The 144179-nt window shown below is 36.0% G+C and overlaps 8 protein-coding genes across 12 annotated transcripts in view; 3 read left to right on the forward strand and 5 right to left on the reverse strand.

Moving 5' to 3' along the window:
• Positions 1-14245: 14245 nt before the first annotated feature.
• On the reverse strand, positions 14246-78032 carry LOC124414597 (protein N-terminal asparagine amidohydrolase). 2 transcript variants are annotated; one of them, XM_046895574.1, is made up of 8 exons: positions 77536-78032; positions 46191-46287; positions 27251-27438; positions 22902-22967; positions 20372-20554; positions 19768-19976; positions 17756-17917; positions 14246-16380 (listed from the first exon to the last, which is right to left on the reverse strand). In XM_046895574.1, exons 3-8 carry the CDS (start codon positions 27435-27437, stop codon positions 16255-16257), a joined length of 933 nt encoding a protein of 310 aa, XP_046751530.1. In that variant the 5' UTR covers position 27438; positions 46191-46287; positions 77536-78032; the 3' UTR covers positions 14246-16254. The 2 variants fall into 2 exon arrangements, with proteins under 2 accessions (XP_046751530.1, XP_046751531.1); XM_046895575.1 differs by lacking the exons at positions 46191-46287; positions 77536-78032 and adding an exon at positions 36647-37487.
• A 3259-nt stretch (positions 78033-81291) lies between these two features.
• LOC124414870 (zinc finger protein 846-like) lies at positions 81292-89816 on the forward strand. Its single transcript, XM_046895980.1, has 2 exons — positions 81292-81418; positions 85485-89816. Exon 2 carries the CDS (start codon positions 87385-87387, stop codon positions 89566-89568), a length of 2184 nt encoding a protein of 727 aa, XP_046751936.1. The 5' UTR covers positions 81292-81418; positions 85485-87384; the 3' UTR covers positions 89569-89816.
• A 3111-nt stretch (positions 89817-92927) lies between these two features.
• Positions 92928-99610, reverse strand: LOC124414874 (lysosomal alpha-glucosidase-like). The gene is made up of 17 exons (XM_046895986.1): positions 98920-99610; positions 98660-98817; positions 98147-98321; positions 97317-97407; positions 97089-97257; positions 96818-96887; positions 96636-96740; positions 96281-96538; positions 95956-96158; positions 95698-95805; positions 95423-95600; positions 95118-95266; positions 94953-95037; positions 94474-94744; positions 94175-94377; positions 93989-94091; positions 92928-93164 (listed from the first exon to the last, which is right to left on the reverse strand). Exons 1-16 carry the CDS (start codon positions 99442-99444, stop codon positions 94020-94022), a joined length of 2820 nt encoding a protein of 939 aa, XP_046751942.1. The 5' UTR covers positions 99445-99610; the 3' UTR covers positions 92928-93164; positions 93989-94019.
• A 596-nt stretch (positions 99611-100206) lies between these two features.
• LOC124414868 (lysosomal alpha-glucosidase-like) lies at positions 100207-108633 on the reverse strand. Its single transcript, XM_046895975.1, has 17 exons — positions 108589-108633; positions 106096-106884; positions 104994-105151; positions 104706-104880; positions 104338-104428; positions 104092-104260; positions 103486-103555; positions 103303-103407; positions 102969-103226; positions 102649-102851; positions 102020-102127; positions 101733-101910; positions 101388-101536; positions 101231-101315; positions 100770-101040; positions 100467-100669; positions 100207-100383 (listed from the first exon to the last, which is right to left on the reverse strand). The coding sequence occupies exons 1-17, from the start codon at positions 108616-108618 to the stop codon at positions 100312-100314; spliced, it is 3114 nt and encodes a 1037-aa protein (XP_046751931.1). The 5' UTR covers positions 108619-108633; the 3' UTR covers positions 100207-100311.
• Positions 108634-110450: 1817 nt separating this feature from the next.
• LOC124414873 (UBA-like domain-containing protein 2) lies at positions 110451-117408 on the reverse strand. Its single transcript, XM_046895985.1, has 4 exons — positions 116812-117408; positions 113951-114025; positions 113729-113822; positions 110451-113467 (listed from the first exon to the last, which is right to left on the reverse strand). Exons 1-4 carry the CDS (start codon positions 116917-116919, stop codon positions 113349-113351), a joined length of 396 nt encoding a protein of 131 aa, XP_046751941.1. The 5' UTR covers positions 116920-117408; the 3' UTR covers positions 110451-113348.
• Positions 117409-118363: 955 nt separating this feature from the next.
• On the forward strand, positions 118364-121063 carry LOC124414872 (transcriptional adapter 3-B). The gene has a single exon (XM_046895984.1). The coding sequence runs from the start codon at positions 118756-118758 to the stop codon at positions 120133-120135; it is 1380 nt and encodes a 459-aa protein (XP_046751940.1). The 5' UTR covers positions 118364-118755; the 3' UTR covers positions 120136-121063.
• Positions 121064-122699: 1636 nt separating this feature from the next.
• LOC124414871 lies at positions 122700-126283 on the reverse strand. 2 transcript variants are annotated; one of them, XM_046895983.1, is made up of 6 exons: positions 125928-126283; positions 125532-125686; positions 125222-125450; positions 124053-125050; positions 123620-123921; positions 122700-123441 (listed from the first exon to the last, which is right to left on the reverse strand). In XM_046895983.1, exons 1-6 carry the CDS (start codon positions 125983-125985, stop codon positions 123369-123371), a joined length of 1815 nt encoding a protein of 604 aa, XP_046751939.1. In that variant the 5' UTR covers positions 125986-126283; the 3' UTR covers positions 122700-123368. The 2 variants fall into 2 exon arrangements, with proteins under 2 accessions (XP_046751939.1, XP_046751937.1); XM_046895981.1 differs by having other exon boundaries at positions 124053-125062; positions 125928-126281.
• Positions 126284-141572: 15289 nt separating this feature from the next.
• LOC124414869 overlaps positions 141573-144179 on the forward strand; it is an 11588-nt gene continuing 8981 nt past the window's right edge. Inside the window, exons 1-2 of one of the 3 annotated variants that reach the window (XM_046895978.1) lie at positions 141573-141658; positions 144102-144179. The exon at positions 144102-144179 is cut by the window's right edge and continues 101 nt beyond it. In XM_046895978.1, coding sequence (XP_046751934.1) covers positions 141642-141658; positions 144102-144179 — 95 coding nt within the window. In that variant the 5' untranslated portion in view covers positions 141573-141641. Of the gene's footprint in view, positions 141659-144021 lie in introns of those variants that run through there. The other 2 variants (XM_046895976.1, XM_046895979.1) reach the window with 2 other exon arrangements.

A 144179-nucleotide genomic window follows, 5' to 3' on the forward strand; every position in this document is an offset into this window, starting at 1 on the left:
CAACCAATCTTTAGTTGTGTCTACTCGGTGCCTGCGATTCAATGCATGCAATCGCTTCAACTAAATATTTTTTTGCTGTCTCGAAATTCAGTAAGTATTCTGCGGAATCAAATTTAATCCTCTTAAATCAACTCCTACGTATGATATGGTAAACGAATTGATTTCGTCAAACTAAGTGATTTTTATTCTTTCCGTTCAAATATACTTGAATGCATGAACTGCCTTTTGCCAAGAACTTTAGATGATTGAGATTAAAAAGTAGAATATTCAGCTTAACAAAATGATTTTCATATTGACTATACAATACAGGTCGTTTAACTTAATATTTCATTGACTGTACATCCTCGTACTTGTGTTAAATAATTATTTAGTCAACAGAAGTATTTTTCACTTAATTCGTGCAACTTATAAATTGTTGTAATAACTATATATTCATTTTGCCGCCCGGGAACGCCGCATTTAGTTCATGGTAACAATTTTTTTTTATTTTATTCAACCAGTTTTTATCTTAATGTGGCAAAAACATCAACAGTCCATTCCCTATAACATTCGCAACTATCATTTTCATCGAAAATAAAAAAATGCATGATAATTATTTCAAATTACTCTGTCAGATGCACATATTTAAATTCTAAAACTTTGAGGGAAAATGAAGGCCAATCTAGTAATTATTTCATGATCAGAAAAAATTTCAGGAAAACCAGTCTCGTGCGATCGTGTCTTATGCAAAATAATTATAAGCTTTTTAAGTAAAACCAGCTTGTCATTCATTTACTTACTCTCTTAAAGGGAGAAATAGGCTTAAGACTATAATTTTTTTGTGATTTTCACTCATTTTTTTGACATCAAAGGAATGTATAAAATTAATTAATTGTTTCAAGAAACGACTCTAAAAAGTACTATTTCCAATTTTTTGGGGGAAAGTTAGGTTCATATAGAGGAAAGACATGTCCTTAAAGTAATTTTGAAACACTATTCATTTCAGATGAAAACTGTAGCCTCCGAAATCTACACAAACAGCTACGTCTGATGGTGACATCCGATGAGTGGCAGCTGACATCTTCCATATTTTCTGGGGGAAAGTTAGGTTCATATGGAGGAAAGACATGTCCTTAAAGTAATTTTGAAACACTATTCATTTCAGATGAAAACTGTAACCTGCGAAATCTACACAAACAGCTACGTCTGATGGTGACATCCGATGAGTGGCAGCTGACATCTTCCATATTTTCCGAGGAAATACTTTAAAAAAATGACGATATTTATTTGAATATATTTTATGTATAAAATGTTCTTAAAGTTTCAATTGATTATATACATTCCTTGCTTGCCAAAAAATTCATGAAAATCACTAAAAAAAACCTAGTCCTAAACCTATTTCCTCCCTTAATATGATAAGAATTTTTTCAGTCATAATTCTCACTTTCAGTAGCTGTAACTTTTAATTTCTACAGATTTGAAAAACATGTGGTTTGAAAATTAATGTTCGATCCATTCGTGAATTCAAAAAGTCAGAAATTGACATTAATTTCTCTCCGATGTATTTTGAGTTTTGTAACGTTCTGCAATCCGAATGAATAATATTTCTAAAACTGTTGCAGAAAAGGTGTCAATATTGTGAAACAACAAAAAAAAATGAACGAATTTGATGACTTTCTATAAAACTTTCAAAGATTTGTATTATTTGTTCGCAAATGCGACAAAAACACGATTTTCACTTTAATTTCAAACTACTGGCATATTCGTATCGTATTTCTATAGATATAATAATCGGTAACTTACAGAGTTTCGCTCCCGGAGCGTTGTAAATGTTGTACTGTAGTCGAAAGCGAAGAACTTTTCGCTTGGTTACATTGAAAAGTTTTCAGTCGGGTTCCTCATCAAGTTTGGAAAAAATAATTTGTTCGAAAATATATGCAGATGAAAGATTTCAACGAAGCGAATATATCAAAGGTGTAAAACTGGTCTCTATATTGTACAATATGTATATCTATAACGTATAAAATTATCAGGCTCGCAATTGAGTGGAAAACTTTTACCTTTCGGCTGGTTGGTATTTTTTAATTCGATATATGTACACGGGGCATTCCAAGTGAAATCGAGGAGTCATTTCGCTCAGGTCATCAGATCCTTGCATAACTTTTTTTTCTCATTGATTCCATCTAAAAAAAAACCTAATATTTGTAAAGAATTTTCTCGTTACCCTACCAATGTTGCATATTGATCTGTTTTATTGAAAAAAGATGTTACTTATTTATTTTAGAATAAGTACAAAACATCAACATTTTTCAAGACACGTTTTCATTTTCTTTTTTTTTTTTACTCTTGACTATTAGGGATCAATTTTTTTATTTCATTTTAGAAACTAAAAAATATTATGAAAAAAAATATGAGGCAGTGACATCCCACTTTCTAATCATAATAGATCTTACTTATTTATGACCCAGAAGCTGTGGAAAATATTGCAGAATTTTGAAAATGATTTTTTTTATTTATCCCTGTTTTACACAAAAACGATCTTCGTGCCACCTCAAGGAATACCAAGAGAATTCTTAGAAAAAAATAGACTTTTTTGAACGGGAATCAATGTGAAAAAAAAGTCATGCAAGGATCTGATGATCTGAGGGAATCGACTCCTCGATTTCAATTAGAATGCCCCATATAGATATATATATATATATATATATATATATATATATAGGTATTATATTTCCCTGGATCTTTCATGTCTGGACTAAATTGGTTTTGGTTAATAATTTTCTAAGAAGGGAAATGGGGTCGCTGCTACCTCCACAATATATATGTATATGGGCAGACCAATTACTTTTCGCGGAAATGTTGTGGAGGTGGGTCATCGATTTGGCTGCCGATTTTTTTCTCAAAAGTAGGTCAGAAAAAAAAGTGATCCTGAATATTTGAGCTCGATAAGCCTAAATCCGGCCGCTCGAGAAGTTTTTAAAATTTTAAAAAAAATCGATAATTCTATCATTTTCAAAGTTTTGTATCTCAGCTTCTATATGACTCAGGGATTCCAACTAAATTGAATCCTTTTCTGTCAACCTTATATTTTCAAGAAAAAAATAGTTAGTCAGTTCAAACTGATATCCACTATAACTGGGAGCTCCCAACTGGACTGCTATTTTAATCAAATCTACATTTTTGGAACTGGAAGGATGGTTCACGACTTATATTTTTCGTTAAGGTATATTCTAATGATATTTGCCCTATTTTTGCTTGTTCGCTCCCATTCCACTGAGATGTCACAACATAAATTGGGTCAATTTTTGAAAAAACGCTGTTTTTGAATAGCTATAACTTTTTTTTCTATCAACTAGAAATCCTATAAAATTTTCACGGATTATACCTCATTGGATCTCTAAATAACTATGAAAATTTCAAGTTTGGAATAAAACTGGTTTCTGAGCTATGAATTTTTCGAAAATGTGAAATTTTCGATCTAATATGACGTTTTTTGTGGTTTATTATAAGTTTCGATAATATCACGCAATTAATTAATACTTACTCGAAAGTCGCGAAAAAAAAAATTAGAAAAATAATAATTCCACCTGACTTTTTCAGAAGAAAAATTAAAAAAACAAATTCGAATAGTCCTTACAGAAGCGAAAAAAAAGGAAATATAAAACGTGTCTTGGAAAATTTTGATATTTTGCAGATTTTTCAAAATAAACTAGCAAAATCTTTTTATCTTTTTTATTAAAAATAAAGATTTTTTTCACTTATTTTGAAAAATATACAAAGTATCAAAATTTTCCTAGACATGTTTTATTTTTCCTTTTTTTGTCGCTTTTGTAAGGACTATTAGGGTTCAATTTTTTTTTTTTTTTTCACTTTGAAAACTAAAAGAAAATGTAAAAAAATATGAGGCAGCGGCAGCTCACTTTCTAATTACGATAGTTATTACTCATTTTTGACGAAGAATCTGTGGAAAAAATTGCAGAATCTTAAAAATAGTGTTTTTTTAGTTATCCCGTTTTTCACACAAAACCGATCGTCACGCCACCTGATGGAGTAGCGAGAAAATTCTTTGAAAAAAATTAGGCTTCTTTTGAAGTGTAATCAATGCGAAAAAAAAATTATGCAAGAATCTGATGACATGAGGCAAATGACAAAAGTACCTACAACTTTCAAATACATAGCTTTTTGAACTTTGTTCAGGTGCAGTAAATGAATATTCCGCGCTGAAACACCGATCAAATGCTCATCCTTATTTCTGGAATTTTGAATTTTAGCATCTTTAACGGTTTGATGTTCGATTCCTCAGGTACCTGGGTCGAAAGGCTGGGTGGTCCTTCGTAGGCCACAATTGAAGATTAATTAAACTCGCGCGATGAGCACCTTGAATACAGGAATTAATTAAGTTTGGCTGGTTCTTTGACAGGTCTAAGCCGAAGCCTGAACCCAAAAGATTTATCGGGTTCTGGGGATTGATCCAAGTCCGAGAACTCCAGGGTCTTTTTGTTGCTGACGTGGGCTCTCCAAAGCAGGGCTGAAAATAACCGTGCAATAAATTGCTCAGCCGGCTGACAATGTCGAGCTTTAAACCCGAAACATCCACCTGTATACCAACCCTAACCAACACTTGCATAACCACTGTGCAAGGAGCTTTGTTTCATATTCAACGAATTTCGCTGCTCAAATTCTTTCCTAACACACCTTGGATAGGAGATGAAAATAAGGACAACTTTTCTTATCGTTCTTTCACGTGAAATATATCTCAATGACTATCAAAGTCTTGTATCCAATTTTACGGCGAGAATGAAAACGCAAGTGTGTCAACGGTAGCCATTTTAATTCAATTTCTCCGTGTCTTTTCCTGGGATTAACGCGATGTAGCAGTCCTACCTTTATCGACCGAGTGAACTCATCCGTTTTCTTCCTATATTAAATAAACAAACAAACGGAATGGGTTGAAATTTCGACGGTGCAAAGCTCTTTTGTAGCGGAATCGAGAAAGGTTACTCATATCCTGAAAATCGTAAAAAAAATTGTGATTTTTTGACACGTGTCGCTTATTCCCACACTTTCAGTACTTCAGGGGTAAAATAGTGCATATTTGAGGGATTTTCCGCCAGAGCGCAAAGAATGAAGAGCAGAATGAGCCATGGTGAGACTGTTTGCATGCAATATATGATGGAGCAAAAAATCCCTGCTTTTCTGCATCCACAGATATCTTCACATTTTCCTTCGCATTTGTATGATACCAGCTTCGAAAGTTCAGGTGGGGCAGGTTCAGTTGTGCTCATAATTGGTTCCAGCCCATGAATAGTTCGTCGCAAACCCCATTCCTCAGGATCTTTGTAAAACCCGAGCCATGTTTGCACCGGCAGATACGTTTGGAATATATGCTGGCGGACTGTGCTTTTGGTAGGTAGTAGTGAGAGGTGGTTCAACTTATTCTTTGTCATTGCTTTAGCGAAGCGGTGGAATCGCAAAATATTAATGGGTATTCTGAGGAACACTTTGAACCAGGATCATCGAAACGAAGGAAAATAGGAATATAAGAAACGGGCCTCCTTTAATTGAATTTTATACAACAGAAAAAAAAATATTTGCATAATAAATTTCATGTGTGCGATTTATAATTTTACTGGTTTACTTATTTATATTATATCTCAATAATTCTCTCAACAACCGTTAATCCGTTATGACATATGAATTCTGCAATCGTGCGAACTACGACGTACTTACCGACTTTGTGGCGCGCTAAAAGTCGTAATTTTTACCTTAAGAGGAAACAAAAACCTTGCAGGTATTAATATGCACTAGAAGTTTGATACGAGGCATTTTTCCGATATCTATCACGGGATAGAAAAAAATAGCAAAAAACAAGTTTCACTACCTGAATTTTTTACTTTCTCGTTCGACATCTCAACAACGACGAACGGTAAGTGAAAAATGTATATGACCTAAATTTTAGAGCGTAAAAAAATCAACAAAAAAGTATTCTATAGAAATTTTCCGAGCCGAGTTATTGCAAAAAACAAAATTTAACCCTTTTTTAAAGATAGCGGAAAATGCACATAGAAAAACTTGGTCGACAATTTGAAGTTAAGCTTTTCTAAGCTCCCACGCACGCAATATCCAAAAATCATCTTTTTTGGTTCACTTGCATTTCCAAATGTATATAATGACTGGATTACAGGCTTGATCAGGCTGATCGCAACGGCGCACCAGCGGAGGAAGATCTCCGGCGGTATAAATGGAGATGCCTCAGGAGGTACCAGCAGCAGATCTATACAATAAACGACACAGCGCCTACCTCTGTCTCATTGTTGCGAGATATTATTCAACTTTGCAACATGGAATTTAGAGCATAGCGCTCGGTTTCGTTGTAGAGTCACAAGCACGGGATTTTAGAGTCAATTTAACATGATAGAATAATTTCAAACGAAGGATGCATTTACATGATAAATGTAAAATAAGAAGTAGGGAGAGTTTGACAACATAGCAAGCAAGAGCAGAACCTATGAATTTTGTGCAATTGTAGTTCAGTTTGTTTTACTTTATTTTTACTTAGTCTTTCGATTTCTATATGATCTGCATTTGCTTGAATATTAATATGATTTCTTTGAGAAACTGATTGAATTGTTAAATTGATATTGTTAAAATTTAACCTTTCAACGCGCTTAAGGTGCATATAAAGACGGGTTGTACACCTCAAAAACGCGGGGATTCAAAACTCCTATACCTCTCAAGCGATCAGAGTGAAACTTGGGCAGTTACTGCCTTATTTTGGCAAAAAGTGGAGCGTCTTTTTACTTTTTCAAAATTTGGAAAAAAATTACCGACATGTGTGAAAGGTCGGTAAAAAATGTCGTCAAAATGAGATTTCGGTGTTCTTCTTAATCGAAAACCAGATCAGCTGCCATTTTGCCATTTCACCATCAAATCTCATGGGACTAGGCTCAGAATATGTGTTTCATCACCGCCGAGTGGCATCATACCGGATAGTTCGATCCATTCAGTGCAACTGTGAAAATTTGGCCAATTTCTGTGGGTGGTAACCAATCTGCAAAATTTTTTTCCGAATCTTGAAAAAGTAATAAGACACTCCACTTTTTGCCAAAATAAGGCATTAACTGCCCAAGTTTCACTCTGATCACTTGAGCGGTATAGAAGTTTTGCATCCCCGCGTTTTCGAGGTGTACAACGCGTCTTTATAAGCACCTTAATTGTCTCCTTTCATCCGTCATACATTGCAGGCAAAGCGATAAATCGGTAGAACAACAGACGCAGACGGCGTGTTCTCGTTTAGCGTAGTTAGACGGCACTGCAATTGCCATGACCGGTAACGATCAGCTTGACGAAACGCAGCCTGGCAGGCAGCCACGACTATTGTCCTGGTCTTCAGTTTAGCTGTTGAGTCTTATCAATTAGGAGTTTTTCAGTTTTGACTTCTGTGCCCGAGTCTGAAGGAGTCTGTGCAAGAGAATGGAGTATTGTAATCCCGTGTCACCAGGTAGAATCAAAGGTCTCTGGCCATTGTCTTCTCACAGGTGCATCGGACTAAGATCTGGGTCTGTGAAAAAGGCAGCTCTGTAACATCCCGAATCTACAAAACGCTTCATTTTTCAGAGTATTTTCGCGTCAGGAAGAATAGTCCTACTTTTTACCCACCAGAGGAAGTCCTTTTCATCCAATTTTTATTAATTACAGCTAATTAAGGTAAAGACATTCACACTAACGTGGTGTTCTCATAAGCTAAGGCTTCGAGAACAGCCGCACACGTTACAATATACATGATAGTCCTCAGGAAGGTCAATTTTGAATTTCGACTTTGAAACATAATTCCCATATTTTTTCATATTTTTATCTCACCTCTAACCTGTGCCCGCAAGAGAATAAATTTGCCCATTTAACCTCTTCAATGTATGGCACATCAAATCTCCCGAATGGATTTCAATAAAATTTGGTTTACGGGGGTTTATTGGGTCGTTGTCTACGCATCTTAACTCCAGATTTAAAAATTCAGAATGACAGAACCAATACATTGGACCACAATCCAAAAAGTCACTCGGTTTTGGTGAAATTCGGTACTTAAGAACTTTTGAAATCGTTGATTACGAATATGAACTCGAAATTACGAAATTAAAAATGGCGGATCCAATATGATGGACCAAAGTCCCAAAAGTCACTTGATGTTGCTACATTGGATCCACCATTTCGAATTTTGTAATTTCAAGTTCAGTTTCGTAACTAGCGACCTCAAAATGTCCGAGCACCGAGTTTTATCAAAATCTAATAACTTTTTGAATTTTGGTCAGCCTTATTTGATCCGCCATTTTCTAATTCGCCGAATTTTCAAATTTTGAGTTCAGATTCGTAACCAATGACCCAAAAATCCCCCTATACCGAATTGCTTCGAAATCCGTTCCGTGGATTTATTATACTCCCAAAAGGGTCAAGTCGGGAAATCCACCCATGTACGGGCACCGGTTAATGTTGACATAAAAATCTAAAAAAATGAGGAAATTATTTTTATGAATTATTCGGAACCGATTGAGGGCTGAGTCGGTCAAAATTCAAAAATGAGCTTTTTAAGGGCCACTTTAATATACGTACGAGTGAATGGCTGAGAAAGTAAGTGAGTTTTGGAAATATTTATTTTGACAATAAATTATTTAATTCAATTGGGATTCGTTTTATTCACGAGGACGTAGATCAAAGTTGATTCATGTTTTTTTTATTTATTCAAATCAATTACTGGGAAACATTGTCGGAGACAATCAAGTGAACCAATTCACTCAGTGATATGGTTTAAAGCACCCACGATATTCCCAAAATAGCTCAACCGATTTATTTTAAATTTTGAGATCGTGGCCTTTAATAGTTTATCCTCTTTGGCACTATCTGAAACGTTTCCTATTTTTCAACAAATTGGCTATTATTTCAAATTGAGCTTTGGTTTTTGTCCAAATTTCACAATTTACCCACGACTCAAAATCTTTTGTTTTTTTTTCAACAAATTGGCGATCGTATCAAATTGAGAGTTGATTTTTCGTTCAAATTCACGACTTTGCGACGACCTGAAATGGTTTTGCTTTTTCAACAAATTGATGATCGTTTCAAATTGTGATGAGATTTTTCGTCCAAATTTCACGAATTTTTTATTTAATTTTCAGGTACAATATAATTTTTAACAAGTGGTGGGATCGTAGCAGAAAATACGTAAATTGTTGAAAAATGCTGTCTTCAAATTTTAAAGAAATTGGCTGAGCCGTTTCGAAATATCGTGGGTACTATAAACATGTTACCGAACGAAATGCTTGACGTTATTGTGAATAATAATGCTTCCTAAAAAAAAATGTAAATAAAGCTCGACTTACATACTTTTGAACAAAACAAACTACAATCAAACTGACAATGAAACTACTTTTTAAGCCGTCTGCTCGTATAATGTACCCCCGCAACAATATGACATACCTGGAGGATTTCGTATTGATTAATTTTTTTATTTCCTTCTGGTTATCGAAAGAAGCATTCGGTTTTTTTCTTACCTCAGTTTGTCCTTCAGTGGTATTAATCCTCCATTCACATTTTTTCGCCAAATCTAATAAATTGTAAGAGATGGCTGCCCTGCATCATGTGACTTTTTCCAGATTCTTCAAAAAAAATTCAATCCATAATTATACTTGGCTCAAACTGCATGCAAAAGACAATGTTTTGCAAAATGTTTTTTTTTTGTGACAAAATTAAAATAATTCAACAAAGTCGGTGATTTTGAGAAAACATAATTTATTTATATTGTTTATGTATTCATGATTTGAAACGAAAAAATGAGTTTCGACTTCTGTCAATGTCGCTTTTCTTTTTTGAACTACATTGATTTAAAAAATTTCAGTCGATAATTTTTGAAAAATTCGTAACTGAAGAACGAATGAAGCTAATAATATCATAAAAAATACAGAAACCCAACACATTTTCCACCTGCAATTTGCAAACATGTTAAGAAAAATGTACACGTACAATGTATGTATGTACATACATACCTCTGATTGAAACTTTTTTATCTCAATAAATTTTCCCAAATAACTTTTGAAATTTACAGCAGTACCGCTCGGATACCTAAAGTTCCATCAGAATCTTGGATTCATCGGACTTGGAAATTTTTTTAGAGACACGATTTATCGGTGGGGTTTGAAAAAATTGGTACCCCAAGTTATAAGTGATTAAGTCGTGATACCACGCATTGAATAGATGCTCGCCAAACAGTTGTACAATTTTCTCGGAAGTATGGAATCAATTTTTCTCCCACAGAATTTTGCGCGGTATAAGGTATCAAATATAATTCATGTTCATCCAGGCGCCATAATTGCCGCGTATAATGCAAATTCATAACGGTGAAATTCATTTCAAGGGGTGTTAAACAGGGTTGTGTTACATATGCGACGAGTGGTGCGAGAGACGTCCAATTTATTTCGTGTCGTTGGTAACACATTTTCATCGTCAGCATCGGGGCAGCCGACCAGTCGATTTGTGGAGGGCAGCCAGCTTTTGTGCTGCTATCTCTAGGCCGGGGTAGCATCCCCGCACACACCACGAACCACGCACCGTATGTATAGATGCGGTGTATGTGTGTTTCGCTACATTCAGAATCGAATATTACAGGCTGCGCGGGATGAGATACCGTGGGATGTCGCTAAAAATTACAAACAGTTTGCCTGGCGAAAATATACGTTCGACAGATCTGGTTCTCGTTCGTCCTCCATTATTCCATTGGTTTGTCATTCTCCTTTAATTGGATTTCGTTCCCCGAGATTTTTAATCACCTATTTATCGCCTCGAACCACTTCCTGTCCCGTGTACCGAGGGAAGGCGTCTTTCAGGCGTAGAAATGAACGGTTCTATAACCTTGATGTTTATCAGACTTCATTCCTATACTTTTTGGTCTGCTCGTTCATAAAGAATAATCCCGCAAGGCACGCCGTAGAATTTAATTATACTATGTATGTATGCATGTGTGAGAGCGAGTGTAACGAGAGCTAGGATCGAGTACATAAGTATTGGATTGTCACTACGCAATGCGCCATCTGCTGAAAAAAAACTAATACAACCAGGCTGCAAGCTGACCATCGACTATGTTTTTTCACGTGTGGATAGTAGAACAAGTATATTATAAATTATGTTTCAACTATTTATTTCACATGAATAATTTGAAACCCCAAGAATTACGATTTGCCTCCGTCAAAGTTAAAAACTTAGATTATGTGGCGATGAAATGATGTCGACAACTATGCTCTGACGTCATAAGTACATTTTCCAATAACTTACGTAAAGAAAAGAAACAGACAGAACGGACTGAGAAGAGGTCATCAGAACGAGAATAGGTAGTTCGGACATGTAAGTTTCCATTTGAAAGAACAATGAAGAATTGCGTTATGAATAAAAAAAAAGGGAGGGGGGGGGGTAGTGATTTCTGTTGTGTTGTCTTTAAATATATTTCAATAAATGTTTAATGTTGTTGCCACAACACTCAACCGAAATCTTAATTGGACTTTCCCTCTGCCCTTCTATGCCGCCACTATCTCCTGATTAAAATTCGATCAACAGACTGTTTCAAATTATGACAATATTTTTTGCTGGAACGGTATCTTTCGCCATACAAAAAATTGTCCCATACTCTATTATTTTTAGCTCAAGTGTAACAAAAAGAGGTGCCTCACAGCATGTGACTTTTTCCAGTTAAGTTACGTGTTTAGAAATGTACTTATTCCAGTTTGTTCAACGAATCTTTGAAAATAATCGTGATTACGGTTCCGTATGGATATAATACTGTATAATTGAATTATTTTGAATAATGATAGCTTTCGTTTCCGTTGGACCAACCAGAAACCAAATATTAGTAATATAAAGTATTTTTACAGCTTTTTGCTAAAACCAATCTTTCGAGGTCTACAAAAACGTGGAACACATTTTTGTATCAACATGACGCCGGTCCAAGTAGCAAACCGTACTACAAGATTATTTCAGAAAATTCGGCGAAAAAACTGAAATGAGTATATTTTTTTATCTTCAACTCTAAAACATCAAAAGAATTCTTCTCGAAATATTCTACGTTTCTGAATTCAAATTTTCATGCGATTCTTCATAAAAATTTTGCAATTTACCATTTTACCAATTTGTTTCTACCGTAGGTCTTAAAATTTGACCGACTCATTTTTCCGTAACATGTCCTCGGGAGAAAAATCACAGCTTATATAAATTAATAAAAACTTTTTTTGTATTCAATTCTTCGTCAAAAGTGATATCTGTTATGGATTTCTGTATAATCCACAGAAACTCAAGAGATAATTTACGTCGAAAAAATTCACCATGGCTTATGTACACCAAATTAGTATTATAACCATATATTTTATGATCAAATTTACTTGTTTCGTACCTTTCACTTTATTTCTTTTTATTTACTTTCTCCTTGTGATGAAAATTTATCTTCCACGAAATTTCCTTAAATTACACTTTCAAGTAAAGTTTGAAGCAAAACCCGTGACATTTTGTAAATATATTTTCCTTTTATCTGCCCCATTAACTTAGGTATTAGTATTTTCTCGGCAAGGCGTTTAAGCTTGGAAGTAAAATTTATTGGTAAGATGTATTGGAAAAACACATGAAAATTCGAGCCTTGAAGTTTCTCAAACAAAAGAAATTACAGAGTCATGTGAAAAAAAAATTTCCAAGAAATATCTCTTTATTTAGATTTTCATTTGTTACTATCATTATTTAATTCCATCAGAAAATGAATGTAGAAAAATTGACGTAAATTGACACGAACTTTTTCTGTGTCCGCATATGTTTCACTTTTATATGCGCAAAGATCACCAAATAGTACTAATAATAGTAATAAAAATAATTATAATTATAACAATATTGACGTTATAATAATTGTACAGCTTTTGCGTAACAATAAAGAGAAACTATCGAAGAACGAATCTAAAAGATAAAGAACGTATATTGAAATAGATGATTGTTAGTAAACTATTTATAGGTTATGTCATACACGCTCACCTACTTACATCTTACAATGAAATGGAAATTTATGCCCAACCAGCTAGACCGTGAGGAAATAAATTTTTAATAGACATGTAATTAAAAACGAATGCATCATAATTATCTCTTCCGAATAAAGATTTTTACATGCACAACAGTTATTACTACATAATTTTTTTCCTTTTATCTTCTCTTTTTATAAAAAATATATCGTGTATTACAACGCTATTTATTATCCTGCCTATTTACTTAGCTAATTCATTACCTTCTGCATCTCGCTGTTTTTAGATTTCGTTTTAATCTTAGTACAATATAATAGATAAACGCAAATTCTTCCTGTTATTTAAAAAACTGTCAAAAGCTGTTCGGTCTTTCAAAAAACACTACAGTTACGTTTTATTCGCCAGTTTTCGGAAACAAAGGTAATTTCGAAAAAGCGTCATTAAATTCTTTAATTGTCAAATAATGTTGATCAATGGAGATGGTACAAGAATTTATTATCCACCGTTCCGTTCAAGACAGAACATAAACATACTGAAGAAAAAACCAAAATAGTAGTTGATTGAAACTCGAGTGTTCAATATATGCTATTGCCTACAGCCTAGAAATGATTATTGACAACACTACTAACCTGCAGCTATTATTGAACTAAACTAAATAGATGCACACTGTTACGATACATGGTTTAATATATCGGGATAAACCATATACTAACTAAACTGTATAGATAGGTATTGTAATTCTCATTTTGATAAGTCATCATTGTCAAACTACGTCTACTCGTCGCCCATGCCACTTACTTCATTCAATTCCACTCCTCTCAGTTTTATGATTAGTGTAAAAATAAGATGAGCATTATTTTTTACTACAAACACGCCATCGATATCTCGTAGTGAAAAACGAAAGGTTAAATTTTCTGTTGAAATCCTAAGTTGATATAGATCCTTCTTATTTGGGGATATCTATGCATAGATGGCTCTTGAATTTTTGAAGTTTAGTTCTCGATAACCTGCAATTATTCGCTTTTGTTGAGCTTCGTTTTAATCAAAAGTACGTAGTTCAAACTTCACTGATATATTTTTTTCATTCGAAACAATTAAGAGGAAGCAATTTTATTGACAACAATAACTGGTTTAATCGGTGATATCTTCTGCGGTGTTCAGATGTCAGCGACTGATTAACCCATTTTGGTGGACAATGTTGTTGGGCAGTTGATCATATTTGCCGCGATCTGAATTTCCAATAATATGGCGACCATCTAAAGGGAGATTCGATTTTTCGTCCGTAATTTAAAACTTTTCTAGAAAAATATCCACCAAAATTTATGATAGTTGTAGACAAAGCTTCAGATTGTGGCAGAAAGACTGAATCATCCAAGAATACATTCTCCGAATTTAAAATAAATCGGTTGTCCTGTTTTTAAGATAGCGTGGGCACCAAAAAACACATCACGAACAAAATATTTGGCGTTATTTTTAATAATAATGCTTTTTATCAACAATATAATCAAAAGAAAGTGTACAAATGAAGCTTGATGTACGTACTTTTGAATGAAACACCCTAATCAAATTGAAAAATTTGTTGTGAAGATTTAAATTTCTAAAATTCACCCACTCTTTCAGTCGTTTACTCGTACCATTAATGACGTCAATATTAATTAAATGTGTTCTCTTCAAGTTACAATCAGCAAATCTTTATTATATAACATTCTTGAAGTCAATCACGACTTTTAGAATACAGAGTATCTGTTCGTCGTGCTGCATTGTTCTATCGTGCATAGATTAAAGAAAAGGGCATTCAGAAATTGGATGATTATTGAAAAACTGCGATTACAGAATTACATGTAAGCACATAAATGTCATTTGTGTCCTGAACTATATTGATTTCTCACCACCATCAAACACCACCTATACATATTTTCAGTCAAATTTATATTTTCACGTTTGTACTAAATTAAAGTTAGTGTCATTCTTCTCCTCAATTTTATTAAATATGTCGATTTTGGACAAATACACTCTACATATTTCTTCGTATATACCTTCGTATCTCATAATTCAAGAAAAATCTGCTTTAAGGCTGAATTGCAGTCGGTCAAAAAGTAATACACCATAGCCGTGTTGAAATCAACTTATAAGTTTCGAAACTTTCGAAATGCAGAACACGGAATTTTTTATTTTATCTCTCCGATTTCATTGAACCAACAATTGGGAAAATATCGAGACTGAGAGAAATTTATGTATGTTAAACTAGAAATTTTGGACGGTCGCTTTGTCTGAAATACCATTCTCAGTTTCTGATTTCCAATCAAGGTTTCTACGTTGAACTCACTTAAAAAAGTTAAGCATTATTCGCACGATAATATATTGATATTAATCGATTAATAATTATTTACAGCAGTTGCTTTTTTTTTGTTTTTGTTTCTTTTAGTTTTACATGGCATGGCATAATGTGTTATGGCCCCAAGGTATTATCAATATCATAATTATAATTATGGTTTTTAAATTATTCAACAATTTTTAATTAAGAAATAGAAAAAATAGAATAAAGGAACAGAAAAACAATATACATCACGAATCAACAACTTACGTGACCTCCAATAGAGATAAACTTTTTTTTTCACCGCCCATAGGTACATACACATATGCATAAAAGACTCTTAACAATCACGTATTGACCAATAACACACTCTGGATCAACATCACAATATTATAATGTGTAATAGTATAGTAACTTTGAAATATAAAATATAACGTATAAAAATTTTTTTCTGCGCCGTTTTGAAATTAATGGTAATTTACTAATAACCAATTCAGCACGAAGACTGGAAAATTTGCCCAAAAGACCACTCGTACAGTGGTTTCAAAAATGTCGAATATGTCTTTCAGACTTTTTCTTGTTTTTACGATTTACGGTCTTTGTACTGTATTGGAAATGACCTTATATAACATTAACTAATCTATATCGTTCACTAGTCATACATAGCAGGCATATTTGCAAGATGAACTTGAATGAATCGACCCGTTCCTTCTACTCTGCTTTTATCTTAATTTACCAGACCGTTTCGGTTAAGGTGATACGTCATCTATCAGCTCTTTATTGGATTGATGATATTCCCCAACTATAGTTTTTTTTGCATCGCTTTTTTCCTTAGTTCAAGTCTAAAAATCCATTTAGTAGGGCACTGGGCGTAGCGTTGTTCACAACGTTGATGCGACCCATTAGTATCGATCGTTGGAGGGATAAAATTCTTCAATATCTCATCGGCTGCCAGCCACCGTGGACTTCATCACGACGGTAGTAACGTGGCCTATTATCTCTGAACACTGTTACGGCTGGGAACTGATTGTCCTGTATGTACTTTAGAGTCGTACGTATCTGTGGAGAAGGAAAATTGATTTTTTTTTACCATGCACCAAAGATAACACCATAAAAATTTGCCAAAATTGTCAATGATTATAATTACGAAATAGGTATGTTAAGAGGGTGCTCTAGTCGATTACGACGTTGTCGTAGATATATATTCAAATATCGAAGTCCATGTATCTCAAACACGAAAAAAGGCTTGTCAGCCTCATTCTATACATAATTTTGAACAAAAATACTCCAATACATTTTCATTTGACGCAGAAATAAAGAAATGGCACAAATTTTACGAATTCACTATTACTATTTATTCACTATTATTTTATGATTTCGTAGAAACCGGCCATTTCTTTATTTCTGTATCAAATGAAAATGTATTTTAGTGTTTTTGTTCAAAATTGTATATAGAATGGGGCTGTTAAACCTTTTTTCGTATAAGAGATACGTAAACGTCGAAATTTTCCACAGCACCCCCCTAATGGCATGGGAAAGTTATATTTAAAATTTCTTCATTATTAAGGGGTTACATTCAAGTGAATATCTGAAAAATTGATTGAATGTTGGAACTGTGTGACTCGACAATCGATTAATCAATCCGAATGCATCGTGTTCTATGGATATGATAATAATAATAATATTTTATGATTCACTCATTCGCAAACTAATACAATAAGAGTTCGCGCAAAATATGAATCTAGTTTACATCTTGTATTATTTACATTGTTCTATCATATTCACATAAGCTTGTTATCTCTTATCAATATTTTCTCATTATATTAATATTTATTTTCTATCTTTATAAAATCTTTGCATATCGTATTTCTTGTTGCCATTATTAATAACCTTTGGAGTCTTCCTTTGCTAGTATAAAATTGACTCACTTTCCTGCACTGCGTTCTTTTTTAAATTGTTCAAAGGTTCAAGTTTTCCGCTCTGCTGTGCAAAGTTTCTGGAAATAATGTGCCTTTGTATTCTTGATAATACTCCAAATTGATTATTGAATTGAAAATTGTATTTTCCTCAGCACAATATTCATAGTATTTGTTAGGTTCAACTTTATAACTTTTGTTTTTGGATAACATTTTTAGTTCGTGTTCCAAATTCTGTTCTAATCATGAGTATGTAAATTGAGATTCATTTAGATCGTTTTAGAGGAAGAATTGTTGTTGACGATAACTTGAACTATGTCGCTCAGTGACTAGTTTTACGATGTTGACCATTCGTTAAAACTAACTCAACCCGAAAAAATTATAAAATGGGTCATGCTTTTCATGCTTTTAAAGAAATTAAACCCAAATCGAATTGCATAATTGATTGTAAAATCATAGATTCCTAAAATTCATCCACTTTTTCAGCAATCTACTCATATTCTTCCTGTAATACTTACTGCAGAAACAAAATGAGGCGGTTCAACTTCAGGTGTACTTGATAAATGCTGTAGTATGAATTGATCCGTTTGAGACAGCCAGAGATCAACTCCTCGGAGCGGGTCGTAATTGAATGGTCCAATCCTCAAGAGGCCCAGAGTACAGTCGTAGATGTCCAACACCTAGATGGATAGTATAAAAATTAAGCGCTGCTCAAAACTTGCACCACGTTGAAAACAGCAAAGTTAAAAATTGTGTCATCGCGATAAATTTATAATGTCAAATTTTTTATGCAAGACTCAACAATTCTCACTGGGCCATATTCAATGACTTCGTCCGTAACTTTATCTTATACCTGATATTCCTTATCTTTGGGTCACAGTGTCCAGCAAAATTTCAACGAAAGGTTAACGTAGATGAAGATTATAATCCACGAATGCAAGATGTAAACAATATCGAAAAAATTTCGCTTTAAACTTTATCTTATACCTGATATTCCTGATCCTTCGATCACAGTGTCCAGCAAAATTTCAACGAAAGATAAATATAGACAAAAATGGTAATCCACGATTCCAAGATGTAAACAATATCGTGTAGAAAAAACTCCGCGTCGCTTTTGCAGAATTGCAATGCCAGTATTCAAAATTTTTTTTAATTCATGCTATTACTTTGAATCAATATTTAATGAATCTTTCCTTTTGAAAATTTGTGAAAAACTGTGAAATAAGCATTTCACAAGTTATCAGGGCAGTGTAATATTTGAAATGATTTCATTTCAATTATGCAATGCAAATACAACATGGTAATTCGGATTTTCTATTTCAAACAGATGTTAACATACATCTTATATTTGTTATTTTAAATGAAAAAAAAAACAATATTTAACCATTTGTCAAATGTTTTTGTTTAAAACGGATTTTCAACCTTTCAAACAATTTCATGGCCAATATTCAAGAAGAACATTTTCTTACTTTATATTATCTTATTATTGGAATAAAAACTAGAATTGTCAGGTCTTCACTTAATTTTCAACTTAAAAAAAGTTTACATATTTAGTAATGCATCGCTTCTTTTGCCTAATGAAGCAGTAATGTCATAAATATTTTGTATGTATAGCATGCATGAAAACCAAATATGTCTACTCGTAGTCTCTCGTTACAGAGAGATGTGGGCATTTTGAAATAATATGCTACAAATGAACAGCGCGTGATTGCAGCGCTTGCAATATTTTTTGGCAATTATCTACAATTGAAAAGCTGTTCTTGAAATACAATACTTGTCTACCTTTATCTGGACACTTCACACGATTATTTTTATACATTGTAATAATAATGTGAACAATAGAAGACACATCAACAACACAACATAATATGAAGCACTGCAGTTGCTTGTCAAGAATAATAATGCATTTACTAAATAAAACGTCAAACATGACAAGAAGTATCTCAATTAGTCGTGAAAATATAATTATTACAGTACATAGTACAACATTATACATATTATAATTCATTTTAAATCCCTGGTTCACATTTTTTCTTTCAAATAGAATGGTGAAAAGCATTTCCATTTGCCCATTCAACTCAAATTGCTCACGCCCCAATAGAATTGCATAATGATCACACAGGGTGAAATTTACCCCAGCTCCAATAAATTGATATCTTGCTTCAACAATAAGCTCTAAAAATCTAAAAAAAAATATTGGTATTGTTCAAGGATCACAGAAAAAGGACTCTGTTTTCCTAACCAGAATTGATTGTTTAAATATTGTAAAACATCAGCAAATTTAATGTAACGAAGAAATCGTAGATGGTAGAAAAAAAATATAGACAGCAACACAAGGCCCATTTCTACGACTAAGGGACTCCACAGAGAATTTGAAAATTTTTTTGGGTGAAATTCACCCGAAGTAACAAGTTACGGTTGAATGATATTTTTATGAGCATTTTTCATTATCTATTTTAAATACACTTATGAAAGTATTTTACCCCGCCCTGCAAATAAAGTTATATGCTCAAGCGGTAAGCATAGATACCTGTTGTCCTCCGGTAAGCTGTCTCGCGTTTCTGAGAGCCTGGTCAGGTCCCTTGTCGGGAAAATTGGCAGGGAATATTTCACCAGTTTTAACATCAACGCCAATGCCATAAATAACTGGCCAGTGAATACCGCCTCTGACTGTGGTGTTGACTTCGCCGATGCAGCAAAGCGTAAGGTCAACTTCGACCGGTTGCTTGTGAAAGGCGCCTGATAATACACAGTAAGTACATAATGATTAGAATAAAATTTCAAAATTTTATGAAAAGAGTCAACTATAGAAACAGAATTCATTCAACAACAAAGCCGTATAAGAATAGACGTCGATACGTTTATCAATTTTGGTTTTTTCAACAACTATTGTACACCTATTGTGTATGAAAAAATTCAAAATTATAACTTACATTGTCATGAGTCCGGTGTTTTCCTATTTTTGGATGTCAAAAATTATTTTCAAACACCAAAATTAGTTTTCGCACAGTAAAGTTGCTTTTGAATGTGAAGTTTTACTATCTAACATAAAATTTTATTTTGAACATTTGAGCTTGCTTTCTGAATATCAAAATTTGGAGATACGATAAAGGATAGAAGTAAACAATACTTACAGAGAATGTTATAAAAAATATCCTCCGAGCAGTTCCTGGGATCTGAATATCCGCCGACAAGCTGAAGCTCCAAGCGCCCCTCCGGAAAGCCTATCGCCAATTCAGTCACTTTTTGGATCATTGCAGTAGCCGCGTCCTCCGTTCCAGTTCCATCAAGATGGGCCAACGCCACGGCGCCTGATCCTACATGGATAAATAACTTTATGAGAAAACAGAATTGACAAAAACACAACATAGGACTCGTATTTAAAAACAGATGAGCAAGATTCTTTAAAAATATTAAAACAAGGAAGTAAAAGAGAGACGTGTACCAACTGTCTAAGGAAATCCCTATATTGTTAGGGAATTATTTTTCTGGCGAACGTTACCCTGCTCGGTAATGCCATCATGTATAATTGTGGGGTGAGTTATTTAAAGTCCCGGTCATTTTTTCCCCACGCAGATTCAACGCCACAACAATTAATCACCACCAATCTAGGGTATTTTGGCGCCGTTGGTACACATCTTACTTAAATCTAGTCCAGCGCGAGAGAGAAACTTATTTGGAGAAAGAAGCTACACTCCTAAGCACACCATGTATACTCACTCACACCACAGTCTGTACCTGTAAGTATGTGTTTGAAAAGTATACAATTTACAAGTATAACATAATTAAAAAGGCATTGCCTTCTCTACTCTGCATACCCAGCTGTTTCTACTCGACCAATCTCTTCGCTTATCAAAGTCTAGAGACAAGCTATAAACGACGATGTAAAAATGTCTCGCATATGTCCGATTATATGCATTTAATTACAAGAGTATAGAATTTTTGTGTTTAGTGTATTTGATCTGTTTTTTGCACGTTTGTCGGGGATCTAACTATAAGCCGGAGTAACCTGAGCAACACTCCGGGGCCCCCAAGACAGGGGGTAAAATGTCATTTTATACAAGCTAACAACTTGTCAGTGTGCTTCTGATATTTTCCATTTCAAATATTCATTCCAATTTAATATTATATAAAATATTGTAACTGCATTAATAATTATATGAACAGTATAGCGAAAAATGTAAAATATCTACTTTGGGGATAATTGGATAAATGGTAATTTTAGCTTACAGTAAATAGAATGCATAAATCGAATATCCTACTTTTTTATTGGGAACAAATTTATGACACTTGGGAGAGGAAGCTAGAGAAAAATATATCTTATTATTGACCCAGGGGGCCCAATTTGTGTCCTTGCCCCGGGGCCCCTTCATGCCCAGTCACATCCCTGACGTTTGCAAGTGCCAGTGCAAAATTTTTGTTAGACGAATGACTTTGATTCCTGGCGCCATTAATTTTAAATCATATTATCAGTACATTTTCGATCAATATTGATATTAAGGTACTCAGTTCTATTTCTTAAGAAGGATTATATAATTATACGCGATCTAGCTCTATTCTATTTCTGTGATAATTTTTGTGTTTGTAAAAATACACATCACATCATTATTGACATAACTACACCACGACTAATGATAATCAAAAAATTGGCAGAAGTGAAAAGACAAAATCCGTTTAACTGTAGACGGAATGGTAAGGAAAATTAAGGAATACATGTTTCAACACTATCCAGCTTTAGAGAGAAAGAACGATTTGTAATATTGCAAAAAAAAATAAATAAAAAATGTGTCTATCCATAGACAAAAATCCTGATATTAAAGTAAATCAAGTTTCACAACAGACCAACTGCAATTGCAATCCTTCGTCTGTGGTACACTCGAGTTCTATTCCACGAGCCGTGAAATGGATTATTTATTGATTTTTTTTCTTTTAGATGGCCATAAACATCATATTTACTGTAGCTTAAAAATTTTTTGATCACATCGATTACCATAGATTTTTTTATACATACTTTTTCACATCTTTGTTTCAGCTCTGGAATAATTTTTTTTTTTTTCTTTCATGTATGCAATTTTTGAAGTTCTCAACTTGAAGTTGAATTTTAATGAATAATAAAAATACATATTAATCCCCTGCATCAATCGACGATACATATAATAATGATCGATTACTCGACTATTTCAAAGTTGGAAATAATTATCCAAAAAATTCTTTTTTACAAACGAGAACGCATCTCTCCTCCCTTATTTCCTACGCACGGCTAAAAACGTGCTAAATAATGTTGAAAGAAAAAAATTCGAACATTCAAAAAAATTTCAACTTAGGACTAAGACTTTAATTGTTTTCGTGATATTTCTACCTCAGCGAATTATAACCATTTTTAACATACACAAAGAATATATCATTCGCTTGATATTCTGAAGAAAAACTGATGAATACAAACAATACCGTTAAAAACGGACATTTTTCAATCGTGAATTTGAAAATTTCTTGACATTGTTATGCCATTGTTTGTACAAAATTTTGTCTACTGTAAGTCTAAAATGGTATAGAAAATTATCAAGATTTACAAACAAAATTTTGTTTTCAATATCTTAACGTTAAAAGTATGACAAATATTAGTCAATTACTGAAAATTCACAGAATATTAACTGCATGACTTACCAGAATGTCTTAACACGACGATTATGCAGGAGGTCACATCATCGGATCCGAGAATACTCACGTTTTCTGAAACCCAAATAAAAGGAATCGGATTACATATGGAACTTTTTCACTTCAAAATGAAGCTGTCCAATCAAGGGATTATTCGTAGACTTTTATTAAAGGGTTATATAAACTTGTAGCGGGCAAAGTAACGTGAATTTCCTGATTTTTTTTCAACAGGATAATTAACGTTTATTGTAAAACTGTGAACAACATTGATTATGTACTTGTAAAAAACATGTTCTCATGTACTTGTACAATTTTTTTTATTTCAAAATATTTCAAAATGGCGGAACTACAGCTATATTACAAGAGCGCCTTTTTTGAGCATCAGTGGCGGTGGACATCATAACTCAAAAATGGTTCATCTGAAATCAGAATGTGAAAAGATTTTATTAGTATATTGCATTGGCTTGGGTCTGAACGAAGGATTTGTAAAAATTTTTATAAAAAAAAAAAAATGGAAACAATTTTAACAAGAAGTTCATTTTTTGAGGTGCTAAATTTTCGGTTTTTTTTGCTATGAATTTTTTTTTTTTTTTTTTTTTTTTTTCAACAAAATTTAAAATCCTTCGTTCAGGCCCAAGCCAATGCAATGTACTAATAAAATCTTTTCACATTCTGATATCAGATGAACCGTTTTTGAGTTATGATGTCCATGCACCTCAACTGGTGCGCAAAAAAAGGCGCTCCTGGAATATAGCTGTAGTTCCGCCATTTTGGAATATTTTTCAATGAAAAAAATTGTACAAGTATGTGAAAACATGTACTAATCAATGTGGTTCACAGTTTTACACTAAACATTTATTATCTTATCGAAAAAAAATCAAGAAAATCACGACGCTTCGCCCGCTACAAGTGTATATAACCCCTTAATTGTTCTTTTTATTTATTTATTGATTTATTTATTTATTTATCGATTGATTCATTGAATGAAAAAATAATGAATCGAACGAACCGATGAATCCAATTGATCGGCCAACCGATCACTTGAATAAATATCTAATCGAAGTCTTCAATGAATCTATTAATCAGAGCTGGTTCATCAAGTAGTAAAGTTAAATGTGTGAAGTTGGCATCTCGAATTCGAGATTCTCTAAGATTTATGAGTGTTGTTACCCTTTTCTCGAAGGGTTCTAGAGTTCTTGACAATTTTTGTTTGTGTGTATTGTTTTTGTTGTTCTTGTTGCTTTTTTTTTGGTATTCACAAACTCATTAACATTGCGCGAGTAGCGGGTCCTGAAAATTATCTACGTTATTGTTACCAATCATACTTTTGACTTTTATTTGACACCTAGAAAACACGTTGACCCTAGACCTCAACACATATTTAAACGTAAAATTTTCCGCTCTTTCCAATTCTGGAAAGGCACCAAAGCTGGGGGCATGCGTTTGACAAATCATAGTTGATCTCAAAATAACCTTGAAGATGAGGTCCAAGGTCAAAGCAAAGGTCACTACTGAATCCCTTGTTAAAAATTACCTGAGATTCAACCTTGGTAACTTTATCTAGCCAAACCTCATTAGATTGCTAGGGGGTTCCATACTTTTTCCTCACTCTGTACATGGGGAATTCCATGCGAATCCAACCAACGTCTAGCTCTCACCGTTTTTGATTTAGCTCAAAATTTTTTATGGAATTGTTCCAACTCTGAAGCACCTCCCTGAATTTTTTCCGATTCTTTATCCATGTGATTAATTATTTGTAAATTTTAAGAGTGATTTTGAAAAAGTCCGTTTTTTAAATTCTCAAAAAATTTGAAAAAACTGCATTTTCTTTTCCTAACATTTCAAGACCGGACCCATGATTTTGAATAAAGTGTTTTTCACAATCACTCCAACTATTTATGAATAATTAAGTTGTTGAATGAAAAATCTGAAAAAATTCAGGGTACTGTTTCAGAGTTGGGACAATTACAGAAAATTTTTGAAACAAAATCAAAAATGGTGAGGATCAGTATATATTCAATTATATGTATGGAGCTTTCTCTGAGAAATGCTTTCACGATTATTTCAATTTTTTTCCTTCATGTGTTCTGAGATATGAATTAAAAAAAAAAATTTCTTAGAAAATTCACTACTTCTTGAAAAATTAACCAAATGAGACGTTTTTTGATTAGAAACTTTTTTTTAATAACAATAATTTAAAAAAATAATACAAAAAACGTAATTATCATTAATAGCGGTATGATTATATCATTTAAAGCTCGAACTTCACAATTTCGAGAGGTTCGACACCTTTTTTTTTACTTCTCATAAAAAAAATTTTTTTCACAAATTATGCTGTCGAATATATCGTGGGGTTTCATCTCATTGTACTGGTTTTCTTTCTCAATTTGAAATTTCGTTCTGCAGAATAAGGCCCCTGTATCAAATCAGACGGGAAAATTTCGTTAAATTTTTACTCCTTCTGGAAATCGTTCGCTTAATTTTACTTATTTGAAGAGTAGGGACTATTTTTTTCACAAAATTCTCGCAAGTTAAATTCTGCTAACAACATTAAATAATCTTTCCACGTTTAAAGCTAACTTCAGCCTCAAAAAAGGGCAAAAAACGTGACAGTTCAAATGGTTTCAACATTTTATCGACATTTATTAGAAAATTATCTACAAAAACCTTCGAAACATGAAGATTTATAGATTTCGGGACGAATTTTTCAAATTTTTTAATTTCTCAACAAATAATATCACAAGTAACGATATGGGATCGTATCCGACATTTCTTTCGCAAATGCTTTATATACCTTTAAAACGTAAAGATTCGTCGATTTCGGAAAGAATTTGAAAAAAAAATTATTTTCTCAAGAAATAATGTCAAACGTAACTGTATAAGGGCGTACGTTCATATAATGCTCGTGATGAATGGACATAATCCACATTACTTAGATCTTTCGACGTTAATTGATCTACTTTTGAATTTCAACATTTTTGAACACGTCGTCATGTTTTTCGCGTAAATACAAAGGGGAAAAGATACGTCTTTTTACCTTCACGCGTGGTAAAAGGTCGTATGATGGCGCATACGTCCTTATACCGTTAAACTCGAAATATAAAATATACTTGTGTGAGATGGTAGAATACATAGCATATACATATAGTAAGTTCATAAACAACAGAAAGAGATCTAAAAAGAAATTTCAAACAGATTTATATCGTTCATTTATCATTCACATACCTACAGATACTAAATATGTTCATCTTCGTAATTATACAAACCCGCAAAGGTTGATTCTCAATCGAAAATAAAACAATAGCCCCTCCACCTACTGGCCGTCATTTTTTTGTACTCCGATACCAGCTTAAATAAGTACCCTATAGACACTACCTACGTTTTATAATCATCCTTCGTAGACGTATATAAGAAAAGCGGCTGCGGCTGCACATTTTTATCTTGTTTCAATAAGTTTATTCAACACACAATGAATTTGTAAACGAAAAAAGAGTTTGTAGGAATGGAAACGAAATGAAAATCCTCAAGCATTACAAAATATCCGAACAAAAGAAAATAAATTTTGTGCATACGGGGCTTTCCAGCTGAACTCGACCCACTTTCAACCTCATGTTTTCAGACACAGTGCTCAATTTTATTCAAAATTCTATTACCCGATAAGAAGACTCTCAATTTCTTCTTTCTCAGTTTTTTCATTCAAATCACACGGTTTCGAGTTATGATTTTGATCAAATCGTCTTTTTTTTTTAAAATGACACTTTTCAAGACCACGTAGCGGAAAAACGTTAGGTTTAACAAAAAATTTTTATTATTATTTAAGATTTGTCAGTTCGGTTCAAAGTTTCATAAAAAAAAAAATGGTGAGCAAATCTACAACCTCCCCAAAGATGATTTTGTTCTTCTTAAAGTCAAAAAATTAATTTTTCGTCAAGTATGTCATAATTAATTTGGCCAGAATTTTTTTTATAAAAAGGTTCATTCATTAAAAGTATTTCAAAGCCCGGAACATTATGCTCCGACTTTTCGTTGAAGAGTTCAAACGATTTCAAGTCCATTCGAGAGAGTCATTGGGATTCGAAACTCGACAATGTTTCGTGAAAGAATGAATAACCCGTCTTGGATGACGTAAAAAAGGTTATTCCCACTTGTTTGTATATGTATAAATGAGGTAAAATAAACCAGATTAATCTTACTTCACGGCATTCGCGACGGGTTATTCATTCTTTCACGAAACATTATCGAGTTTCGAGTCCCAATGACTCCCAAATCGACTTGAAATCGTTTGATCTCGTCAACGAAAAGTCGCTGGATATTTTGATAATTAATGAAAGAAGGAAAGGAAAAAAACATCGGCTCACTGTCGTGCGGCAACGTGGCTGCCATTTCTCTCTGAAGAACGTAGAGCAGGCCGTCGGGACCCATCAATTTAGGCGGTATCGCCTGTAACTGGGCAGCGGTTTCCCTGTAGATCGGATGAGCAGCGTACAAGGACCTGCTGTCCGTCGGAGCCTCCTCCTGTAGGACCCCGTTCACCACCAACACCATCCTAAAGGAAATATAATACCATGCAATCATTTCTTTAAGAAAAAACGAGTATGTCTGAAACATGTAACAACGTTTTTCTTTTCGTATAAATTACAGTCTCTACATATAATATGCAGTTAGCATATAAATCGAGGGGTTAATTACTACGTAAACATGGCGTACACTGATCACGATTACGAAGATTACAATGTGCCTGAAGTTCCGAACGTTCGTTTGAACCAAAATTTAGCTCAATGTCATACCTCATTTGAGAACCACTGACATTACAGATAAAATTATCCACGTATGAATGTAGACTGCTCCTTCGCATTATACTTCGGTGGATGTGTCTTGAAAAGTGCTAATAACTCTGAACATGATTCGGTCAACCAGTACGGAGTAGGTATCCACCCTTTACTGGTCCCGTTGAATGCAGTTGGTTGAATATATTAACCATGTGTTACTACTCTGTGCTGGATCTGCACTTTGTGCCCCAGGTTTTATACTACACTGGATACTAGAAAACAGTACGTTAGATACATTACGCACACACAATACATCAATATGCCAGAATAGTAACTCGATTTGTATGTAATTTTAATAAAAGTAACGAACAAGATATGAACGACGCATTCCAAGATGGTCTTCTGGGGGTGAGTGTCAAGGTAGTGTCTGGGGTCTTTGGAGACTCGGAATCGGTTTCTAAACTCACGATTCGGTGTATAATGAATTTTAGAGAAAACTTCAGCGGGATGTAAACAACGGTTTCATAGTTAGTATGACGGGGCTGAGTTAAAGGGTGGTACTTAAGAAGGGTGGATACTCCGTACTGGTTGCTCGAATCATGCTCAGAATTATTAGTATTTTTTAAGACACATCCATCGAAGTATAATGAGAAGGACTAATTTTATCTGTGATGTCAGTGGTTCTCAAATGAGTCTTAACATTGAACTGAATTTTCGGTCAAATGAACGTTCGAAACTTGAGGCACATGAGATTACACGAAGTTGACGATACGGAGAATACAGGGATTGCAAGGATTACAAACAGATGAAACGGATTTCAAAATCATTACAATAATTATAAATTGCAAAAGATCACATGGCGTGATACAAGAATTACATGAAATTCCATGAGGTTACACGACGTATGTACACCAGATTGCAATTGTGATTAGCCCTTCGACATAAATTTATAATAATAAAAAAAAAAAAAAATTAACTGCGCTTTTTTTTACAAATCTAGTCCCTACGTGATTGTCATTTCCTAGCGAAAGTTCTTTGAAATTGTAATACCAGTAAGAAAGGTATCATGATACCGTTATATTAAACGACGGAATAAGTGAATGGTGCACGATTTGACGTGACAAGAATTGATGTAAAATCATGTCAGTATTAATAATCCAAATATAATGGGAGTCCGAGAGAAATTCAAAGCTTCTTGGTGGACAGTAAACCGAGAGCAACATTTCCGCTGCGGAAACAATCGCTATGGATTGAAGGAAAAGGGTCTAGCCGAATAAGAATGGTGAATCTGCTCCCACCGACTTTTGTGGTACCAATTTTTCCGAAAGTTCCCAGCCCAAAAAAAAAATAAAAATTCTACCAAATTACAGCCTTCTGCGTCGATTCCGAGGGGTCCTTGTGCTGAAAAAGGTGTTTTTTCGATTTTTGCAGTTTTTAAATACCAAGGCGCGACCGAAAAATCTTAGAAAATTCTAAAAAATCAGAAACATCTTGATGTTGGTGCAAAAATTTTCTCCAATTTTTAAATGCCGAACTCAATTTTTATAATAATCACCGAATCTTTCTTTAAAAAATTTATTTTGGTGTATCAATTTTTCTGCTATTATAAAAAAATGTTGAAATGATTTTACTCTTCTTTCACTGCAAACTATTTTTTACCTGCATAATTTATAAACTTCGTGCCACTAAAGTAGTCCTGTGTCAATGTAATAAACTAAAATTACTCTATTTCTCTATAAATCCATTTGTTATGACTCACAACTACTCCAGCCATAATCAGCCATCAATTAAACCCAAAGAATTAATTCATGTATGGTTTTTCAACGGAAAATGTGAAATTTCGTCGTTTTTATTTACTTTTTTCCCCATGTGACGCGGGTCGAATTTTTAAACTCATCTTTCTGCAATTTGCAGGGAACGAAGAGCAGAATCTAGTCAATATTTTTTTATAATATCAGAAAAATTGATACACTCCAAAATAAATTTTTTAAAGAAAGAGTCGACGATTAAAAACAGAGTTCGGCATTTAAAAATTGGAGAAAATTCTCCCATCAACGTCAAGATGTTTTTTATGTTTTAGAATTTTTTCAGGTTTTTCGGTCGCTTCTTTGTATTTAAAAATTGCAAAAATCGAAAAGACACGTTTTTCCACCACAAAAGTCGGTAGGTGGGGGCAGATTCACCATTCTTATTCCGCTAGATCCTTTAAGTGAGATTTCGATAGAGATCGAACCGTAAAAGGATACAAAATAGGTAACTCACGCACTGCATAGGTATAGGATTTCATGACCGAGAGACCGTTAGTGTGATTAACCGGTAAAAATGAATCAAAATTTAATATGTTTTCGTTCGAAAATAGGGGAAACAAGTTAAAAATCGTAATTGTTACCCGTCGTAAAACAGCTACTTTACTTTAAGAGTAAAGGTGAAAAATTTTTGTAAAAAGTTGTTGTAAAAAAAAAAAAAAAATGTAACACATTCACGATTTTCGCGATTTTTTCACCTTAAGTCTCGGAGTAAAGTAGCTATTTTACGACGACGATATACTTTATGTTTAGTATGTGTAATATAATATTTACATGTAATATGAAATACCGATTAGCCGCAAAAAACTTTCTCAACGCACCTGCGGCTGGGTGTGTTTTCAGTGTTTGGAACAAGTTTACAGGGATGGGCTGCAGGTGCGTCTTGATTACCCAAGAAGCATAAATATGCAAATATAACCAAGGAGCGGAAACGGCGGACAAAAATGCTTGTAACATAATGCAAAATTAACCAGCTAACGACGATATCCTTCGGACGAATTTACAGGTTGTAGGTGGGAAATTTACTTCAAGTTGTACACTTCAGTAAAGTATGTGTTCGTGTGTGTGGGTGTCTAAATTTTTACCAAAGAACACTTGATGAACTTCACGAAAAATATGATGTTTTATGTTTTTGAGCTATTATTTCGTGATGAAATATAAAAAAAATTGTGAATGTCGTCGTATACCATTTGAGGTCGGACTTTAACCTTGAATAACTTTTAAACGAGTCGACTTGGCAAAAAGTCACAGTAGATCGTTCAATTCCCTACAAGAATATGTATTGATTTCTACAACTCGCTCGTTCGTTAGAACGCAATAAAATTCCAAATAAAAAAAAAAATTCCCGTGTTATTTAAATGGGATATCAAAAATCGCGATGAGGCATCTCTTAATAATAATATTACGAGCTCAAACTGTCACAAAATTTGTTTTTCATCATCTTGAACGATATTTTCACGGTAACTAAAGGGAATTTTTTTTTTTTGGCCAACCCTTATACATATATATATATATATAGGTATGTGTAGTGCATGATATATATTTCATAGACGTATGCAGTACAAGATCTTAATACGAGTTTTCCGACAAATACCGTCCTTCGTTTTTATTTTCACGAACTTCAGACGAGTCATTTTCTTCAATTGATTTACACTCAAGTAACCGACGTGATCTCATTTGATCCAAAATAGTTTGATAGGTTCAAACCAAGCCAAATCAGATCTGACATATGTAGTTGAATTGATGTACTTGTAATTAGATTTAGTGAAATAGTTCATTGAACAAACTCAACGTTTGTATCGTATCGGGAACTATGGAAATGATCTGAATTCGTTGAATCAAATGAATTTAATTTTCAATTCAATTAGACAATCAATGGAATTACTTAATATTTATCCAGATACGAAAGAGAGGATAGTAGGTAATAGGTATAAAAAAACACTAATTATTTCAAGTACTCACATTTATGATTATTTAGTATACAAAAAAATGATATCTATCGAATCTAATTAAAAATGCACTGATTCGAACGCACTTTTTTTGTCTAAGTAAGCTTTAATTATAAACTGAATTTCTATTACTCGTTATTAATTGTAAGATTCTGCTGTTATTGTAATAGCAAAAAGTTGTAACAACTCGTAGTGATTAAAGCATTATTAAAACCTACGTTCTAGCTTCCACTAATGAAAGTCGTTGACTTTTCCAGATTTTCCTAAATTCTCAGCTTCGAAGTAATCTTGAATATATGTAGATATGCCTCACAAACCAAAATTTGGTAATTTTCCGGGTTTTCCAGATTTCCTTGACCACTTGACCAATCGGCGTACAACAGCACTAGTGATGAGCAAAAGCAAGACCAAGACCAAGACTCTGGCAGTCTTGGTCTTGGTCTCGGTCTTGGTCTCGGTCTTGCACAGTCAGTCTTGGTCTTGGTCTTGGTCTTGCACAGTCAGTCTTGGTCTTGGTCTTGGTCTTGCACTTTCAGAAGATTTCCGCAAGATTCTTGCAGTCTTGCTTTCTTCTAGCCTACGATAGCTCGCAAGTAACGACAGCCAGTGGCTTTTAACCACTCATACAATGTAGACAGTAGAAGATAATAGATAGTGACTTGTCTAATCATGTGGAACATACCTAAATATCTTCTGTTACACGAGACCTATTATCTACGTTCAATCAAAGTACCTACTAGAATTGTACTAGTATTATTACTATTATTAGTATAGTATTATAATTATGTTAATTAATATTAGTTAGTCCTACGGTACTAACTGGAGTTAAAAGACCCTTCTTTATTCTTTACCTAGTTCAAACATATTTGCAAGACCAAGACGAATTTTGCCCATCACTAAACAGCACCCTGAGAACGGATGACTACAGCTCGAGTGGCATTTTATTTTCACCACACCTGCACGGAAAGTACAACTTTCAGCCCCACGCATAAACGTGAAGTTGTACTTTCCAATGCAGGGGGTGATGAAAAATAGTATACGTCACACTGGAGTGAAAACAGCTATCCCAAACTGCGTTTTTGCAGGTCAAATCTTGCGTGTCAATCTTGCACGCAGTTTGGAAAAGCCTACTTTCCCTCTCTAGGTGCGTAATATACTATTTCGGCATCTAATCATTTGTTCTTCACTCTTCCGAGTATAAGGTACAAGTGAAACGAGACTAAACATGCGTACGAGACTAAACGTGTATATCCGTAGCTTTGGTGCGAGAAAACTTAGTCATATTGAATGACAAATTACGAATAAACATGAAAGAATTCTTTTTCTTTTTCATATTGTATTTGCGTTCTAAACGACATATGAACTGACTAAACTGAAAACACGAGGCAATGGAGATATAAGAACGGGTTACAATAGATGACGTCCATTCTTTGGTCTCTCAATATTTTTATCTCACTTTGTACATACAACAGGAATACACGTCAGATTTTACGCCACCGATAACACCGATCACCTCTTGCTCATCGTCGCCGACCTGAAGCTTCACATTATGGTATATCGAACCGATTTTTTTTTTCAATTTGAGACATCTAAACGCGATCGAAAATGGGCATGAATATCATTCGCTGTCATGCTGTTAAAAAATCATGCTTCCAGAAGATCAAACATTTTCCCATTGACATAAGTGAGAGGTTACCAGTCGTTTAGCGGGTAAAAAAATTACTACTTAAAAATTTTCGAATAACATCAAAGTAGTTTCATGTCGATAATATAAGTAAATGTTTTGCTTTATTACATGTTACTGTATGTTATCCAATCTTAACCCTTTGACTGGTAAGTATGTCTATAGACGTCCTCTAAATATTTCACCAATATCTTTAAAACGACTTGACCAATCGTCTTGAAATTTAAAACTCAGGGGTTTATTGGGTCGCTGAATTCAAATTTGAGGTCAAATTTCCAAAATTCAAGATAGCGGATCCAATATGGCATGTAAAGTTAAAATTTGATCAAATCTGTTCGAAAAATACTACTCAGGGGTTTTCAAGGTCGCTGATAGCGAATCTAAAATCAGATTTTAAAAATTCAAGATGGCGGATCCAATGAGGTGGACGAGAACTGTTTCAATTGGATTCGATCAGATTTGAACTTCTTGCTCCCTATATTAGGCCCACTATCTTGAATTTTCGAAATTTGATTTCAAATTCATATTCAGCAGCCCTGAAAACTCCTGGGTAGAGTTTCTTAACCGAATTCGATCAAATTTGAACTTTTTGTCCGCCATATTGGATCCGCTATTTTGAATTTTGCGATTCTAATATCAAATTCAAATTCAGCGACCCCGAAAATATTTGTATACACAGTTTCATAAAGATTGATTAATATTTTGCCTTTGCCAGCAATGGCACGCAAAGTGAGTTTCACCGTGCCCATCAAGGGGTGAGACCATGTAGTACTCCTACCTTTACCGACCGAACAAACTCAACCTTTTTCTTCCTGTATTAAATGAATAAACGAGCGATACACCGTCGAAATTTGAACCTTTTCCGTTCGTTTGTCTATTAATTCATGAAGGTCTCAAACAGACAGGGAAATTCTAATCTACTGACGTTGGCAAGTTGAGACTACAGTCGACTATACAGACACCCTAAAACTATTCATAAACATTCATAAGTTTCGAGTGCAGAGTATTTTTGGCCACTTCGACAGAAAAAACTTCGCTCGATCGATGAACCGTTCGTCAGGAAATTTTCAAAATTTGCATGCTGTTTCTCAAATATAAAATGAAGAAAACTGCACAGGGAATTCACACCAAAACTTAAAAAATACCGATTTTTATTATTCCACAAAGGATGTCTCTTGCATTAAAAAAATACTGTTCAAATCGGAAATTCTCGTTTTAAATTTATCAAATTACTGGCTTTTTCGGGATAAAAATTTCCTGGTGAATGTAAAAAAATAATAATAATTTACAGCTAGTAATATCGACGGTAGTAACATAACGTACAAGACTGCGGAACGGGAGGACCTGAGTTCAAATCACGAACCTGTCAAGGAAAACCTGAGCGACACCTCGCAAAAATTGTAAGACGGGTCACATCGCTCAGGCGCTAAATTGGTGGGTTGAGGTTTGAACTCATTTCGGCTACACCTGGACAAGGTTTTCTGCAGTTTGCCTTGTCCTTTTTGCGAATACCGATGTTTCTATTGAACATCCACAGCCGCATAATGATGGTCACTAATCCGTGCCTTCCCTTGAGCCGCACACGTCTTCTGGGGACATATAACTCTACCGGATGTGGCGGAACATGGAAGTGATTATTATCATTATTATTTCTATTAAAGTAACTCCCGGACGAGATGGGATATTAAATTATAGTTTTTGGAGTAAAATAGAATATCATATAGACCAGCAGAAACCGAGAAACCTAACACATGAATAACACCAATAGTCTCGGATTCTAAAATGTCAATTTCTATAACACTTTTCACCTTGATCATTTAAGCAGAGGTATCTTGAACATTTGAGAATAAACATACGAGATATAAGTGAGGATGACTTTATTCAACTGAACCGCTGTTAAAAGTTAGATTCCAACTATCTTCGAAGAAAATAAAACAGCTTCACTCAAAATTTCAATCTGTGAAATCAATTTTCATACTCAATGCGGTCGTTCGCAATGTCATTGAGAGTGTAAGCAGCTAATATATTTATAATAGATCATGGAATTATACGACTTGTATGCTAAATCTTGGCTTGGTATAGTGACTAATCGTGATGTAGGGCTAATAGTCATAAATAGACATCGACATCAGAAGCATGAGCCAACGATGTGCAGATACTCAGTAAAAAAAAAAATATATGTATATATATTGCCTAGCGCTGTACTGCACCTAACACTGCAGGAGTGTGCGTGAAAAAACAAGTCATAAAAATAAAAATCGTACATCCACCTTCAACCGGCATCAATAACGATAACAATGATAATAATAACAATAATAATCGCTGTGTGAAAATCATCGATTCTCGCTAACCACGACAGTGACACGTGACATGACGTACACGTTATCGGATTACCACAATCCAGTGCCGTTTGAAAATGCTAATTTCGCCACGGTGGCGTCGCGTCACTTTGCACTGAACATGAAACGATTTTTTACTAAAGAAGTTTCGACCATCTCCGTCTGCGTATTATGTTGTTTCGGATACTCTAATTCAGTCTGGAGTTTTTGTCCGCCGAATATGAATCTTTATAAATTGGAAGAAAACGGTCGTGTGATTCTTGTAATGTTCAATTTTTGATCACAAGAATATTTGTTTTATTTTCTGTACTACAGTTTTGTACTTTATTTTCAATTCTAATTCAAACAAGTCCAATTATTAAACTTCAAAATATTTACCTCGCTACGCAGAAGTAAGGTCTCTGTTTTTCAAAGTGATTTCGAACGTGCTTGTATCACATAGTAAATAATGAGCTATTGTCCTAAAACAAAATTGAACTTCTCGAGCAGAGTTTGGCGAAAAAAGCAAAGTCAGATTCAGCTTTGTATCTATAATGACTGTTCATAAGTTATCCCAGTTTTACATAAAAACAAAAAGAAGGTGGAATTAATTTTTTAAAAGGTGACACTAAATTTGGCTACATTGATATTTATATTGAAAAAAACAAAACTTCGATAAGATGAAAAAATATCAAACACCTCAGATTGTACAAACAGTTCAGTTGTGAAAATAATTCCATAAGAATGATAGTATCGATGCATGTTCTTAAATTTCAAAATTAGTAATATAAAAAATTATACACCCGTATAACTGCCTTTAAATTTTTTTTTCAATCACTCAGCATTTTTACTCGATATTCTATGGTTTTCAGTTTATTTGTTGTTCTTTTTTCATAAGACGCTATCGTTTCAAATAAATTCAACTTGATAACTTTAATAATGATTTTCCAATTTCTGTTAGATTGTTTCTGTTTCGACACTATTTTGTTTCAAACTAGAAAACAGAATTCGAAACAAGTGTACAATATAAATAAAACTCGACGAAAGATAAATCATTAAAACGCTCAACTCTTTCCGCCGCAGAAATATAATTCATGCACGATAGTCAACAAGATCAGTAGATCATGAAATGATTTTAGCTGTAATCTTATCATCATCATCATCGTCATATGGATCACATTGCAACTTGCCTTACAGTGATAAGAAATACAGTCACATGTTCAACCTACCTCGAATCAACAATATCGAGAAGACGAAGAGATTCTTTCAAAATTCAGCACAGAATCAGGTACGAAATCTGAGGTACCTTTAACCTGATGAACCCTCCGTGTGAGCACTTGATCTTTTAGGGAGCAGTCGTTTTCTGAATATCAATTGTTATTACCAATACTACCGAAGTTTAGAGTCTGCGAACTTTTGCATAACGTAGTTAACACCTTAAGAAGAAGCCCTGAATTTGTTTCGATTTCTTGAAAGCCTAGAACCCTTCGAAAAAGTGTAGAGACAAAAGGTGTAAAAAAAAAAAAAAAAAAAAAATTATTCACACGGAGGGTTAATAGGACAGGTTTCACATGGAAGCACCTGGTACAACGGATCTAAACTTATGTTGAATAGATCGAGTACATCAGTTTGCAAGTGTATGACTTTCAAAAACGAAATTTGACACCGGCCAAACTAATCACTGTTCAATTCCACGGACATTGGCAGTCAAAGTTTTGAAAACCGCCTTGGTCACTCACTGATTTTACTTTGTATATATCAATAACTGCTAATCACACCGTTCGAGGCCTTTGTGAATGTTTTCAGGTATTCCAGAAGTTTCCCTCAAGTCTTCAGACGCACACGTTGCAATCGGAATAAATATATGGTCATAGGTCACGTGACATCCTCTTTTTTCTCCCCTCGGTCGATCAAGTTGCGATTATCGTTTTTACCACCGAAAAAGAATAATACACTTCACCACAGATATCCTGTACTATCATTACAGACTATGCCATACATTCCTGGATAGATGATCACTCGAGTGCAGTATGTGACTTGGGGACTCGGCTTGGTTCTCTGTTGCCTCGTCGTCGCCGCTTGGCTCATTAAGAAATCGGGGTAATTATGGCCTCTTATCAGTCGAGACTTCGATTGGCTCGCGAACGGGACAAAAGCTGTTTAAGGTGGGGCTGAAGACAGGCTTCGATCCAATGGGTATACAGCAACAGGGATTTCATCAGATATGAACTCATGAAGAAAATAACTTGTTTAGCTTACTCCGTTTATTACACATTGACGGAATCAGTCCGCGGTATTTAATTTAATTTTAATCAACTTTTACTTCTTTTTCTTTCATCAATTCCACACTTTTTCACCTCTTTTTTCTTCGCTTGCGCTGCATAATATACTATATAATTCGTATATTTGTATTCTTTATCTTCATTCTTCTTCGTTTGACTTTCATCATACGCTCTATCTCTTTCGGCAACAAAACGACGTACCGGACGCATAAATTCATAATTCCAAGCTTATAAATGGAAATGTTGAGAATACCAACTTCACACACTAATAGTTTTCTATTATTATAAATCCGTTCAAATAGTAATTATGTAATAATAACAATTATGATAATGATTAATGTGTTAAAGATGCCGGCGCAGAGATAAATCTCGATTATACTAGATCGCCGATGATTTTCCTTTACATAGTTGGATAAGTATCCATGTGAGATTTTGCCGCGAAGGAAATGGAGGATAAAGCGTATCGAAAGAGGCTGAGATTGTACATGCCTTGATGGTATTATAGGTACGATCGAACGCTTCAGAAACCGGTCTGAAAATGAACATTTTTTTACGACTTATATGTAACCACGTAATGTCTTGTTTATGATATACTTATATACCGATCTGAATTATTCTGCGTTGAGAAAACCTTTGATAGAATATTTTTTCCAAATTACGTATAGACGAATTTCGATGCATAAAAGGCAAATTTATATACGTATATTTGCAAAATAAATTATAGTGGCTGAAAAAATTGGCGGCACAGTTGGCAATTTTCGAGAACAGATTTCAAAATCAGTAATATTCTCGATTGCAACCACGATCGTGTAATGCCACATATGTATATGTATAGATTCGTGATTTCAAAGACGTACAATTTGGATGAGAAATACATATTAATTATAGCCATAATAATATGCTTCCATGCGGCGTGGGAACTGTGCTTGTAATTGGCTGTCTTGTTCATACATGGGGCATTCCGTTTGATTTAAATGTGTTTTAAATTTTGTTGAAATATTCGTATGTTTTTGATCGTTTTTCTCGAACTGTTTTTGGCTATGAAATTTTTAAACAACTAAAGCTTCCCCTTCCTAAGAAATTTTATAATAAAAATCGTAAAAGTTGTGATCCAGACAATGATAATAATTTTAAGCTAATTCCTGAGAATAGAAACAATATTTAGACTTCATTTTTAATCTATTATCAAACTTCGTTTCTGTTATTTCTGCGGTGTGGATGAATTAATGGGAATATTGCAAATAATATTTGAAGAAGAAACGAATTTAAAATAATCGATAAAGTTTGAGATCTATATTAATGAATTCTTTTTCTTTTCACATAGAATATAAAATGAATGCAAATATTTTTCTCACACAGAAAACGTCATGTTTATCATTCCTTGAACAAAATATTGCAGCAGTTTATGAGGCTCAAGTTAGTAACGTTAACGTAACGAAATATCAGGCAAAAAATTATTATTGTGCAATTTTACGAGTTTCAAGAAGTTGGCTTTGCAAAACATTCGTATATTTTATTCGTCATGGTTTATTAAATACCAGTTACGGCAACGTTATTTCCTAACCATGCATCGTCACAGAAACGTTACTAACTTCATCCTCGTAACAGTTTTAATATAATGATCCAAAAAAATTATGACGAACTTTAAATCAGAAATTCCATAAAAAATTCTCCATCCTATCAAACACATTTCCATCTGAAATACTATGCACTGCAAAATTCTTCAAGGTTAAAAAATTATGAACAAAGTTCAAGGTGGGTGGAAAAATGGAAAAAATGTTATTCATGTGTTTTAGACATTGGACAAGCATATAAAGAAGTGTAAATCAGATCCGAAATGGCTAGGGTGAGAAGAGGGTCAAGTTATAGACTTTTTCAAGTTTAGATTATTGCTGGATAATCCGTAATATGTATAACTATACACGTCTAATTGATATAATAATACGGTAAAATTTCCTCACGATACTGCAGGTTGAGTATACCGTGAATCTATGGTGAACAGGGAAGGTTGGATGCGCATGCATCAACACATGCACAGATTTTACACGAGTTGAAAAGCAGCCCAGCGTGTCCACGAATTGCTGCCAACCTAACGTTTATAATGATGGATCGGAATGCCCATAACTCGTTAACGGCAGAATGGCCGTTGGGCAAGAGGTTAGAAACCATATCGTCAAATGACAGTACTACCTATGGAGGGTAGAGATAAGGAGACTCAACTCGGCGCTACACGTGATGCCAAAACTTAAGAAAATAGTTGTGGGCGCCACGTAGCAGCGAAAAGAAGAGTTACTATTTTCTTAAGTTTTCGTAATATATATATGCAAGTAGGTTGGTAGCAGTTCGCTACACGCACTGGGCTGCGTTCACTCGTGTAAGAATTTTGCATGCGTCGACGCATGCGCACTGAACCTTTCCTATTCACCAATTATTTACGGTATAATGAATGAGTACAAGTTCACTGGGCGATGAAGCCGTAAAAACGAACACGTAATAACGACGAGTTTGAATAATAATTACAAACAATGATAACAAAAGTGATAACGATAATGATAACAATATACTAATAACTATAATTCAGACTCCTCTCCAAAATAAAACGGTATGTGAAGTGAAATAACGATCGAACACGAATACGAATAGGAATATAGCTATATTATCATGAAGAGATAAATTCCTGTGTTTATATATGCGACGTGAAATAACTATCAAATACGAATGCGAGTAGGAATATAATCATATTCTGAAGCGATAAATTCCTGTATTTAGAGCATAGATAAGAAAAATCAGTAGGTATACACCATATTATATACATATCAGGAATTCCACGATGTTTCAAGTGAGAAGCCTTTAAGGGAAGATTATGTCTCACGTAATACTGAAATCACGGAGGAAACACGATGTACGATTTTAAATTTTCACATCCGCTTGTGTGAGGGTTACGATTTTTCGAAATATCAAGCCTTGATAAAATCGTAGTTTTTGGGTACCTATATTAGCTCAAAATTTCAAGGCTGTATTGCATCAAGTTTACAGTTTATCAAGATGCTTCTAAATAACGTGCAAAAACAATGCTGCACAATTACCGTTCAAAATGTGATTTTTCAATCAATGAAAGAAATACGAATAACTAATTTTTATTTTAATTGCTTCAATTCCATATCTCTTTTAAATATTTGATACGTTGAAATGATTGGCTAGAAATATTTTTCAGAACAGTTAAGTGTGAATAAAAAAAATTGCTTCCAGTATGTGAGCTAATCATGTGGTACAAGTAAATGTGTATAAAATAACAAATATATGTGTATAATAGTATACATAACGTACGTAATGCACATTATGATACGTACATTGTTTTTGTGAATAATCCTAATATATTGCAAAATGTTTGCGATAATATTCATCACAACATATTCAATTGAGATGGATTATCGAGGGCATTGAAAAAGCAAGTTTTGTAAATTTTTACAACTTTGAATTGACGCGATTGTACCTATCACCGACACTGCTGGAGATACACACTTAGAAAAATCTTAACGTAGCCGTTTGTAAACAACAATTTTTAATTCTAGTTCAACTGTAATCGATCTTGCGCAAGCATACCAACGATTCATTTCAGGAAATTACTTATTCTTAAAATTAAATCATATTTGAAAATTGCTATTTATTTATTGAAGGTAGGTAAAAAATGTTAGGTTAACATGTTATCTTCAGTGTTGTTAATAACGTTTGCTGTTAAAGTTTAGTGTTTGAAGTATTGTTCCTGTATCATGGAAACATTTTTAGCAAGGCATCAGTTACCCTTTTTGAATATTTCAACTCATTTTCCTTTGCACTGTATGTTCGTTTCATCCTTAAACAAACAAATGCCAAATCAATATAATAAATTCTGTACACATTCCAGTATATATTGAAAACATTTCCATCCTGGTTTGTTGCTGCGGGGTTCAAAAGTATCGACGTTAAATACCGATGCATGTATATACATAATATGAACGTTTTTTCCGATCAAGACACCCGGTGTACTGTTTAGTATTTTAAATATACGTCTTTGATAATTTACGACTTGAGGAGGTGTATCAGTCCGCAGCTATCTGAGGCCCCCGGTAACGAGTTTTGATAAATCTTTGAGAATCTCAATTCTCAACTCTCAATTCTCACTCCTCGCCAGCGTTTATAACGTCGCAGTTACATTATAACACCCATTGAGATTTCTAGAAATACCCTCAACACTGCCGCTGCCGACTCTACACAGGGGCGTCAAGTGAACCACTTTTTGTAGCAACTTCCTATCGGTCAGTCGAGATAAATATCTCCAAGAGTGTTAAGATAGGTGCAGGAAAAAACGAGATAACTCACAACTAGGTATATGCATTATAAATTGTAAACTGTACAGGGTGTCCCACAAAATATATGGGGCATTCCATGTCAAGTTTATTTATGTTTTCTCTCACCATTTTTGATTCGTTCCACAATTTTTTATACGATTCTCCCATCTGAAAAGGGCACTTCTGAATTTTTTTAAATTTTTTTCGCTAACCGTTCTTTTTTTTTTTAATATTATTCAAACCCATTTCGGGAACGGGCGTTTTTTTATATCTTAAAAAATTTTGAAACATCAGATAGTTTCTCATTCCGGTCATTCTGACACCTGGCCGATGATGGGCCGATTTTTTCTTCTATTTTTTTTTTAGCATTTAAACATTTTCAACAAACGAAATGCCATCTTGCAACCTTACGAAAAGTCTTTGAAAATTTTCAAAAATTGAGTTTTTCATGTTGATCATTTTGACACGTGGACCATGATGGTCCGATTTTTTTTTTCGATTTCTTCTTAGCACTTTTAGCACTTTTAACATTTTCAACAAACGAAACGCCATCTTGCAACATTATTCAAAAATCTTCAAATATTCTCAAAAATCGAGTTTCGAAAATTTTTGAAGATTTTTCGTAACGTTGCAAAATAGAGTTTCAATTGTTGAAAATGTTAAAAGTGCTAAAAAAAAAATGGAAGAAAAAATTGGCCCATCATCGGGTAGGTGTCAGAATGATCGGAATAAGAAACTAGATATTTCAGAATTTTGTCAGATTCAAAAAAATGCCCGTTGTCGAAATGGGTTTGAATAAGATAAAAAAAAAAAAAAAAACGGTTAGCGAAAATGATTTCAAAAAATTCAGGAGTGCCTTTTTCAGATGTGAGAATCGTATAAAAAATTGCGGAACGAATCAAAAATGGTAAGGGAAAACATAGGTAAATTTGACATGGAATGCCTCACATATGTTTGTAATGCAACAGAAAGATTCGCAATTAAAGCAAGCTATATTACCAATATTCAAACGATATTATTGAAGCGGTTTCAACCGTTTAATTCACGCTGAGACGCTCAGCATATATATTCCACCTTTTCTGCAGCATTTTATTTCTTGAACGAGTTTTTTGGTTTCACATAGTACTTCAGATATTTCTATGTCTAATAGAAATACAAAATTTATTTATTTATTTATTGCAAAAATATATATATATATATATATATATATATATATATATAGCATATATATACCACCTTTTTTGCAGCATTTTATTGATTGAACGAGTTTTTTGGTTTCACATAGTACTTCAGATATTTCTATGTCTAATAGAAATACAAAATTTATTTATTGCAAAAATAGTACATGTAAAGAAATGGTTGAAAAACGTACTTTTCCAAGAGAAAAGTATTTTCTGCTCATCTAGCATTAAAATCCAATTGCCAATTTTTACACGAACTTAATAGACGCGAAGAAAATTCTATGGAAATTTTTCAAAATTTTTATTTTTTTATTTTTGTTTGTCCACCATATTGGAACCACCATTTTGAATTTTAGAATTTCGAGTTCAGATTCGTAATCAGCGACCCCAAAAGTCCATGAATGCAAAATTTCGAGTGAATCCCATGCCAAAAAAATTTATGCATGAAAGAGTTGAACGAGTAGGTCTAATTTCTGCTTCAATAACACCCCACAACGTATTTTTGCATACCTGCAGGTTGTAGCCAACGACAAGGAGAATCTAGCGAGCCCTCGTTAAACCGTATTGGATATACCGTTCTCGAGATATCGTGATACGAATATTATGAGCCGGTAGCGCGTTTCCGGTAGTCACGCTACTAGTCCAAGCAATTCGCATGCGTTTACGCTACTACAGTGGGTTTCTTCATCGTACAATATACCGAAAACGGTGTGTCCAAACAGGTCGTGCAAAGATTTGTTTAATTCGTCTCAACACCGAGCATAACTTGAACGTGAAAAAATACCGCATCGGTTTATCAGTGTGAAAAAAAACGATTTTGATGTTCCGATTAGTGAAAACCTACTGATTTGATAGGCCCGCTTCAACATTTAGACATCTACGAGTACTATTCAGTCCAGCACCTTTAACAAACACCCTGAACTAGTAATAAGGACATAAAAACAGAAGTAAAATACGTACACAGAAAAAAAAAAATAACTAAACATAATCCAACTTAGGAATATCGAAAAAAACACTAACGGACCCAATTTCTTTTCTCTTGATTTAGCAGAGGAACGGGGGAATAATGATCTGCCTGTTGATGCCGAGAGTAACTATACGTGTGCAGGGTTGTGAGTGTGCATACACAGTCTGTGCCTCTAAGGGCCCAGTAAAGATTTGATAGGGCAATAATTAGGGTAATGGTTACGTATCAGCTGGATTTCCGCGTGCCTCAACTGCCCCTCTTGTCCGTACATCGTGTATCTACGTCCATCCATCCACCCGGTGTAATTTCACCGCTATTACAGTCACGAAGATCGCAAGAGGAGAGGAAAAGTAACCCCGTCGACAAGAAAAGGATGCGCGAGAGGCATACCCACGTACCTTTATAGATACCTAACACAGACCTGTATAAGTACGATTAATGACGATAATCATAATAATAGTAATAACTATGTCCATCAATGTGCAAAACTGAAAAGCTTGGCCGATTTTTGCTTGTAGGCCAAGCAAGAGGAATTTTTCAGGATATAAAACCCATCCGCAAGCTAACGGTGCCACGATTTCAAATATGTTTTATACATAAAAACGCACATGTTTCCAACTATCGGTTTTTCTTTTTTTCTTAAGACTGTCCAAAAGCGGGAAAACCGGTATATTTTTAATCTTTCACTTCTAGAATGAGAACAAATAAAGTAATCTTTGTACTCGAATGAGAAAAGTTGTGGAAAATTAATTAAAGATCCTTTGGAATGAGTTTTGGATCGACTCGGTCAGGGCATTTTTAACTAAGAAAAACTGGTGACCCATAAAAACAAGTTTTTTTTATTTTGATATTCATAACTGCGCAAATTTACAAGTTGCAGTACAGGCCTTCCGCGAAATATTAGTGAATAACATGTAGATTACGTGGACGACAACAGTACAAAGTTCGTCTGTGAAGTCAAGAAAATGATAAGCGTTGAAAAAACTATAAAGAATGAGAAAAATAACAAAACAATTTTTTGTAGTTTAGAATATACTGTAAAAACTGTCAAAACTGTGCACATATACTTAGGCTTTTAGTTTTCTATAACTTTTTCAAATTCTGCTTATAATCACCGGAAACTGTTTTGTTAGTTCTTTATCGCCAGGTTTATCATTTTATAGACTTCTAACAAGGATTTTGTCATCTTGTCTACGGCTATAAAATACAAGTGCGCAGTATCAAATCCTTCAAAGCCTTCCACAGCCGTTAGGATGAGTTTTCGACCATGGGTGTCTTACCTCAAAATGCTTGTCTAGACAGGCGCTATACACCCTAGAAGTATGTTCAGAGTTAACATAAACACCCTGTATTGACATACTCATGATATAAATTGGAATGCACAAAATGAAGAGAAGGAAGACAACGTCGAATACTATACTTGCGTCGGAAATCCACCGCGACTGTATAGCGGAGATCTTATATGGATTACAAAGGAAGGCATTATGTGGTCGATTGTCCTTTGATTGAGCGCATGTAGCATAAAGAGGATTATTGTCAGAACTCGTACCTAAATACCTACCTATTATAGTCCATGGGATTAGGAAACATACGTATAATCATGCTTTGAGATTCCATGAGGTTGTTTAAAAATTGGTCACAACAAATGTTATAAAGAAACTCAAAGGACTTGAATTTGAATTTTTTACCACGTTATTCTTTTATTGATACGATAGAGCCATTCAAATTCAATTGTAGAAAATGACTACCACTTACAACCCACGGTTATTGAGCATATGAAATTGTGCAAGACTTTACTTATTTCTTATCCATTTTTGATAGTCGAAAGATCGAATTCTGCAGGGTAGAAATCACTACAGGATTCAAATTGATTAGTGAAGATGTAAATACATTAAACTATAAAGGTGAGTACAAAAGTGCAGAATAGAATATCAATTTTGACTTTTTACCAAATTTTTATATTTGTATCTGTAATACATTATACGTAAGTAAAGGGGTGATCGATGTCCACTTACCTGGAGTTATCTCAACTCGATGACAGTGTCCAGCTAGTTCGAATAACTTCCCCCGGCCTTCATTTCATGAATTGACGCTTCTTTCATTTCGTATCTCCTGGAAAAAAAATTCCTAATTAATATAAAAGAAAAAGAAAGAATAAAAAACACAAAGCATTAAAGATCCGAATGGAAAAGTTGGATGCCCTTATTGGTAAAGATTATTGTCACTTTATTAACTTGACACTTATCGCTTGATATTTCTGCCCAATATTCGAGAAATTCTCTGAATCAATATAAATAGCGGGTGTCATTTAAATTATGATTTTCCTAGAACGGCATGAAGAGAAATCAAGTTATAAAGAAGAGATATCGATTTTTCATTTCCAAAATCTCCAGTAGCTTCGTCCGATTTCACTCCGCGATAGCTGATTTTGCTTAGAAGACCATTTTTCTTAAATTTCCTGAAATGAATTTATTTTTAATAATCAATTCAACATCTCTATTTGTTGATCAGTATTGATATTAGTACTATGTTGAGAAAAAAAATATTCAACAATACCAACGTAGTAAAAAAGTTAACTGGGTTGCCATTATATTAAGATTGTAAAATTTCCCGACTTTTGCGGATTTGTTTGCGTATCCAAAATTGTATATCTTGCCAGATGCCTTGTGTTTTCTTAACTAAAAAATACAATTAATCGTTACAGATTATATTTGATTTACTCTAAGGCCTCCGCACTAGAGTAATATTTCAAAATTTCATTGGAAACTAAATTCCGCATAGCATGTATAATGCTATATTTATGTGTGTTTCGTCAAGATTTGTAATCAGCGACCTCGAAAATCCCTGCATAAAGTTTTTTGAGTGGATTTGATGAAATTTGAAATTTTCGTCCGCCATATTGAATCCGTCATCTTGAGTTTTTATAATCGGATATCAGATTCGTAATCAGCGACCACAAAAATCATGGAATATCATCTTGTTATGAAAGTTGACGCAGCACGATAATGTACTCAAAGGATTAACCCTTTGAGGAAAGCTGTTAAATCGTAAACTAGTTATATAAAAATAAGAGGCCGCAGTAAAGTTACAGGGTTTATTGCATCAGGACGATGATTAGGTATTTAAATTCGTTCGACATTATACATATGCATGCAGAGAGCACTGCTGCCTCAATCCGCCTCTTTCTCCCTGTCTTCGTATAATAATTTCGAGGTTTGTGTTGTGTATAAATACAATGTAAATAGGTATACATGCATATACATAAATTCATTCAACTTATATACAGCGGGAATTGAGAAGCACCTGCGCATAAAATAACCTTTATACTGTTTGAATTTCTTCGCATGCAAATATATTACACATATGCATACACACCAACATGTTTACACGTACGATGTACGAGGATATGTGGATTAGACAGGGTATTCCTATTAATATATGCTAATCCTATATAAGAGCTGCCTGCAAACCATATTTACATACAGTGGCGAATATAAAAATACAGATAAATGTAGTATGCAATACGTATTTATACATATATGGTATACGTATATGTACCCAAGAGATATACTTCGAATTGCTTACTGCATATTTAATTTATGTATTTAATTTATGTGTGTACCGCACATCACTTCCGTCGATTGTTTTCATTGCCATCGCATCATTATCGTTACCCATTAAGCAACAACCACGTCCACCATTCGTCAATAATAATCGCACCAACTGAGCTTTGCTAGAAATTAATATAAAAATTTGTAGATAAGCGTCTTATACAGAATGAATTGCTAACGATTGCGTGAACCGTCGTGTGCTAACATTTAATATGCACGCGTACGCGCTACAATTCGAGAGCAGTTCTTTGCCAGGTCGACCAACCGCCATAAATTTAGAAGAGAGTTCGCCCCGATATATGTAATCTCAAAACATTTGACAGCTATCGGTAACAGTTGTGTTCAACGCAAAACTGTAAAAACTTTTGAGGTTACATACATTACGGACGGTTGGTCGCCCTGGTCGCCCTGGTAAACAACTGCTTCCCAGGTGTAGCGCGTGCGCATCAAATGTTAGCAGACGATGGTCCACGCTATTGGGTGCCTTCTGAAATTAGCTCCTAGTGCTGTCAATAATTATAATCTTTTATCTCTTTTGCGCTGCCGTGTTCGTGACTAACTCTGCCTCTGTCCTAGGGAGTTTTAGCGCTACCAGCTTGTTTCGGAACGCACCCATTGTGGGGCAATTCAATCTGTACATGGAGTATGAATACATGTATCTAGGTATGTACATGTACGTATACTAACATGTTTTTCATGTTCTGATAACAGTATCTAAAAAAATACTCGAAGGTCGCTTTGAAGTTAATTTTTTATTTAAACTCAGCAGATAGGTGCAAATATTTAAATCGAATGTAATGTAAAGGTTTTAAAAATTTCTTAAATACCGTAATCAAATATCAACTGATTCTCGATTCAAATTTCATCGAAATTGCTATAGTATAGCGGTTTCTCCGGAATTTGCAAAATAAAAAATAGTTTCCGTACACACACTATATACACATTTTATAAATTGGTATGAAAAACGAGTACTCATTAGATGTGAACGATAGAACATTTTTCTATATTTTCAACAAATAACTTTTGAATTTTTTATTGTCTTTAGTTGAGATGTCAATCAAAAAATTATACTTTTTAGAAATGTTATTGCGAGATAGTCGTGTATTGAGTATTTATAAAAATATTTCATTCGTAGGCTACGGAAATCTTTCAAGAAATTCTGGAATTAAAGATACCGGAATTATAAACAGAAGCTCAGATATCGATACTTTACTTCAAATCCATCCCAAACGGCTAAAAATCTAGTAGATTCTTTCGATTTCACAATAAGACAGCTCGTTTTATTCGGAAGGCTATCTTCTACAGAGTCGCTGAAACACGTTATTCTTATCATGCTACACATCGATAAACATTTAGTTTTATAAAATTGCACCGGTATTTATTATATTAACAAATGGCACTATTGACGTAATTACCGTAAAGAAAACAAATCCGCTTCAGTGGCTTTATAGCAAATAATCTTTTGAATAAAATAATCCATCGTGATATGAAATCAAACGAGGCTACTAGATTTTTAACAATTTTGAACCGATTCCAAATAAAACATCAATATCTAATCGTAAGGTACTGTTTAAAACTTCAGTATTGTCGATGCTTTTGTATTTCTAAATGAAAATTTTGAGCTTACGAATATAGCAATTCCATGAATATTCGATGCACGGCCATCTTGTAATAAAATTTAAAAATACAATCTAGTTTTGCCTCCCGACAAACTCTCTTAACGATGATTCGCATTGACAAATCTATAAATACAAAACATTCCGTTCTACACAGTCATGTCTAAAAATGATGCAAGACATTTCCCGACTTCCGGCCGATGCAACGTTGTTCTCGAGATTTTTCAAATTCCCTGCACTTCTGTAAGATGACTTTCCATGAATTCGATGCACATATCAATGGCCTCTAATAAAGTAGACTTAACCTTAGAGAGACTGATTATAAAAGACCCAACTCTGACGTGACTATTATAATCCAAGGAACTCTGGGGACCCCGATGATAAAACAGTTAGTTTCAGTGTATAAGTACAGAAGATAATTGTTTTATCATCGGAGTCCGTAGTTTCACTTGGATTATAATTGTCACGCCAAAGTTAGTTCTTTTATAATCAACCTCTCTAAAGTTGACTGAATTTCATCCCATCGATATGCGACTCTTATTGTTAGTCGCATGGAGAGATGAAAAGCGATAGCCGATCTTCACGAGCAACAAGTACCTATACGGACCCGCATTATGTAGAGCAGTCGTCGAAGTCTGGAAGTATCATGAAGCAGAGGGAGGAAGGAAGACACTTCCTCCACGGGCGAACCCCACCTGCACTGCGCATACTGAAAACGTTGTTATAGTAGGAGACGACTATGCGGGGCTCGATATGCAGCAGCATCCACATTCCATAGAGTGGAACAACCGGTACAAGGTACAGTGACTCTCATTGCATTCTCGCCATACACGTAGTTATACGTACATCGGTAGTTTGTGTGTGTGTGCACGTTCAGGGAGAACGAGAAAGACATTGAGGAAGGAGCAAAGGGGGAAAGGGAGAGAGGATAATTATGAGCCTAGTACAACATGTCGTGTACCCCCCCCCCCCCCCCCCATATGCTTGTCATCGGATTTGGAGCCGTGTCTCATATGGCGGAGGAGGATCGATTCTACAGAAATCAGTTCTACGGGGCAAATGTTCCACAGAATATCTCCCTACGGAAAGGAACTCGGGATTCGCATCAGGAATAATCCTGTATTAATTATTCTACAGGATAATTGTTCTAAAGAATATTTTCGAATTCCTTTCTGTAGAAAAATATTTCTGTAAACGAGTCTGTAGAACATACTCTGTAGAACATTTGCCGTGCAGAACTGATTTCTGTAGAATCCAACCGCAATCCATATCGCCTGCAGTGACTCATGCACTATCACCATTAGCATCATAAGAGTGCTTGTACGATCGGCACAAGCTAGAATTCCAAATGATCATTTTGAAAAATTCATCCAGAAGTTGAAGTTCACAACGTTGATGAAACGACGAATTTTTAAGAATCATCGTCTGACATAGGTTGACAAGCATAAGGGAGATTGTGCTTTCAGGGTATGGGGGTCGGTTCTGGAAGGTCGGGGTAAGGCAAAAAAACTTGTCGTAAACATTTTTCGCGAAAGTACATCAGAAAGCAGAAATCACGCACAACAACTTGAAGAAATCACACTATTCTACCAGTTCTTCAGTGCACGGAAGGTATAGGGGTAGGTTTTTGAATAAGGGTTGATATTTGTGTTTCAAAATTATTATGAATTTACAGCAACAAAATAGTTACAAAATACGTTATTTATTACTAATTATTCAATTTGTTTCCTGGGCGTGGTTTTGCTAGCCTTATTTTAACCTGGCATTGCCGTGAATTCCGGCGAAACGTTTGGAGCAAAAAAATCATAAATGGGGCAACAAATTAGCAACAAAAGAACACTAAGTCCTTATTCTAATACGAAATAATTGTTCCAAGGTGGTTATTCCAACTTATTGTTAGATTACGCCCCTTGAGCTCATACTTTGATAAATCAACTTTTTCAAAGTCATTCGAAAACTACAAACCAGTAACTTTTGTTTCAATGTCCCATTATACTTTTACAATACCGACCATGTTCAACCTGGACAATTTGGTTTTACCAGTACGTAGAAACTTAGAATGGTTGAAACTGCCAATGATCAATATTCTAAAACGTTCCAGATTTCGAGAGTTTCTATAGGGACCGTGCGCGAAATTGACGACAGCGTGAAGTTAAGGTGCATATAAAGACCCGTTGTACACCTCGAAAACGCGGGGATGCAAAACTCCTATCCCGCTCAAGCGATCAGAGTGAAACTTGGGCAGTTAATGCCTTATTTTGGCAAAAAGTGGAGCGTCTTTTTAATTTTTCAAAATTTTGAAAAAAAATTTACACATTAGTTACCACCCACAGAAATTGGCCAAATTTTCACAGTTACACTGAATTGATCGAACTATCCGGTATGATGCCACTCGGCGGTCATGAAACACACATTTTGAGCCCAGTCCCATGAGATTTGATGGTGAATTGACGAAATGGCAGTTAATCTGGTTTTCGATTACGAAGAACACCGAAATCTCATTTTGGCGACATTTGTTACCGACCTTTCATGCATGTCGGTAAATATCTTACCGACATTACACGCATACATTACCGGCATGCGCGTAATATCGGTAACAAATGTCGCCAAAATGAGATTTCGGTGTACTTCGTAATCAAAAACCAGATCAGCTGCCATTTCGTCAATTCACCATCAAATCTCATGGGACTGAGCTCAAAATGTGTGTTTCATCACCGCCGAGTGGCATCATACCGGATAGTTCGATCAATTCAGTGTAACTGTGAAAATTTGGCCAATTTCTGTGGGTGGTAACTAATGTGTAAATTTTTTTTCAAAATTTTGAAAAATTAAAAAGACGCTCCACTTTTTGCCAAAATAAGGCATTAACTGCCCAAGTTTCACTCTGATCGCTTGAGCGGTATAGGAGTTTTGCATCCCCGCGTTTTCGAGGTGTACAACGGGTCTTTATATGCACCTTAACCGTATTCATCCCAACCGACGGGCTTTTCCCGTGTCTACTCCAATGACTCAGCCAAGCGTAAACTTCCTCCCTACGCCACGGCACGAAATTAACCAATCGTTTTGAACTGCCCTGTCGCATAGGGTAAAGTAAATAACGATTTACTCGGTATTCCTCAAGCTGTTGTAACAACTGATATCACAAAAAATAACCTTCACTTGTCTTACATCGAGAGAAGGCATTTCTTCGAAACAAATTTTTTTTTTTTTTTTTTGAAAAATGATCACAATAACTGCCAGACCACTCGTCAACATTAGCGCAAGTCCCATCGATACGGACAAATTTGGCCACTCGCGGTGCTACTTGTACTCGCATTCGGCCCCTATACGACGTAAGACCTTTCAATATTTTATACGCACATTTTCCATGATTAATTATAATGATTATCGAGACTGTAATTATTTGGTACACACAGCAACAGATTTTCAGTTGGAATTGCTATAGAGTCCTCGTAACTACTTTCATTTTTTATCATAACCAAATGATATCATTCTGAATACAAAATGAATGTAGGTTCAACAGTAGTCAGAAAATCTAATATGTATTGCTACTGGTACTACTTACAATTAATGTCACCGTGACATCGGATTGAAAATCGTAATCATAACGTTAGAGAATAGGTAAACAATGAACTGTGTAAAACAGCAGCGTAAGACAGGTTGCCACACAAAAGGCGCGATCATTATTTATTTTGAGAAGGCATCTGTGATCCACAGTTCTAAAAGGTACAAGTTCACTAGCCAAAGTTCTATGGAATACACGAATAGCGGAGACTTTCAACACAGAGAGAATATAAAAATTTTGAAAACCTTTGGTCGGTTCAATGTAAATTCCAATTCTTCTTTTCATTCACCGACACTAAAGACATCGTCACAAAGGGAATTTAACCCTCCACGGAACCCATTTTTTTTTCGACTGCTTCCATGGAACCCCTGGGTCTTTTATATCCTGTACCGTTTTTCGTTATGTTATGGGCTTTCTAAAAATCCGAAAAAATCATGGATACTCCTCAGGGTCTTTACTACATACTCCAGTCGTTTTTAAAATTAAGTGTATCAAGATTTTCACAATAGTAATCGGAATTCACACAATTTTCAAAAAAAAAACTGACAATCAATAAGAAAAGTGTATATTTACAGTAAATGAATATAAATGTGTACTACAATAGAGTTTTAAACTTCTGACAATGACCTTTCCGAAAAATATAGTTTTATTTGCTGCGGCTCAAAAAAGTGTGTTTAATTGAACATTTGAAAATTGGGTAATTCCTTTGCGCTCCTTTTTGCTTCATCTTATATTTCGAAGTGTATGGTCATAAATGATGCCGCATTTATATAAGTAACTCAATTAATATCTAATGTTATTGATAAACACTCGAAAGTAGATGAAAAACGGAAAAAATAAAATTTACTCTCTGTTGCAAAACTCTAACGCCGCGGAACTCCTAGGTCTTTCAGGGCACACAATCGATTTACACTCTCTATTATTTACCAGCAAATTGCCAGACTTCCTCGTATCTTGGCTCTTGAGTCTCCACTACCAATGACTTTTTTATGGAGGTAAGCCAGGTCCCGCGTTTCCTGGCTTTCCTTTGGATTGCGCTTCAAAAGACCCAGGATTACGGTGAAGGGTTAATAAAATGAAGCATAGGATCAATATGTAATTAAATTTTGCAAAAATTCTTCATTCTTCACCGAATTTGTTCTTTTTAACCTTTAGAGGGCCGGCCTGGCTTCTTTTGGAGCCAGCAAGTAACTCAAAAACTCCACCAGATGTGTTGACTATTTATATACATAAATCATACATCTCAAAAATACCGAATTCCAAAGGGATCATTCCGGCCCTTTAAAGGTTTAATTGCTTACCATATTCAGTCTCTTCTGTACTACACAACTTGAATAGATTTTCTAGCCGTTGACGGTGAGAGTGTGAATGAAATAACAATTTCAGTAAATGTGATGCGCGATAGAAATACCAATAAGATAGTGTAACAAATGTTGGTATTTGTATTCTGCGTACTCAGTGGTATTCTAATTTATCGCAATATTTTCAATACCAACATTGTTTTTCGTGCGAAAATCATTAAAGAAAATTTTCACTAGCTTTTTGGGTATTACCTATACCGGCAGATACGACTGCATTTCATTGCCGATTACGATAATTGAGAGCTCTGCAGTTCTCACTGACTAATTCGACATCCTCGCCGTAAGTGGTATTTCGAAAAGAAAACTCATATGTCCTTTGTATAGCGACATTGCACATGTGTTTACGTTCAAGAGAGAACCGAATAGCACCGTCAAAAACCCACTCCCCTCAAAAATTTCAACTTCGGTTACCTACACAGGGTATACATCCACTACAGACTAGTTGACGAAATAATACATGATCACGTTGTAGACGATTGGATCGTATGAGGGTTACTTTATAAACAAATGCACGCTCCTTACGTGTTATGTACCTCACACACACTGCTGAACAACTTGTGAAAACTGAGTAGGCATCTCGTTATACAGGGTGACTCTTTTCATGTGTGAAAAATAGGATGGGCTCAGTTGACGTGACGTTCGTCCATTCAGCCAATTAGAATAGTTCTGGAATCTCTCCAAATCAATACAACTCTTACGTGATTTTTACTTATTCGTAAACAGCGTTATGAATTATGCGCCCCCCACACTCGACACATGAGATGACTCACCCACTGACAAGAATCGTATTAGATGGACTTGCAACATATGTATGAATAGTATCGTCAACAGGTTGATCTCAATCAATAAGGCTAGAATTGTTCGCAAATGTCAAATTTAAGGAAATTTATATTTGCAAAGTTCGTACTTTTTGCCTTGCACCGTGCCTAGACACACGAATTTTCTGTAACACCCATGAAGAAAAGTATGGTTTGAGAAGCATCAAACGTGTAACTAACAGTACCTTAAATTCAGGTTAGGAAACTCACGCTCAATAACACAGAGCGTGCAATCAAGATATTCGAAAGTGCGGATGCGCCAAAAAACCCTGATGTGTAAAATATCGCATTTCTACTGTGCGCACGCGCCAACGTTGATTTACCGCACTGTTCAACAATGGGGCAATGTATGCACGCTCCACAGGTTTCGGAAATCGTGTTGGAAACTATACTATTATATAACGCAAACATGTTTCTTCATGCGTGGTTTCCGTACACAAGTACCCGTTTTTATGACGGTAAAACGAGTATGCAAATGCGCATGCGCGAAATACAGAAAAGACCATAGGAGTTGAAATTGGTCCTTTTTGTGCTCCGCGCATGCGCAATTGCATACTCATTTTATGGCCACAGAAACGGTTTACGTGTGTCACGAAAACCGTTTCGAAATTCGAATTGGATATCAACATATTTTTTCTGGGAATTTGGAACCTACAGTACAAAAACGGGAAATTCGAGGGCTGGCTCACGGTTAGCCTAAAGCAGTTTATTCGTGATAATTCCGAATATTTCATTCTCCGAATTGAAAGCATCGATCAGATAAAAATCTCTTACGTATAATGCTTCTCTAACGTGCATATGAATAGAAGCAAAATCACAGATTGATATGCACCAAGTTGTTCATCCTGAGAAAAATTCACAATTGAATATGTACTATAAATTGTTATTTAATATTGCAGTATGACTTTCAAAGTTCAAACTTCGGATTTCATTAATAACGTAGGTACTTATGAACTTTTCGCGAGCGAATTCAAACACAAAGAAGATATTTCTCGGATTCATCATATATGCCGACAGAAATATTTGATTCAAATAAATGCCATTTGGGACGATAAAAAATTGTACACAGAAGAACACTTCGTATTATCAAGTAAAACCATATTTATTTGAACGAACCAAGCGCGGATTACCCAGTACGTCACGCCATGGCTTGAGGGTGCCACACGTCGGAGGGTTTTTTTTTTGTCAAGTTTGGGTGAAATTTTTTTCGAATTACTCATTTTTTGAAGATGTTCATCAACAAGTCCAGCAACGAGTTCAGTTCAAAAATGTTGCAAGCAATGTTATCACCTCATTACCACCACATAATCTCTGCAGTATGAGTGAAGAAAAGGCGACTCCTTCAAATGTTTTTCTATCGGGTTGTTACGCTGTAAGCAGCATTGGAAGCAAAGCAGGGAATTTTGTTATTGCACGGTTAGCCGGCCTGCACGCTCAGCGCTTGGGGTTCGGCGAACGCGCAAATTATTACTCGTACTAACATGGTGTCAATACACGCCGTAAAATTTTCAAGCTACACATAAATAAAAGTTTAAGTCGTTATAACGAAATGGTAGCGTTCATTTTATACAAATAACAAAGACTTACATGATTTAAAACACTCATTGTATGATTATGAAGATATGAAAACTCAGATCTCACATATGACACGTGAATACATGTCAACGTATGTGACATATTTGACACACTTATCCATGAGACTCGCTTTGAAGCATGGCGAAGATTCTTGAACAATAGGAAGGCCATGAGTCTATTCATTCATAGGTTAATGGTATCGTTTATTGAATAATACAGTGCACTTTTATGGTGTCCAGGAAAAAAAGAATAGATATATAGATATTATATATAGACACGAACTGTGTGTCTATATAGATATATAGATATTCTATATAGATAGAATAGATATATAGAACTATTCGAGAAAAAATTGGTGAGAGAAAAAAAAAAAATGCAATTCCCGAAAATCGGGGTTGAATTTTTTCGGATTATTTTACATTACGTTGAATAACTCCGGCGATTTTGTGTCGATTTTCCTAAACTTGTGATTTTCTGAAAGAAGATAAAAATACGCACATTTTGAAAAAAAGTCACTCAAATCCGTTAATTCGTTCAAAAGTTTGAGCACTTTAAAAAAAACAGTAAATTTACATAATCTGTAAAAACGAGTTTTTGACAAAAAATGGTAATAGCCGTGCAGAGAGATGAAATTTTTCTGGAGCAAAATGACCAAATACGGGTCCCCTTAAATTACCCAAGGAATCATATAAATTATTTACAAGTCGTTTGAATTTTTCGGCCCGACCTTGCTGGGTGGTTTGAAATGGAACCAGCCTATAGTTAATTATTTTCATTTTTAAACACATGTAAGGTAAGGTATTGAGATGTCCATATTTGTTTAGCATGTTCCGAATAAATAATGACTGAAAAGTAAATAAACATGTTATATCGGATAAAATCCGTGTAGGTAATTTATTTGTCCGCTAAGTAAAATTTGCCTATTTGCTAAGGAAAAATACATTCGAAGTTGAAAAAAAAGGTGCAATATGTAATTTTTCATTGAATTTATCCATTTACGGCATTCTATTATTTTTAGTTTTCGGATAGACAAATAATTATACTTGTTGAAAAAAGTACATTGCATAACAAGAAGGCAAAGACCGTTGTCTCCATGTTATACACGATACTTTATATAACAAGAGTATGTTACGCGGTTTTTCGCGCAGCACCAAATTGAGGTAAGGGTCACGAAACGTGAGATCAGTTCGCTGTGTTTGTCGCGTCAGCGCCTGAGAGCCGTACAGAAATGACCAACTTTGACTCCTAGGAGTCAAAAGCGGTCGTTTCAGTACTCCGCGCATGCGCAATTCGCAGATTCACTCGACCGGCGTAGAAACGGGTACTGTGTGTACCGAAAACACCTAAGAAAAACCGCGTGAAACATACTCGCGTTATAAAAAATTAATTAATACACCATGTCATCTTAAGGCTTAATGTATTCCCGTTCAAATCCCGTTGGAATTTTGGAAATCGGTTAGTTAGAAAAAGAATGAGACTATTTTGATTGAATAAAGTCATTTTTAGCTCTTCACCGCACTTTTTTTGCTTTAAACAAGTTTTTCTCGATTTTATCTTGAAGAAAAGGGCTTTTAATATATACCATCGTGTTCCTGATTCAAAAACGAAGGAAATGATGCATAATAAACTTATCTTATTGCAACTAGAAAGGCTTGCATCATTTGGAAACGCTTGGGGTACTACGGTGCCCCAGTTATCCCGTAGAAGGTGAAAAAAATAGGTTTCCCGGTCTAGGGCTAAGGATGCTTCAACTTTGGAAATACACAGAACCACCGAAACTCTGCTGCTCATCAACACGGTTCTCTCTTTATAGCATGACCTACAGAAGTTTTTGTGATTGAAAATAGTTATATTCTTAATCAATTTCTATGGTTTCAATATCTTGTATTCAAAATTTCAGATATCATTTTTTAATTCTTAGTCAAGGCAACTTGGGAAGCACGATAATTTGACAATCTAGAGTACCTTGCAATCAAACCAACTTTTATATAGATTTTCAAGATGACTTTTGAAAATAGAACACGCCATACATTAAAAAAATTAAACAAATAATCGAGCATCTAAAATGCACAAATTATTTATTTAACCATAGTCAAACAAGTCGATTTACAAATTTACCAAAAGCACCATTATTATTTATGTTAGAAAATGACCGTCATTATTTATGTTACACAAAAATCATTATCATTCATGTAGCAAAAAAAAAAATTATTATCATCATTTATGTTACAGAAGGCATTATTCAATTAAAAACACTTAAATTAGTATTCGTCGTCATAAGGTAATTAATTCTCGAATGATTGGATTCTTGGTAATTTTAGATAATGGACTCATATACCTACGATTCTAAGCATTCCAAATGTGAAGACGATGTGTGATAAAAAGAATTTAAAAATTCGAAATTCAACAAATTTTTATCCGTGCGTAGATCAGAATAACTATTACCATGATCATTACCATTGGAGTGAGTCGTGTGACACGATCAAGCTAGCTAGCAACAGAAGACTAAGAATGCCCGCAAGGCAAACCCGGATCCTTAATAATCGTGTAATACCGACGGCCAGCAAGCAGTCAGCCCGTGGGAGTTTGGCTTCCGTTTTTTGTATCCGAGATGCCTAGACATCACAGTTCAGGTCGATACGGTAGCTACTGCACTGCCGGATCGATCATCAAACGCTCATCAGCATTCCTGTTGCTCTGTGAATGTATACCTATATCGCAACAATGGCGGCGACGATGTAAACACCATCCAGTAAATTCTGCAGTTAAAGAACAAAAAAAAGTAAAGTGCAATCAACGGAAAGAATTGACGAATTTTTCAGACAGTTGAACCATCAATCAACGACCATTGTGTTAAGGAGAACTGAGAAATTTGTGATAGAACTGGATTCTACAATATCGATATCAATTTAATATCAAGCCACTTCGAGTTTTATTTGTAAATATTTTCATGATTTGTTCCGCTTTTTTATCTTTTCGTCGTGTTCCTTCTTTCCCTTACACTTCATATTTCTGATGCTGGCAGAACCAACGTTCTACTGATTTCTAATCAGAATTCAACTGACTACAATCATCAAAGACGATTTCAACTTCTATTTGCATAAGTTTTTCGGACAGTTTCAATTTTATCTGTTTCCAGTTTCTGTTTTTGAATTAATTGCAGTTCTTGACGTATCCAAATTCCATATAGACTTATAATACTACACCACACCTATAAAAAGTTCTAGGTACGATTACTCTACAATCGTTAACTATGCTTTACCATAAACGTAAAATTTAATTCTGGATACAAAATCAAAATTGGTTTTCTGGCTGTGATTGAAAAATTTAATAGCTGATACTATTATTCTTGTATACCTATAATATCTTGGATAATATTTTTTGTAATTGTTACGATAATTTGATGTTGAGGTCTTTTTTAGCGGAAACAATGTACATAGTAAATTGAAAAAACCAATTTGATGTTGCAATAACTAGAAAATGTAGCATTGATGACCAATTACCTATGATAAAACTTAATACTTATTGGTACCATATTTTCTTGTAATTCCAACAATATTTCAACTGTTATTGTAATAATATTCATTTCACAGCATCATTTTTGGCAACTATGTTGTACTTTATCTCGATGCTCCTATCCGAACTTACTTTTGAGAAGCATTGCAGGCTATTTAAACGTTGGCTTCTCCTATTTCTAATTTCTTCCTCAATTGCAATTTTTGACTCAACCCATTACCCCAAGTGCTCTCTTTTTAAACCCTATCTTTCAATGGTTGGAGCAAATTCAACTCAGATTTCAAACAACGCCAACGTCACCTTGTTGTTCCTTGTTTAATTCTTTACAGTCTTTGCGGTACGGATTTCCAATTCGTCTTCAAATGATTTCCAACAATCTCATACCTCTTCCTTCATTCACTTTTCTTTAATTTCTATCTTATTGTTAGACCTAACTAAATCCGAAAATGTTCCATGAATTTCAACAGTCTCTTCGAACGATTTCAAGCAATATCAAGCAATTCCTGATCACTATTTCAGTTCAGAAAGTTTCGTTTGACTTCAATTCCACGTGATTCATAAGTTTCTACTAATCACCTATAATTTTTCTACTAATACCTACTACGTGTTGTCACAAGCCATTAGTTCAGCACTAATACGTGACCTGAAAAGCGTCCCTCGTTATTTCCCGGTTAATACTAATTGTAAATCGCAGTCAAACTTTACACTACACAAAAGTCCGGGATCTTCATCATCGATCCAAGAGCAAGAGCCTGGCAAGTCGGGCCCCGTTGCCAGTCGCTCGACGGTCTTAACGGCAATTTTCTTGTATATACCTATACGTATATACAACCACGGATGGTCCTCGTCGTCCAGTGTACGGTACTCTTGACAGTCTGTACCAAATCTAGACCCCCTTGGAGGAATATGTACTGACCTGCCCGCGATCCGACAAACGCCGGCATAGAATCCCATTATATTATATTATTTCAATACGTACTGGCACATCCATCGTTATTAATTTTTTTACCAACACTGTAAAAGGTACAGCCTATACATATAACTCTTTTTTCTCTGTACTGCCTAGGATCGATTAAAAAACACTTCAGACGAGCCACAAATCTAGGGACTTTTTTACAATTTCAGTTTCAGATGTTGCCTGCTCATTTCCAACATTTGTTGTTGCGAATAACTCGTCGAAGAATTCGACATCCAGTAACTGCGTTTGCATGAAAAAATCGATTTTGAAATCTGTGTTTATATTTCACATTTCACATCTACGGGATATTGAAAGTTCAGAATTGTGACTTATCGGATGTAATATGAATAATCGAGATTTCTGTGAAAAGTAATCGGTGATTACAAAATGAAAAACAGTCTCAAATCGTTAGTTGAAAACTTCAAGGCCAGATTCAAAATATCTATACTTAGAACATTTCCAGTTAAAATAATTGATTATTATATTATGTGGTCTGCGTATAACGATGGTTATAATTAATATACTCTCACAGGAACAGCGCGCTGAACTAATAAAGTTCACACGTAGCTCATGTTATGATGAACCTAACAATATTGGAATAGGAAGTATACCTCAGTGACATTAATCATGTTTGCAGGAATAGTTCAAAATTGAGTTACTCTATTTACTATGTTGCTTACGTTGATAAAGTTATTATGTATTTACGGTAATACGTACAATAAATTATGATCTGTACAACTATTTATTGATAAAATAAAGGTTCCCAACTGCATATACGAAAAATTCTATATATTTTTCTTAAACAATGTTATAGAGATTCAAACGCTCGCAGATAACTGATAGATAAAATTACATTTTCTTCCGTTTTCAATAGTTTTTTGTCATAAAATTGCATGTGAGCAGTTCTAAAGTTCTGATTTCACATATCCGAACTTCTGTTCTATTACGACGATTATGATGATGATGACGATGACGATGCACATATTGTGACATGCAATGCGATTCGGTATTGTCATGGAACGCAACATGTGAACGTACCGAGGTGCATTGTACAATAGGGTGGTCTAAAAAAATTGACAATTTTTTTTCTTAAAGCCACACATTTAATAGTTGTAGGAATAGGAAATAATATGCTTATTATAATTTGAGCCCGTAATGATAACATTTAGTGGTTCCTGAACGCAACATTCCATTTTCCATTTAATTAACACACGAAAATAATTTTAGTTATTTCTGAATTTGGAAGCTCAGTAACGAGCTAATGTACATAAATGCCCGATACATATTTTTACAGGAATTTCAATGCTCTACAAAAAAGATCTGTTATAATTTTTTGATAATTCAACTCTCTCAAACGTTATTCAAAGTTAAAGTTGATATCATGTGACAATTAACTTTTTCGTCGAAAACATATAATTTTTTGAGATTAACGCAGAAAATACTACACTTGTCACGAAACATTGTGAGTTTTTTTTTTTGTAAACATTTCAACCGCTATAAAATCATGTCATTCAATTAATTTTTCAACTCAAGTAAATTTATTTTTCAATTATCACAAGTAATAATATGTAATATATGTGACAGGCAAAAATATCTAAAATGTAAAAAAATCCGCCCAGTTACCAAAACCAGATCAGAATAAAAATACAAGATCAACTTAGCCATTGCCAGTCTCTGTCGTGAAATCAAGAAAGAACGCCAAGTCTTAGGATCTCTCAATAAATAGGTAGACTCGTATGTCGCGAAATCAAACCTCGTTGTTTCGTGTAGTGATATCGAAACATCATTCCAAGAGCTAGGTACTTGGCAGGCACATTTTTCTTGAAAATTCATAATGAATGCTATAGCGAAAAAGCGACCACGGAGAGTAATCTGTCGCATAATTGACATGGAATAATGACCTGGCAATATAAATTGTACATATTTGTACAGCGTGGGATAGTATTTATTCAACCATACGAAACAAAAACTCGATGCTGTATGAAAACATAATGCTTGAATACTTTACGTGGCACAAACAACAAAAGCTCTAATTTATACAATTCGCCTGCCCGATGTCTTGTCCTTACTTTTTTGCTAAAAAATATTTTGATTCTTACTTGCTTTGTCTGAATTCACTTATCATAAGTATGCATTTTCCGCATCTCGTTGCGTGGGAGTGTACGGAAAGGCTAAAGTGCAGGCGCCCCAGGCAATTCATCAACAGCAATTGATACAGCGGAAAAAATTGTTGACATGCATCAATTCGATCTAAAATTGACGGGTGTGGGTTCGAAACTTGGAAGGGTCATTATTGCGAATGGCCGATAAGTATATCGAAATTTCAAATATGTGAAAATAAAATAATGAAAGATGAATTGTTCGAAAACTTGAGCCAGTGGTTAGTAGTCATTGTAATCAACGACACTTTAAAAAATCAAGATTTCGAACAATTGATCTTTCGTTATTTTATTTTCACGTTTGAAATTTCGATATATCGGCCATTCGCAATATTGACCCTTCCAAGTTTTGATTGTAATCTGTTCGAAGCTAACCGATCGATTCAATTAATCCGATCAAGTCCTCAATTTTATTAAAAATATCAATCGAAGCTACGAGTATAGCAGAAAGAAACAATTTCAAATTGGATACGTTAATAATATTGAACACGCTGTTATCAGCCATGGCAGTCATTCCAATGCGAAATTGATTGTGTTCGATCTCGGAGACAACATTAGTACACGGGATCATACACGACACGAACAAGTATAATACGTATAAACGTATAAGAGAACATATGCAACCAAGTACGTAGCTCTTGGAATGATGTTTCGATATCGCTACACGAAACAGCAGAATCACATTTCTTGATAAGTCTATTATTGTCGCTGTTAATATCGAAAAACGCGAATTCTTACATGATTTCAACTTTAACCTTGAATAACTTTTAAACGAGCTGAGTTGTCAAAAAATTATGAGACTTTTTTGTAAAGCATTGAAATCCCTATAAAAATATGTGTCGGACATTTATGTACATTGTCTCGTTACTGAGCTACAAAATTCAGAAATAACTGTGTACAGTACCAGTGCCAGTAACATTCCCGTGTTAAATTAAATGGAAAATGAAAGATTGCGTTGAGGAACCACTGAATATTGACATGAAGGGCTCAAATTATTCCCTCTTATCGTCTGGGCGCCATATTTCCCCTTCCTACAACTATTAAACGTAACTGTAAAAAAAAAATAGTCGATGTTTTTGGATATTTATGGTACGGGGCATTCCATATCGATTGAGCATCCGAGACTTGAACCATTTGAAGACCCCAAAAACTTGAAAAACTAGATAATCGAAGTTTTTGTATTATGAGAAGGTTCCACATCTTCGCTGCAGATGATGCCGAAAATGGAAAAAAACCTTTATTTCGCAACTTCGATACAAATTGCATAAAATTTATTCAACTTTCGCCGTGTTGTTATGACATTTGGTGTAATTTCTTCGAGAATTATTTTTGTTTTTGGGTCATTAATTTCTTTTAACTAGCCCATTAATTAAATTGATTATCTTAACAAAAGAAATGTGGATTCCTTGAGTGCAAACATTATCTGAAATGGTTGGATTGAATTTTATTTTTAAACCGACTGAAGAATAACGGTAAACGTATTTCACGGGCGGCAAACTTGGTTAAATTTGTAATACGCATAAATTTGTAGTTACTCTAGTATTGTTAAGCAACAAAATAAATCAAGCGAAAACGACTCATTTCATAAGCTACAAATATTATACTTCAATTTACATAAACAACATTTAAGATTAATACAAATTTTGGAGCGTACGTATTCGAATATTTGTGTATAAGAGAATAACGCAGGTCTGCAAAAAACATATTTTATTTCAGCTGCATGGGATGTTTGCGGTAAATATTATGTTTTCGTATCTGCTGAATCCAAAAGTGACTTACATTCATGTACAGTACTGTTGCAAAATACAAGTTGTTTGCATAAAAAAAAATCATAACAATAATGAAAAAACCACGATTTCATTACAATGAACTAAACCATATTTCTTATAAGATGAATTGAACAATTTCTTCATAAAATGTACTTAACATTCCATATTCATTCTTTATGCCTATGAAATCTTTTCTTCTTTTCATTTATACTTCTCCGAACGCTTTCCATTTTCTGTTTCCTTGTTTGAAAGTAAGAATTTACTTTTGCGTAGAATTGTTAGAATCAAGTATGGGATACTAGATATCGTGTCAAACTGGACTTACACTCTGAATGGAACTACAAACACGAGTACAAGAAAAAACCTGACGTGATGTAATTTTCTAAATATTATTCCCGGTTTCAGTGAGTAAAAATCTATGAGAATCGATATATAAAATCTGTGTAGTTTTTTGGTCGCAGACCTGTGTAATCAATATATTAACCTTCCTCAGTGACCAAATTAAAAAGTTATCTTCGTAGCAAGTCCCTATATATGCTCAATTGCCACAAATTCTATTTTCTGTGCTCCAGAACCGTTTTTTTTTTTCAATCCGGACCCAGTAGTTTTAATGGGGGCAGAAAAAATAATATCACTCTTCAAAATTGTTGGCTCAGAATCAGGTGATAATAAGAAAACTCCTTAAATGTATACAGCCTGAATTTTTAGCACTTCCTGTCGTCGGAAAACAATATATTGTGTAACAAGTGCGGAAAGTGGGCGATTTCAATGAACGTGAAGTTTGTAGCGTAGTCCGCAAAGGCGAGCGTTGCAATCACACGTGTCAAATTTCACCCATCCACACGTGTGACACACGCTATCCCTTCCAACAACGAAGAAGAATAACGAAGATGCCACTGACTGCGTGTAGAGTTAGGGTTAGGTAACTTGCGTTCAATGACACAATGCGTAAAGTTGAGTTATTCGAAAATGTCCATGCGCCAACAAAATCCCTAGTGTGTAAGTCGATTTTTTTAATTGTGCGCATACGCTCACATCGTTTTACTGCACCGTTCGAAAATCTGGCACTTTACACACGCTCCACAGGCTTCGAAAATCGAACTTTCCCAGCAGGTGTTGAAAAGAAGACCTAGTACGTTCTTTGTGAAGAAAGGCTGATATTTCCGAACGTGAAATCCATCTGGAGGTAGATCTTCAAGAAATACCAGAGAAGTTTATACGACGCCAAAAGATAAATTGTTTTCATCTCTTTGTTGTGAAAATGGACATTTCGGAGTATGTATACTGAGATGCAATTGAAACCATAATTAAATCGATAACATACAGAAGAAAAGAATTAATTGTGATATTTTTTTCAGGAAAAGATTAGATATTTCTGAGTAAACCCTGATATTTATAAAATAAATCAAAATGGGGTTACTATTGATAATGAGTCGGTATCAATATTCCAGTAAGCTAGAAGTTTTGGAAATATATTCTACACTCGTGGAAAAAATTAACGAGACTCAACGATTTTTGCCTAAAAAAGATTCAACTTTGAATATCACTGGAATATTTACACCGGTTTAATTATTTTATTTCCATTTCAATTTTAATATGTCATAATATACTCCAAAATGCATATTCTTTTTCATAGCAACAACAAAGAATTTGTTGAATAATTTTTTTCCTTTAAATATTCCAAAAATTCGAGATCTCTGAAACAATTGTACTAATTTAATCGTGATATTATCTTCATTCCACTCTGAAAATTTTTGAATATACAAATATTCAAAATATCCAATTTTTGTACCAAAATATAAAAACCATTCATTTTTTCAGCCTTCGCATATACCTAACTCGAAAAGTATTTTTTAAAAAGTGTTATTCTGGCACTTTCTAAGAATCCAACTCGAAATGGGTGTCATATTCAGAAAGAACAGTTTTTCTACAAACAAAAAGAAGACATTCGGTCGTACTATTTTTTCGTTGACAAGGAGTGCTAAAAATTCAAGGATAAAAGTTCAATTCGAAAAAATGACAAAACTGATCAACGCTCGGATCAAAGTGTTTCTCCGAACCAGTAAGAGCTAGAGACCTGAAAATTGCAGAATTTCCGTAGCCAGTTCATACTACACGCATCGGAATTTGAGCCAAATCAAAAATTTGACGTTAAAAAGCTGCTCGAAGGTCCGTAGATCAGCCCATATACGGCTGTGCAATAGCCACACTATTAGGAACAATTAAACACACGCATGGGATACAAAGCCACGACGACGCAAACATAATACAGTAGACTCTCAGTAATCTGGCCCCTATTTCTGTAATCCGACGTGCCAATTAAGTATGTGTAACATCGATTTTATCTCACCATTTTGGTAATATGTCGGATTACAAGGTACTCCTTTTCAAAAAATTCTGGACTACAAGGGATCCGTGACAGCACTCTACAGTCCGACAAATTTGTTAATCCGTCGCCACCTTGCAGAACATTTCGGATTACCGTGGGTCGATTGTAATATGTATAAACAGTCTATGCACCGAAGAGACTGCAGTAGGTATAAACTCTGGGATAGCACAGCTCGAGAGTGTTCTGCCAGTTGTTTCCTTGGCGTGCGCAACAAACAGACACCGTAGATATGCGCGTGCAAACATGAGTGCACTTACATCACAGGCATACTAGGAAGGGGGTACTGCACACACAGCTAAATTGGGACTTATCCAGTTGGCTGGACGCTTCCTGAAGCCGGCATCCAGCCGGATCAACCGTTCAGCCTAGCCTAGCATTATAGACTCCGTGCAGTCGAGGAGTAAGGAGCTCAACAAGTATGAAGCCATAGTCGCCGTGGTGTCGAGATGCAGATGGAATGGGACAAGATACCCAAGAGACCGTAAAATACTAGATAGACAGATATACATCCAAAGGGGAAACAAAGCGGTTAGAATGAAAATTTATTGGACTGCATAATCGTAACATGTACCAATCTTAAAGGTACTATAAGAACTTTTAACAATATTAAATCAAACTGCAACTGTAGCGTGTAAATTGACTTGTCCAATTAAAAGGTATATAAGGTTAAGAGATTGGGAAAAATTCTCGCAAACTATTAATGCGTGCGATATTCGATGTAAAATTAGTACACACAGTGCTTCAGTCACTCTCATATGATCTATGATAACATGGTAGTTCGTGGCCTAAGGAGTCCGCGCACTGAATGTACGAGTACCGACAACTCCGACTTCCAATTAGCGGGAGGAGCTGACACTAAGCTCACTACATCGGCTATAAGCCCGCTCTGTGTATGAGACCGTTCAATTGGGGCGAGCCCGTGTTTGAGAGGAGCCAGCCGAGAGAGATGACTACCAGCGCTAAGGACCAATCATTAGATGTGATTAGTGAAAGAACTCAGAATCTACGGATAGTGATTTGAAAGCCGGCGACGACGCAAAGCCGTAATGTGAGGAGTGTTAGTGGATGGTAGTATTGATAGGTATTTCCATGCAATGGAAAAGATTACCTCATTATTTTTAATTTTTCAAATTATTCAGGGAACCTTTGTTCAGTACGAGAATGAAGTCAGCAACGTCACTGTAACGATTTATTTTTAGAAAAATCGTCACTTTGCACTTTTAAGATTGTCTGAAATTCAGTGAACCATGATTACACAGAACGTACTCACGCGTATGGATTTTGAAAAACCAAATTCTTGAAGGTCGTTCTAAAATTGCTCAATAATGATATTTTCCCTGATGTTTCATTACCTTAACGCTACTAACTTCGATTGCCAAGGTTATAGAGAAAGCATAGTTTCATCACCAGTAGATAACAATCCTAACCGAGACTGTGATTATGAGTGGCTTTTGTTGCGAATTAAAAATCCTTCTCAGCAACCTAATATATTATAAATTAAAAAATGATTTTATGTCAAGCAAGCGGTCGTTCGACTGATACGTATCGCAAAATTTCGAAATTTTAGCCCCGCCCCCGCCCCGATCACTAATTCTCCCCGGAAAAAATGCGTAACAAACATAGACCCCCCCCCCCCCCCCCCCATTTCCCATAACCTTACTCCTCCCTTGAGCGTTACGTATTATTTTAACGGCCCCTAAGTGAATTCTCATAAATTCCACCAGCCTGACTCAATCTCATGTAACTTCGCCTATCATCTCATTAGTTCAAGTTACTTTTAAGTGATTTCGTGTGACTTCAAGTGAATTCGCCACGTGACGTCACATCAATTCAAATCAATGACTTTTCGCCATGTGTAAACACGACTTCAAGTATTACTAACCGATAGACAGTGAAAATGTAATGTCTATAAACTGACGTAAATTGACGCCTTCTGAATTTTGTTTCCTTCTACTGCTCATATATTTCTGCTGTCAGTGTTTCAGCAGTGCCCTTCCATGTCTACTTTTGTACACCTCGTCGGTGTCATAAAAGTATGAGCAGATGGTTTGGGTGCCAGAAGATTGAAACTTTGCTAATATACGCGGGGTTTATACATTTGCACGTGTATCTGGAAGTTGTATAAGGAATAAACTGCAGTGGCTATTAGAATCTACACGTGCTGCCTATGAAAATTTACTTGCACGAAGTTAGGTACATTACCTGACTAACAATAAGATGGTAATCTTGAAAATGATAGCCAACATTAATAAGAGATGATGTATTGACCACAAAGTAGAATAAGAGGGGACCAAAAGATAAAATGGAATGAAAAGAAGAAGAACATGAAGAACAAGATGAAAGGCTCAATTATTAAAATCGAATAACAAATAAATTGCCTACCACTTAGGAGCATTTACTCTCATACCCATTTCACCCCATCACATTCGCCGTAGTCGTTTGAGACTGTCTAGCTCACGAATCCTCCCTTTTCAATATGTATCATTTCATTTTTCACACAACCAATTTTGTTTCTTTACATCTTTCAGCTGCTAAAATAGCAAACTATGTTGTCTAAGTACACGGCTTATATTTTCATGATCCAGAGAAAAGACCATCAGATAATTCCATCATGTTACCTATTTTTATAATCGTTTATGACATCTCATTGACCTTCTCATTGACCACGGTTTAAAAAAAAATGTTGCTTACAAATAACACACTAAACGCGCACACTGTTGACAGAAATTAATTCAATTATAAATCGTTAACAAGTACAATTCAAAAGACTATCATTTACCAAAACTTTTAACGCAATTTCATTACTCCAAAGAGAAAAAATTTGTAAAATACGATTTGCTCACTTCGTTGGCACTACGATCTCACCTATACATAGTAGTCACTAAAAATAGTCAATAAATTCCCTGAGTTTCCATGACCAAAATATAATCTTTGCCTGACTAAAATTGAAACTAACAGTGCCAATTCGAGTGTCTAATAAACAAAACTCTCAATCAAACGATTTTTAAAAAACGTTTATGATCCATTTGATAGTGATGGAGCCAATAATGTGTAAAAAAAATTGTTCGCAAAATTTTTGTTTATGAGAAAAAATCTATTTTCTCGCTCCATTACACTGCCAAAAATTTCCTAGTTTTTGCGTGTCTTCCCTGACCATTTTTTAAATTCCGTAAATTTTTCGTAACCAGTAGCTACTATGCCTTAATACTGATCGTGAGTTCGAATCGTTGAATATTCAAAGTCACGTATCAAATCCAAGCTGATGGAGAAAAAAAAATAATAATACCCGATTCGAGTTTCGAACTACATACTCAGATTCATGATTAACGATTTTAAAACCTTCGGATACCATATTACACGAAAATGTGACGATTGTTTTTTTATTATGAACCATTATATTGAATCCACCGTAACAAACTTCACAAGCCTGATCTTGGATTCGTAATCGGTGACCCAAAAAACCTGCCAGTTTCTACCAAAATCCGAATATTTTTAAATTTATTTTTCACCATATTACATCGCCATTTTGGATTTCACAGTCTGAGATCGGATTCGTGATCGCCACCCAACAAACCGATGAATACCAATTTCATCAAAATCCAAATATTTTTATTTTTCTTTTTCAACTTATTGAATGCGCCAAATTTAAATTTTGCAAATATGACCTTAGATTCGTAATAAGCGACCCAAAAAACCTCATGATACCAATTTTCATTCAAATCCATTTATCCATTCTCAAGATATAATCATTTTGATTAGATTTTTCGGAATTTTGTCAATTAAATAATTGAAAAAGTACCGAACCGATCCAATAAAGCTGAGCATTATGAACAAAAAGCATGAAATTTGCATTAACCTTTAACTGGAACTTTTGTAACTTGAATGTTTGAAAATGTGATTTAATTTTTTACAACCAGACACTTGAGTAAATGCCCAAAAAAAAATTCAAGCCAAAATATTAAATTACTTCGTTACTGCAAGCAATTTTCGGTTGGGGTCTTCAACGACCCTAAGGTGCCAGCGATGTTACACCAGATAAAGGTGCCAGCTAAAGATTAAACTGCAGAAGGTGTCTTCCATTGATGATCCAACATTCGTTATGTTAGCACAATCGTTCATAATCATTGAAATGAATCATTTTGAATAATTAGCCGTTAATGAACTGCTGATTAGTCGTGGAGACATTTCTTTTGCCGCATGTTGAATTTTTCAAAAAAATTGATAGTCCAGCAAACTTCACAATAAAATAGCACAACCGCTAGTGAGATGAACCCAAATTCTCGGAAAAAAACTGAAGGGTATACCCACTTCTATTTACCTATGGAAGATTGACCATAAAAAATTGTCAAATGCACCAAAAGTTATCGCTGATGATCCATGGAATTTTGAGATTTTGTCGAGACCTGTGATTAAAAAAAATAATTAATGGAGTGCTGACTTCTCTTGAAAACAAGACAACAAGACAAAATTTGCCGCTCATTAGTGGCTAATAGCCCATGAAATTTTGAACTTGGTCGAGAATTGTTTTCTTGAATTTTCAATAGAAATTGATGGCAGTACTGATTACTCTTGAAACTAGCACATCATCTGCAAATTTAGTGTGAAGGGTTTGACTCTTAAGATCCTTTTGGAGAGAAAAAAAATTTTCTTGTTCAAAGTCAAGTACATCAGACTACCGTAATTAAAGAGAATGGAAAAATTCGACAAAATTAATTCTGAAAAAAAACATCAAAATGTAGATGACAGTTTAACTTGAATTTAGCATAATTAATTTCTGACTCAAATGTTATCCTTGATAGGATTTGCATAATGTGCGAACCCCATTATCTTGTAGTCAGAAACAATAGAAATATTTTCCGACACTTGTTTGTTTTTTATGCTTTTCTTGGAGGGTTTCAGTTTTTCTCCATTTGATCTCATCTTTAATAAGATACTGTAGTTGATTTTTATTGACCGCGTAAACTGTAACTTATTTTGACTACTGTCACAGTAGTATTACTGTCTCATTAAAGCTGCAAATGTAGTAATTTTACATCCAAAGCCGGACGCGACACTCAAAAAAGTCTGCTTCCACACAATAATGATCAGTAAGTTTGTTTTTATCTGATTGAATAGTAAAAAATCGTGCCTATATGTCCAGTGCCACGCACCGTTTCTAATTAAGATATTCGAAGCACGTAAAAGATATAGAACTTTACGTGTACCACCGCATTTGATGAAAAAGAAATTTTCTTTGAGACGACTAGAATTTTCTTGAGTTCTAATTGTTCCAGAAAAATGTGAAAAATAGCTGCGGTTCACAAGAATTCGGAACATCAGTTTCAGAATATGCGATACAAACTTCAAAAGGCACCTAACTGTCAAAAAAAGCTATTAAGTTCTTTTCAATTTTCGAATAGTAGTGTTAACAATTCTGTTCAGTACTCGAATAGTTCCATGTTTCTATACCAATACCAGCAACAGTTCTTGTTTCTTATTACAGAAAAGAATACTTGAAAAATACCGTTACCCTGTTTTTACGAAGTATAATCCTCACGAGTTCTGGAAAAATTTCAGATAAGTTCAAGAGTTCTCACTGGGTTCAAAATTTACATTCCGTTGTGTTATTAGAATATCGAATAATGTACCAACGCGAATTGCTTACGACGAAAATTAATTCGAGAAAACTTGTGATTGTAAACCAGATTTCAAAAAATTAGATAACTTCATATTAATTATCAGTGGAATTTTTGAAAAGCTACTCACAATTAGATCCCATCACAGCTGCTTTCTGCCAAATTTACTTTCGTCATAAGCTATTCGGTCAGTCCTATCTAAACTGAAATTAGCGATTAATGAGCGACTCTACAATTAACGGTTAGTAGTTATTCTCCGTGGCGTCATGCTATCTTGATATGAGGTGCGTATACCCTCAAGTTTTTTCGGAAATTTGGGGGCTATCTGAATTAATACTACGACTGATCATTAGAAGCTAATTGAGGCAAATTACAGTTTCATTAAAAATTCCTAACCATCAACTTTTCCTTGTACTATCCTTGTATCTCTTGTTTTTCTGTTATAACCTGTTTCCCAACATTGCAATGGGAATATCAATAAATACCTTCAACCAACCTCAACCTTCAACTCTTCATAGTTATCTCACTAGTGGTTGTGCTATCTTATTGTGAAGTTTGCCGGACCATCGACTTTTTCTAAAATTTGACATGCTGCAAAATAGAAGTTTCCGTAACTAATCAGCGGCTGATTAACGGCTAATTATACAAAAAGTTTTATTTTGATATTTGTAAGTAGTTGTGGTAACTTAACAAACGTCATTAACGACTTAGATGAATAACTTTTGACAGTTGATGTTATTAAACGCTTCGAACAAGATTGATGAACTAATTGAATATAACTATGCAATATGATGTAATACATTACACGGCTGAACTTTTCATACGTCCTTCAAGAGAACCAGATAATTTTATGAAGCTAAAATTAGTAACGTTAACGTAACGAAATATCCGGGAAAAATTGTTATTGCGCAATTTTAGAATAACTTTCAAGGACTTGGTTTTGCAAAATATGAGTACATTTAATTCATCATGGTTTAATAAATTTCAGACATTCCTAAAGGTGCGAACTAGCGATTTCACCGAAACATGCATCGTTACAATAATTTTACAACTTTATCCTCATAAAATTTTCAAATATAGAGAAAATACCTAGATTTCGTCACACTAGAAAATTCAATTAATTTTTTTACACAAATGATTGTACGAAAATGAGAACTGATGAAAGGGAGATGGCATATATATATATATATATATATATATTCATCATCAAACTCCAATTGTTGCAAATTTTAACAGTTTTTTATTGATAACTAGGGCTTCGCCCCTGCGCGCTTCGCGCACCAACCCCACCTCGGCGCTGCGCGCCTCACTATTCCCGTTGTGAATCATCTTGATAATTCTCACTTGCATATTTATTTTCTGTGTGTCATAATCAGATAACTATAAATATATTTGTCAAAGACAACTTTTATTCTAATATTTTTCTAAATTTTATCTTTAATAATTTAAAATTCCGATGGCGATGTTTTTTTTCTGAACTGACTTGATGATTAAATAAAAAAAACTTTTTAATGACCAATTGAACATTTTTTCTCTTTAACATTCATACTTTTCATTCAAAATTTCTAACAAGACCGTTATTTTTTCACGGTTTAATGAAGCATTGACTCTCAGTCAGAAATAATGCTCTAATTTTTTTTTACAGGTGTAACTAAACATGTTTACGACTAAAAGAAAAACTAGAAAAATAGTTTAAAACATTTCTCTGTTCATATAAACTCAAATTTGTATAAATTTCCCTGAAACTCATAGACTGAATTAAAATTTTCTGAATTATCAATAAAAAACTGTTAAACTTTGCAACCATTGAAGTTTGACGATCAATATCTTTGAAACGCTTAATTTAATCGACAAATCATAAGAGACCATTTTTGTAGAACAGTTAATTTCCTACAAAACTATGGACTGCGCATTTCATAAAAAAAATTTTTTACGTTTTATAAAATTCATAACCAAAACAGAAATTTGTCTTAAAATAATCAAACTTAAACCTTTGATATCTTTCAAACGGTGAGGTTTACGGAAAAATTATACGAGACCTCTTTTGTAGAGCGTTCAATTTCCTACAAGAATATGAGGAGAGATATTTTTTAACGAACGTTTAATAGAGAGATATAAATTTTCGTTTCTTATACTGAGGAACAAATGGAAAACTATAAAGCGGAGGACCTTCCTATCAAAATTAAGAGCTCATATTTGGTGAGTATTTTTTAGAGGTGTATAGCAACCGATTTTTCAGAGTATAAAGTGAAAAAAAAAATATTCGGTTTTTTTGACCCACCCTAATATACATATATGCGAGAAAAATTAGTTATAAGTATTCAAATTAACTTTTGGATCGCCGGTGATTTTAATGTGTATTCAAATAACGCACATTTATATCATTTAACTATAGCTTGACCAGTATACTGGCCAAGCGGCGGCTTAAAGTAGTAGTCTGGTAACTTGGGTTGGAAAAATAGTTTTTTTTTTTCTTACTTATTTCGAAAGTAAAATATACTGAGAGTACATTACAAAAATTTAGCCCGAAATTTGAAATATTAATCAAGTTATAATGAATATTTGAGAGTGTCTCGCTAAACTGTACAACAGCTCCCGGAATTCAAAGGCGGAAAATGACACGGCAAAGGCTTCTAAAGTAGCCAGAATGAGCCGCAGGGCAGAAAAAGTTGCTGAGAATGATGCCGAAGATGAAATTGAAGACATATCATACGCTCCAGGCATAGACGATTAATGTAAGTACGATTTTTTTAAATCTATTCCTGAAACTTTAAACGCGGTTTTTCTCGAAACAATGTTTTTACGGACAGTCCGGGTAATAAAAAATTTTCTATCCAACCAATTGGGCAGAAATTCGGATATGATATTCTGCTCATCAATAGCTCTCGCAAGAACTAGGATCTTTTTTTTCATTCCTAACTTTTCATTTTACAGCCCGGTTTCCGCTAAAAAAAAGTCTCATTTTTTCGTAGTCCACCATTTTGTTATTTTTTAGCACAATGGTTTAATCTTAGTTCCAACCAGAATGACAAGCTTACACAACAATGATCTTTTTGACTTTTTTTTTTGTTTCAGATGTCCTCAAGTGGCGAAATCACTGGGGCCAGCCACCTACCTTTTTTTTGAACCGCTCACGTCAGTGCTATAAAACTATAACAAAAAATTTCGAAAAAAGATTTTTTTCTTCACTCTTAGATACCATTAATAATATATTACAAAATCAAATTATTTTCCTCTAAAATAAAATTCCCGGAAAAAGCATTCAAAACCGTGCAAGTTACCAGACTACTACCTTGAAGGTTAAGAATGACCAAAAATAATCGATTATTTTTTTCCGATTAATCGGGTGCAATCGAATATTTTTCAAACTCGATTAATCAACCATTTCGATTATTTTTCCTCGCAATCAGTTTTTACTTTTTACACCCATGAACAACGCAATACACTATTCTTTCCAAATCGAGCTGATAAATAAACGACTGATCTAGATAGGTGTGTATTGTGTATTCCAGCAATGCATCGCGAGCGAGTATCCATACTCAGTTGCAGTGTATGTAGGCGCATATTGTATTCAGAGCTGGTACGACGACCAGCAGCGGATGAACGGATCAGAAGAGAAATATACAGGAGAGGAAGATACCGGGCAGGCTGGTTTACTGCCTCAAGTGGCTCTGACAAGTCTGTTTTCTGTTGTCCGTGCATACGTTTGTAGGTATTGAGTGGTTGCAGTCTCTCTCGGGGGGACAGACCTACTTCCATATCACGCCTGCATACTTTCCGTAATTTATACCGTGTCTTGAATGCGGAGGATTTTCCGTGTGTGACGACATGCGACATAACGCAGCTCTGAAGTTGGCAATAATTTTGATTCAGCGGTCTATGATAGAAGGCAAAAAACTTCGATGTCATACCCACGTTTCGAAGAATAATTAACGGCAGGTGTATCTGGTTAGATCATAGATATTATCTAGACTCGATAGACGAAGCGATTTGACATGTGGCCGCAAAGAGGGCGGACCGTCGCGGATGAGGGACGCAGGAGGGATATTCAATGCAATAGAATCTCGATTATCCAAATTAATTGAAACTGTCAACGAGCTCAGTTCAGGTAATCAGAAGTTTGGATAAAAGAAAGCAATTTTTATCCTCCGGGAAACATAGAACACAAATTTAAATCGACAAACAATGTATATTAAACTAAGTACGTATTGAACTAAAGTACTTTGTTTTTATTGTAGTCGTTCATTGTCAATTGACGAACGACTGCCAACGTTTTTTGAGCCAACGTTCGGATAATTGGGAATCCGGATGACTGAAGTTCGGATAATCAAGGTTTTACTGCAGTACAAAAGAAAAGGGGATAAAAAGGAAGAGCACCAGACAACAGCAACAACAATACAAGACTTACCGTGCGAGAGAACCGCGGACTGTCTTGGATGACCGCCTATCCCTTTTCTTCGCTTCGAGTCTCTCTTCTATCGATGTCGTAGGTCTCGGGCGGAGCAACACGACGACGGTTTGCGCAACTGTATTCACACTGGTACAAAGCGGTGGGCAGTAGACTGGCAGGGGTGGAACGAGGAACTGGCAGTCAGTCAAGAGTAGATATTTGTATTTCTACGCACCCGAAAACGAGACCGGAGATGTTATCATCTCCGTCCGAAGAGCAAAGATACCGCGACCCGACTGAGTTGGCAGCTTCTCGGTGAAATGAAAAAGCCAGCCACTGATCCAACGAACGTAGCGGCACGCCACGGAGTGACAGACGGCGGAAAAATAATAATAAATGTGTTTCAATGTTCTCTTTGTATGTGTTTTTCTAACTAGAGATACGTGTGTGTTACAGATTGCACCGTGCTTCGGCTGGCGTGTTGCCCGCTTGATCAACTGGCCACATCTGTGCAACAGGCGACTGTCTCGCTGAAGCATCACACTCCCCGCAAGTGACGGGTGAACCCGAAGCTTCCATTTTTCATCGCTCGTAGCAGCACCGGACGACACTGATTCGAGTTCCTTCCATAGACTTATACAGAGTCACACTCTGTAGTCTTCCGTGGTCGGACTTGACGCCGAAATCATTGTCAACCCGGGGCGGGCTTGAAGTTCAGAATTTGAAAAGTTTCGAAAGCGCCTAATTCTGAATTATTTGGCAGCGAAACCTGAAGTAGAGAAATCGAGCTTTTACGAAACAATAAAGTTTCGAATGGTCGAAAGAACCTGACGCGGCTCGAAGTTTCGAAATGCGAGATTCCGAAAATTCAAGTTACGATGGAGCCAAGTTCCGAAAAGTAAAGTTCCGAAAAATTAAAATATACTTACACAAGCATAGTTTATTGAACACGTGAGTGTAAATAATAAGAAAAACCGAAAATCAGAATAACCAGAATTCCGAACATGAAAATATCGAAAATCCAAAATAGAGAAAAATAAAAGTGGTGAAATTTCGCCCAGCCAAAAAATCCCAAAACTCAAAATCTTTGATATTCGGAATTTCGATGTTTCAGATTTTTAAATCTTCTCGTTTGCGCACTTTCGGAACTTTTGCTTATCGGAGATAAGCCCTTTCGGCATTTTATCCTTTCGGAATTTCGCCTTCTCGGAACTTTGAGCGTCAAGTTTCGGACCCTAAATTCGGAATTTAGCGCTTTTGAAACTTTTCAAATTCGGAATTTCAACCCCGCCCCGTCGACCGACAATTTTAAAAATCAGTACTGATATATTCAACTCTTGAACCTGAAACTTTAATTCAAAACTGAAGCGTGGGACGCTTATTCTATGTAGAATGTGACATTGCTGGTTGATACCCTTTTCAAGATGTTGCTTTTTATAAGATATTGGGAAAGACGAATTTATTTGGAATTTAGGTTGATTCTTTTTTTTTCGTACGATGACAGGCATAGTCTTGGAAATAATATTCTCTTCCAATGATACCACAAATTGTCATTACATTTGTTGCATAGATGTAGGTCACATTTGGGTGTTGAATTGAAATTTTGAATTTCAATTCAAACCCGAAGTATGCATGCATGTTTATAATTTCGTTCGATAGCGATTAGATATATATTAAACCATTCTCATTGTCAGTTATGTTTTCATTTAATTTTGAAATCGGTCTTGTAGGATTTCAGCTGAACATTGTGGCGCCGATAACCGAAAACTAAATGATTTGCGTCTTGACGTTCATACGCTTGCTCGCCATCTCCGACAAATTAAAGAATAACTCAAAAATGAATTACCGCGATCATAAAATCAAGTACAATTATCAATAGAAGAAATTTTTACGGGGAAAACAATCCAGGAATGCAAGGCGCTTAAAACAATTATATTCATGAACTTTCTTATAAAGTAGCTAATTTCTGATGTTGTCACAAAGTGTTTGAGCACTCGTTTTTATGGGAAAACTAGTCTGAACATACTGTATGAAAAAATAGAATAAAAAGATATCAAAATTACCAATAATATAGGAAATAATTGAAAAACTTGATTAATTTATACTGCATACTGTCAAGTTCTAAAAATTAAATAAACTAAAACATGACAATAAAAATGTCCCATGAATGCCTGACAATCGAAAGAACCGTTCACAATGTATAATTATCATTTATAAGATTTTAGCGATGGAGAGTTGAACAAAATTCTTTAAGATTGTAAAGGTAAAGATAACCGCACATTTATATTAAAAGCATTAGTTCATAAGTTAAAATGAGTTTTGTATTGAGTCAATGTGGTGCATATTTAATTTTGTGACACAAAACTATGTGCAAACACTACTGCAATTGGTGTAATTCAAGTAAAATACCCAACAAACCTTTGTGATAACGGAATTTACTAATCGATAACTTTGTCTTAGATCAGTGGCAAATATACTGTCTCTCTTTTAATGGTAGAGAGACTTTTTGAACCTCTACCACACGTTAAACAGTCTCCAAGCTTAGTAAATCGGTAAATTAGTATCGCTGCCATTATTTAAATTTCGACTAACAGTCGTACAGTTTGAAGTTTCGGAACAATGATCAAAGGATTTTGAGATCGCTGTATATGAGATATTCAAATTTGAGCGCGATGCTGCCCACTCTCCAACGATCCCGGCAGACCATTTCAAGTTGTTTCAAGTTTATGTTATGCGCACATGCGCACACGGGTAAAACAAGCTTGGTAGCAACGACACGCTGTTCAGGGATAAAGATCGCCTCGATAAAGTCTCGCTTGCGTCCGCAAGCCGTCGGATGATTAGCATACATATACATCCCGACAGTTGACGATGAGTGTAGATCGACCTCGGCGATACGCGAGGTGTAACGTTTTGACTATGTATGCGTGTATGTATAATGCTACATTATAAATGGGAGTGGACAAAACCCTGTAAGATATAAAAACAAAGGAGCAATTGCTGATGTCAATCTCGACGTAATTATTTAAGTATACTACAGTACAACTCATGCCGCTACGCGTTCTCTGTACTGTAAGAACAGAACTTGCAACGTATTGTGTAACCATAACTGCATTGTAATTTTGTCCATCCATGTTTTTCCCTCAAAGAGGTTATACTCCGTTACTTTATCCCCGCTTGGAAAAGTGACAAAATGTCATTTTGGAACGATCAAGAAGCCTCTCTGAACGTTCATCACTTTTGTCAGGTGGGATAAAGTTACAGATAAGGCTCTGGATATAATCGTAAACCGATTAAATCAGCTCGTACAATGGCAAGGAGCGAGTACCGTTTGTACACGGTTGGCGAAAGGGGGGCCCGAGCAAATTTTCAGCGTTAAAGTCTCCTAGCTCCAATTCCGCGTAGTGACAATATCAAAAGGTAAAAATCAAATTCACCGCTCAGAGCTGAGACGCCCGTATCGGGAAGTTGCCGTGTGCCCGGATTAATATCTCTCAGTATCTCGCTGTGGGAGGAAGGAAGGGGCGGGAGGGAAGAAACATCCGACGATAGTTAATGCGATACGGGAATCAAGCCTAGTTGATACGGTTACCATTATCGGGATCCATTATTATCAACGCCGCGTTCCGGGTGGCCAGCGCGTCGTCGCACCGTTGTCACTGATCGAGGGAACCTTGAACGCCGTGAATGGTGCGCGTCCGGCGTAGAGAGTAGAGCGCGTAGCCGGGCCGACGATGATGCGCGATACCCTGACGTCACAACGAACGACGCAAAGATGGCGCCGAGGCGTTAGGAGGCCTTGCGACTTGCGGCAGTAGTCGCCAACGGCACCACGGACCGCAAACGAAACGCCGCTCGTCTGATCGAGGACGCCAGTGGGACCCGACCCGCAACGCCCGAGGTAGGTGTTCAGTTTTTCACCTTGTACGTACCTACACATACCTACTACGTCTGGAGGGGCCGCGAGGCGGTGGCGGCGGCGAGGAATCGAAGTCCGAATCACTCGATCGGTCTCCACCGTCCGCGAATTTTATACTGTAGATATGCCTAGTGTCGAGTCGGAGGGAAGCATGAAATATTAAGGAAGAGGAGCAAAGATATGGGCGTAAAATAGAAGGGAAAAACAAACAGTCCAAGGCAGAGAATTTGTGATTTGCCTATTGCCTGGCGCAGGGCACGATGCGTGGCAGGGACTCCGGTACAGGGAACGTTTTACGTTGGCTTGGTAGGGAAAACGAAACGCGGAGTAGGGGAAAAAATTAATTCAGAATTAGATGTCGATGCAACCGCGTTGGGAAGTTCAACGCAGAGACATGTGCCCAACAAAGTTACTTGTTAGCCGCCTTGTGTGCCACGCGTGCATGCCTCTGTGTGCGTGCGTGACTGTCTCTATGCTAATGGCTAATCCATCGACGTAACTACGGTAGGCGGTCGGGTGGCTGGATGGACATACACACTACACGCTACTCTAGATTCGATGCACGCGGGCGCGTTATTATGCGACAACGGAGTCGCTGCAGTTACTGCACGACACAATTCACAGGCTGCGGGGCGATCTGCGACCTTCCGAAAAAATTAATCAGGGTGACCACACACCTAGAAAACCTGGAAATGTCGGGGTGTTTAAAAGGGATTATAGAAAACCTGGACTTGTCAGGGGAATTTTAATTCGATCATGGAAAAGAACTGAAAATATCGGTTTTTTATCATAGGAATTAGAAATGATTTTCGAGATAACGAATTCACTTTTTTCGTCGAGAAAACAAATTGGCTTAAACTGACATTTTTGTGTACATTGTATTGTTTAATTCGAATTAAATTTGAACCAAATGTTGAGGTAATAAGTCGAACGATTTAAATTTTAGTAATTTACTAGAACTGGGGAAATGTAAGGGAAAACTGGGTCTAAGGCCCTCGAAAACATGGAAATATTACGGAAGTTTTTTTTATTTTTTTTCCAAAAATTTATGGCCACCCTGTAATAATACGTAGATATTCAGTTGTGAGCGCACCACTCGCGAGTAATTCCACTTATTCTGTTACTCAACCTCAGTGAGAGGTGAAACGTGATGAATTTCTCCGTCAAGATTATGATTTTTGCCGTGCTGCAGCATTGCAATACTTTCACTGACACTTCGATGAGTCATGGAGATTCATCGAGTATGTATGTTGCTTTCTTTAATCGGTCATGTTCGTAAGGTTAGCGTGGCAAAATAATATCAACTTTGAATTCAGTCACTTAAATTGAAACTCAGGATTCAGAAAATGGCAAAATGAGCAAAACAGTATACTATTCATCAAACAACCAAGTTTACCTCAATTTTGATTTAGTTTTGCCGTTCCACAACGGTAAGCAATAATCTGCAGGATTTTGACAATTAGGAAATACGATTAATTCCAAACTTAAAAACTCTGCATTAAAAGAAAATCGTTTTTTTAGGGAAAAGAATTGTTTTCAATTGTTTTAAGCTCGTGTCAACTTCAAACTTTAAAAATGTCAAGTTAGTATTCCGGTTTCAGTAAGCTGTAGTAGAAACTCGTTCAACCTCCTCTATAACGCCTACGAGCATACATCAAGGAATTTTATTAGGGTGTATAAAACAGTCGCGAATTTTTTTTCGAAATGTATTTCACAATGCCATTGATGTTCGTTTTCAGCGGCCCTTATTACAGCTTTCAATCTCCTATCAAGCCTTTCTTATCCCTCGTTATCAATATCACCACTTTACAACGTACAAAGATGACTCTGACGTGTAAAAAGCGTTACGAAAAAAAAAACACGCATACGGTATCGACTCAGTCGCGCAAAAATAGAACTTCGGGGCTGAACTGTGCTTTCGTCTACCGGAGGTCGAGAACAAATTACGTAAAATTTTTTCGCTCAGAAACTTCGTTACAGCAAATCAAGCATGTACCTAAAAATTAGAGCATAATTTGATGGGCTATATCCGCGATATGTTATATTATAGCTTCCCTCTCATTTCTGTACATTTCATCCATAAAATTTCGCCTAATATGCCTCGGTGTAAGTTGTAGTCGAGAATATAGAAATATCGATAAGCGTCGCACGTGTTTCCGTTCATATCTGCACATTTTCATTACCACTCGAGTGAGCTCAATAGTTAGTTGCTTGATAAACGAGTATTGTTTCCACTAACGTTATGTACCTATCAAAATATCTTTCTCCGGTTTTTGTAGTGGATTGGATTAGCTATTTCTCATAGCACATAACCTGAAATATGACAAGTCCAAAAATTTCGACTAGATAAAAATTGGCTTTTCTCCAAAGTGGTTTTTTTTTACATCGAAAATGTTAAGAGCTTGCAAGATTAGACAAATTAGTTTTCGTTTATTAAGGTGGTCGTGGGTTATTTTTATTATATTGACGGCTGAGTACAACAACATCGTATCTTATAATTTGATTCAACAATATTGTAATGAAGTTGTCTCAGCTAACAACTATTATTGTAAAAAGCAGTCAGTCTTGAGACTTAGACACGAATATACTTAGCGAGATACTTAGTCAAATTGTATCCATTTTCATCAGATTTATTTGTGCCACGCGTTTTCCTTGGCTTAACGTTTGCTTGATTCGTATACAGAACCCATTTCTTCATTATTAAGTCAACGAGAGTAGCATCTTTGTTAATATATAACTTCAGAATTCACTTCAAAAACATCCAGTCTCAGGATTTGGATCATCATCATACCTCAAGTTATTAACTCTTACGCTATACATCGGGGTCAAAATGACACCACGGCATCTTCACCGTAAATTGCACATAAAAAACATTAAAAATATTATGATTTGATCCAAAATAAGTAATGAAACATCGAAAAAAACGTTAATTCATTTTTTGCCAAAGATTCATCTTCACTCACTCAAATAAATACCTTTTCGTCGTCGCGCAGTATCTCCATATTTTTTTTTCTTAAACACCTGTGCCTTGAGAGTTACACAGTCAATTTTCAGCTCAAAATATTGAAAATTTAGTGAGTTATGATTTTTCGAGTAGAAAGATCCATTTTCCGGTATTTTGTTGTTTTATGATTATTGTTTTTTCATTCCAATTTTTTTTTATATCCCAAAGATACCTAATTTACCTTGAAATATAATAGTTGAAGAGAATCCCAGAATTTTTTCACGTTATTGAATCAATGTCTCAGTTTCTACGCAATGATTTTTGTTGTCGGACCTCTAACGACTCCGGCGTGACCGATCAGTGCTTTACACAGGATGTACGCAGTATAAGGTTAACAATTTCGTTTAAAAAAAAATTGGGAGCTACGTCGTTGTAGATTACATGATTTTTCAAATGATTCTGGTATTCTAGTTGACTCATCAAATATTAACTGGCTCATAAATTAGGATTTAATGTTTCTTTTCCATAACATAATTTCATTCTCGAGCATAATTGCTTATACAATATTTATCCAGCATATTGGACCAGTTCCGTAAATTACTGATTGATTATTATTGATAAATCATCATATACAAATGGACGTCACAAATATCGAAGCTTTTTATGTAGATTTCGGGATTTTTATGTAGAATCTACTTCAAATACGTTAATATTTTTCGTCACATGACCGAATCTTAATCCTATTTTGTGAGTGGACCAACAGTAATATTTTTGCAAAAATCATATGTAGTCAGCAGCAGCTCAGCGTCAGAAAATGCTGTAAACAAAACCTCGACCCAAGACCCGATGTCGTTGAGCGAAATTCTGAGGTACTATGTTCTCGAAATGAATTCTAAGATACATACGATGTTGTTCTGCTCAGCCGTCGATAAGTCTCTATTGAATAGATCTACATCCGACCTAATTCACAGATGTTAGAATTTTCCTCGTGGGGATACCCACAGTATTAATACCTACATAGTATAATATATTTATATATTGCGTTCTGTATTAATATATATAACATCATTCATTGGTTGTTGGCAATTCTAATTTCTTTCGCAGGTGGTGATGGGCTGTCTCCTTCCTCTTTTCATAACAAGAGTTCTACTTCAATAGAGAAAGAAAAAAAAAACACAGAACAAAATAAAATAAGAATAAAATACACATCCAAACACACGCACACATGTATATAATTCACTAACCATTGATAATATACCCCAATCACTGCATCTACACTACTGTCTAATATACAGCTATATAATATATTTACACAACTATTACAATACACGTGTAATATAGACCATACACCGTTCAATCTGTACAGTAATCTATACAGATACACGTATACTATTCTGTGTGATAATCGAACGTATAAAAATTGCGCATTATTCATTATTTACGGTTCGTCCTGTATAATAATACGTTATACAAATCGAATATAAAAGCCCGAAACAAGAACGTACAACAACGCATGTAAATTCAGAATCGGCCGGAAATCCGTTGAGCTGCGCGAGAATAAATTATCATCTAGTCAAAGAAAAAATAAATATTATATCAAATACGGGAAAAGATTTAGCCGTGTCTTAGAGAAAACAAGAAGAAGAAGAAGAAGAAGCAGAGAAATATAAATGTAGAACCAAAAAACAAAACAGAGATCCCAGACGACGATAGGAAGATCGAGATATACGGAAAAGCTAATCACCGCCGTTGGCTCATTGACTTTCAATAAAATGTTTGAATAATTCTTGGAGGGTAGACCATATGTGTATACATAAAATATACATATAAAGCCATGCGCGTATGAGGTGAAAAATAAAGGTCAATAGTCAAGAGTCAAGGGCCACGACCTGGCGGTGTGTACACAACGCAAGTTTAGCCAGGAGACACGGATCAACGAAACTCTCGAAGGAGACGGCGGAGGGTTCAAGAGACGAGAGGGAGTCGAGGAGCCAGCGGAGATGGATATTGATTGAGAACGGGCACGCTTGCGCGAGGAGGAGGACTAAGCGGGAACGGGAACAGGAATGGGAATGGGAATAGCTAGGTCAGAATCCGGCACCGGGTGCGGATGAGTAGCGGGAGACCTGAATGGCAATAACGGCAGCGACGGCGGCTTCGCGAAGAGAGGTCCTACCCCAGGACTCCAGGAGCACAGTGCAGTCGACAGTACCGGGTGAACCGGAGGGCCTCGAGCCGAGTAGAAGAGGACGACCCGGTTCCTGCTCGTCGGAGGATCGATCCTAGAACGGTTCTCCGGCTCTCATCTATGAAGAGGAGCGATTTTGTTTGCAGAGGAGATTCAAACGATCGCGCAGGAAATGTTTTCACCCTCCATGGAGGCTGCAGGGAATCGTCGGTGTCACTTGAGTATGAATTAACTATGTACAATTATTTAACGTCAAGAGTACGCTACATGTGTTAAAACACACGCACGTTGATGTATTCCGGAATATGAAGCTAAAATTTTTTCTTCGAAATAATATATAAGGAATGCGTCCCGACGGTAGATAACGAAAACGCTCGACGTATACGCTGAACATCGCGGTTACTGATAACAGCTACACACTTTGCCCCTGCAACGGTGTTTGAAGAACACGCCGTTGATAAAAGATAATATACCTGGAGCACCGTTTTTCATTTATTTCTTCGTTCCACTTTTTACCTGACATCACGTGTATTGTCACGTACTATAAGATCTCGTGCCAGTTCGAAGAGAGACGCGATCTCCGCACACCCGTAACGCGGCTGCATGCTTTGATTTACCGTCGAGTTTGAATTTCTTTCCGATTCGTTATATATAGTTTTTCCGTTAGTCCTGGATCATTATTTAACCGAGCTGTGGATCAGTTCACCGGAGTACCAGCGAGATGGCGAAAAAAAAGATTCATCTGTTGTACCTTGATCGATGAAAGTTATTATGATCGAGAAATTTGAAGGAGACTTTTTCCCTCTTTGACCTGACATGGCGAACATCCAACGATCCACGGTCGAAATTTTTCCACACATGGAGTCTTGCAGGGATGAGGATGAGGTTCACCTCACCGAACTACTTCCCGTTAAACAGTCGGCGATATGCCGAAAAGACGACGATGACAAGGAAGACACTGTAGCCGACGCTTTCAAAGCACTGCGAGAAAGGAACAAGCACGATTTTTCTATAGGAAGGAATGAATTCTGTGCTACCGACGACGACGATGAGTTTGGCGAAGGAGTAAACAACGTTGATGATTCCTTGAACGAATATAATCCCAAAATCACCGACGAGGCAAACGTCGATCAGTGCAGTGATGGAAAAAGGAACTCCTTGAAACGAAAAGGCAATAGAGTGTTTAAAAAGCGTATGAAGTTTCTGAAAAAAAAGCAGTTAGAGTCACAGAAAAAAGGAAAGCGTAAAAAGAACGAAATCATCAAGTCAAATGGTTTGAATAATGTCCCCGACTGCGATGTACTTGATGGATCTGCTGTTTGCAATAAAAACATCGTCTCCCATGTAAATTCCGGACTTTCTTCCATCGCCCAGGATCTTGATAAGAACGGAACTCTTCCTGACGAGGTCTACGTTTTTCATCAAGAGAGAAACGGCGCCGAGGTAATCAACGCAAAAGCGTCGCAATCATTAAAAAAGAAGAATTTAAACTCAAATTCAAAGATCAGATTGAACGGAACGACAAACAATCGTACAACAGGGAGGAATAACAAAATCAAAGGAGAAGTAACCATGAAAGAGCGGTCAAAGGTGAGCGATGAGAGTCTTCGAGATAAGATAGACGCGATAATACAGGCGAACTCCGTAATGGAAGGTAACAAGAACAACAATACGTCGCGTGAAAATCGTAACAACAAGTTGCAGAGTGAGGCACATCTCCATGGTATATCCGACATTTCGGAATCAGAAATACGGAACAACTCGGGTGAGGAGGAATCGTCTTTGGTAAAGAAACACCACTGCGCGATTTGCAGTGCCAGATTCAAGGGTAGCGGTGGTCTCAGAACCCATTACAAGGTGGTTCACGCCGGCGGACCGATGTTCACGTGCAATGAATGCGGCAAGGAGTTTCCGCTGAAGGAGAGACTGAAGCTTCACGTGAGGACGCACACCGGTTACAAACCGTACAAGTGCACCGACTGCGAAAAGAGCTTCGCCCGGGGTGGTCAGCTTGTCCAACACCGTCGTACTCACACCCAAGTGAAACCATACCGTTGCGTTTTGTGCCCGGGGACCTTTTCTTGCGCGGCGAACCTCGCACTGCATGTGAAACGACACAACGGACAGAAGGACCACAAATGCGAAATATGTGGACGAGCATTTGTGCGCCGGGACGCCCTCAAAAAGCACCTCGAGTGTCTCCACAAGGACGTAAAGTCCTTTTTATGCGTCATATGCAACAAGACGTTCAAGGGTCACCTCCCCCAGCACATGAGGACTCACGCCCAGGACAGACCTCACGGGTGCGGAACCTGCGGCCAGCGGTTCGCCCAGAAGTCTCAGCTCACCGTTCATCAGCGAACCCATTCAGGACAGCGGCCATTTCGGTGCCTTGTTTGTTGGCAGGCCTTCGCACACTCAACTGCCCTGAAGCTTCACACGAGGAGACACACCGGAGAGAGACCGTTCAAGTGCGCAGAGTGCAGTGCCGGCTTCACGCAGCTTCCACACTGGAAGAAGCACATGAGGTGCGTCCATGGCAGGACCGATCCCTACTGCTGCAAGAACTGCAATACCTTTTTCAGGATAAAGAACGACCTGGAGACGCATGAGAAGTCCTGTCACGTTGGAGAAATGCCGGCGATTGATGCCGAACTTGAGAACCGGACCGGACGTCCGGTGGTACCGAAGTACCGGATAATGACTGTTGAGAAGATGAGACTGCTTCTAGCCGTTCTGTTCAAGCGTATCTCGAAACCCGAACGACTCGATGAACTCGGATTTGGCAAACGGCTTATAGATGAGGTACTGAAGGACTCTCTCATATCCGCTGGTAAGGAACCCGCTCAGGGTATTGACGACGTCAACGAGTTTGATATTCTGAAGCAGAACTTGGCTACGTTTTTGGAATGGACTGTGCCCCCAGAGCATTGGGAGACTTTCAAAAAATTGAACAAAACGCCCGAGGAGATATTAGAAACGCTTACCGTCAGCCAATAGGTCTGCAGAATCGTTCCAAAAGAATGTTATATTCTGAGAAGAAACCAAATAAGCGAGTTTGAAAAAACCTCGCTTTCGAAACAAACTAAAGAAATTTCCTATATACATACAGGGTGAAATTTCTCTGGGGTCGGATGAGTGAAGAGCTCCAGTCGACTGAAACTTCAGTTTCTTGCAGTCATACTCGTTCGCGTCACAATAATAATGTGTGATTATCGATCAAATTTCGGATATGTGCTATAAGTGTGGACGAGTAAGTACGAAAAAAAGGAGGTGAAGTGTCAGACGGATTAGAGCTCCTTTCTGGTTCGACCCAGGAGAGGGTCACTCTGTGTATAAGATTCACTTTCAATAACAATTCAACTATCGTAACGTCTATAGGTTTATTATTGTGATAGCACAATTCTTACATAGTAGTGCCATTATATTTGTCACTATACACCCTTGCCATACTTTACCAATGAAACATAAATTCGCCATTTATTATTATTATTATTATTGTTATTATTTAACTTTGCCTATGACTCGATATAGGGGACTTGTGTAGTCATAAAATAGGTGCCACAAGCGAAAAAGAATTTCATTCTCGGTTAATTTAATTTTCGTTACCTTTATAATTACCCAAAATAAATGTGTATCATTTCAATCGATACGTTACACATACATATTATATTAGGTTAACAAAAAGTTTTAGTCAATTTTACCGAAAAACAGTTTTTCTTGTTTAATTTCAATTGTCAGCGATATTTTTTATTTTATTTTATGCATAATGTTTTCTTTTCTTATTTTCAATTCTAAGGTGTTGTTCACGAATTGCATATGAGAACCGGCTAAATTCGCACACGAACGAAATTTGTTATTATACGTTATTTTAAAATACATATAATATTCAACGCTTGCCATATAAATAATATTGTATATTATACACAAACATATTATAATTATATGTCTACATATTACACTTATATATATGGGGCATTCCATGTCAATTCGACTAGGTTCTAACCCTCTCCTTTCGGATTTGGTCCACGAATTTTTATATTGTTATTCCATCTCTAAAAAGCATTCTAAATTTTTTTCAGATTTTTCCAATCCTCCCCAGCGTCCCCAGATCGCCTTCAATGATGATATTTTGACAATGATTGTGACATTTTTGAAACTACGAAAAAAATTACACAAATTTTCTGGCCAAAATCAAAAATATTCCAACCAAAATTGAAGTGAGCACCAAAACGGTAATTTGTTATTTATTCTTTAATTGGTTAATCATTGTTTTTTTTTTAGAATTTTCAGAGTTCGATATTTGTTCCCTGATACAACAACAATTTGAACATTTCAATTGAAATTCAACCTTGAAAAATCAGAATACTTAAGAATAATAATTTTGAAATTTACAGATTGTTGTTGCATTACGTAAGATATATTGAACACTGTATTTTAAAAAAGAAGATCAAAATCACTAGAAAAAAACATCTGTTAATAATGTGAAAAATTAGTAAAAAAATTTCCGTTTTTCCTGGCCTCTTTAATTTCAGTTCAAATTTTTCTGGTTTTTACTACAGAATTTATGTAATTTTTTTCGTAATTTTCAATAATGGTGCAATCATTGTCAAAATATCATCATTTAAGGAACTCCGAGAGCACAGAGGAGGGTAAGAAAAATCAGAAAAACTTAGAATGCTTACCAAAGTTGGAAATACAATGTAAAAAATTACGGACTAAATCCAAGGGGGAGGTGGTCAGACTCTGCACGAATTAACGTGGACTGCCCCATATATACATATAGATATATATATTTATTTGTTCAGACTTTTATTTGTTGTTTAAATAGAGAATGCCAAAAAAAAGAGGAAGAAGCAGATGAAGAACCTTGAGTTCGTATTTATTGAATAAAAATAAAAACATTTCTAAATATTGTTATACTTATAGCTGTAGCACGGGGTTCCCATGTTGCAAACTTCATCGTGAGATTTTGTTATATGCCTCAAGGCTAGGCCAATAAACATATAATAGTGTCACTGGTTATGTAGTTAGACATTTAAGAAAATGTGACCAGACAATAAACATTAATACATAAGAATATATATATATATTACATGAAATAAAAACAAATTTTTGAAAACTATTTAGATACCGTGTATAAGTAAAAATAATTGTTTGTAACACGCATTATCGTGTATTGCAAGATCGCTTACATATTACACAAGAAGCAGCCGAGTCACTTGAAGTTCAACTATACAAATTTTTATGCCGTTAAAAAGCAAAAGATTCATAGGTATGTATTTATTATAACCAATTGCTTAAAAGTTAAAACAAGTAATTCAATTATGTAGGTAGAAAGCAAAGTTAGGATAGTCAAAAAAACTATAATAACTCGGCTGCTTCTCATTCTTGCGATTCGCCAAGTGTGTTCACTATAAAATACATATTATATTATACACAAACACCTATTTTCTGTTACGTGCAATGGTATGTAAAGTAGATATGAATATAACCGAAGAAGAATATAGTATGGAAGTTTAAATTGATATTATGGCAATCTCATATAGTAGAAATACAATAACGACTCATACAATTTTTGTAATGGATTTAAATTTAATACTTCGGTATTTGATTCAAGAGTCTTAAGAACACAAAAACAGTTATCACGGTAGTTTTTAAAATCTATGTGAAACCAGATTGATAAAACCACATATGTAGACAAGTTGAACCTGCTGTAATAAGCTAGTTAACAAATTACATTGTAAAAAATGTAATTTTCGATGTGTGATAATATACCAATATACATATATTATTGTGTCTATGGAGTATAGTGATAATTCTATTATCTGTTTCTATAAAAACAAACAATCTAGTTCAATCTATCCAAAATACATACGATTCTTTTCGCCTTACAAAAATTCAAATTCGATGAATGTAATTTGAGGCACATATTTTTTTTATTCAACATGTACTCGTGTATAACGTCAATCGACTCTGCGCCTGTTTTAATTTTTGGAGCCAAAGCAACCCAACAAGTATCAAAAAGTACACTAAATTATTATTAATAGTTATGGGTAATTATTAAAAAAAAACCAATAGTATAATTTACATTCATTATAATAAGTTTATAATCATTATGTGTCACGAATAAAAAAAAAACAGTTTAGATAAGTTATTATTTATTCAATATATTTACTTTGCATCTATGAAAGCGTCAAATGGAGGCTTGGATCGGATGCAAAACATGTCTGATCTATTACCTTATTTTAATAAGTCTTGTACGATGTTTGATCTATACTATTCATCACCAAAAAATTATAAAAAAGTTGTTTAATAAATCAAAAAAATTCAATCCTTAACTATAAAACTGCATTTATTTTGTTTGGTACAATTAATTTTACACTGGAGACTAGATAGTGATCCAATATCCAAAGAAAAAATTTAATTTACTAAGGTTGTACCGATATTTCAGTTATACCGTATGCATCGAGATTAACGGAAATTCCTTCGGTAAACTAGTTCAAGATGGGGTGAGAATTATCTTCAGATCCAGATTCGCTTCCATCATATGCAAGTATTGCAGCAATAGAGAAGTGACATAACCGATTTAGTTTCTGAAACAGTGCGAAAGTCGAGAAAAATTATATGTTCAAATTCATTCTAATTTAGAAAGTCACAATTCACGATTTTCTGTTGATTTCGAGTGTGTGAATTTTAAATTGATTGCTGCAGATTCTATCACTATGTCTGTTTTGAATGTATCTGTGTTACTTGAGAGTCATGACTGTGTACGCTTTCCGGATGAAACAGCATCCGGCTTATCATAAACAAACTCCCACATTGAGGTTTATTACAACAAAATAACCATTCTCATTGTCAAGTACTGAAGTAGGCGATTCAGGAAGTTTTTGAAACGGTGAGAAAAATCATTGAATGCAATTGGGTATTGTTCCACAACTTGACTATCTGCATTTGAATAAAGAATATTACAGTACTACCTCGTTTTAAGAGAGTTGTAGGGCGGTTAACGGGATAGGATTCCAAGGAATTTGTCGTTGGAGCGTTCCTTAACTACTGTCTGGAGAGCTCAGGAATTGCCACGCATGTGAGTGTGCCGAAGATCATCACCATTCTTGGTTGTAAGAGAATCACAGTTATGTATACGAGTTCGGTGTCTGAACATGTATGATTCAAAGCAATTGCTCGTTCGTTAATAACGAGGAGTCCGCGCCAAAGTTGGGAGACCTCAGGTACACTTACATAAGAGTGGGGAAAGCTATGAAACTCGCTCAAGAGAAACGGAGGGGAAATTCTCTTACAACGAAGACTCTTATAACAATGTAGTACTGCACGTACGAAAGTATTGAGAGCCTTGAGAAAGAAAATTGTCAGCAACTCATACAGACATGACTTCAAAAATCGTTAAAATCTACTGTACCTTGGAAAAATATTGTATCGGTGAACTAGTCCTATTCCTCGAATGCCCAGGATAAAGTAAATTTTCTTTTCAAGTCCACATAGAGTCCTTTAACGTTCAAGTACTGCAAAATTCGAGAATGGTTAATCGTTAGTTTTCAAATAGTGACTGAAAACATGAGAACAAAAGAGGTCAATGGCATCTTACCAGTCTGCTTATATCATATGTGAAAGGAATCGAACTATTGTCATTCAAGAAGACACGGTGAACTTTTCTACTGACTCCCATCACACTGACTCTTCCAAGGATCATATGTTGACTGAAATTTCCCTTCTCTACTTCACGATTCCTCAATTTTTGGCCTTTTACGGTGAAATTCAACCATCTGAATTGCTGTTTCTCAAGTGAATCTGTAAATCAAATAATTATTGCTTTAGCATTTTTCGTAAATGACAATTGTGTTATTTATTCTTACCGTGACTGAAAGGACAACTTGTACTACTCACCTAAACTGTCACCATCATCCCAGTATAATTCACCTGTGGCTAATCCTTTATAATCTAATGCAACAAGTAGTTCAAATTTATTTTTTCGGCTCAGGGTTGTAGTGACGTTTGGAGTTTGTCCTGGCAATATTGAACCACCACGAATCATCAGTGGTATTGTGTCCAGTGGAGCTTTTAGGGTGAAATTTTTTCCCGTCGAGGAAATAAAAGCCTTAGTGTAGAAGTCGTACCATGGACCAGGTGGAATGTAAGCCGTTACTTCAACCTTATTCTGGTAATAAACAAATCAGAATTAAACCAGTAGTTTAGTACATGATTGAAAAAGAAGGATAAAAATTTTAAGGGAAATAAGCTTCCGCATTCTGATTCGAGAACTTCTCTCAATAACTTAAATCAAACTGCAGACTGTATTTCTCCGGGTAGCTTGCAGTTAAGATATAGATTTAAGTTGGTGTTTACGAATCATTTGTCCAACTTACCTCTTCCAAGACAGGTATAATCATCAAAGATTTTCCCCATAAAAATTGCTTATCAATGTTGTACGTATTCTTATCATTGGTAAATCTGAAAAAGAGTCCCCACAGCATTTTTGTCAAGAGCTTCAGGATATATGAGATATGTTAATTGGATCTGTTGATACTTACTCAACAAACAACGGTCTCGCCACTGTATCACCAAACTTGTGAGCTTTAAAAAAGAGCGTATACAAGTACGGCAAAAATCTATAACGGATCAATAACGCTTTTCTGGCGGATTTCACCACCAAAGCTCCCATGGCGACAGGATCTTGCACCTGGGAAGTCAGATAAGGAAGTCAGTGTAAAAATATATGCAATTACCACACTATAGAGCACTTAAAGAAATTGAAAAAAAACTGGACCAATCATCCGATACAAAGATCAGTTGATATGAATGTTCAAGTATATGAAGGTTCGATGAAGTTAATTACAATTGTATCGTCGGAGTTGTGGTTTCGGGCAAACGGATAAAAGGCACCCAGCTGTACCCAACGATTACAAAGAGGTACAGATGTGTTGCCATCAAAACCGCAAATGTCTGCACCTACCATAGGTACTTGGAATAAACTGTAAGCCAACACCTCTGGAATGCTCATTCGCAAATCATGCCTTGAAAAGCAAAATGAATCAACTAACATCAGAAATCTCGAATGAATTTATGAACAATGTGATGATAATGTAGAATTTAGATACAATTACAACATACCATGACGAATAAACATCTCCAGTCCAGTGTCCTGCATAATGTCCAGCGCCTTCCCAAGTTGCCCTTGATATTATGAAAGGTCTTTTCATTCTGATTTTCTTCATAGCTCTGGAAATCGTTCACAAAAATCAGTTCATGCAACACATTTTCGCAATAACAATTATATTCAGTGATATACATGCTTATCTTAGGTATAAAATTATGTAGATAACGTATGTAACCACTGTTGGTTTCTTCATAATATATTACAAAACTCACAAATTTGAGACAATTGCTTGTCCAGTGCCATAGGTGTTATGAAGATTGTAATGCGAGTCCAGGTGGTGCTTGGCATTCATACATAATGTCTTGGTGGCAAGCAATCTATCAACGACATGCGGCACATATTGCGGATAGTCGAACTTGTTATACGTGCAACCGTTGACTTTACCATTCAAAAAGTTGGATGGCTCGTTCATATCCTTGAGTTTATAACAATGTTGTTAATCATTTGTATTTTCAATATATTTTTACCATTGCAGAAATAAAACTTTTTGACGATGATAATTTATGATATTGAGTTATTCGAAAATAGTTCACTTACGATCCACAATCCATCGAATGCAAACATATCGTGCATAGTCTTCAGCATACGAAAATAGTACATTGCACTTTTTGGATGCGTGAAGTCGGGCCATACAGTAGCGATTGGATTCCAAACTTTTCCAATAAAGGGCTGATTCGTTTCTGCATCTTTGACAAATACATCGTCACGTAAGCCTTCGTCATAAGGTAGATAAGTACCCGCCTTTTCTGCCGCTGCAATGCCAGCATCTATCATTGGAATATAGTGCATTCCCGCCTGAAACATTTAGGTTCAAAAATTGTAGAAGGCATTTCCGATTATCCACATGATGGTTTGGAGAAATTTTCAACGAAAATAAAATCTAGAAACCTACCAAGTGAATCTCGTCAACAAACTGGGGCAAGTCTTTGAAATTCTTCTTATCATAAGTGAAATCATTTCTGTTTTCCATGTAGTCTATGTCGTTCCATTGCGTGTCCTAGAATATTGAAAGAATACTGTGATGTATGTTTGGTAAAAGATTAATTTGTATGAACTCTTAAATGTAATATTCACAAATGGTATCCGGGCATTTCGTGTTCGGTTCCAAACTTCTCTGGTTTTAGAAACACTCCCATATCCAAGTCTGAAAGTTTACGGTGAAGCATTATGGTATGTCTGTATATTATTTTCTCTCACATTGTGCAAAAATCTGATCACTTTTTATGATTTTGTCACGGTTTTGAGGTAATTCCAACAATTAAAACAGAAAGTGTCCCAAGCACTTAGTTCAAAATGACGATTTTATTGTAGAATGTTCAACAATACCCAAAAATAAAACACTCACTGGCACAGATGGAAGCCCAGAGACCAATAAGGTGGAAAAAAAGGTTTTCCAACTACTTCAGCGTACTGTCTAAGAACATCTGCAGGCGTGGGACCCATAAAAAAATAAAAATCGAAGATGCCGCCTATCGTCCTAAATGTTATAGCCGGAGCTGGCTGCAGTATAATGTCTAAAAAGATATGAATTGGTTAATTGGTGTCAAAGCTAAATCATATTAGATCAGCTTACCCATTGCGTTACTGTTTAGAAATAAGACCCCGTGGCAGTCACCGGATTCTTCAATGACAATATAGAAGGGATGCGAGCTGTATAGATTTACCTAAAACAATCAATCATAGAGCTCGTCATTTGACAAAAAAGATACTTGGATTTTCATTGTTCTGGCAAACGTAATTGTACTAAGGGGCCATTCAATATTTTGATAAAATACTATCAGACAGTGTATCGTATTGTCCTCGATATTTTGATTCCATGCTCAAAATTTTTCACCGTCTCTTTGTATTTATATCAATACGATTACAAAAACCGCAATAATGTAAAAAAAATGCATCCAGCAAACTCGAATAACACAAGACAGAATATCAACAATCTGAACAAAGGTTTTGTAATTAGAATGTTTAAAATTATAAACTCTGGTGTTTTTCATCTGATTCTTAGATCTTAGTTGCACAATCCTATATATTTTTATCCACTTTAGAGATAACTATTAGTCAAATTTCTTCCTGGTGATTCCTGAAGATCTGTATGGTGGTCAAAATCAGCTCCAGAAACATTAAAATTGAATTTGAAAATACCATGGCAGTGTCTAATCATTCTGAACGTTTTAATTAAAAAATCTTTTCTCAAATTGTCAATATCTCATATTGTACATTATTGTGTTATTCGAATTCGCTCAGATACATTTATATTACATAAGAGATACTGTTTCTTTTACATTCACTGTCATTGGTATAAATAACGTTGCTGAAGATTTTTTAAATAGTCTTTTCTCTTCCCGTAACTCTTCATTCATACGCATTTCACGAGTATTAATGATGAAATTATCCTGGAAAACTCACCCGCTCTGTAGGAGGTTGATCCTTATTGAACATTGTGAAAGAATTCCAATTGGTATTGAGCTTGAGCCTTGTTCTATGTTCACCCAAACCATAAACATTGTGCGATGGTAGCAGAGAACTTATTTGAAGGAACTGATCTGAGAATATAAAACCTCCTTTTCCAATAGCGTCAAATCTGTGTGGAAAAATAAAAAAATTGCAAAGATAGTACGAAGTTGAAGTTAGTGACGTTAACATAGCGAACCATTCAAAGGAAACCACCATTTTCCAACTTGAGAAAAAGTTTGGAGAAGTTGTGTGTGTAAAATATTAGTAGGTTTTGCCATATTAGAGTTTACTGAATTTCAGAGAATCCAAAGGTTGCAAAATAAAAATTTCTCTTAAAAATACATCCTTATTAAAGTTACAATTTTGCACCTCACAAAGCATTTAGATTTGTTTTCAACAAGTTATTAATAGGTAAAATATAGATATTCAGTGGCATTCATTCCAAGAAATAACAGGAACTTTTACATAGTATTGTTATCTGCTGCACGTTTAATCGCAAAACCTGGTCTCGAGGAATCCGTTTGAAAAATGTATTTGGGAGATGAATCTTTCACATTTGAAATTTTCCAGTTCGATTTGACAGGCCACGGAGGTTCGTAACGTGGACTCTGAGGATCGTGAATCTACAACATAATGATTACAGTGATAAAAGTTCGATGTGAATGAAATCCATGCATGGCGAAGAAAAAAGTAACAATCAGATAACACATAACTTCGTTTCTCACCTTTACGCGTAAAATAGAATGGCTCAGTGTCGTAGTTTCCATTTTAATAATGGGTATATCATTGTTATAGAAAGATTTTACTTTTCGTGTTAAAAATCCTGAGAAATCCTTTCCCTCGATCGTTGAATTGATAAATTCATAACTGGGCCAATTCTCTGGATAGTAGCAGACAGGCGCATCCAATGCATACAAATTTCCGCTGTCATTAACGTCATCCATCGGGTCCCAGCAGCACCCACGATTTGTACAAGACAACTGTGATGCACCATCCTCCGGATGGCAATCGAATCTTAATGCTTTCGGAATATTTCCAAATTCCAGTTCATTGTCATCGATGGTAAAACTAGTTCTTAGAACAGGGTCGCTCGGAGACTGAACGTGAATGACCGCATGCACAACTGTTACGAGCGTCAAGGTAACAATCATAGTAAATAACATGAATAAAAACCTTATTTCAGATGATCTTAAAGCGAAAGAACACCTCTTCACTAATTGGTTGCATAAGACGTTTTTAATTGTAATCATTTTCAACAAATGTGATGGTTCGCTTTGTAGAATATCTGATTATGGAACAAGAGTCATCTACGTGGAGCTAAGATTGACCATAATGATCTTTTAGTTTCTTGAAGTCAGTTTAAAACACAGATGTTGAAAAATTGTATTCGTTATGCACTTACGATTAGATAATTAATAAAAAATTTATTCTAATAAGTCCAATTCCAATATGACTGGTGCATTGTTTAGACACAGAATGACTATCACAAGCTGCGTTGGCAAAAGAATAGCACTCTGACTCATACACATGCATACATAAAACTTTATGTCTCTGACCTGACTGCGCGCTGATGTGGAAAGTAAAGTGCATAATCAGCGTTAAACGTCCCCCTAAAGATAAAAAAAAGCAGTATCCGGCCTTCTGAACTCAGACTCTTATGTTTGGATTCCACAATATGGAGTTATTCATTTTTACTGCAAAGTACACTTGATAATTCAGGGATACAAAGGAAAAGGATTCTTCATCCTGTTGTATTACGAAATTAGAATGTTTATTTATAAACGTAAAAATCATTCCTTTAACGACAAATTGTTTCCAGATATAAATCGACCATTCATATCCGCTTATGAGTAAAAAGACTTGTTCTCAACCAGAATGTGAGGATATTTTTTGAAATGAAGTTTCAGGAATCAAAATTCGATTTATCTTCAGGTTCGACTTATATGTAGAATGATATGGTATTGAATGTAATGTCATTTAAAATTTAATAATAACAAAGGCTGTGTGCAAAGTATTAAACAAAGAGAACAATATTATTTCAAGCGCTACAGATTACTACAAAAGGTAAAAATATTATACATAGGTGTGCTAAAAAATATTTTCGCGGTAAACCCGTCCTATTCCTTGCATACCCAGGACAGAGTGAAGCTTGTTTTCAGATCCACGCGAAGCCCCTTGATGTTCAAGTACTGCACAAGTTGAGAACGTGTATGATAATTAGTTTTTGAAACCGTGAAAGAAACGAGATCAAATATAGCTATTTGTATCTTACCCTTCTGTTTATATCATAAGTGAAATCAACGTGCTGATTTCCATTCAAGTAAACTCCATCGACCGCACTCTGGATTCCCATTATACTAACTTTTCCAAGTATCATATCGTCGCTGAAATATCCAGTCTCAACTTCACGATTTCTCAATGTTTGATTTTTGACGGTAAAACTTAGCCATCTGAATTTATACTTCTGCAACGAATCTGTGTGGAATTGAAAATTCATGCTCAAGTACTCTTTCTTGCTTGATGAATATATGATAATTTATTTGTGAATTATCGGGAAGTAAAACTTGTTATTCACCCAGACTATCTCCATCATCCCAATACAATTCACCGCTAGCAAATCCGTTTTCATTCAACGCCACAAGTAATTCAAATTTATTTTTTCGACTTTGGGTTGTAGTGACGCTTGGAGTTTGCGCTGGTAAAATTGAACCTCCACGAATCATCAACGGTATCGTGTCCGCCGGAGCTTTTAGGGTGAAATTTACTCCCGTTGAGAACATTAAAGCCTTGGTGTAGAAGTCGTACCATACTCCACGTGGAATGTACGCTGTTACTTTAACCTCGTTCTAATAAGGGATAAGTAGATAACGAATAAATAAATACTCGACTAACATGGTCGGCAAAATACAACAGATGCAGCAGAAAGTTACTGTATCATTTAATCTGATTACTTGTCAAAGCGGCCCTCTATTACTGAGAGGCGCTAACATTCAAATTAATCCTAAGTAGTTTTCATTTGTTATTTATTTAACATACCTCTTCTAATACAGGTACAATCATCAGAGAGCTTCCCCATAAGAATTGTTTGTCAATGTCGTACGTATTTTTATCACTTGTAAATCTGAAACAAGTATTATATTTTTGTAAATAAAAGGTCATTGGGTATACTGAGATGCTAGCCAATAATACTAACTCAATGAATAAAGGTCTCGCCACGGTATCGCCGAACTTGTGAGCTTTGAAAAACAACGTATACAAGTATGGTAAGAATCTGTAACGGATCATCAATGCTTTTCTGGTTGAGTGTACCACCAAGTCTCCCATTGCGACTGGATCTTGAGGCTAACAAATCAGTAATGTTTGTCTTCAGACTTGTCGTTTGAGATAGAGATATGACAGGTGTTTAAAGTAAAACTATTGGTATATTCGAAAAATATTGAAAACATTTAAGCTGGATCAAAATCAGTAAAAAACTTCCTAAATACAAAGAGTTGAATTTACGTTTTGAATAGGTAGCATAAGTTCAAACAATACGCACAATTGACTCATCAGAATTATGGTTCCGGGAAAAGGGGTAGAATGCACCAAGCTGCGACCAACGATTACAAAGAGACGCTGTTGTATTACCACGGAAGCCACAAACATCCGCACCTACCATTGGTACTTGGAATAAACTGTAGCTCAATATTTCAGGAATACTCATTCGTAAATCATGCCTAGGCAGAAAAAATACAGACATTATTAACAAACCAAAAACATTTCACAACATTTCTTAATTCAAAAAGTATAAACAGTATCAATAATTATGTGGCAATAACGACCTACCAGTCTGACAATATATCTCCTGTCCAGTGACCTGCGTAGTATCCAAAACCTGTCCAAGTCGATCTTGATATTATGAATGGTCTTTTATTCCTGATTGATTTCAAGGCGCTGAAAGTAATTCATAACAGATTGATTGGAGTATCTGCAGTAAGAAGCTTCAGGATTTTCATATATACCCCAAATTTAAAGTGCAAGTATATTTACAATGATTTTCTTATGGGCTTTTACTATCATCAACTGCTGCGAATACAGTAGAGCGTTAATTATTCAAACTTACTGGAAGCGGGATCATTCGGATAACTGAACACTATGGAAAAAGACGCTAAAGCGTTGAAAGTAATAAAATATGTACATAAAACATCAGATACAATATCGATGCCGCTTTTTTACAGCGAATTTGCAGGCGAGTAAAGACTACCGCTGGGAAACGGAATGCATGCAAGTTCTGTCAATTGAAACAACAGAAATTTAAACTGAATAATATTTCACGTAACTGACATTTCGAATGAACCGCAGCGACATTTGGATGATTGACGTTTAGAATAAACCAAATCATCAGTCGGATAATTAACGTTTCGGATGGATGACACTCAGATAATGGACGCTCTACTGTACATCTCCAAACTTACAAATTTGTAGCAACTGCTTGTCCAATTCCGTGAGTATTGTGAAGGTTGTAATGCGAGCCCAAGAAATGTTGAGCATCCATGCAAAGCGTTTTGGACGAGAGGATTCCACCCCTGACATTCGGCATATATTGCGGATAGTCAAGATCGTTTTTCGTACAGCCATTAACACGACCGTTATAAAAATTAGATGGCTCATTCATATCCTTAAATTAGAGTAAAATCATTATACTTGTATCAATATTTATAAGTGAATAATAATAAAACTTGACAGCTTAGATTAATTCTCCATATCCATTTAACTTCATAAGTAAAATACACACTATCCATATACCGTCGAATGCAAACATTTTGTGTGTGTTTTGCAGCATGCGAAGATAGTAATCACTGGTCATGGGATTCGTGAAGTCAGGCCACACGGTGGAAACCAGATTCCAAACTTTTCCAGCAAAAGGCTGACCTGTTGCAGAGTCGTTCACAAATATGCGGTCTCGTAAGCCCTCATCATACGGCGGATATTCGCCTGGTTTTTCTGATGCAGACAGTCCTGCATCTACCATTGGAATGTAGTGCATACCTACCTGAAAGGAATTTTACAACTCGGCAATAATTGAATAGCAGTTTCAGGGCCCCAAAGTATGAAATGCGTAGACTCACCGAATGAAGTTCGTCAACGAACTGGGGCAGATCTTTGAAATCCTTTTTATCATAAGTGAAATCATTGTTGCGATCCATGTAGTCTATGTCGTTCCACTGCGTATCCTAGAGTATAAGATATATTTTAGTATCAATACTGGGATGCATTATATGGTTATTTTTAAAACAGTATTATTTAGTTACAAATGGTATCTCTGCGTTTCGTGTACGGTTCCAAACCTCTTTGGTAACGGCAAGACTTTTGTAACCATATCTGCAAGTATAATTTAATAGTTATGAAAAAAAAAAAAATTCAGTTTGGTGAAAAATAGGAGTGTGCGAATAGTAATCAAATCCAAACGAATCGAATATTCGGGTATTTAAATGATTAGAATAGTTCGAATAAAGGTGTTCGAATTATTCATATTATTCGGTTCAAATCTCAAATTCTCGATTTTCGTTTTTCTTTTTCTCAAATACTTATTCAAATGAACAGTGGACCTGTCAAAATTCTTTTTGACGGGAGATTGAATGTAATTTCATAAAATTAATAAGTAAATTTCATGCTAGTAAATCGATAAATTTGAACGGTAGCCGAATTTCAGAAACGAGAGAAACTTTAAAATCAAGTCAAATTAGAGAACAAAAATAATTTAAAAAAATCGCATGTTTGAGATTCCAACTGAATTATTCGAATATTTAGTCAAAGGGACGTAAAATAAAAATCAAAGAATGACTCTAGAAATCAAAATATTCAAACTGGAATTAAATTATTCACATATCCCTAGTGAAAAGAATTTTTCCACTTACTTGCACAAGTGAAATCCGAGAGACCAATAGGGTGGCATAAAAGGTTTTCCAACAATTTCGGAGTACTGCCTCAATACATCCGCTGGTGTAGGTCCCATGAAAAAGTACAAATCGAATATTCCACCTATGGTTCTAAAAGTTATAGCCGGAGCTGGCTGTAGAATAACATCTGAAAATACACAATTTTATTCCAATTGTCGCTATTCATATTAACATCAAAGCGATTCAGATGTGAGATGATTATACCCATTGCATTGCTGTTCAGAAATAAGACCCCGTGACTGATGCCAGATTCTTCAATTACAAGATAGAATGGATGGGAACCGTATAGATTCATCTGGAATAATAATTAACGAATCTAAAATATCTGTTAAAGAAACAACTCCTTGAATCTTTGATTTTCAGGTAGCTGCAACCATTCCAAGTTTAAGGGAGGGGGGGGGGGGGGGTCCATCGACTAAAGTAGCTACCAGTACTATAGATTTCAGATGCACATTTGGATGCATTTGGATGCACACCAAATTTTAGCCAATAATATTGAAAATTGTAGGAGTTACACTTTGAAAAATCCACAGTATTTGTTTTCATAAACGATGGACACATGACAAATATACCTTTTCTACAGGAGGTTGATCGCTGTTAAACATCGTGAAAGATTGCCAGTTAGTGTCCAGTCTAAGTTTATTTCTATGTTCACCCAAGCCATAGATGTTGTCAGACGGCAGTACTGAATGTATTTGAAGGAACTGATCGGAGAATGTGAAACCGCCTATTCCAATAGAATTGAATCTGTGAAAATAATGCATGACCAACATGAAATGTTGTAGAAAATATATCCTCTGCACATTCTTGAATTACACATATTTATATGGATTTTTTAAACATGTGAAAACAGAACTTACATAACTGTTTTGTCTGATGCACGTCTGATCGCAAACCCAGCTCTTGACTCATCAATTTCAAAAATGTATTTTGGGCTTGAACTTTTTTTAGGCGATTTTATCGAATCGCTTTTAAGGGGCCATGGAGGTTCGTAACGAGCATTGTCAGGATCCGAGATCTGCGATAAAAGTATAATATTATCCAATCAATCATCATTCAAAACATGAGGAATAAAAATATGTTGGAACACGAAATTAAAACAAACAGTATTGAACATTATTGACATAAATTAATTCAAGATAATTAGCTTGGATAAAATCAATTGCTCTTTCATCTTATACAGATAATATAAATTAGGTTCATCTATCATCTTCGTCTAGATAAATCTGCTATGCATCTTGATTTTTTTTCACAGGATAAAGATAAAATAAACCGCTTTCTAATTTTTCAATAGTGGCAACGCCATTCAGAGTCAAGACTTTAACGGAATTTAATAAAAATAATAATTCAATGATAACATCTTACAGCAAGAAACTCGTCGATATCTACGAATCTGAATAATGAGTTCGTACAGGTAAGTAAATATTTTTTCGTGAGGTAAGTGTCCCAGTTATTGACCTTTTTTGGTTGTATCTGTTTGATCCTTAGTTCTAAAATTACCAGAAAATAAATTTGTAGTATCTAACCCTTTAGCAATTGGTTTCAGTCATCAAGAAATTCGCAATTTTTGCAGTCAATTTATAATTTTGGAAAATAAAAGGTTCAATAATTGGGTGTAAACGTATCATTAACTGGTACACTTTTGTTGTTCAAACTAAATTCTACTTGATTCCACGAAATATTTTGTTGCCTCGGCAAAAAAAATTTCGCAACCACCCATAAAAGAAATATTTTGATGCAGCAGATTGTTTTTTACTCTGAATGTAATAAGAATCCACTACTTTCATCGTTACATTTTCTACTATCTAGGTAAAAATGAGGATAATCCTATACCTTATAAAGATAATTGCGTGGCAGACTATCTTTTATCATATCTAGATAAATTTTAAATAAATAATCTGATCTTCGTCCATATAGTAATAACTGTCACAAAAATAAATGAAAAGTAACTTCATGCCTCACCTTGACACGAATAATGGAATCAGTCAAGCTGGTAGATTCAATTTGTATAACGCCGATATCGTTTTTGTAAGAACTTTTAGCCCCGATTCTTAAGAGGCCTGAAAAATCGTTACCATCCTGTGTCATATTGAAATATTGATAACTGGTCCAATCTTCCGGATAAAAGCAATAAGGTACATCCAACGGAACACGTTTGGAACAATCGTCATTATCACAATTTATATGGTCAGGCGGGTTCCAGCAGCAGCCGCGATTCTCACAATTCAATTTGGTGGCTCCGTCTTGAGGGTAGCAATCGAATCGCAATACTTTAGGAATGTTCTTACACTTGTAGTCCGATGGTGGCTCTCGGCGATTAAAATCTCTTGCAAAATTTTTGCTACTAGCCAAATCATCGTTGCCAAAGTACGAATCAGCTGGGTAAGAAGTGAGGCTGTCTTCGAGAAATACATCGGAGCGGATATTTTGACCTGCAACTTCCTGCCCAGTGTAAGTTCTCCGTGATCCCTCAGTCAACATGGCATACAGCATGGCCATCAAGTACCACAAGCTGGCCAGTGCAAACGAGATCATTAAAATCCTTGTGAATACTGTCAGAGAAGGTATATATCTTTTCTTCAACGTTACGTGGGGCTCAGGATCGTCCTCCTCTTCTTCAAGTGGCTTAAAAAAATGGAGCGTGCTATGTTGAAGAGCAAATGATTTTGCCATATTTTTTTCCTTATAGTTTGTGTTCTTTGATTTGAAAATCAAGGATTCCTCAGTCAGCATTTTTTTTGTTTCTCCAATCTGCGGATAAAAATTAAGAATTTCTAGGTGGAAATGGGTTTTAATACAAAATTGAGATATATTGCCGTTCCCTACTTAGCTAAATTGTTGATAGATTCATGTTTTTATAATACTTTAAGAATTCGTTCATATGTATATGATTATCATGGTGATATACCTATAATGATCATTTTTGTTGATAGCAAAGGCTGTTTAACTCATTGCCAGTCTATTTGAAATGAATTGTTACAAATAAATTCACTGAATTTAATTGTAAGTAAATTTTATGCGTTTACTGTGAAATAAAGTTCAGTCAAATGAATGGAATAACTTGATTCTTATTGTTTCTGTAACATATTACCTGTGATAATTAAAAGAAAAATGAATAATTTATTCATTATAAATCTAAAATTGAATGAAATTTTCAAGAAGAAAAAATTTTGCAGGCAAAATTGGGAAAAGAAGACGAAGGTTTTGCTTAAATGTAGGGATTCTCAAAAAAACAAAATCAATTTCAATGATTTGACCAAAACTCGTTGATTGTTCAAGATATTATTGAAAAATTAGTTATCTATTATTTCATGGTCAAGAATATAAAAAGATTAAACCAATCAGAAAATAAATTTTGAAAGAAAAGAATGCAAATACCAGAAGATCCAAATAAGAATTTTCACTTCGAAAAAATTATTCTGAAAAAAATTCTTTACAGACAAATTTTGCTTATAGCAGATACAACAAAAGTTAATCGTTGTCCTTGACATTGAATTCAAAGGTCATTGAATCCATGCGCCATTACGATTAGTGGCCAGATTGCTTTCAAAAGAAAATATCTTCTGTAATATGATATCTATCTTATAATAAAAGTGTTACGAGAAAGCTCACCTTCAGTTGGGGATTTATTTTTTGCATATCCATATGCTGTGATAGCATTGGTATTCGAAGACGTGTATGTAAAGTGATTGAGAAAAGCACGAAACAATGCAAAAAAAAAAAAAAAAAAAAATAACGAGATATTGTTTACAAACACAGTCTGACAATTTCTTATCACCACATGTATAGGTATATCTTCCTTGAAATGACGATGATATGTATTGTTAATTGCCTTCATTTTAGTGCAAAATATGTTCAGATAAAAAAAATTTCAAAAATACCAAACATATTTACAAAGAAAAGGCAAAGCCAAACAGACAGAAAGTATTTTCGGTGAAAAATAATCGAACCATGTAAAATTACAATGATTTTGAAGGAACTAAGTTTTCAAAATATGAAAACTTGTGTGTGTGTTTTGTTTTAGTACGTTTTACTGAATTTCAGACAATTCCAAAATCGAAAACCAACGGTTTTTACTCAGCATAAATCATTACGATAACGTTACTAACTTCAGTGTGATAACCACGTTGCATGCATCTGCCGACGTAATTATGTATATATACAATTCGAATCAGTTTTGCATGTATAAATAACTCACTTGACGCAGTTATTGTTACACTACATTGAGCACAACAATTTAATCCGAAAGTTCTTTGAAGGAACAAAGTGCAGACGTGTTAAAAAATAAATGTAACCGATACATAAGTATAAAAATAACGATAGAAAAGAAAACAAAAGCAATGTTACTAGATACTAAATGGCGAATAATTACCATTTCAAAGAACCCGATTCTGTAATGTTTACAATGGAATTTCATGAAATCAATACGTAAATAAGCAGAAACAACATACTTACGGATGATTTACTGACAGAAGACTGAACCATGCAAACTTCCCAGATATTCGATTCCGCCTGCCGGTATTCACCGTGTATAAATGTGTTGAAATGCATGCATCATCTATATTGCACGTATGTATCACACATATGCAAATGGGTGAGAAAATAACTCGGGTTACGTGGCTCCATCTGACGATCAGGCTGGCAAACCTTACGACCAATCAGAATTTATACTGCAGCGACAAACTTATTTGAATTTCAGTATTTCTCTGTCGGTTAATAATTTCATAATGTTTATTAATTCCACATTCGGTATCGGATCGAAACTAAAAAGTGCTTGAAAGCAATGTAAAGTTTATTTTTATCTATCGTCTATAGTGAGCTTATTTCAACGTTTTGCGAATCCAATATCGAATTAAGCGGCATATCGCATACAGAATGCTGATAGTAGTCGTTGACTGAAGAATATAGTTTTACATATTTATTTTTAGTTTATTTAAAATTCGTATTCGTTTTGATATCTTTCGATTTCAGCCTTGGATTTTTTTTTTTTTTTTAATAAGTATGCAGAAAATTATTAACAGCATTTCAAATTCTGTTCGCACAATGTGCTGCTTTAATCGATATTGGATTCGCAAGAAATTGGAAAAAACTCACAATAGACAAAATATAAAAAAAATTTACCGTGTCAGGGGACACAGGACAGAAATTTATTTTAAAATTGTACAATTTTAGCTCACCTATATTACAATTTTTTTTCTCTATCGAATTAATTTTTTTTAAGCTCATTTACTATTACATATAATTTTAAACAGTAAGTAATTGTTTAATGAAATTAAGTATGGGAATCAAGCCACGCAAGGAAAGGCATGTGCTAGAAAGAAATAGCTACACGGTACCACGTGTCTGAGAAAGAAGTAGATAGTTTCACATTTGCGTTACTTGTGTTCTTGTTTTTGTCCTAGTGTCCCATAAGTTTCACTTTAATAAACTTTGCATTGCTTTTAGACACTTTTCAGTTTCGAGATTCATCCGATACCAAATGTAGGATTAGACATTATGTAATTATTACACGATAAAGAAATACTGAAATTCGATCTAAGGCTAGCTTGACCGTCAAATGGAGCGACGGCCTGAGTTATTTTCTCAGTCATTTGGAAGTGTTATGTACATATGCATGCGTACACACACACCAGGCACACAAAAATCTAATTATTGTTATTTAAACACAAACATTGATAATTATACTCATTTAATAATCATAAATTCTACGCGAACTATCATTAATGATAGTAATAATAAACTCAGATGTTCGTAAGTAGCGTTGACTATTCTTAAGTCAACGTATGCAGTTACATAATACATAAAATATGAATAATATTATTAAATGTGAGGATCAAATTTTTATTCAACAGGAATATTAAAGCTCATCTTTGATAAAAACATTGCTTAATAACTTTATTTTATTTCTCTAAAATATAAATATTTACATAGATAACGTATGCAATTACATTTAATAAAGTAGGAGCAAAACTTTCAAATTACAAAACACAATTGTCATGGATCTTTATAAACGACGATTGTTGTTTAAAAGATTTTTATCATTAAAAACCTTCAAAAAAATGTCTCCAGATCAATATGACGAATGGAGAATAAACTGGAACAACAAAGCATGAAGAAACAATTGAGCACATTTGTATTTTAAAAAAATTCAACTTTTCCCTTCGTTTCAAACAAATTCAACAAATTTTCACTGGAACAATGCAAAAACAATGCATAAATAAAAACTGAGCATAGAGAGCCCATTGTAAAAACTGCGAGATCCAGTATTGACGTAATTTGTTATCATTCTAATCTATATCGATTATGTAATTTATTTGTATTTTATTTATTACAATTAATCAATTGGAATCCTGTTTTAGTAATAAATGAACTTGGCGTCTGAAAAATCGATAGCAAGGTGAATGACTAACACCGGCTAATGAAAATCGTTAACTATAGTATTGTTAAAATAAGTGGTTATTATATATGTCCGTAGAAATACACTTATGATGGGAAAAATTCCACTAGAAGCAATAACATCAACACATTAAAATGCGAGCATAAGGATTTGAGAGCCACAAGATACGGAGATAAGATTGATCCATGCCAAGTGTTATTATTGTCATAAGATCGTGTCAACGACAGTTTCCAGTTATTACATTCATTGAAATTTGCTCAATGTAACAAATACAAAGTTACTAGATCATGGGTAATTCGAGTAAAAGAAAATAGCCATATGTAAAAAAACTGCTCACAATTTAAAACGTGTACAACTGTCGATACTATAAGATTTCTAGATGCAATTGTTTCTTTTGTTTTTTCTTGTTTTTACACCTGCAAGTACACAATAAGATTTTCATCTGATCACTACACGTTATTAAAACAACGATTTACACGATGAAAATAATACATTATACAGTTTTCATTAGCAATAAAACTTCGTTTTTTCTTACTTTTTTTTGTAGTAATTTTTAGGTAGAATTGTCTCGAATTTTATTTATAGATATGATACATCATCAGTCGACACACGGTCGTCTAAAATTGTGCTAAACAACTCCGCTTATGTAAGTCTGCACTAGAATAATATTAAATAATTATGGCAGTAATAAATCTTAGTAACAAATAACAGTAATGTGTATGATATAATGGGTATTCGTAGTTGTTAAATGGAAAAAACTATCACAATGATTTAGCGCAACTAGTATAATAAGAAACTAAAATTTGAATACTGCTGGCGCAAATGAGGACGAAAGACTGAGTTTGTCGTTAGCTAACACAAATTGCAGTACTGGATAATGACTTTTATCAATGATATTTGAACAAGTCTAAGAATTGATCAATAAATTGTAGAAATACATGTTTATTTTCATAAATAAGAAATAACGCAATAGAGCTGCACTACTCTAAAGAAAAAATTGACATATTTTAAGCAGCTAATTGTAGTCGTCAATTTATAGCTCCATATATATTTCCGGCAAAACAAATTGCGTTTTTGACGCAACTCAGCAAATACAATCATTACGTCTTATCTGAGCAGATAACTATACTTAAGAATTACATGATTAATCGTTAAATTTGTCATCACTAGGATTAAGACAATGTCCAAAATGATTTTTATAACTTAAAATATCACTTCATTCCATTTTCACGCTTATGTAGGGGTGCTGATTACATATTACAGTTTTTCAGAGGTCAAAATTGATAGTATTGATTTATTTTATTGATTTATTTCTTTCATATAGATTTGGTATAAACCTTATCACCAAAGATTTTGACAAATTTCTAAGTTTTATAATTAGCAAATTGGCTTATGACCAAGCATTTCAACCTCAAGTTATAAATAGGGCTTATTTCGTTTCATGTTCATTTTTTTCGTCAGACTGAATCATCAAAGCCCTGTTCTTGTTGCAGCTTTAACATTCAGTTAAATTATTTATTCTCATTCAATCTGAGAACAACAGGAAGAGAGACAGAGATAAAAGGAAAGATCTGCTATCAGTGTAAGTATACTATTTTACAATGTAAGTCACAATGGATCATAGTTCACTGAATCGTTTTCAAATTCAAAATGGAAAAAATCGTTAAAAAAATGGCAAATTTTTCTTCAAATTTATTCACCCATACGGAATAAGTTCATTCATTTGACTATTTTTTCCTCCACTTCTTATTTTCATGTCACGTCATGAAATAAGTTTCAGAGTTTGGACTACCGCTAAAAAAATAACCCTATCATTGAATTCATCTCAGCGGTGTGTATTATAGTAAAAAAAAGATGTGAATAGATTAAAATGATTTGCTTTTTTGTGAATTATGTATTATAATAACCATATGAATTACTCTGTAAGTATGCCATATCTGTTAGAAGCTATATTTCAATGCAGGTGGCAACGACTCAGTGTTTTCAAGAGAATAACGTACATATTCAGTAACACGAGTTTCTTGTACTACAAGTTTTCCTTTATTTTCGTTTCTTCATTTTTGGGGATGGCCATGCGTTTTCGTCAACATTTAATCAACTTAACTCAACCTAACACTTCCAACACTTTTGACGCTTGTTATCATGTTCGTTTAAAAAAATACATGTTTTTCCATTAAACTATAATAAATAAGATCTATTGATTGCTGCATTTTCAATACAATAGGAACTCTAGGTACTTGAAATATCGGAGCGGCAAACGCTCCTCAACAAGTCAAGATATCCATAGTAAAAAAAAAAAAAAAAACCACGAATATTTCATCAACTGACCCCGAGTTTGATTACTAGTGAATTTTACAGATTCGTTTTCGTATCATATAATTGAAAAAAAAATCAATTCGGGTTTGGGTTTTTCGAAAGTCTAGTGAGTATGGAAGGTAAAAATTAAAAAAGAAGAAACATCTCAATTGGCTGATACTCCTGAACTAGATACGTAACTGATTGGAGATAAAATTCTGTATTTATGGTGTTGAATATATATGTATATACACATATATATATATACTACACACACACACACACACACACACTATACAGGCATGACTGTAACGAAGTTCTTCATACGCGGACCATCCCCACTACGGATGAGAACTCTGTGTATCCGATAGTCTGTCAACAATATAATCATCACTCAGAGAAGAATAAAAAATAAAACTCTTCTTACGATGATCTGCATCCTATTTTTTTTAGGAATCATGTAACACGATCACTGTACTAGTTATTACATCTTTTATTTAAATTGCACGCTGGTAGGTTTGTTTTATCTCTGTGGCTCACCGAGTCCAAAAGATTGGCTGGTTTGTTGTTGTGTACCAGAAACGCTACACCTGCCACCTGGGTGCTGATGGGGTACCTGCCCATTCTGGCTCGGAGACATGCCTGGATAATTGTAAAATAATTGTATCGTGTTATCTAATATTGTTATTATCATTATTATTAGTACACTCGCAAGCCTTGGAATTATTTTTAGAGTTTGAAGAAAGTGATTAATCGATCTAATCACGTTTGGTAACACGCTTTACAATGGAAGAAGCCTGATTATCCCTGAGTCTAGCAACTTTTCATATCTCGAAAGAAATTTTTTTTTTTCACACATCAGACCACGAGTTTCGTTGAACAATCTTATTCGGTTTAACTTACCAGAAGGCGTTTTGTCTCCAGCAGACATTTTAGAAAATGCTAATAATGCGTCCGGGAAATTTGGAGGTGTAGCCGGCGTATTGCACGGTGTGATCTGAAAGATTAGTAAATAAGAAAAGGAAATGAGGTATGAATGAAAATACGTAATCCATGCGAAAGGCAAATATGGAAAATATTTCAATCCTGTATTCGAGTTTTGTTTATTTCTATGCTATTTCTCACCTGTCCAAAATGTGTTCCCGGTCCTTGAGCGCACGAGGGTATAGCAGCTTCTTGAAAAAATATACTCAATGCTGTCTGTAAACAGAAATGCAGCAAAATTAATAAAAATATATGCTGTTAAATTGGGAATTGGTAAAAGCGCATAATATTTTCTGCAAAAGTCAAGAAAAACTGACTTCAAAGATTTATTATAAGCTTTATTGCATGAAGAATATGCTAATATTGATACTTTTACTAAGCAACTTTAGTCTCTGTCTATAATTGTTATAATCTAAATACTGTGTGAATACTTTTTTTAAAAATATTGTTTCATCTGCGTGATGCGTTTCTCTAAGAACGTATGAATAAAATAACGTTAAGATCGTAAAAAACGAATCTATAATATTATACAAGCAATTATTTCATATAAGCTAACGTATAACGTTGCATAAATTACACAACATCGACAGCAATAAATATTTTACTATCAAAGAATCACTTTGAAGGGGTTGTAATTGCAAAATACGTACGGTTCGCTTTATCGGTGCTGTTATTCATCATTTACAGCATATCGAACCATTCTCAATTAATGATACTCCCTACAAGTACGTTTTTTTACAAACGGCACTAGTATCTAATCACAAAGTATTTGATTCATGATTGAATTCATAACACAATAAATGTTGAAAAATTAACTGACAAAAATCGTGAAGATGTCTGATTATCACAGTTATCCAAATCTGTGCGTGAAATTCCAAAGTTATATTAACTGTAAAATAATGTTGAACCTTTTGGATAAACAGTGCATTTTCGGTAATCTGGTTGAAAAATTAGAATCCCAGTTATCATAGGTAGTGAATTTCAGAATCAATGAAAGTTCAGAATACACCATAGACTTCATCGGAGAAATCGACTGGAAGTGGAAAAACTGGCTTATTTACAGTCTTAATAATTACTTTACCAATGTATTGTTTCATAAACGATGTTTTAATGCAGAATTTGTAAAAATATTATCACTCTTGATAACAGTGACCATTCGGATTGTAAACAAGAATAATCCTTGTAAATTCCCTTGTTTCTGTTTGAATATAGAATCATCAAATGTTACTCAAATGCAATTCAGATCCCCTTATTCTACCATCTATGAGCAAAATTGTTTATGGGTTTGGATTTTTTTTTTCAAACCTAAGTAGCTGCTTGCAGTCTTTACAAGAAAAAAATAATTTTTTACAAAACCGCAACATGTGGTGACTAAAATTTAAGAACATTCATAAAGTTGTTTCTTCATTAATATACCTGTACTTGTAAGTTTCAGGTATGTTTGCAACGAAATATCACTGTTGCCTCAGTTAGGTAGAACACCTTATACAATATTATCAGATTAATGGAATACATAACATACACTATTTGGAACTAACAACTTTTTGGTGAAATTGACTTAGTTGTGAGAAATAAGTTACTCGCTAGCAGCCTTAGAAGATTTGTTTTCACGGCAAATGAAGGTGGCTTGAATTAAAAAAAAGACAATCTAAAAAATAACAAAAGAAAAAAAAACGGTAAAATGATCGCAAGGTTGAAGTTAGTAGAGTTATCGTAATGAAAAATTGGAGAAAAAATCACTATTTTCTTAATTTTACAATGATTTTGAAGGAACGAAGATTTTAAGATGTGAGTGTGTTTTGTTATCAATGTTTACTAAATTTCAGTCAATTCCAAAATCGCAAAATGACTGTTTTTTCTCAGGATAAATCGTTACACTAACGTTACTAACTTCAGTATGATAAAAGACTGTCTAAATGTTTTGTTATGGCTGGACAGGTAAAAGGATAAATTTCACGCCGAAAAATGACGTAGATACGAATGAAAAAGACTTGAGTGAATAACAAAAAATGTCGAAAACCTTCGAGTGAAATGAATTCATTCCAAGTATGTTACACCAGCATAGACTAAGTATAAATAATCGCAAATGGCATTTTGCCACCTGCCAAGTTGAGTTATTTTTTACTAGGCTGGTTTGGCACCACTGATATTTTGGCACAGACCATTGTCACCCGTCTGCCCGAAAATATATAATCTATAATGCGAGACATGCCACAGAGACTGGTCAGCGGCATGGAAAGCTGAGTGGCGATGTTACGAATAAATTATTTCCGCTCTACAGCTGAAATGATTATCAGTTGGTTGAAATCCGGTCATTATTCAATCTAAGACCCGAGTCTCGTTGTTACGAAACGCGAACGTAATCGTCGCGACCCGAGTTCCAATTTCCTGCTGTTCCGATTTATTGCCTGATAAAAAAGATCCGAACAGCAAGCGATCGTTGTTTATTAGTGTTTACCTGCAACGGCCGTTATGTGACGAAAAAAAAGATGGTACATAAATAACGAAGTTGAAACATTGGGAAAAAACCAGTATTGTCTTATCTTTAGAATGATTTTGAGGGAATTAAAATGGCAAGATATGAGTATGTTTTGTTTTATTCCAGTTTAATGAATTTTAAATATTTACAAAATCGCGAAATAACGGTTTTTCTTTGACACGATTCGTTACTAACTTCAACATGATCATAAATAATAGGGGTATCGCAGAATCCGAGGTGGTAAAATTAGACGTCCGTTTACCAGCGAATTTCATCCAGGTTTTTGTCGATTGCTGATATGTATCACGTGCGGGTGAAATGATAATGGTAGCCGCATTATGACCGCGAGTTGTTGTTCAGATACTGGAAAAGTACGCAAGATAAACTTGTGAGTGAAGAGCAGCCATTTTATCATCACTACTCCGTCGTCTCGTCGTCGTCGTGTGTGGTTTGTTTACCTATAACTGGCTTGCCCGGCGGCCAAGACGGGAAATAATTAATGAAAAATGGAAGTAGAGCTCACCTCGAACTGCCAGTGAGCAGCTTGTAGTAACTGTTTCGCCTGTTCCCTGGCGCACCCGGCGGCCAGAACGAACTGATTAATCATCACCTGTTCCCTTAGAGCGTCCATTTTAACGCGAAACCTTTTTGTTATCACCTTTCGCCTCGTGACTTCTGTAGCAGCTACGAATGCTTGTCGACGGAAAATTACTGTCCGATTTTCCAAGCCGTTCAGACAATTCGAACTATGACGACACGACTGTTCTCTTTTAATTATATTAGTATTGTTATTGTTTTGTGTTTTGTTACACGGGTTCTATTTACCGCGGCAGCAGTCTGCACCCACCCTACCAACCAACGGCGGGCTAGCCATAAGCCAACAACACACACAACTTGTTTTCAAAACTACTCATCCCTGACGAAAGCAGAACGGCCCGACGTGACGTCACAAGTCTTGCTTACATTAACGTGCCTGCGACAAAGTCGTCTGTTTGGGGACGTCACGTTCGGCGAACTCCCTCCCCGCGACTTTTAACAATCAGATATACCCCCACCAAATCGCGACGTTTGTTGTTATTTTGATTATGATGGCGTTGGCCCGATTCTCGCTCTATACGGACCTTAGAGCATCTACTATATGCTCTAAGATACGGACGTACTGTTGTATGTACACCACGGATGTAAGACATGTAATGTATGTTCATACATACACGATCAGTGATCCCTACTCTAACCGCGAATAATATTTGACTGATACTTGCGATATTAGTTTATTTGTACGACGAATCTCAATCAACGTAAATCAAATCGATTGTAGCGCGTGTTTACACACACGTACGTGTTATGGTTATACTAGCCTAAGTTCTTCTTCTATCAAGTCATCTTATTATTATAATTAAAAATGTATTTTGAAACTCTACTACGAATCACACTCCTGACATATCTTCAGTCAACGCCCTAACACAACGTCAATGTAAAACTGGCTTGTTTTGTGGTATAAAGCACACGCCATTGACCGAAAACTGTCAAAGACGGTTACCTAATGGGGTTTGTTCTGTGTTTATGGGATCACCCGTTGAACGGCTCCCATTGATAATGAAGTTATCGAATCGCTACATGGTTTGTTATTGTTCCGGAGAGAGAGATAGCATGGAAGGGAAGTGCGATTTCCTTTTATTAGCTACTGCGCATGCGTGGGAGAGTCTGAGTAAAAATGTGCCACTTATTTACAAAAGAAATAGCGTGCGAAACGGACACTGGCCTCTGGTGACAAGCTTTTTGAAAGACTGTACCGATGCAAGAGAGACAGCACCACCTCCGAACTATCTCTGCTCGGCAAAAAAGCCACAAGCAAGTGATCGTTCCAGTATTATTATATTTCAGTGAGCCCGCACCCAGACCCACTTGGGCGATCGAATTATCCTTATCTTTCCGTCAACGCAAACGCATCGCATTCAAGCATTAAGATTCTCGTAACATAATTTCGATCTGGTTTACAGATATTTGAATGAAGGTGTCACATCTCAAGATGGCGGTTTCCGCTATCCCGCCAATGGCGACACATTGGCAAGTCAGATGACAGGTTAGTTTATGTCCTAAGATTGTTGTGTGTGATCGTTTGCGAAATGGAATTGTTAGTGAAATATTATTAAACAATCGAGTACGTGATTGGCATGATAATTTCAAACGTACCTTGGATAAAACGAATCGTCAGCTTAGACGACTTTTCGAACATATCTGATTTGTTCGCTATTTCATAGTAAGTGAACACAAACGAAAAACAAAACCTAACCTTCAAGATTGCTCATTCGTCACTTATGGAAGATAAAAATAAGTAATAAAGTTGTTAAAAGTCAAAGAAATTACTGGACATTTAAACCGACTGCAATACAGCTTATCGGTTGTATTTTCATAACGGTTGGACGTTAACTGAACATACACATAGAGAAAACATAGAAAAACCGAAATGTCAGGTAAAGGTAAACAGAGTTCGAAGAAGGCGCTGATAAAGGTGCGCGAGGGCGGTAAATCCGGACATCTATCCTCTGTTAATTCTGACACGAGTTCGGAGAGCACAGAGGCCGCAGTTTCTCTGCCTGTTCTAAAAACGGTCGACAATGGAAAACATTTGCCAAGGTACTGTAGCATTCTTCAACGTTCGGCGGAGGAATGTGTTGGGATGGAGGATTTGGATACGCTACAACTCGAGCTGGAAACATTGCTTTCATCTGTCGTAGTTCGATGCCGATTACTGCAAGACGAGATAACAAACTTGTCGTCAGCAGAAGAACGTAGAGACAAAAGGTCAAAGAGTGTGAAAGGCTTGTCGACACTTGACAAGAAAATTCGCGAGGACAAATCCAAGCTTAAGGACTTTAGCTCGAAGGCGCAGTCTCCTCTTCCGGCCAAACTGTTCAAACAAAAAACTTCCGGGGGATTGGCTTCTCAAGTTGTCCCGAATCCTCACGAATTGAACAGAATCGATGGGAGTAAATCCGATCTCCCTAAACTACTTTTGCCCAAAAATGATACCCCCAACAAGTTCTGGGCATCGGTCGATCCTTACTGCACTGATATCATGCCGGAGGATTTGAAGCTGCTCGAAGAATTAGTCGCCACACATAGCAATCAAAGCGAATTCAAGAAAATCCCGCCGCTGGGTCGTCATTACAGTCTGCTGTGGGCACACAATGATTTGTTACAGGAAGAAGACGCGGCCAATCCAAACAGGGATAAAAAGAAAAATCGGTCCGATGTTTCGCTCCTTGTATCGAAGGTTGATAAGAAGGGAAATAGCATCGCAGGACCTCTGACCCAAAGATTAGTTTCAGCTCTGTTAGAAGAGAATGTATATGTAGCTAATAATAATATGGATAATAAATTATTCAGGGACGGCGATCCTCCTGTGCTTAGGGACTTGTCTATACAAAATTCAATGAACTTGGAATTGAGGATGCACAAGGAGCTAGTAGAACAAGGTATACTTGAGGCTGATACTCCGAAAAAAAATCAGGACGATGAAATTCTTGCAGAAATAAAACGATGCCAACAAGAACTGTCCGCTTTGTCCAATCACAATGTGACACAGTTGAAACGACTGCTTCAATTGGCACAAGAGGAGAGCAAACGGCAGGCTGTGAAACGTAAAATAAGCATCGTCGATAACGAAGTCGTTGAACATTACAAAAAGTTGATACTAGCTAAACAGAGAAAGGTGTCTATGACTAAAAAAGAACAGGACAAGGCTTGGAGCTGTCTGAGAGAGCGCGAAAACTTACTTGAACATTTGAATATACTGTCAAGCGGTAGTGACTCTGTCATTAACTCAAGAAATAGCACGGCTTGATCTCTCAATGATCAACATACAAGACAATGCGTATACGCAGCATAACATTATATTATACAATAGCAGCCCTGATTAGTTAATCTCAATTGAATCGTATTTATATGTTTATCACAATATTTCGAATTATTGTACTTTTAGCTACGATTACAATGCTGAAATGAATGATGTGACAATTACTTTACAGTTTACGATATTGTTCTATTAACTTGTACAGATTATAATAATTATGATAATCCTCGTAGTAATTTATACAGTTACATATTTGAGTTAATTTGTTCTTTTGATTACTTTTTTATGTAGTGCCTGATACAATCGAGTGATTTATGAATGTAGTAATAGGATAAATTGACCGTCACGGGAACAATAATGAAATGGGAAAGATGTATTAACATATAATCTATATTTTAATATATTATTTTCAAATACATATTCGAGAATTTTCAATCTTACGTATCATCTGGAATAATAGTAACGATAATGCTATTCGTAATAAGGATAATGATTATAATTATAGGGAATGTTCAACAAATGAAATATCATAAAAATGTAAACAAGTCGTAATAATAGAAAAATATATGTATATGTATGTATATAATATATATATAAAATATATATTATATATATATATCAAGACATAAACACAAAAACTATTAATTTAACAATAACAAAATTATACAATATCACAATTAAATCAATAATGAATCCATTCAAGTTGAATCATGATTGTGGTGAAAGTGGTAACAATTTAATAACAAAAGGTATCTTCAAATATCTTTGTTTCAAATGATTAATATTTTTTTTACGCATACTATTTTCATTTATTAATCAAGTTATATCATAAATCACGGTAAAGTGATATAACACGTACAGGATGATTCAGAAAAATGTTACCTGCAACTAATTGGAGCGAGAGCGATTATTTTTCTCTGTCAAAAAAAAATCTCACCAAACTACTATTCAAACCTTTATCATTTCAGAATTCTGTTCCATAAACAATTCTTTTACTTCTCTCTTCTTGCACGTTTTCAAGTTGTATTTTACCCACATATTATATGGTTTTTATTAATCGTACCAATAGTAATATGTTTTTTGAGCCAACTCATATTTTTTCATCATTCTCTTTTTCTTTTACTTTTATTACAGAACAAATATACGTTATGCCTGAATATTTGTTATAATAACGCTCTAGTTGATCTTTTCTTTAATTTACTTATAAAGATTAGTTATGGTTTGTCTTTTTGCTTTGGGCCCCATGCAACCGTTACAGTCAAAACATATTAGTTTATTTTTATTTATTTAATTCTTTTACTTTTAGATAACGTACGTTTACTTTTCTACATTCTATAGAAAATACAAGTTTCACTTTGGATATTTTGTTCAAAACTTTTTCAAATTAGTTTCAGAAATATTGAATGTTCCGCGCTTTTTTTATTTTTATTTTTTTTTATTATTCATGTTTTGAAATCTAGGTGCAAATTGCATTGTTTTTTCCTTTTGTCCAGAATGTTTAACTTTTACATGTATATCAGGGGGCCTAAGTCGAATAGAGAAACATTTCTATTATTTAGCGACCTGACACGTATCGACCTTCCTCTTTCTCCATAGGTACTGTTTTCACTTATTTTTTCTTAGCCCATATCGTTAAGATTCTACATCAATGAATGTATATATTTATGTAAATGACTGTATGTTTAACAGAGTGAATCAGATTAAACACGATACAATTGGAACACTACAGTTTCATCTACCTATACAGTTTAGTTTGAATTTTGATGAAAACTAGTGTAACTTTCGATTTTTAATTATAATTAATACTAGATCAACAACTGATTTCGAATCACAAAGAAAAAAACAAAGGATGAAAGATGCTACGTGTAATAGTTTAAAGAATTAAATACGTATGGATAAAAATTAACAATTCGTACTTGAGCTGCCGCTTTTTTTAAATTCGAAAAATTTTCCCCGGTATATTTGAATTACAACCTAGCTATTTGTAATAAAATTCATCCTGAAAAAACTATTTTTTTTTTTCGTTTTTTTTCGTTTTAGAGAGAATTATAATTTATTCTGGAAAACGAGCGTTTGTAGATACCTTCTATTTATTTTATATATACATATATATACACATACACACATGTATATATATGTATATATATACACACAGACACACAGACACACAGACACACACACACACCTGAACACGTGTTAATATACTATAATCTAGCTGTCATTAATCAAAATTTGAAAATGATAATAATTTGACATAATAAGCTGCTTTTTAGTTGATATACTGTTGATTTATGCCTTGTTAATAAAACATTTCATTACTTTTAGCATTGCTTTTTTTTCATTTTTGCAAATCCTGTTTCTTATTTGGCACAGTTTTTTTTCTATTCTATTATTTTTTTGTTTTTGTTTTTGCAATGAATTCATGCAGTACAGATAAAATGGGTAGAATAGTGGTTGGTAACAACACTACTACTGCATTTATACAATTTTGTTTGACATCGTAATTGAAAACGGGATGTCTTTCAACAGTTTTGAATCGTAATAAGAAATTTTTCGTGAGTAGAATATTTCGAGAACTATAAGGTACTCATCATTACCACCCAAAGCCAAATATGTTTTGATTAAACTAACTAGATTTGTAAGTTGATTTGTGAAAACTATATGTATAGAACAATATTTCCACCATCTACCAATTATATGTGGGTATTTTAACAGATATATTATCTAATCTTAAAAACCTGACGATAAACGAACGATAATTACCGATGTTACGCTACACTCGTCCATTCGTTCGTCGTTCGGTTTATTCCTGTCTTCAGCCCGAAAATTTGTTGTTACAGATTTGATTCGTTATTAATTAACCCTACAATATATATAATATACATATACGTATATGTATACATTTACACACACACATACACACACATATATATATTTATATATGTATTGCTAGAGTGAAAATATCAAAATTCCTGTTTTTGAAAATGTAATATTTGGTATTGATACAGATATTTATGTATGTATGTGGTTATTTATTAGTTACAGTAAAGATTGGATAATACTTTTGGCACTCGCGTATTCACGCTGCTTCTTGTACGTAGAGTTTTCTTTCTTTCTTTTTTTTTAATACCTAATATGATGCACAATTATGAGTTTTTTTTGTTTTTTTGTTTGTTGTTGTTTTTGTTAGTTGATTTTTTGTTGCTTGTTTTTAAATTCAAATTTTAATCTTCATCCGAAGACTCTGTGGAGCTTTCAGGCATTGAACTGAACCAATTTTCACGAGCTCCGGTGCTCCTAGAACATAGCAATCTTTAATCTCAATGATCATCTTTTGCTACAGATTAATATTTCTCTAACTAGAATGAATTTGTCAAAATATAAATAAAAGAAAATTAAAAAAATCCAGCTGATTATTCTCCATCGAGGTATAGGTATTTGCTAGGGAGAATTTTTTGTGTAAAGTTTATCTCACCTCGTACGCTGACGGGTACTAGTGGGCAGTGTCAAGGAAGTACGATAATACTGGGGTGCGGTGCCTAACGGTGTTTCCTCCGGTCTACGATGCAATGTCATTGTCTCGTGTGGAGAAGTAACTAATTCATCCTGGTTGTCCAGATAATATCGGGAACCGTTTGCACTCTTGCAATTCTCACATTCACTACGATAGTCATCCGCATCGTCATGCAAGGTCGGCAGAGCTTGCATGCTGCAAGCGCATGCCACAGATTCGATGCTTCCATCTTGGTTCACTTCGGTATTTGAAGCAATTTTAGGCTGAAATTGAATATCAGTATTTGAATATGCTCAAAACCTTCAAGATGTTCTTTTGTCAATGCAGTTTCTAGCTGTCAACTGGAATTAACCGTTGATTTATATTAACATGATTCTTTCAAATAAGATCTCACCTTAAAGTCACAATTTGTTAGATTTGCACTTGGTTGAGCAGGTGGCTCCCCCTCAACCTGTGGCGCAGCAGTCGGTAGTCCAACAAGTACATCATCATAAAATGCATCCGAACGAATAGAATTTTCATTGGTTGGTGCAGTCGGTGGAGCAGATTGTGGAGTATTTTGAGGGGATACATTTCGTGGCGGGGTATCGAAAAGCGGAGCAACAGACTGATGAGCAGTAAATTCTCTTCTCAATCTGAGACTGCCACTGGTAGCTAGGGTTCTGGGAATAGTACGATGGCTGGACGTGCCGGATGTGGGCAATGTTGCAGATATGGTAAAGGCGCCAGCGCCTTGACGAGGTAGAGTCGTGTGCTGGTGATAAGCTTTTGGAATAGTGGAGTGGGAAGTTGGTAGAGATAAAATATTACTCTGAGACAAAACGTGAGTTTGGTTGGTGATAATGCCTGGCGGCGGTGGGAGATTCTCGTAAGTATTAGGTCCTATGTTGAATGTGGTTACAGAGCTATTTGCATAAGCTCCAACCGTCATGGATTCGCCCTGATTTACTTGGTAGGTATTTGAGTGAGTGTTAGGGCTGCTCAAAGGCCTATTCATCGATGGTATCATCGGAGACGTAGATGCTCCGTGCCTGTCTGAGAGATTCGGCGTTGTAACTGAGAGGCCAATTTGGCTATTTGCTACAGTCGCGACTGACGAAGGATGAGTACCGTGATTCACCGACAAATACGCGCCAGGGAAGTTCAATGGTGATAAAGCGTGCGGACTTGTAGATAGCAACGCTTGTTCTGCTCTCGCAGCTGCTACTGCTTCTTCATATGGCGGTGGAGCTTCTCCACGTGGAAAATAATTACCTGGTGGTTTCCACAACGGATAACCACCTCCGCATGACATGTCATCTGCTGGTCCACCGTGCGACAGTCCACCTCTTTCTAGGTATCCCATACTACCAAGACTTCTTTGCTCGTCGGTTAATTGTCGATTTTGCCTCCCTGCCACACAAACTATTGTATTCCATTATTTATCCATTGCATTTTATACGAGTAAAACAAATTTTTATTGGTCAAGCATGGTAAACTATTGAAATGATACAAACATTTAATGGGATTAGGATATAGAAAAATAAATGTTCAATATGTAACAACGATATCTGTCGATCTCACCTCTAATCTTTCTCTGGCGAAGTCGATGAATCAAAAAGAATATCAGAGAAAGTGACAATATGGCAGTGATGCAGCTGGCGACAAGACGAAGTCCCATGTCGCTTGACGTGTTGCCATCTCCCAAGCCGCCTCCGATTCCACTGTTTCCATCTCCGCCGCCAACTGGAAGAGTGTCGTCCATGCAGATAAACTCGCAGCAAGTGGTGCCAACGCGAAAAGACTTGCAATCCTGTATGCCAAGCGGTATATAAATGACAATGGAAAATTGATTACAAAGGTCCAACAAAGCTCTGACTTATTGTTTGATCACCTGCGGCTGCGAGCAGAGAACCGCCTTGCACCATTTTGGATTCCCATTGTCGCAGACGCAGAGAGTACACGCATCTGGGCCAGGACTGTAGTGAAACCCCGATTCAAAGAATCGGCCCTGTAAGTCTTTGCAAGAACCGCTTCCTCTAGCTTGACCTGAAAGATTCATTAATTGCGGTCAAGAATATATTAAGCGGAGGAAATTTTTGTCGATCCGAATTAGTGAAATAGTCGGGGATTCGGCGAGGGTAGGAAAAAGCAATTGCCTTTTGGAAGATAAAAAGAAATTGTAGGACAAATGAATTCCATAGACGTTGATTTGGGGGGCAGGGTGTGATTATGAACGGGATTGGAGATTGTTTGCCGCGTGATCGGAGCATAGAGAGCCGGTTCGTACCAGTAAAATGCAGATTTAGCGTGAGCACCGCATAGCTGAGGACTCCGCTGTATCTCATTCTGCGTTTCGTTATCTCATTATATACCGTCCACCGTCAACAATGTTGCTTAGTTTTCGTCAACGCATATTCACCGTCATTTCAATCACCACACCAGACATGCGGTTAAACCACAAACGACACGCATTGTCAGATCATATCGATAGCACCCACATTTTCTCATTCCTTCACAATTATTCTAATCCCATAACCCAACCGCCAGTCTGAAATATAAAAGTACTTAGCTACAAACTCTCCCAAAATGATGATCGATTAGTAAACAGAAATGCTATCTCGGTCGGAGATACGAGTGGCGCCACCTGTCCTATTTGGGCGGACAATAACGAATTTCTACGAAGCTGCGTTACCTGGCGGCCGGTGGAACGCGAGAAAACCACACTTTCAACCTGTTATGCGCATCACGATAAGGGGAGGGCAACGGCGGGAGGGCAAGGACAAATGTACAGACACCTAGATTGATTCTGACCCCTCGATATCTCTGTAATTTTACGACTCACAGTTTTGGAGGACAAATGTACAGACAGCTAGATTGATTCTGACCCCTTCGATATCTCTAGTAATTTTACCACTTACACTTTTGGATGAGCACCGTTGACGTTACCGGCAGTGCCTGTGACGCTCATTTGGAACCGTGGGTTGTATAATTACTAGGGATATTGAAAGGGTTTCAATCAATCTAAGTGCCTGTATCTGTACAGTAGGGTAGTTCATTTCAAATTTCATACTTTTTTTTTTGCCTCTTGCCTGGCAGCTCGGTGCCTAATCCAGAAAAAATAATTCCCGTTGAAGCGCAGAGCAAAAAAAATATTTAGTTGCTATCAACATAAATATTGGTCGCTACCAATTTTTGAAATGATTTTTATTTAATCATATGTGAATCTGGTACGGACATAAATATGTATAGAATAAACAGTTTTTGTTACCGAAAGAGGAGTGTCACATCTCTTCAATGTCCCCATTTCACTTTCGATACGGATTTTCATGAACAAATGATTAATTGAACCACGATACGAAGAAAATAAAATTATCCATTTTGTTCTATTATTTAATTTTTTTTGTGTCGTGATTCAATTAATCGTTGTTCATAAAAATCAGTACGGAAAACGAAATGGGGACATTAAGGTGATGTGACCTTCCTCTTTCGGTAACAAAAACTGTTTATACTATACATATATAAATCCGTACAGGTTACACGTAATAATAAATCAAAAACATTTCAATAATTGGAAGCAACTTCTAAATATTATTTGAAAGTACCCAACTTTCAGGAAAATCTTTTTTGAAGTATTTTGTAGCACTTGCTCGATGAGACAAAAATGAAACTTAATTAATATATTATAAAAAATAAGAAATCGCGAAAATTAATTTATCCCAATTGATATATAACTATCGGTAGTAACTTTCAAATAAGCTGTTTATAACCTGGTTTTTTAGGAGAATTTTATTCTGACTATTAGGCATCGTTGTGTCGGGTGAGAGACAAAAAAAATAATTTATTCTAAATGACTTATCCAACAATAATTGACTCATTTATAGCAATAATCAACATTTTTTATTTCTCTTTTGACCTTCGATAGCGACCTCTAAATGTTTTTTATGCTCTGCGCTTCAACGAAATTTTTTTAATCTAAATTTGGCACCGAGTTTTCAGTTGAAAGGCGAAATGAAATACACGTTTAAAATGAACTACCCTACCGTAAAGTATTTTTTTAACTGTGCGTAGCGTAGGGCAATTAACGTGAGGCGAATCCGCCTGTGCATAGACATTCGACAATACTATTACTGATTGACATTTCTTCTACAGCCGTATGCTGCCGCAAAATCGTGGTTGCCCTTGCGTGGGGAAAAAATACACCGGCACGCAAATCTATCTATATGTATTTTGACGCGCTAAATCCAAACCCGATGTTTGTTTGGTCCGTACACCTTCAAAATTTTGAGTGAATTGCAAAAATCCACTAAAAATTTAGAAAAATCGCAGTTATCAAAATGAAGAAATTTTTATTGAACTGAGTCAGGTATGTTTCATATATATTTCGATACGTTGAATACAAATTCGAAGTCTGTTTGTCTCTAAAACTTCAAAATTTGGAGTAAATTGCGAAAAACCGCTGAAGATTGCTAAAAATCACGAAAAATTGTAGTTAAGCATGTGAAAAAAATTGCTGGAAAATTTCGAAAATTTGGGTTGTTTGATGAATTCTAAATTGCACTTCCTACATTCTCACCCCGACTACTTTTCTTAAAATTTTGGAGACTATAGTGAAAAACGAGGAGAACGATTACATCAAGACATAAGTGAGATGGAGAGTCGTATCGAGGTAAGTGGAATGTCAACATGATGGCAGATTTTTACTGGACGCTAAAGAGAGAAATAACGAGAAAATAGAAAACGAAAGAGAAACCGGTTCCGTAGATCATTCGAAGAAAAAAGAGTTCTATACAAGCGAAGAACAGTTTGGAAATAATATTATTTTTTCCTATTTTCTGCTACTTCATTGCTATTTTACACGATTTTTGCTAACTCTATGAATGATCGAGATGAACAGATTTTGAATTTAGATTCAGCACATCAAAATCTCTCTATCTAACAAAAATTCCTGTCCCGCGTAAACAAATGAAAAAGAAGATTTAAATAGCAACAGGTAAAAAAGATTATAATAACAATAGTATACGCATGAAGTTGGCGGTGGGGTGAGATGCCGAAAACAAAACAAAAGCATCCAGCAAACAAAACTTCCTATGCTCATAACAAGATGTGCGCTGAGAAGTCGAACGTGAAGTATTTTCACTTTTTCTGACACAAAAAATAAATATGCAAATGAGAATTATCAAGATGATTTCCGATAGGAATTGTCTTTTTCGCGCGCTGGCGTATTGTGTACACGGCATTCAAGATCGACACGCAGAGGTGAGACAGAGTATCATTTCAAATATAGTTGATAATTGGTCTACATTTGCGGGTTTTATTACAGGTAATGAGTCATACGGTGCCGTGATTAGGTCACCTGATGATTACAAATCACACGTGAATAAAAATGGAATTTACGGGATAGAAGCAGAATTAGCTGGAGCTGCGGACATTATTAGAATATGTTTAATCGTGTATCGCGGAGAACAGCTCCTCCTCTGCTGCTGGAGACGGACGACGTAGAGTGGTCCGTCTACGTATAGTAAATGAAAATTATACGAGGACATGTAAAAAAAATGATAAAAAATTTATCATTCCACAGCAAAAACATCCCACAGTGAACGATTTTTCGCTCCCTGGTCAACTTCGAAGTAAATTCAAAGTGATAAATGTACAAGACAATAAATTTATTTGAAAAAAAAAAGAATCGATATCAATTATTTGTACATTATAAACCAGACACAGTAGACTCTATATCTCTATGTGTAGATATACGTGAAAGAATCTGAAAATAATAACTATAGCAAAATAAGTCGGCAAATGCAATTGGGGTTGCATGGCATCGGGGGTTTTGTACATGTGAGTGGATTCGTTTACTAAAACAATCTGAGCAGGCCTGCATAGGGAGCCAATAGCAATGTCGGGTTGATCGGAAACAACCGATCAACAGTTGCAGACCTGTCATCAAATCAGCATAAATGAATTCACTTTTCTAATAGACAATGTATAAGGAAATAGAGAGGCGCGTAGCGCCGAGGTGGGGATGGAGCGCGAAGCGCGCAGGGGCGGAGCCCCTAGTGTTATCTGAACGAATAAGCTCCTCCACTGTTGCTCGGTAAGATATTTGTACCATTAAATAAGACGAACTGAAGCCAAATGTACCAATTTAATGGGAACTTGGTTGCACGTGTACGAGGGTAGTTCACCACCGATGTGACATTCTCTCGAAAAACGCTAAAACACGTATCTCCTACTTTTTTCTGCTCTTTCAAATGCAATTAAGTGCATTCAAATATGAGCAATAATATTTTAGTTAAAACTGATTTGTAATTTATGAGCCCTATGATTTTTCGGAATTCAACCCCATTGTAATTGGACAAAATGGATTTAGCATTATTCGCCATGAAAATTATCCCCCAATTGGTTTCATTCAAATATCTAAACTGGAAAAATGCGAAACAGCGAAACTACCACTGGAGTGCCAAAATCGGGGATTGATTTCACACCTTTAAACCGTTTTTCCGCCGTTGAAGAAAATGTGTTGCTTAGATTTCGATGAAAAATAACATATCCCAAGATGAACAAAATTGGGGAAGGGGGGGGGGGGGGGGGGAACCTTGGGAACTTTTATTGTCAGTAATTTTTTTAATCCTTGTAGTGAAATTTACAGGTAACACTTTTGAGTATGATACTGTTGGGGGAAAAATAGCTTATAGTCGATGTTCCAAGAAGGCATTTATTCTGCAATTTATGAAGGGTCTCAGGCACCAGTCATCTACACTGGAAAGGGGGCTTCAAACAGCAAGTAGAAGACGGGTTTATTGTTTGGCTCGCGGCAATCATATTTTTATTTGACTGCAAATTTGATGTTGGGATATTTTGGACCTCATGGGACCAGGAAAGCTTAATGAATCGAGAACAACTGGACCGTTGAAATTCAGAATTTAGTCCGTTCTAAGCTAAGAAAAGCTGCATCGATTGAGACTGAAAGCATAAAAACCCGTTAATCCATTTTCGAGATATCATTATTTTTATTTCTTCTTTGATGTTATTCAAATAACTTAAGAACTACTGTATCCATCATATCCGAAATCTAATCGGCTTCAAGTTAAGAAAAGCCTTGACATTGAAACCAACTTCCAAAGTTGCAACATAGCTAGAACAATAAACTTTCTTACTCTAACGTTGCGAACTTCAACATTAATCGTTTTTAAAAGCCATGTCATTTTGGCAACTTCATAAAAGTGCTAGGAGATGTTTACAAGACAATAGATGGAAGACCTATTAATAATGGTGAACAAATTTATGCACAAAATGTCTCTACGAACGTCTGAACGATGGCATATTTGTTGTTGGTGTATATTTTCAGTTCTAATTCAAAATATATAAACAAGAATAGATATCACACGATAAGCTAGGCAATGAATAAACTTTGAGTTACTGTAAATTGAAAAACGGCGTACCGCAGGCGACGAGGTGGTGTAAAATCCTCTCGCTCGGGATATGACGACCCCACGTACACCGAGTAAGTTGACGGGGCCTGAAGTCGGCACAAGCCCGATGGAAGGCCCCCGAGGTGACCTCAGGGCCCGTGCTTACGTTCCGGCATGGTACGGAGAGTCGCGCCCCCGAGAGATCCTTAGCATCCACAAACATCAGGATGATATGCACGAACAAAACGAAAAGTTACCTCAGGTGGTAGCCCCGGTACAGGGGGAATCCATCCCGGGTTCTAATCGAGTGAAAGCCCCGGTGGCCCAGGGCGGCGGCATGGAGTTTGAGGGCCGCAGAACGTGCAAAAAACAGGCGGCGAAGACGGCGACGCGAAAAAAGGAAAAAATGGACAGGACGACACTGCGACTACCCAGACGGGAAAGGACAGGCAGCGTGTCGAGCGCGGGTAGCGAGGCGAGTTACTCTTTCGCTGTATCTGCGATCGGCACCGATACCAGAATAACGGACAGTACAGACCTGATGGAGTTACTAACAATAATACAGAGGACAGTGACAAAGATGGCCGTGGCAGCGGCCATCCAAAAAAACATTAACATGACGGTCAAACACGGAATAAAGATGATATTCCAGGCTGCTGGCGTTGCGCTAAATAGGTACATATATCAAGACATCCCCGAGTGAACGCAAGTTGGATTACGAATCGACGGAGACGGAAGTCGAGACGAAGGTAAAGCAACGGGAAATACCACGGACAAAGCGGAAACGGGAAGCGACTGGGACTACTCCGGAGTCCTCTCAAAACAGTCCCACGGTAGTGGAACCGGCCGCAGCCTGGCAAACTGTAACAAAAAAAAAAAAAAACGTAGACAACAGAACGGAAGACACGGACGGACAAGACGAATGCGATGACCCGGGCTGATGGGCGCACAGCGGCTCCCAAACACTGGGGGACGGCCGTGCTCGTTAAGCCCGGGAATAACAGTACTTACTTAGACATCGTGAAGAGGATATGGACGACGGTCGATCCGAAGAAGAGCCACGTTCAAGTGACGACTCTGAGGAAGACCAAAAACGGACTGTGTCTTCGGAAAATCAAGACGGATGCAGACGGACGGGACGGTTTCGGACGGGCACTGCAGGACGCGGTCGGCGACGCGGACATCGTCAGGGCCGGGACCTCCAAGGTTCAATTGGAGATCTTGGACCTGGACTGAGTCGCGACCAAGGCTGACGTAGTGCAAGCACTGAAACGGAAAACAGGACGAGATACAGACTTTGGCGTCCACATCTTCGGTCCGAATTGGGCCGAACAGTTTATGTCCGTATGCGACCTTGAGTCGCAGGAAGCCAGAGCACTGTTTGGCCGCGGACGGATCGGGATCGGATGGGTGGGTTGCCACGTCCGACAGCGACTCACTGTGACAAAATGCCACAAGTGCCTGGGTTACGGGCACACGGAGGCTAATTGCACAAACAAGGACCGGACGAAAAGTTGCGGAAAATGCGGGGAGACGGGACATTATGCGACAAACTACAAAAAAAAGACAGACCAGTCTGCCCACTGTGCGCCAAGGTGGGGCACGGTTATGCGGCGCATCTTGCGGGATCCGACACCATTCGCGGTGGAACGTGGACAAACTCTACATACGGAAGTTCTCAGCGGAACTGGGGTCAGCGCCGGCCTCGATTACGGACGTTCCCCTAGAGCTGACTGGCCGGCGAAAGGCGGAAAGACTGACAGACGAGACGACGAAACTGATAGCACGGCTGTGCGACTGTGCAATGCCGAAACCACAGTATGCATGAAACAGATCACCACAATACTGGTGGACGGACGAAATAGCCGAGCTGCGGAATGGTTGCCTGGCCAAACGGAGACGAGTAATGTGGGCTGGCAGGACTCGAAAGGGAAACCCTTCAGGCGTAATACAAAACAGAATGGAAACGGCTAACGGACGCTATCAGAGACAGCAAGGCGCGATGCTGGAAGAAGCTCTGCGAAGAGGTGGACAGGGATCCCTGGGGAACTGGTTACACGATCGTGATCAGTAGACTAGGGACCCGGACCCCGCCGGAAATCAAAGACGCGGAGCCTCGCGTCGGCTAGTGGACGGACTGTTTCCGACACAACCGAGATGTACGCGGAAGACTTTACCGCGGAGGAGCTCGTCAGAGCATCCAATGAGCGCGAGTAAGACGCCAGGGCCCGATGGGGTACCGGCGGTAAGTCCTCCGGCTGATGGCCAGCCTGAAGTCGGAGATACTTCTTGACCTGTACAACATGTGCCTAACGACAGGGACCTTCAGTGAACGTTGGAAGGAGGCGAGGTTGGTCCTTATCCCTAAGGGTAAGGGCGACCCCAGCACGCCGTCGGCCTACCGGTCATTGAGCTTATTAAACACGACAGGAAGACTGTACGTACGAACAGCTCCTGCAGCCACGACTCACGGTCGCAATACAGAACAGGGGAGGTCTCTCGGACCAGCAGTTCAGCTTCCGGAGGGGTCGATCAACTATTTGAGCTATCCAAGAGGTGGTCACACCTTCCGGGCAACTGACAGACACTGCCACGCTGCGCGACCTATCGTGCTGTTGGCGACACTGGACGTGAAGAACGCCTTCAACTCGGCCAGGTGGGTGGATATCTTGAAGAAGCTGAGAGGCGATTTTGGGGTTCTATCGTACGTGTTCCGGGTTGTGGAAGATTACCTTCGGAACAAACGACTGACGTACGAGACAATCGAAGATCAAGTGACGCAACAGATCGTCGCGGAGGTCGCCCAAGGCTACGTACTTGGACCAGACTTCTGGAACGGTGTCTCGAAAGTCTGCTCAGACTGGAGCTCCCGCTCCGCATTCGCCTAGTCGCTTACGCTGATGATGTGGCGGCGGTGATAGTCGAGCGCTCTCCAGAGCTGGCGCAATACAAACGGTACAAACTGAACCAGACGATGCGACGAGTCGGACGGTGGATGACTGATCACGGACTGCAACTCGCTACAAAAAAACGGAACTGGTGCTTCGCACCAGAAAACATATACCATATTACGTATGACGATTGGGACAGACCAGATCGAGACCGGAGGAGAAGTCAAGTATCTGGGGGTGACCCTAGATATGAAGATGACTTTCTGGCCTCACATACAAAGGACAGCCCGGAAGGCGGCCGAAAGGATCGCATCCCTAAGCTGCCTGACGACACGAACGGACCGAGACCAGGGAAACGGGGACTACTAATGTTGACAACGAACTCTATCCTTCTCTACAGTGCGGAGATCTGGGCAGACTCTCTGAAGATCAAGAAATACTATCAGGCGATGACGACGCGACGGTACAGAGACGGAGCGCGTTCAGGATCGCCTGTTCCTACCGGATGGTCTCAGCACAGGCTGTCCTGGTGGTGGCGGGCGTGATTCCCATAAATCTCCTTGCTTTCGAAGGCAAGAGAATCTACGGAAGAGACGCGGGCGTGACCCGACGGGACGCGGCAACGATAGAAAAAGACAGGACGTGGCAAGAATGCTAGACGGAAGGAACGACAGGAAACTGGACGCGACCATTGATAAAGGATCTGAGATCATGGGTCCAGAGAGGGTTTGGGGACGTGAACTTTTACGTCACCTAGCTTCTGACGGGCCACGGCTACTCTAGACGGTACCTTCACAACATGAACTGATTACGGATGCCAAACTTTAAGTACTGCAGACACGAACGAGACGACGCGGAACACACGTTCTTCGAATATGACCACTGGACAGAACTCATTGTCAGACGAAGACTGAAGACGACCGTAGGAAGCATCAACCCCGACAACATTGTCGAGGTAATGCTCCACGCAACAAAGCGGTGGCAACTCGTTGCCACCTATACAGAGACTATCCTACGACGGAAGCACGCGGCCGGCTGCCTGATGTGACGTAACAGACGGACAGCCCAAACAGAACGAACGAACGAACAGAACTACAAGATGTACACAGACAGAGCCCCCAGCTCGAAGTAATATCACCATAGTTCCTGGCTGGGGGCGGTATCACAGGAGGTGGCGGCTAAGTGGGTAGGCCACTCGGGAGTCCTACATCCGCGCTAGTCCGTAAGACTGGCGTGAATCCGTAACTGGGATTCCGCAATTCCTAGAATAAAAAGAGAAGAAAAAAAAAATTGAAATACGGCGATCGGATATTTCTACTAGGCAACTCTGATTGAACAAATAACTAAATTCATTCTCGATATAGATTGATAGTGTAGAAAAACGGAAAATATGCCATTGCAGGTTTTGTAATTATCAGTAATTTAACTTGCCAGGGTAAGATGGTAGGGTATACTCGATCCGTGATAGGCGCGTTCGGTAATTGTTCTTTATTGGCTTGATTTGCTTGGTTGAGTATTTTCAAGTGGCAAAGTATGCGCAGTACGAGTGTCAAGCACCGCGATCTACTAGATCAGAATAATAGCCAAACCTTGCAGTAATTGTATAACTCCAGTGGGGATCCCATCCTCTCGTAGACTACGCCTCCCGAAGATATTTTGTTCCCTGACAGTGCAGCGTGAACCTCTGCATGCTTGATACAAGCCATCAAATATGATTTTACTTTGCGATTTTGTCATGTAAATACGAGTCAGCAAAATAAATTCTATAGTTACCGTTCGGTTCTAAATAGTACATTAAACACTAGTCACTTGACAGCGTAATAACAGCAGCTTACTGTCGCGACCCAGGTCAAAAACGAATTTAATACAATTAATTGTACGAGGGACTGAATTCTTTTCAGTTTGTTATCGCGCTGTTGTACCGTTGGATGTGATTTCTAAACAATTTTCATTCACTTGTGATATTCTTATGTTATGTTTAGCAGTGATGAATTAGTGAAACACGGCTTGAGCATAGATATCCATCGTACGTTAGTCACAACATGGCTTGGTTTGTTTTCTAGATCTAATTCTGATAGTCATATGAGGACCTTAAGGTGCCGCTGAAGTGACTTGAAAATATCAAATCGTGACGTCATAAATACGTGCAGCGCCTCTGAACGTTGAGCGGTGAACTAAGGCCGCTGATTTCATTGGCTTGTTCTGTTAGATCCAACCAATGATGTCAGTTACAGATCGAAACATACTTCTTGTGGACCATAAACGGGCTGCTGTCACATGAAAAACGCGTATACGAATCGAGCCATGTTTACAAAAAAATAACTGATAGTATAAGTTTTCCCGGATAACGTGTGTGCTTTTGTACGTGTGAATCTCCCTGGCGAGGGTGAAAGAAATTGTGGAACAGTGCAATCAGTGAATATTCAACATGCGGTAGCTCCGATCGGCCATGTTTGTTGTCGCGTGATTTTATTCACTTTATCATTCTTTATTATAAACATTATCAGCTATTTTCCTGAGCAGTGACTGGGATTCACACGTACACTATTATTCAAGCTACGATTTAAAATATTTCCGAGTAAGATTCATACTCTCGTTATCGCAGGATTCGTATAGGCGTTTTCACCCAATTTCCCCGCTTCTGACGTCACGAAATATATATATGACATGCCAGGTCAGCGGGGCCTTAAGAATAAGGAATGGAATTTCGATTTGTGCAGAACAGGTGAGAATCACGGCCAGAAGGCTAATTGGCTGTACTCCAATTGTACTCAAACTCTTTGTCACAAGAATAAGTGTGAGTCATTTATTTTTGACAAAGATTTTATATGATGCTATTTGATAAGGTAACATACAGTTAGACAGAAATAGTGGAATGCTATTCAAAACTGTGATAGAAATTGCGTATGTCTTTAAGCGTGGAAAAATTGAAGGATGAAGAAAAACTGAATTTTAGCCAGGAAGAGGCAGTGATTTGATTCCGACCCAAATGCATAAGGGAAAAAGATATCTTGCTAAATTATACCATATGCATTTGTACTTCAATTCTATCATCTGTTTTTTTTGAGCCCATTGTACCCAAATCATATATATATATATATATATATGTATATATATATTAGACTGTATCAAAAAAATTGACTATTTTTTTTTCTAGTGGTATTCTGAAAATATTGTTCAAGATGACGAAAAAGAAATACCATAAAAATTTCAGATTTTAATATTGTTATTTAGAGGTGCCTCATCGCGATTTTCTACTTTCCATAAGAATAACATGGCAAAAATGGTTCTTGCTCCTTGCGATTTTTATAACTAGATAACGACGCGTCGTACAGAAAATTCATAAACATGTTTTTGTAGGAAATTGAACGTTCTACGAAAAAGGTCTCTTGTCATTTTACGATAAATCTACTCCTTCAAAAGTTATTTGAGATCCTTTGTTGATGTTTTACGATAAATCTACTCCTTCAAAAGTTATTTGAGGTCCTTTGTTGATGTTTGACCTCAAATAACTTTTGAAAGAATAGATTTATCGTAAAATGACAGGAGACCTTTTTTGTAGAACGTTCAGTTTCCTACAAAAACATGTTTATGAATTTTCTGTACGATGCGTCGTTATCTAGTTATAAAAATCGCAAGGAGCAAGAACCACTTTTGCCATGTTATTCTTATGGAAAGTAGAAAATCGCGATGAGGCACATCTAAATATCAATATTAAAATCTGAAATTTTTATGGTATTTCTTTTTCGTCACCTTGAACAATATTTTCAGTATACCATTAAAAAAAAAAATAGTCAATTTTTTTGATACAGTCTAATATATATGTCGAGGAAGAGCCTCGGAAAGGCGATGAAGACGAAAAATGATCTTTCTGGTTTAAGTTACTCATCTTCAAGCGTAACGATCCCGACACGTCTGGTCAACTCTCTCGTTTTCCCGTGACTGTCGATTTCATTCAAGCATAGTTATCAACAACCCATTTGTTTGTTACTAAGGTCCATCGCTATGCTATATTCAGGCGTCTTCGGAACAATTTTGCGCTCCAGAAATCAAACACATTTTCTCAAACCACGCGATTAATTTTATGTTGTAATTTTTTTTCTAGGTGCATGTGAAAAAATACATGGATGCCAAGTGAGATTACATGTGATTTGAAAGTTTTTGTTACAGCTGGTGAATCAAGTGTGTGAAGAAGAATCGTTAGCATCGCTCAAACTGTGACACTTTTGGGTTACTTCATATCCTATTGAAAGAGAGCTATCGTTGGCAGGCAAACAAATGTCATTATTTGACTATCAAACCTACGCAGGAGTAATTCTGGAGATTATTTTAAGTACTTGAAGTTTGTGGCCGGGTTGCGATGAAGGCCGATACAGCTGCTCTATCACCGCGCCACTTATATAATAAATGTACGCTTTTATAATCTGCCGAGACTAGCTTCCATCTGACAAGTAGGATTCTCACTTTGTAATGCGTCATCTAGTGTAAAAAAATCAAACTAATGCAACCAGGCTGACAGCTGACCGTTGACTGTGTAATTTGAAACACCAAGAATTATGCTTTCCCAACATTTAAATTAAAAACTTAGGTTGTGTTGTGATAAAATGGCGCCGACAACCATCTGACGTCATAAGGACATTTTCCAATAGAAAGAGAAAAATATTTCTTACGTAAGATCAGCAGTTAATGGCATATAGATTTCATTTTTCCTCAGTCCATAGTATATTGTGTATCTAGGGCGGAAAGTGAGCGTATATCACTTTCCGCCCATGGTGCACACGATACTTTTTGTCCACAACCTGTACCGAAAGTTTGCTTTTAAGTGCACAAATTACATAAGAAATACGAGAAAACTGCGGTACCGACTCACTGACCGCGATAGTGTGGAGTTACGCCGCGCGGCGGCGCTAGTTCGTATTTGATCGCGCGGTATACCACTCCATTTTGCGCCCGGCATCTATCGAAGCGGGCGCAAAACATAATTTTGCGCCCGCCAGCGATATTTACGGTCATCCCAGCAAACGAAAACGAATTGAAAAGGAATCGAGCGTTTTGTATTATTTATCCCTTTTTTCGAATTCATTGAGATGAAAATAGGCGACTGTTTCTAATGTGTGTAATATTTAACTCCATTAAGGAAATTTCATTATTGAATACTACATACCGTGAATTTATGCTGAACAGGGAAGGTCGAGTGCGCATGCCTCAAGCATACACAGATTTTATACCGCCAACTGCTGTAAATCTGAAGTATTCCTTCCATCATGATTGGGATGCTTGTAGCTCGTCAACGGCAAAACGGGCGTCAAGCAAGAGGCTAGAAATCATTTCGTCGAATGGGTTGGCAGCAGTTCGTAGCGGCGCTGGGCTGCGTTTACTTGTGTAGAATCTGTACAGGTGTGATGAATGCGCACTCAACCTTCCATGTTTACCATAAATTCACGGTCCATATGGGGCTTTCCACGCGAACTCAGTAAGCGATTGACCGTTAAATTTTTTGCGTTTATCTAGGACTTTTTCTATGTTAGTACGATAGCTGGAATCCTGAAGAGATTTTAAACTTTTTTTCATCATTCGTCTTCACCCTATGAACCTTTAAACCTATCTAAAAAATGCCCAAATCGATAAAAAAAAAAAAACATGCACACATCATTCCGTATTCCAAATGAATCATTTTCACGTAAGATTCAGAGTTGAACGCCATTTTTCTCTATTTTTTTAATCATTTTTTAAATCGTTGTTTCTATTTTTACTCGTGTTTATAATCTATTATAAAATTATGAAAAAAATCCTCAGTGTGTTTTAGGATTAAAGAAACAATTTGAAAAATAGGGTATCAAATCGGAAATGCGATATGAGCTATTATGGGTTTTGAACAGGCACCAAAATAGACAAGACGATCATGGTAGTAGTCTGGTAACTTGCACGTTTTTTAATGCTTTTTTCCGGAATGTTTTTTTAGAGGAAAATAAAATTCAATCGGTTTGTTTTTTTAATATATTGTTACAAAGGGTAAAATCACCGGTTTTACCCCCCTTTCTAATGATTTAGTAGCCGGCATATGACGCAATAAAACTAAGCCCTCGTATGTCAAAAAGTGAAGACGGTTGCTACGCCAACCGGTATTATTGTAAAAACAGTCCTGTTTCAAACTTAAAACGAGAAACACCTATTGCCATTAAAGCAATTTTCCTCCAAATATTTTACATAACGCCTTTTATTGATTCCGTTAACTAAGCTCACGTACCCATATTTTATTTGAAACACAAAACAGTTTCAATATTATTAATAGTATCTCGGGGTGTACAAAAAAAATTGTACATTTTTTTTTATAATAGTTTTGTAGCACTGAAATGAGCGTCTCCAAAATAAGTAGGTAGGCTGGCCGCGGTGATTTCGCCGCTTGAGAACATTTGAAACAAAAAAATCAAAAAGATTATTGTTCTGTGAGCTAGTCATTCTGGTTGGAACTAGGATTAAACAAGATTGTTGAAAAATAACAAAATGGTGAACTTCGAAACAAAAAGTAACTTGTTTTTAGTGGAAATCGGGCTGTAAAATGGAAAGTTAGGGACAAAAAAAAGATCCTAGTTCCTGCGAGAGCTACTGATGTGCATGTAAAGTGCGCGCAAAGTGGCTTTTTCTCGCCTGGTGACAAATGAGCAGGCGCAAAATGCTGGCGGGCGCAAATAACGTATCGTAAGCAGGCGCAAAATCACGTTTTGCGCCCGCTTTGACGAACGCGGGTCGCAAAATGGAGTGGTGCACCGCGCGATCACCGCGGAATCGTCGTGTATCTTGTAATCAGCTTATTCTTTGTGCACTCAAAGGTAAATTTTCAGTACAGGTTATGGACAAAAAGTATTGTGTGAACCATGGGCGGAAAGCGATTTACGCTCGTGCGAGTTTGAGCTCAGCCGAGGCGACCCATTGCACACCTCGGCTCAGCTGAAATCTTGCACCCACGTCAATCGCTCACTCTCCGCCCTAGATCCACAATGTACTATTTACCTGGGCTGACTGTGAAAACGTTGTTTCGTGAAAAATGTGTTTGAAGTTTCAAGAACAGATTTTTTTTTTACACTGAAACTAACATTGTAATCGTCTATGTTTGGGGCGCATAACATGCCTTCCATTTCTTCGTAGGCAGCATTATTAGCAACTTTTCCTGTTCTACAGCTCATTTTTGCTAGTTTAGAAGCCCTTGTCGTGTCACTTCGCTTTGAGATCCGGGAGCAGTACAACTGCGAGACGCTCTCAAATATTCATTATAATTTCATTAATATCTCGAATCTCGGTCTAAAGTTTTTACAATGTACCCTCGAATATTTTACTTTCGAAATAAGAAATAAAAAAAAAAATAGATTTTTCCAACCCAAGTTACCAGACTACTACCTTAACAAAATACAACAAACGGTTTCAGAAGATTGAAAAATCCGTTCTTCGACTTTAAATCTGGCGTGAAAATGTTTTATTACAAAAACAGAATATTTTTTTCTTGTTTCATAACAATCAACTGGTGTTTTTTTAAGATGGGTTCAAAAATTCATCCGATAAAGACCAATAACTACAGATATTTAAAAAAAATTTCAAGAGGGTTTCAGGGGTCGTACTAACATAGGTAAAATCCTTTATGAAATCCAACAATGTCATGGTTAACCAGTTAGTGAGTTCGCGTGGAAAGCCTCTTATACATATTCAATGAAACGATATTTTAGGTAAGTACAGCTGCTCCATTACCAGATGAAAATCAGTTTAACTGATAAGGTTCTTTCGAATAATATTCTGAAGTCTTCAATCCAAATCACTTGTTTTGAAAGAAGATCACCTGGAGGCCAAATTCTATGGAAAGTCACTGAGGTGAGTTTACTCCAATATTCACTGCGATTAGCAATCGTTACAGAAGTGATGAATTAAAATTATAGTCTTGTATAGATAGATTATGCCTAATTGCAGGAGATCTACATTTGGCTATGGTACACATACCGGATCTTTTCCAAATAGCAGTACAGACCTCAAATTCAATTTTAATTTCACAACACACTCCTGGTATTATATCCTGACAAGAACACGTGAATTTTCAACTCGATGTCAAACAAATTGCTTAACTAGCTGCAGCTCTACGGAGGTTACCTAATGCAACTAACATGAAACTAGAACTAATATTGATAAAAAGACGTCTAGAGACAGCTACAGCAGTGGTCTTCATATTGTCATTTTTTCAAGTTGCATCCTTTATAAGTGCTAAATCGAAAGTTAAAATGTTTTCAAGACGAAGGGTAGAATTTGACTTCTATGTTACGTGCAGATGGATAGAAAAACGTGTAGATGACACATTCAAGCTTTACAACTCAAGGTTTCTCGAAAAATATTGAGTACAACATTATAGAACGTAGATTATTAGACGAACAGAGGTATAAATATATTTTTACGGCATGGGCATTGAAAAGTCCACTTTTTGTGGCAGTTTTTGTTCCGTAAAGTGACGCTTTATACGGCAGCGGACAAAGTTGCGGAATAAAGTGTTTAATCCGCAGTTCGAAGTGCGCATCCCAAACTGCCGAATAAAGTAGCTTCATCGAACAGATCGCGACATAATCTCACTCTTCGTTTTGCTCTTAATGCCCATACCGTAAAAAATATTGTATGTGGCATGCCCGTAAACCGTTTTTTGGCTCGGAAAATTTCAGTACTCGCTTCCGGCGCGCTTCCGGCTCGCCTTCAGCTCGTCCTGAAATCTTTATCCTTGCCAAAAAAACAGGCAGTTTACGGGCATGCCACATAAATAGCTATTGTACATACAAGAACAATATATTGTGTTACAAGTGTGGAAACTGGGCGATTTTTTATCAGTGTAAAGTTTGCAATGTAAGCCGCAAAGGCGAGTGATGTAATCGTGTGAGTCAGATATTGCCCACTTTCTACACTTGTAACACACGTTACTATTTTCAACACCTGTGAAGGAGAGTTCGATTTGAGAAGCAATGAAGGTGTCACTAACAGCGCGTAAAATCGGCGTTAGATAACTTACGTTATCATTGACACAATGCGTGAAATTTAGTCGTTCAAAAGTGCGCATGCGCCACAGAAAGTCCTAGCGTGTAAAATCGACCACGCCAGTTGTGCATATGTACCAACGTCATTTCACCGCACTATTCGAAAAAAGGCACTTTATATAAACTTCGAAAATCTAACTTTCCAGGCAGATGTGAAAAAAAATATTTCTTAAATATTCGCGCTTTCTACAGAGATTTGATGCGATTAGGAGAATAATAATAAATCGCTTGATTTAGTTCTGGATTATATGACTTTTGCTCACAAGTTATCTCTCCGTGTTGTTCGAGTTCTTAATGGTGCATGATAAACACGTGATTATAAATGATATGATATCGTGTAAGGGCTAACAGTGTGTGATGAATCCATTAAGACAATTTGCTGATGTTGTCCCCAGTAGCTTGTTGGTCTCCGTTCTGTATAGTTTCAACGACTGGCTCATTGTCAGTCTGGTTTGATATTTGGTTAGAAATTACCCAGCTATGTTCTTGTTAAATCTTGGTCATAACTGGCTACCCTCATTTGAAATCTGTGCGAATTGAACTAAGGATAATTTACTGGATGTGAATGTGTTAATATGTTCTAAACCGATCATGTCGTAATAATTTAATGAGAAAATAGTTTACTCAACAGCAGTAGAAAAAAAAAATTACCAGTGGTATCTCTTTTACCTAACTGGAGGTACATACATATACACATTTGGATATTCAGAGGAATATGTGTTTCACCAAAACATATTGTTATTTCTTGGTAACATAATGGCACGACACAGATAAATTAATATTGAATCGGTTTATTAATTAATGTCGATGTTACGATCATGAAATCTTTTCAAAGACAAAAATAAAAGACATTGTTTCTCCAAAACGACAGTCGTTCCCAAGAGACTCCTTTTACATTCTTCAGACGGTTAGATTTAAGGGTCTGAAGGGAGATACGTAACAATATATTATGACAAATTGATACTGAATGGAGAGCTCGGAGATAAGAACGGTGCCCTGGTTGTGGGGTCAATCTAATGTTATCACAGTATAAATAAATTCATACTGATTTCGAATCGGTCGATAGATAGATGTGTAATCCTATTTGCGTCGTTTGTATATGCAGCCAAATCCATTCTTGCTGTTGTCATCACTGTTTCATAATGTGTACGATGAGATCTGAGAACAAAAATGACAAGCTCAA

Source organism: Diprion similis, chromosome 14 (genome assembly GCF_021155765.1).
Source record: "Diprion similis isolate iyDipSimi1 chromosome 14, iyDipSimi1.1, whole genome shotgun sequence".
Taxonomy (NCBI): Eukaryota; Metazoa; Arthropoda; class Insecta; order Hymenoptera; family Diprionidae; genus Diprion; species Diprion similis.

Coding starts and splice junctions, on each gene's coding strand:
- LOC124414597 (XM_046895574.1), bottom strand. CDS start 27,437: ATGGTGTTGGTGGTGAACGGGGTCCTACAGGAGGAGGCTCCGACGGAC. Junction 22,968..27,250: donor AGCCACGTTGCCGCACGACA/GTGAGCCGATGT, acceptor TTTGGGTTTCAG/AAAACGTGAGTATTCTCGGA. Junction 16,381..17,755: donor CGCCTCATTTTGTTTCTGCA/GTAAGTATTACA, acceptor CCTTCTCCACAG/ATACGTACGACTCTAAAGTA.
- LOC124414870 (XM_046895980.1), top strand. CDS start 87,385: ATGGCGAACATCCAACGATCCACGGTCGAAATTTTTCCACACATGGAG.
- LOC124414874 (XM_046895986.1), bottom strand. CDS start 99,444: ATGATTACAATTAAAAACGTCTTATGCAACCAATTAGTGAAGAGGTGT. Junction 95,806..95,955: donor CAAGCAATTGTCTCAAATTT/GTGAGTTTTGTA, acceptor AACGATTTCCAG/AGCTATGAAGAAAATCAGAA. Junction 94,092..94,174: donor CATATGATATAAGCAGACTG/GTAAGATGCCAT, acceptor CGAATTTTGCAG/TACTTGAACGTTAAAGGACT.
- LOC124414868 (XM_046895975.1), bottom strand. CDS start 108,618: ATGGTTCAGTCTTCTGTCAGTAAATCATCC. Junction 106,885..108,588: donor CTTCTGTCAGTAAATCATCC/GTAAGTATGTTG, acceptor TTTTATCCGCAG/ATTGGAGAAACAAAAAAAAT. Junction 103,556..104,091: donor CTCGGATTTCACTTGTGCAA/GTAAGTGGAAAA, acceptor TTATACTTGCAG/ATATGGTTACAAAAGTCTTG.
- LOC124414873 (XM_046895985.1), bottom strand. CDS start 116,919: ATGGACGCTCTAAGGGAACAGGTGATGATTAATCAGTTCGTTCTGGCC. Junction 114,026..116,811: donor CTGCTCACTGGCAGTTCGAG/GTGAGCTCTACT, acceptor TTCTGTTTACAG/ACAGCATTGAGTATATTTTT. Junction 113,823..113,950: donor CGGGAACACATTTTGGACAG/GTGAGAAATAGC, acceptor CTAATCTTTCAG/ATCACACCGTGCAATACGCC.
- LOC124414872 (XM_046895984.1), top strand. CDS start 118,756: ATGTCAGGTAAAGGTAAACAGAGTTCGAAGAAGGCGCTGATAAAGGTG.
- LOC124414871 (XM_046895981.1), bottom strand. CDS start 125,985: ATGAGATACAGCGGAGTCCTCAGCTATGCGGTGCTCACGCTAAATCTG. Junction 125,451..125,531: donor TTCTCTGCTCGCAGCCGCAG/GTGATCAAACAA, acceptor CTTGGCATACAG/GATTGCAAGTCTTTTCGCGT. Junction 125,063..125,221: donor TCGCCAGAGAAAGATTAGAG/GTGAGATCGACA, acceptor GGAATACAATAG/TTTGTGTGGCAGGGAGGCAA.